This window comes from Harpia harpyja, chromosome 7 (genome assembly GCF_026419915.1).
Source record: "Harpia harpyja isolate bHarHar1 chromosome 7, bHarHar1 primary haplotype, whole genome shotgun sequence".
Classification (NCBI taxonomy): domain Eukaryota; kingdom Metazoa; phylum Chordata; class Aves; order Accipitriformes; family Accipitridae; genus Harpia; species Harpia harpyja.
In genome coordinates this window covers 30,088,614-30,232,792 of record NC_068946.1, presented here as the reverse complement: position 1 = coordinate 30,232,792, position 144,179 = coordinate 30,088,614, and the positions used below count along the sequence as shown (strand labels likewise).

Below are 144,179 nucleotides of genomic sequence, written 5' to 3'. Positions count from 1 at the left end.
ATAAAGCCTGACTGAATAAAATCCAAAAGCTTGGACTGGTCTAAAGGACTTCTCTGGTAAACAAGAGGAACAAGAGAGTGGGACCGAAGAAAACAAAACTGACGTGCTGGAGCTAGGCCTGACTGGTGGCAAATGAACAGATGGACGGCTCTACTCATCCTCCTCCTAGGGAGAGGGATGGTAATTCAACTGTGAGACAAAAGATGCGGACGGGAAGGTGCAGATTTCCCCATCCCGGCTGCATGCCTGCTGCCTTCTGAGATGGCCGTGATCCCACTGGGCCTTCATTGCTCATATCCCGTCAGGGTTAGGGATGGGATTGGGAGTCAGACAAAGCCTGGTGCTGGGTTGGAGTGCTGCTGGATGGAGGCCACCGAGGGAGAGGCTGCGCTGCCCAAAGACTCATGCCCAGATGAGTTTATCCTCTGGGCCATGGCTGGGGCTCCCAGGCTCAGCCTCAGCCCCAGACAAGGACTAGGGTTAGGGATGAAGCTGGTTCTGGAACTGTAGAACTACTGCACTTTTTATTTAATAAAATTATAAATCATGCAAAGGCTGGAAGCTCAGGATTGAGCAGCTACAGAAAGCACCCAAAAATGAAAAAGAGAAGCACCACAGCTCTACTCATTGCAGACAAAATTCTACTTTTGCAGAGCTGTCCTGTAATAGGGCCCCAAATATACTTCTGTTCAGCATCCATACTGGAGCTCCAGAAACCAAGACATATTTGGAAAAAGAAAATAAGAACTACATGAAAATGTAGAAGCCTGTTAACAGTATACTAGGAGTATATTCAAAAGAGCAAAATCAGTGTAAGCAGACTGGAAAGTATCTAAAGAAACCTGTTGCTGTTGAGAAAGCATATTGGGTCTCAGAGCAAAACTCTTATCAGGAAGGATTTTTAATATATGAAAAAAGAAGCTAGTTACAGGGTAAAGGAAACTATTAAAAGCAAGCAAGCAATAGAGGGATGAATACTAAGGGGACAAAGTTTGCTGCCGAAATGTAGTTATTCAAGGTGGTTAAGAGGAAAGCTGACTGTGATGAACTATCAAAATAACTTACAGTGACCAGGATTTAATACAGACAATATAATTCAATATATTTAAATGTAAAGTGATAAGCAGGAGGAAGAGAGTCTGGCTTTATATACATGACGGGATCTGAGCTGCTGCTTGCCATCCAAGAGTGGTGGCTGGGACTGATAGCTCACTGTCTCGTCCAGTGCCAGGATGAAGCAAGGACAGCCCAGTTTCAAAACAAACTAAAGACAATAAATAGTCCTCAGGGCACTGAGGAAGCATGTTAGAAAACTCATTTCTTCAAGGATGTTGTTGGGAATGCTGGAAGTCTACGTTGGATTAGGAAAGGTCAAAGAACAACAACAACAACAAAATATCCTGACACCTATCTCTGGTTATGGCAGCTTTGAACCAGAAATTGGGTTTTGTTTCAGCAAAAGTGTTCATGTGAGCTGTGACTACATAGCTGATTTTTCCTTGTAGTTAAGCCTGGGCAGCTTCCATCAACTGCTGCCATAAGCCTCCCAGTTCAACTCAGAGCAAAACTTACAGGTAGAGCAGTGACAGACTGGATCTAAGACCTGAGATTCATGTCACTTAGGCTTTTATTGCAAATCTGGGAACTACAGTTCTTTGTTTATCTCTCTGACTTCCTAAAAAAGTGCAACAGAGAGAGAAGGATTTTTAATCCTATTAATTTTCTCCTATCTATGGAAGGTAAGGGTGGGCCTTAGCCTGTATGTTAACATCAACAAGAGTGCCTTTGTAATCAAGTCATATGCTGGTAACACATTGACATCATAAACTTTTGGAATATAAATTTGGAAATTTTGTCTTAAATATTGTCCTTCAGAGTCTTCCAAGAATCCTGTAGGTGGATCAGTGTTGTTATGTTATGCTAATCTCAATGTGTACTTCAATCAGTCCTTTATTTTCATCTTCTACAAAGTCATAATTACATTCAATCCACTTATAAATCTGTGGCAAGTGTCTAGGATACCTCAGGCTATATTGAGACCAGTGCTCCAAGGTCCTGATCTGTATATCCTCCACTTCAGTATTTCTCAGCAGTTTCAGAAAAAAGACACGGTGAAGAACAAGAAATAGATTACAAGCTGGGCTGATATAAATGGCAGCTCAGGTGTTTCGGGACAGGAGCTGTTGCATGGGCGGGAATGACATTAACAAAGAAATCAAGTTAATACATGGTGTTCCTCAACACCAGAGACTCTCACCATCCACACAGAGAGCACTCTTGGCTCCCTACAAAATTAGGGACAGCAGTGGGTTACTTCTCCATCTTACGGTGAAATCCATCTCCTGTCTTTTGCCTGAATTGAGTTACACACTCCTTCTGCTCCTTCTTTCCATGCTGGAGAGCATCCTGCACTGTGACTCAAGTTACACACAGCCATGTGTCAAAACCACACAAAACCAAGGCACCCCATCCCTCATAAGTTGCCAGTTAATTCCTTGTGCTCATTTGAGCTGCTGGTGCTTCCAGGAATGACTTATGTCAAGTACTACCTATCCTTTCCTATTCTTCCCTTCTGAGTGCAACAGCTGACAATGATCAGCATGAAAAGCAAAGAAAAGAGTATTTCCTGGGAGAAGAGCTGCCAGTGGAGAAAAATGTCTGCCAAAACCTGAGGATTTCCAGAACATGCCTCAAGACTCTTTCTAGTAGCTGAAATCAGGGGGTTACAATATCAATTAAAAATCATCAAACAACAAGACGACTAGCCAGATCTGTGGAGTCTCAAACCAGCAAAGAAGCACTCCATTTAATGAACACACAATGCATAGTTTCATAGTGAATCTAAAAACTGATGAATATGACGATATCATTTGAAATTGAAGAGACATGTATTTCTGAAATTGTATGTGGTACGGGTGTAAATCAGAAACATCTGCTGCCAGGCAAGAAAAGTAAAGACAATGGCCTCAATAAAGAGCATCTTCCCAAATGCCAAGTCAGCATGATAGATGTGAAGTCATGATTCCTGACACCCAGCGCCAGGCAGGACTGGTTTGCCCTGCCTCTGAATAGGGAAATGAAAAAAAAGAGAACATCTTTCAGTGGGGGAAGTTGCCAGCAGCTGTAGGCTGATGCAAAGAGTGACTCAGAGGCAGCAGTTGCAGCAAGCAGGCTCTGGTTCCCAAAAAGCTGTTTCCAAGAGACTGAGAGCTGAAAAATATGTCACGGCTTCAATGGCCCTGTGGGAAATGCAAAGAGCAGAGCAGCACACCACTTAAACATTTCTCCTCTCTGTACGAGGGTGCAGACAACCCAACCTCACTGTGCCTGGTCTTGGGACCAGCTGGAGCTCACCATCCCCGGCATGGGTGCCACACGATGAGGTGAGTTCGCTCAGAGATCGGTAGGGACGAACAAGCCCTGCCAAGGGACTGACCGCACAAAGCTGAGCTGCTCTGTGGCCCTGGACAGTTTCTCATTGCACTCTGCAGTCTGGTGGTATGTTTGGTTCAGGTTTCTTTTCTTTTCTTTTCTTTTCTTTTCTTTTCTTTTCTTTTCTTTTCTTTTCTTTTCTTTTCTTTTCTTTTCTTTTCTTTTCTTTTCTTTTCTTTTCTTTTCTTTTCTTTTCTTTTCTTTTCTTTTCTCTCTTCTCTTCTCTTCTCTTTTCTTCTCTTCCCTTCTCTTCCCTTCTCTTCCCTTCTCTTCTTTTCTCTTCTTTTCTCTTCTTTTCTTTCTTCTCTTCTCTTCTCTTCTCTTCTCTTCTCTTCTCTTCTCTTCTCGTCTTTTTCCTTTCCTTTCCTTTCCTTTCCTTTCCTTTCCTTTCCTTTCCTTTCCTTTCCTTTCCTTTCCTTTCCTTTCCTTTCCTTTCCTTTCCTTTCCTTTCCTTTCCTTTCCTTTCCTTTCCTTTCCTTTCCTTTCCTTTCCTTTCCCTTTCCCTTTCCCTTTCCCTTTCCTTTTCCTTTTCCTTTTCCTTTTCTTCCTTCCTTCCTTCCTCCCTCCCTTCCCTTTGTTCCTTCCTTCATTCCTTTCTTTCTTTTTCAATTTAGCAAACCTGTGTTTTTAAATAACAAGGATACGTGGTTTTCGAGTTCTGCAGCCCACCTGTGTTCTCCCCATAGCTGTCATCAAATTATCCCATGCTTTATTTCCCTCTCATCATCTCTTACTTCCGAACTGCACTTTATCCTTCCAGGCAGGAGTACTTTGCAGTGCCAGTATCAGGCTTTTATCTGAAGAAAATAGTTATTACAGTACATGATAGGTGAGAAATATGCCAGGAGACTAATTTTATACTTTGCTTCTTGACAGAAAAGTGAATGCCACAATTTTAACCAAACTTGAAATCCTTTATGTGGGCAAAACTTCTGTCAACAACAGGAGGAGTTCTGCTCAAGGAGTATCCCCAAATAAGGCTCTTGGTTTTGGTGGTTTATCAATACCACAGTTCAGTCTGCATCCCTAAATGTTGACATACCACTTACTGACAATTTGCTTGCTCTCTACATCTTTTCTAAATGCCTTCAGCATTAAGATATGAATGATTTTTTTTGGAGGAGCTCCATCTTTGCTGGAATTATAGAGAAAAAAAAAAAGTGGCAAGAACAGAAAAAGAGAGGGGTTTGATTTTACATATATGTAAAGTGAATAGCCCAGATGTCTTTTGTGAATGATTCAAACATCACCAGCCTAACTTGTCCGTTGGCCCTACAGCAGCTGCACTGAAACTAACAGATACTGCACTGGTGCAGATGTGGGGAATCAGACCTTACACTAAAGAAAAAACCCAATCATTCAAAACATGTCAGGAATCACATTGTTAAATCACTATAAGAAGCCCCGCCAGCCCCACTCTGCCCCATACATCTGGACAGCTACTACCTCGTGCTGAGGACTAAGGACTGTACCTACCGGGGGCTGCAATTTCCAGCCCTCTAACAGCTGAGAAATGAACTGCAGGCCAACCTCACTCATTAAACCAGCAGACCAGGAATATAGAGGAAAAAAGGTCTAGTTTTGTGCAGCTGCATTACACTACATCAGCTCAGTTTGGGGTCAAACAGGTGCCAGAGCTCATGCATAGGCATGGGTGAGACTGCATAGCTGTGAGCAGGGGCAGAGATGCAGAGACAGGGAGGGTGGGAAGATGTCTGCACTTCTCAGTGGCAGCAAAATGAGAGGCCCTCTCTCTGCAAAGTGCTTAGCTACTTGCTTAAATCTAAGTCGGTCCTAAATCGGGGCCTGTAAGCTCTTTGGGATGGAGACTCCATCTTCAGACTTGAAGGTGCTCTGCACTTAATAAATTGTAGGAGACTTCTTTCCCTTCTACATTGCTTTCTAGTGATATTTAGTTGCATTCAATTACAATTAACCTTGGAAACCTGGCACAGATAGATCTTCCTGGCTAGTTATCAGGAATGTCATATTAAATATTACATTATCTCCACTCCCTTAACAGATAAGTCCATTATCTCCTGTCAGTGGCTGGTCAATTTTCCTCTCTATTGAATGCTTCCGTTTCATGATAGAACAAACATGCCAGACCGGGCATTTTTAGGGCTTTATTTATTACCTGTCTGCAGTGCTTGAACTCCCTCATAATTTAGACTACGTGAGTCATAAATGCACTCAAAATACATACGGAAATAAGACATTTTTTCTCTCAAAATACAAATCCTGTTATATTTCATTATTTCCATATTCATAATGTTTAGTGTTTATTCTTACTCAGACATAGAGTGATGCCAGCAGTGCTTACTACTGACTACAGAAATCACATGCATTTTTCTTTTTGGTCTTTAGTGGAATTATATGAAAACACAGCTACATTTTTTCTTTAGGCTGTGAATTGCATATTCTTTGACAGCATCAAACATTAACTTGTGTTATACCTATAGCCTAGAGAATGACTAGCAGCACTGTCTCCCATCTATTTTAACTTCATTTATGTCTCTCTTACTTAAAAGTGGATTTGAACGTGTACCTGCAGTACATGTACAGGCATGATTTCTCACTCTTGTTGACTTGTGGGTGGAAAGTATTTTCAGTGCCCATTCCCCTCATCACTTCTAGATATTGGGTAGCAGGTTCCAGTGGACAGAGATCAGTAGTACACGCTGCAGCTACCTTTGGTTCACATGTTCACTTTTTTTTCCCTATTTGCCTGGGAACCACAGTGCCAGGCACTCCAGCTGCCGTACACACTGCCAGGTACTGTAGTAACATACACAGAGATGCTCAGCACCGGCATATGAGGGAGAAGTTTTCCTCTGAACACGTTATTATGATTTAGTTAGGCTTTTCACAGAAAAATCACCTTCAGGTCCTGTGTGTTCAATTTGGGAAGGATAGTGCTGTAGGAGCTGAGGAGATGGGAATGGGAGTACACAGAAATTAGCAGCCAAACAGACATTGGTGTGGTTTCAGATTCTGGGAGGACTTGAAGACTAAGTCATGTGGATAAGAAACGTTGAATAATAACATACCATCCAGGCCCTTGCCTAGGATTTTGAGTACAGGCTTTCCCAAAGTTCACATTAACACATATTTTTTTCTCAGTTCTGCATAATCTATCTCCAGACGATTGATCTTATGTGAGGTCCTGCTCCAGCCTATTTTTTCAGGTCCATTCACACCAGCTAATTTGGGGAATGATCTGGTCGGTTTGTAGTTTTGAAATTAAACCTCTGAAAATCCTCCTGAGCATGTCTTCTACCCCAGAGCCAACTCATTGCTAATTAGCACGAATCACAGGGACATAACCTTTGGAAAATACTGCTGATGCACAGTGCATGTCAAAACAGTATTCAGCATTATGATGCGATTTGTAAAGAACATTGTTATAAATACTCTTTTGCACAAGAGAAGCATGGCTAAGCAGAAAACCTTATCTAATCCTGTTTTATGCCACATGCCGTATTAAATGTATCAACTGCTATCATACAGGATCCAGATGTAAACATGCTGTTGGCTTTAACCGAATACTAATTTTATATATAAATATAAAACCTATGGCTGAAATGTCTTTTCAGTTTTCTCTTCCCCATGCTGGATTAACACATCGACAGCTGTGAAAGAATGTTTTCAACCATGCCACAGAATCTTATTATTAAAAAACTGTCCAGGCATAATGTCCAACAGAAGAGAATTTTAAGCCTTGATTGCTCTCTGCCTCTGCTGCACCAATGTGAACAAACAATAGGCTTAACATTTCAGAACTTCCTTTCATCCCAAGACAGAATAAGGAGTTGAAATTTTGAAAGTCATGGAATGGAAAAAGCCATGCACTTTGGGAATACCAAAGGGAATTTATTCAGGCATTATGCTGAGATAGGATCAGAGCTCTTCGTTTTGATGTTACCATTTGCATGTCTGCCTACCACAACACCACTCTCAGCATCCAAATGAGTAGCCAGAACAAAGCGGCTTCACCTGAGCAAAAATACAGAGGGGATTTGCAATAATTTCCATGAAAGATAATATTGATTAACATCATGTGTTCTTGCTAAACATTTGATTACATCAAACCTATACTTCCTTGATGAGGAAACAAGAATTAAGTTTTCTTCAGAAAGATAAGACAGGTATCAGTTCATTGTGCAGGGATCGTTAGAGACAAAAGGTTTTGCAGATCTTGCAAACAATGCAAAATTAGACCCATAAACCCCACAGCCCTAATAATTTTTCCAGTAAATGCGTATGTCAGCTTGTAGGGCGTTTCCCTTCACGACTGTTTTGTTGTCATCCACACCTATGTGAAACTAGAGTCACTTCCCCCAAGCTGTTCTGCTCTAGATATTTTCATTTTTCTGTGCGTGAATTTCTGATTTCCTCTATGTTTTGCATTTATCTACTTCTTTAATCCCATTTATAGAGTCCTCCTTTCAGTCCTGCTTCAATTGCACTGGAGATTTTCACCTCCTGCTATTTCAATGAAAAAAAAAGTGCCCTTCTCTTATTCTGTTGCACTATTAATGTTGAATTTACAGCTACACTTTGGAGTAAGATGCTTTTCATGGTTCTTTTTAGCCAAAAGGGAGAACATAATTTCAAACAGTAAACAGTGGCAGACCCTGGTCTGCTGCTCATTTGAGGGAGCACTAAACATTGCTGAGGGAAAAAGACCCTCCCCATCTCTGCCAAATCGAACATGCAAAAGAGTTTTCTTCTCTTTACAGGCTTTTTGTGTCCAACCCAGTCTTCGCTAAGCAGATGAGGGCTCCCATTGCAGTGACCTGTCAGTCACCATCTCTGCTTTGCCGTTCCTTACTGAGTAGACACAGCCCCAGCAAACAGCTCCAGGCCATCTTCTGAGCTCTCCCTGTGCATAAAGCTCCCTCGGGAGATCCATGAGCACCCCTCATCCTTCAGCTGAGCATTTACCAACATGCTGCTGCCTACAAGGCACTAACGAGCACATGTAGAGTTAATAGCTCGCTCTTACCTACTTTGTGCTCTTTTGTTGGATCCTCTTTTCATGGTGCAGCTCCCATTTTCAATATAAGCTCTTTCAGCTTTTGGGGACAGCTTTTTGGGAGAGGTAATTTTTTTTAAACCATATGTATGAATAAAATCTGGGACAGCTGCATTCTGGGCCCTGGAGAAGACAAATGCTATAATTATAAGACAATCTCCTCCTTCATCTTTGCTATCTTTGGCTGTCTGAACAAATGTGACTCTGAAGCAGTGAAAATGCTGTCACATCTCCCTTCAGATTCAAGATTTCAGTATCTCCAGCTATGCCATTGATGATGATTCTCAAAGTATCCTATTCCCACTGGATTCCACATGAAATAAAGGTGCACAGCCCTTTGCAGGTAAGACCTCATGCCATTCAGTGACCTACTTCCTTAACTCCTCTCCTTCCACAGTGGCAGCATTGTGGTTGTCATGGCTGTTTGTACCGATGCAAAAATCCTGTCCCACTCTAAAGGAAAAAGGAGGCAGCACGCAAAGGCAAACTATTGACAGCAACATCTTTGACAATAAAGCTGTTCTTGGCTCTGTGCACAGGCATATATATCACCATTCCTCTCCATTCTAGTAAGCAGAGATATTTCTTACCCACTAAATATTTAGGGCTGAGGCACACCGGCCTTTGTGATGGTCATTAGTGTACCATCAAGAGAGTCTATGTACTGTCTTAACCAGTACGGATATATAGCCTTTGGAAAACAAACATCCTAAAGTTCATGAAGCAAGAGCAGTGTGGTTTGAAGAACAGACTCTCATCAGAAATTGCTGCCTCTGAATTTGCTGTTTGGACTAGGCTGAAAAAAAAGCACAGAAATGCCCCTCCTGAAGACCTGTCTGGAGATTGGCTTCGAGGTGACACAACCCAGATTTCTCTGTAGTCCTCCAAGCCCTTTTCCCTTGTCATTCTTAGTTTTACAAGTCGTGCCCCAAAAGGAAAAAACCTAAGTCCACTTCGTCATGTGTAGGGTCTCCTTCCTAGCCCCAGCTCACGCAGCTTCGGTATCACCAAGGCCTTTTTAAAGCCAGCAAGAGGGAAAAGCTTCCCCTTCCCCAGCAGTGCCCGGTAAGAGCTAGGCAGGAAGGCCGCCCCGGCACCCCTCTCGCCCGCGGCTGCTTTCCCCCGCCTTAGGTCATTAAAGGCAGGCACCAGCGGGGCGCTCAGAAGTAGCGGAAGAAGCGCGGCGGGCTCGGCCAGCGCACCCCCCCCGCTGCCCGCTAGGTGGGGCTGCCGCGGCGGCGGGGCCGCGCTGCGCCGGGCGGCGGCTGCTCCTCCGGGGGGGCGCGGGGCGCGGCGGGGCGGCGGCTCGGGGCGACCCGCGGCCGGCGGGGCCGGGGCTGGGGCCGGGCTGGCGGCGGCGGGACCGAGCCCTCTCTCCGGATACACGCACAGCGCTCGGCGTCGCTACGGGAAGATGCGTGCTGCCGGCGGCACGCGTGGCGGCGGTGGTGCTCACCTGTGCGCCGGCAGAAATCGCCCCCCTTTCTGGGTCGGCGGGGCCGTTCGGGCAGTTTTGTTTTCGTCAGAAAGCAGGGAATCGAAGACAATCCTGCTGTTTCATGTTTTGATATTGCTTGCCCGTATTTACGTACTTTCCTATGTGCTAAAAGTACATCCCTATAATCAGAGAGAGAATGTGACTTTCGATTTTGGCTTTCTTTTCAAATTGATTTGTCGATGGATGATATAAGTTTTAGTAGATGATAATTTGAAGAGACTCATAGGAACCCAGACCTGTTTGGGCTGGAAGGGGCCTCCAGAGCTGCTCCAGTCCCACCCCGGCCCGAGCTGGGTCAGCTGGAGCCGGCTGCTCCCCGCTCAGCCCAGCCAGTCTTCGAGTAGCTCCAGGGATGACACTCCACAACCTCTCTGGGCAACCTGTGCCAGTGTTTGACCACTCTCACAAGATGAAAGTTTTCTCTTATGCTGGAATGGAATTTCTTGTGTTGCAGTATTTCAAATAACATTCCTGAAACGTCTCGCTTTCAAACGTCAGAAGAGTGTCAGGTGGAAGAGGACACTTACCCTGAGAAGCACAGCTGTGATTCACTCATGAGTGATATATAACAGCTATACTACTGAGAGCTTTTAAAATTGGATGTGGTGCATTCATTCAACAGTTCTTTATGTACACGGGTCAAGTGGAGGACAGTTTCTTGACTGTATTTTCTAGCCTTTATACAGTTCCTGATGCTTCCCGGCAGCTCAAAATGAGGCGAGATGCTGTTTCTGCTGGTTATGAGGCCACTATCCTGTCATTCTGTCCCTGTGGCTACTGAATAACTTCAACATGCCTGGTACAGCGCTATAAATAAGAAGATAGTATTTCATAACATCAGTGTCAAATCTTGTAAGCTCACCACTTGCATGACATTCTGTTTCTTTTTTCCACTAAAGATTTCATAAAAATTTGAGAAAAAAACCCCAGACAAACATTATTTCCCACAACCAAACTGGCAGAAGTTACTTGGTCTACCACTAAATAAAAGTAAGGGAACAGCTCTTAGCTAGTTCAAAGGTCCTTAATTTTCCTTTTTGATCCATCTTACACCATTTTATCTCAGGGGCTTCTGTTCCTGATTTACACCAACCACCCAGCAGGAGGATCAGACCCACTAATTCCACAAGAGCGGCTGTGGCTCCGCTGTGTCCAGGCACAGCTGCCCCAACGCAGAGAGTCTAGTGCATCTGATTTCTTTGTTTTACTGGGCAGGATAATAAAGCTTTCCTGAACAGCAGTATTTAAAGCAAGTGAACTATGCAAAATCTCTCCCCTCAACTGCTATTACACAGCTTGCAACCTTTCGTTCAGGAGATTAAGTTTGCATCTCTTCGCATTATCTCTTTGTAATTGGAAAACTTTCGTTTTGACAATGTGGCAGCCTCCCTGCGAGCCTCGCTACAAGCCAGTGCTGAGTGCCATCTGGAGAACTGATGCCGAAGTCAAGCAACAACATCCTGTCATATTTTATCTGGAACTTTGCAACAGAACAACTAATAATATCTTAAGCTTCATTTGTCTGGCTCTCTCATCCTCTTGGCAGAGGTCATAACCAGTCATGGCTTTGCTGATTTGCTGCATCAAAACTAATTAGATTACAGTGCTCACTGACAGAGCCTCTCATAATGGCATAAAAGCCTCCGGCTTTAGCTTTACTTATTATGTCAAAGTAGAGTTTAAAACTCATAAAACTTGCACCTGTATCAGCTTCCCAGTTGTAAACTCTAACATCTATTCATGGTGCTTATCCACCTTGACAGAGCTATCAGCCCCTTAACTTCATTTTTCCCTTCATTCTTTAAAAGTGCTGCTGCTGAGAAGCAGGGCTCATGGCACGAAAACGCACGTCTGACGTTGCAGATGCAGATTTCCAAGTCCAGCTTGCCTTTTGCATTCTTTACAGCAACAAGAATGCCCCGGACTGACTCGGTGTGGTTTGTAAGTGAGTGTAGTGAAGCTGCCTCCCACCTGCCTCTGAAGAAAACTTGGTGTAGGTGACCTTTTTACCGTGCTTATTGGAAATCTATTCTTTTACCAGACAGTTTCACAGTTTGTCTTGCTGAATGAGTCAGTTTTAAAAATCTGAGTAAAATTAAGATAACCGTTGCACAAGGTTAAAATTAGGGCAATGATCAGGGTAAAAGCCAGGGCACATCTTAACAGCTTTTAATTCAAGTGAGAAACCAGCAGGAAAGAAGATTTCTGTCTGCACAGAGGGAGAAAAGAGAAGTAAGGTTTAACAGTATCCTGCTTAAATGTTGTGAAACACGTCAGCAGGGGGCTGTGGCAGCAAGAAGAATTGTGCTTTCTCACAGCAGGAAAGTGGCACTTCACTAGACTGGCTACATTGATTATCAAGATGAGGCCGTCTTAAAGAGCAAGCACAGCACTTAAATGTATTATAATGTGTGGAAGAATCATGATTAAAGAAGACGGCACTGTGTATTTGCTCCAAGACTTTCCACCTGCTACTGCTTGCGGGGGCTACAGTAGTGCTGAGAGCTCATGCAACTTTCTTTTTTGCTCTTGTCCAATGAAAATATCAGCTGAATCCTAGGGTTGGCTGTCAATTTTGCCCTGGACTTTGTAGAGAGCCTGGATTTTGTTAGACATTAATGTCAGATCATCTGTGTTTGAGAAAGATATTAGGAGTGTGTGAGAATGAGGGTTAAATAAGTTTTTATTTATTTATTTAATTCTTTCCATGCTCAAAGTTATTATCTTGGTGTTACTTAATATTCTTGCACTTCCTTTTTATTTATTTATTCTTTATGCTTTTTTGCATAAGGAAAACACCATGAAATTCTGGAAATTCTAGTGCTCTTATTTGAGATAAAGGCTTTGAATTACATTAAGTTAAGAATTCCAGTTTAGAGCATTGTAAATAACACTGCTCCTTTAGACCTGCCTGATTCCTCTTGATAGATAATGCTCTGCTCTACCAAATCTTCTTACTCTTTCTGTCTTATTTAATGTATATTTTGTGCAATATAAAAAAAGTATGGAAAATTTTTGAGCAAAGCACATCCATTCCAGTGTCATAAAATGGAACATGTGCTGTTCACCCCCAGGAGCATTTCCAGTTGAGAGCTGTATCTTTCTGAACATGGATGTACATCAATGGTTGTAACAAACTGTGTGAATGAGTCTTACATGATAATGGACAGATGTGAAGAAATCAGACCTGGAATATCATGTTTATATTGGGATACTTAATTAACTGAAGAGACTGGATATTTAACAGGGGAAAGTTACTACGTGATTAATGATCTGGATGGATTGCTTTTGGAAAGGAGAGTAACCTAGGTAAAGTATGTTGGTTGACAGTGCAGTGTTTAAGGATATTAGAGCTGTCTGAGCCAACAGATATTTGAGGAAGTTCAGATCCCCAACACACTGTGCATGTGTGCACATTTATTGCTTTACCACCTTCATTTCAGATTCCTTGTGATAACAAAGTTAATCATGTGCATAAATATGTGCAGGACTACAGCCTAATGACAGAGAGAAATTAGTTAGCATGTCATACACTACTCCAATTTAGAAGTAGAAATTAAAGGAAAGAAAATTAAGACTGCAAATCAAGAGAGCCCTTGTCACAGAAGATGTCAGGCTATGAACTGTTTCCCATGGCTGATGAGTGAAGTTTCATTGTTTGGGTCTTAAAACCAAAACAAAGCAACCAAATTATTAAAAAAAAACAGAACAGCAACCAACACACCCTAAATGGGTTGGGCATTCGCCGACTGTAACCTCTGCATCTGTTTGTGTGTGTCCAGACTGACATTTTGCACTGATCAGAACAAAAGCAATATCTTCTTACATGTGCTTGATAGGAGCTACAGGTACAGATCATTTAGTCTTTTAGGAATATACACACAGTGTTACGTAGCCACAGGGCAGTACAGCAGTTAGCACTTCTGATTTGGGAACTTAGCATGAGTTAGTAATCCTCACTGTCCCTAGCTTGAAGTATTTTTTTATTATTATTTGATTTAGAAAACTTAAAATTCTGAGACTGCTCTATTGGGACAGAAAAATGAGCTGAGAGCGAACACCATGGACAAATAAATATACCCTTATTTGCATACACGCAGTAATATCACTGAGGAGTCAGAAAAAAAAACCAAACCAACAAACTTGGCTGTTATATACTTCTTTTGTGGATTTTTTAAAATGGAATTTTAAACAGGAATGATGCAACACAAACCAAAACTGTGCATACGGCTCAAATTTTGAAAATATGCTTTCAGAAGATATGTGTATTTCATTTCTTATTTTTCCTACACAGCTCAGCTGAAATACGAGCTTTAAACCTGCTTACCTCAGGGAGAAGGGTGTTGCCTAAATTTTCTTACCACATTAGAGAGTTTTGTTGTGACAAAACATAATGGAGGCTGGGTGAGACTCCTTTCCATCACTCACGCCTGCTTCCAGTGTGGGAGTGCTGTGAGGACCATGTGTTACAGCTGCTTTGTCCTATGAGGTAGCTTAAAGGGGGACATAATCCAGCCATAAATTCACAACAAAGAATCCCCTGCTGTAGAGGAACGCTGCTGGATATAAATGTGCCACAGTCAATCTGTGCAGAGACATAAAAGCATGTTGGAAAAGAGGGAGCAGGGCTGAGGGGCAGTGGGATTATGCTATGCCTCGTCTCCACTGCTGTGTGCATCAAGTATCAGGGTGCTCCTGCGGCCAGTGCACATGGGACTGTGCCCCAACACATCCCACCCAGAGCTGCCCTCTCCAGTGAGGACAAAAATGACCGCGTGAAGGAATGGCCTTCTGAAAGCCTAAAGGTCTGGAAACTGAGAGGCTCCTACTCCACTTGCCTTTTCCCTTGAGTTCTCATGTTACACAGGAACAGCTCTTCCCATCATATATGCACTGTATGCCAATGATGTGTGCCAAAACTGGCCTTTTTCAGTAATGTCTTTGTAACTCCCACATTTTCAGTAGCATGAACAGGGAAATTGATTTAAGCCCTGTAAATTTGTAGTGAAGCCAAGTTCTGCAGATCATTGTCCTTCATGATGGAGGGTTAGTTATTGATTCAGTTCTAACGTACATCTTTAGACTAAAAAAAAGCCCCAAACATTAAGAAGCTGACAGTGGTTACAATTTGGATACCACAAAGCAGATCCAGAGAGTAGTAGCTGTTACTGATAGAATAGCACAGGATGATCAAAATGGAACTGAGAAGTGGAGCTGTGATTTAGACTTCAAGGGTTTGGGAATGGAGGTCATCAGGTTCCCTCCAAGACAGCTGTAGCCACCTTCTGTTTCTTGTTTTGCTAAGTCGCTTCTCCACAGTTGGAGATGAGTGCTGAAGAGACATCACCAGTACCCAGCCTCTCCGTCAAAAGTGGAACTGTCGCCAGTGTTGTGCAAACTTGATTTGGCCGCTGAGCATGCTAAATCATGTTTGTTCTACGTTGATAATTTTCAGTGTATTTATCTGCCTTCTAAAGTCTGTGTGGATTGCATTTTGTTGAGGGATATCTCTGAAAGTGGGCATGACAGGGAATTACTGGATAATACAGAGCTCAGTGCTGAAGCAAGAGAGGCCCTTGTGGTTCCCCCTGAGTTCATGGCATGCTCATACAAGCTAGATTAATATTGGAATTTCATGCTTCTTATAGGACTTAGTTCTGAGTGCAGTGAGTTTTCTAAGCCCACTCAGCTGATACCATTATGCACTGAAGAACATATTAACAACCTATTTAAATGCAACACATTTTGTTTGCAAATGTACTTGTTCCATAGTCTGTTGACCTGGTTTAGCATCTTGTCAGCAGTGTTCAGAGTTCAGTATTTTCCCACGCTCAGTGAGCACAAGCTTTTCCTTTAGCCAGCATGTTGCAGAGGTACACTCTGTTAAAAAAAGGACAATGCTCCCACAGCCTGAGTAAGGAGAGGCAATTCAGATTGCTAACAGTGCCAGAAATATAGAGATGTATCTGCTGCATATCCTCTCCTGTAGGATTTTAAAGAGATCTGAAATAAGCATCAACTAAGCCAGCCTACCTCTTGCTTGGAGAGAATGTACTGTTACCATGAAGTTTTATGTTCCAAACAGAAAGTGCTGTAGCTCGTAAGACTTCTCTGACTCAGGTCCTGTGGCTGAAATAGGAGAGCCAGGCGCTTGGTGAAGTGAGGCATTTTTTAGCTCCTGGCATTTCTAATAAAGACCCAATTGTTTCAAAACATCTTGCAGAGGTTTTGTCCCTGGAGGAGAATTTTTCTTTACCTCTGCTGTAGATTAGCTGCCAGCCACCTTCTAGACCTGTGCAGAGCCAGAGTTCAGTTGGTCTGTTCATAATATGGAAAGTCATTGGCAAGGTAGTGGCACCAAGGATTCTGTTGGGAGCTGGAGAACAGCACCCCTCTCTGCCCATATAAACAACTGTCACTCTTATCAGGTGCAAGCATTAGTTCCTATATTTTGCAGTGCAATATGCTACATTTGCAAAGGCCTTCCTCTGAGCAGCTGGAAGGCAAAGGAAAGGGTTTTTTCTCTTTGTTTCTGCCCCCTGATTAATTTAAAAAGTAACTTGCAATCTTTTTGAACCTTCGGTTCCCTTTAGCTGCTCTCCCTCTCTGGAATTAGTCGACAGGTCCTAGAAGTAAAGGCCATTGTGAAATGTGCTGGTGGACTTTCTGCCTGCATGAGAGGAGGCAGGAGAGAGAGGCAGATCTGAAGTTTCCACTGTTTCTCCTTTAATTTTCTCTTGCACTGAGGAAGAATATTCAGAAGATTAAACCGAATGAATCTGTCTTTGGGGTACGCTGAGGAATTATATCATAGGTAAATCCATGCTAGATGCACTTAAATGCCCTTTATGTTGAGAAATAAAGTTGCACCCTGCTGCTTAAAGCTTTATCTGCGATAGCCTTCATTCCCCTGTGTGTTCCTCTAACACAAGAGCACGCTGAAAAAAATATGGAAGGAAACCACACAGTTTGCCTTCAAAATGCAAGTGTAAATGTTGTCATAGCAACACGGGAAAGCAGAATGCTACTTTATAAAGGTGGTGGTGGGGAAACGAGGGGGGGAAGGAGAATTAGGAGTTTACAGAACACGCAAAAAATGACAGTTCTAGGATGAGTAAATGAACAGAAATTTGCCATGTGACTTCTTCAGCTAGTTGCAGGAAAGTTAGTTTGTGTCTGAAACACAAGCAATTCCAGGAACAAGGTAACATATCTAAACAAATCAGAATCTTTTCGTCTCCTGTGTCTTGTATCACAGAAAACCTGATAAACCAGGCATCAGACAGATCCTGAACTTACCCAGGTCTATTATTGGAAAAAGAGACTGATGACTCACAGTATCTTTCATTTTTATAAGCAGCTTGTGACATCCCACAGCATTGTCAAGATTTGAAAGATTCCACTGAAACTGCTAGATACTAGATATTATAAAGACAGAGAGCTAGGAAGGCAGATGTTAGCATACCTATCTCACACTAGACCCTTTGGTTTTGAAGCTTTTTCTTTTGCTTGTGTCTTGTCTGGTGATGTAAAAGATTGCTCATTCTGGTGTCCCAAAGATGGAGTTTTTAGTAGTTTCAGCAGGGAACTGAATAAAAATGGCTTCAGTAAGAAAAAGGAAAACCAGAAAGGGACAATCAAATAAATACACTTGTAACAACATTAAAAATATTCCTCAACAATTTTGTTCTCATCCAGTAAGAAAAAGCTGTGTTTATTTCCAAAACACAGTTCAAATTATCTTACTACTTTAGATGTTTTGTGTATATCTGTTTGTGTAGGTGGTGCATCAGGGCGCTGCGGACTTGAGAAGCTGCTGTCAACAAACCCAAGGAGACAAGAAAGAGCCCACGGCCCTTTGGTGATTGACAGATTCAGTCACTTAAATGCTGAGCCCAAAGCTGAAGCCTGAGCAGGGTCTGCTTCACAGAACTATGTGAAAACCATTGGAAACTGTTTTCATTTTAGCTTGTCATTTAAAAATATCATCCATCCTAGGACGATTCATTCCCAGGACTTTATATAACATGCAAAGTACTGTGAAGGGAATATTTTTAATGTATCTGCAATTTGCTTTAGTATCACAGAGTGAGAAGAATGTCTTAATTAGCTCGCTTTTCCCCATTTCTGTAGCCTGTACTATAGATACAGATAATACTATTCAAGAGGGAACAGAAGGTTGCATTTTCATTTGGAGTTGGCAAGTGGCACATCATTTCCAGATTTATGAAGGTGAAAAGCTCTATAAAAACAGAAAAATTTCTATATCTGCCATATTTACAAGAATATTGCTAAATGCCCTGAAAACACAGAGAAAGAAATGTCTACGTAAAGAAATCTTTCAGGCAGCTTTTGTGTTTGCCTGGATTTCTGTCTTTCTGATGGATTCCTACAGGTCATAGATCCTTTTAAAACAACGGTTGTAAAAGGATCTGAATGACCCACAAGTATCTCTCTAGACCCTCCTCTTCTTGTCCTCTGCAAAGGCTAGTCTCCCCCTAAGTAACAGATAATCGTAAAAGTAGGGAAACTGAGTTGCCAGCAGCCAGGGTACTGCAGGTGTTTTGGCTAGAACAACTTGCCATTTCCTCTCTGCAAGTATTGGCTTAAGGTGGTGATGGCTGGAGATCAAAAAAGTAATACTGAAGCAAAACTAACACAATGGAAGTCAAGTACAAAAAGTAATAGAACAGCAGTCTTCTCAGTCCCTTTCATAAACATGACGAAGGTTGTGAAACTACACATTGTGTAAGAAGTCAGGAGCTCTGTTCACCTAGCAGGAAAGAACCATTACAGGTTCCCTACAAAGTCAAGAATTTACTGTCTCCCCCTTTTTTTTCCTATATAAACAAATACATTTTTCACTAGCAGTAAAATAGATGGAGGGAATTAATTTTTACTTAGTTATTGTCTAGTGTGGCCAGATGCCAGTTTGTAAGCCTGTCCTGGATCATAACCTGCCATGAGTCTAGCCACAGCACCCTTCAGAGTGCCTTATATGCCACGTTCAGTGGTACTGGATGCGAACAAGCTATCGTTTCCTGGTGAGCATGCAGACCTAGTGAGCAGACAGGCGCTGCAGCTCTAAGCCAGTTTTTATAGCAGAGTACAGTCCTGTAAAGCCTTTCTCTCCTAAGTCACCCTATCACAACAACGTTGGTGGGTTCCCAGGTCGATCCTAACTGAATTCCTGTACACATAAATAAGCTGTAACCAGTGGTCCCTCTTGCACCAGGACATTCCTGTTCTGAACTCCTGATTTGTAGTTATTTCTAACAAGAAACCTTGCTCGCATTTTAAATTCTCGCCAGCCCCTTTGGGTAAGTGCAGATCTGAAGCATTTTGGGCTGGTCCCTGCTCAGTTAGAAATGATGCCTCATGGCCACAGGGGGAGGCTTTCTGACACTTTCACAGATAGAAAACACAAAAAAATAAAACAAGAAGTGAAAAACAAAACAACCCCCTGCTGCTCCCTCTGCTCTAGCCTCAGATTGTCCCACTTGGTTTCCATTTAAACATTGAGCAAGGCTGTGGGTAAGTTGTTTAATATGAACTATTTAGTTACCCTGCTTTTACAATATTAAACTTGGCAATTATAAATTTCAACCAGGGTTTGTATCATTTTATTCTTAATTCTGAATCTTGTGCAGGGAAGTAGATTATTTTAAAAGCTCTTTAAAACAAGGGAGGGGGTTCTTTTAAGACCACTGGAAATGGAATCACACCAATCTAAGGGGTTTTTTAAGACTGTCACCTTGGGTTCCCAACCTACAGTCATGTGCAGCGGGTTCTCTGTGGCAGGTGGTTAAGGGCTGCTATCAGAAAACATAGCTGTATGCGTGTGTGTTTACGACTTTGGAAACATGATCATGTCCAGGGAATGCGTCTTTTCAAGAAACTCAGTTTTAAAATGTTTCTAAAATTGCTAAGAAAACTAATCTTAGAACCAAAATTGTGAGGCTGAAGCAGAGAAAGAAAAGCAAGATTATTATATACAGCCCCCTATGGAGAGAGAATTTCCCAGGCAATGTAAAGCAAACACATTTTAATGCTGCTCCTTACTTGTGGCAAATGAGTGCTGTGGCCACTCGAGCAGACTGTGCTGTCTGTACTCCTGTACTCTTAGTTGCCACATGGTCCCACAGTCCATCTGGAGTACCAGCGCAGCACAAAGTGGCACAAAACCATTGGGAGCCTTGTATGAAGCAGAGGGACAAAGCACTGGAGGAACTACAGCAGTGTTTGCGGCTCGGCAGCTCCTGCAGCCCCCAGCCAGCCTCGCTGGGCAGAATGAGCAAGAAAAAATCCACTCCTGCCCCATTAGACATAAGTCTTGATTGCTTTCTCTTGCAGAGATACCAAATACCTTTGTAAACAGCGTGTTCGGATTGTTACATGCAAACGTACATGTGATACCTTTATGAAATATGCAAAATATGATGCACGGGGCTATGATCTGATCTGTGTGTGTATTTGAAAGCCTTTCCCATGCTTTGGTTCAAGTACTGAACATTTCTGACAGTTTGTTTGAGGTAAACAGAGCCAATCTGTCAGCATGATTCACTACCAGCACATCTGATAAGTATGACTTAACTTGCAGCAGGCTTGTATGTTTTTAAAGCACTTGCCTGCTTTGCAGTTAGCAAATTACTGTGGGGCAAAGCAAACACAAAAGTAGGTAACAAAAGGAATGATGGATTTGATCACATTACAGAGGAAGCAGGATGATGAAGAGATTGCTTTACCTAGCTCAGACACCTGGAAAGCAGAGCGTGTGTCTCAGCTGCATCAGAAGAAGTGTGATCCAGAAGCCCCATGCTGTGCACAGGCACTGTAACAAGAGGCTGTCATCACATACTGTCCCACAATCCCTTTTATATGGATTTCCCTGATTAAGTTTCTGTTTTGACAGCTTTTGAACAGTAACACCTTTCTCTTTTTGCCTCTGAATTTCCTCCCTCAAAAGGTGCAAATTATGGTTTTACTGTGGCCTGTTAGAGGTGCAAATAAGCACAACATAGCCAAACTGGGACAGTCTTGAAGTGGTAAAATATCGGGGCTGAATCCTGTTGAAAGATAATATGTATATATTGATGAGCTGGGGTTAAACGGTGGGAAATACATGTGTGAATTTTTTCAGGTAGTGTGAAATTCTGCGTTAGCATAGCCTGGGAACTTGGTAATGCCAAGGATGAGGAAGGCACAAGCAACCTAAGGATGGTTAAATTCTGGGAATGAAACAGCTTTTGGTGGCAATTGCTACAAGCAAATAATGTTCGTGTCCTTGCTTCACTCAGCTAGGGCCACGTAAATGCCTCGCAGTGTAAAAGGTGTAACTCTCGTTACTTGCTTCTGAACTTACTTTGACTTCTCATTCTTAGTATTATAGAAATTCTGTGCCTGATTTAAGCAGCACCACTTGTACCTGCTGTTATACGGAACAGAAAACCACTTCCTTGACCACAACTTATCGCTAGCTGTTTATCGCAAGCACACATAAAACTATCATTCCTGTATTGCAACTTCTTGGTGCTAAGGGCAGAAAAAGAGCAGTAGAACCACATTTTCTCATTTTCTTCTGTATGTTCTTTAAAGACCATCATGGAAATAGGCTAAAAGAAATTTATGAGTTTGTGTGGCTTTGTTTCTGTATCTTCACATTATCAAAACTAAACCAATACTGATTAGAATTCAGCAAAAACCCATATATTCTGATCTGCACTAATTTAGAGACAAACAGTCCAACACAACACATCCAGTTACATGCTATATGTGCCATTTTCATTTGCATGGAGAGAGAAAAATATCATCTTTCAGGGTAAAACTCTTGATGTTTAGCTGCAAGTGAACGGGAACATTTGTTTTGGACTGAAAAGAACACCTCTTCCATTTTGACAGCAAGAACAGCAAGAGTTTCTTTTGTTACAGAGTTAAAAAGGGCTGTTTCACCCGCACCTTGAAAAAGCAGAGCCTTTCTGTTACGTGCCTGCTGACAGAGCTGAAGGGAGCCTGGTTGAAAAAGAAAGTTAATCAACCGATTTTTTTGTTTTTCAAATCACTGGAGTATGCGCTTTACCTTGATTTTTATTGGAAAGTTTAACATCTTACTAGAACACCTGAAAGAATTGTAAAAACTGTATGAAAATGGACAAAATTGCAGGCACATGAACCCTTCTTTTGGTTCAGTTTAACCTCATGCTTGTGTACTTGAACAGAGGTCCGTTTTCACTTGCTATTTTTGCTTGGTCTAACAAAAGATACTGGCTCCGCCTGCAAACAAACCCTGCTTCTCCTGAATTGGCAGACTATCATGGCTGATTGTAACATCATTACTACTACAGGAGTTTTAATACAGGGCTATAAACTCCTTTCTGTGCACAGGGGTGTCCTTTTTTCCTACTCAGAGTGGGAAGCCTACAGGGCTGAGGCTGAGTTAATTGTAAGCAAGAGCCTGTTAAGCTTCCAGTGTAACCACACAGGAGAGTCTTCGAAGCAAAAGCTGCCACTTGAAGCTTAGCAAAATAAAGCTGTGAGTGGAGAAAAAAAAAATCCACATCATATATTTTAAGAGTTCCTTCCCATTTCTAGTGTATACATGATACACAAGATATATTAGGCTTTCTTTTAAAAGAAGGGTGTGTTTTTACCATTTACGGTCATAAATATAACCTAGCCACAATGTATTACTATTTACTTCCGTCATTTAATTCAGCCTTTTGCAACAGTTCTGGATACTCCCATATCCAATTATTTCAGTGAGATATAAGCTTCAGTGGTTAACTGGGATCCTTTAGATATTTTTAAGATTCACACTTCTTTTTCTCTTCAAAATGCTGAATGGAAAAACAAGTGCCAGGCTATGTTTAAAATCCAAGTTTTAAAATCCAAATAATGTAAAGTAAATGAAATTAAAAGTTAGAATTTTAACACTGTATATTTGATAGTATCAATTTAACATTTCTGTAGCAGAAGTGAAGTACGAAAGAATAACTCCCTTTGCAGAAACGTGCATTCATACATGTGCAATGCAGCCAAATGAACAGTTTGCAGTAGAAAGCCTCAAATATCCCAAAGCTTTTGAATTAACAAAGGATTACCTCTGTTTGATTGCTTTTCTTTTCCCTCCCTCGCTTAATAAACTTCAGCCCATCCCTTTGTAGAGATTAGATAAAAGTAGGGCTAAATAGTTGGTGGTTTTGCGTCCTTAGCAAAATTATGTGAGCAGAAATGTCCCAGCTGACACACTTTCATAGACAAGAGAGCAAATTCTGCTGGGTCCCCTGGCCTGGAAACTGTTATTTTATTTTTCTCTTTTGTTCATTTTAAGTCTGTCTTCACAAAGCTACTTCTGCAGCCTGGTGCCACCAGGTTACAGAGCATCACGTGACATAATATATTTTGACACATCCAGATGTAACGCGATGCACATGTCACAAGAAATAAAGCAAAGAAGAGGCATTTAATTTTTCTTCTCCTCGATGGGCTTGTAAATATCCACAAGTGGTTGAGTCTTTCCTCATATATGCCCCCATTCTCACTAAGGGAATAGCGTAGTTGAGGGTAGCCATGAGCAGCGGCAGGCTGTAGGACATCCTATATGACTGCTGTGTTTTTACAGTAATAACATTTGTACAGCCCAACAAGTCCTGTTGCCTATTTAACTGGGTGCCACACAGCTGTATGCATTGTGTTAGACCGAGGTTGCATCAGACGAGTTTTCCTCCTTTGTGTTCCTGACACATAAGACAGACAGGTCACGACCATGCTGAGTTTAAGCCTGCAGTGAGGCCAAGCCAGGTACTGCTACAGCCGGCACCCATCAGACAAGTTGCGGCTGCCCTTGCTGGATGCAGCAATGCCTTTGGACATGTCTGTGGCTCGGGGCAGGCAAAATTTAGTTGCTCTCTGGTCTATGCTGCCCCAAGCAATAAAGATGTAGACTCAACACTATGCATCGCTTCCTGACATGTAGCGAAAGCCACAGGAGTGTGTTAAGATGGAAAAAACTCTAAGCATTTTTTCCCTTCAGGTACCAAGCATTACTTAAAGCTGAGAGCCAGAGGTCAGAAGTGCCAGATAGGTGCACTGCAGTATTATTCTCTTTAGTACAAAAAGTGAGGCAAAATAAACCTTTGTCAGCATTCAAAACTGACTTTACAAGTGTTGGCACTACAAAAGAAATCATACTGTAAAGGGTGAATTTGCTATATTTGTTGCTTACTGAACACACTAACATTTTGTGGGGAGAGAGGAGCTTTTTCTTCAGCTTCGAAGGCAGACAGCACAACTAACAGCATGACCGGTAGCCAAATGATTTACTCCACTTTCCTTTCCCTGTCTGGGTACTGAGATACAGAGTTGAATTTATCAGCAAGTGAAGCTGACAATTTTTATTCTTAGTCAGACAGCTGCGCCAAAGCAGAACACAGTGGGAAAGCAGTGCCCGCCTCAGCTCTGTGCCTCCTCCAATCCTCTCCAGTAATCTCAGTAGTCCCCTTTCATGCAAGCCGACAATTGTCACACTTTCAATGTATAGGTGCAATAATAAAGACTGTTCCTTTTCTTCAGACCGAAGGTTTGCCTGCTAACGCTGCCTGAGCAATGCCATCCTGCAGCTTCCTGCTACCAGTGCAAGCAGGTAGGGCTGCGTGGACAGACACCAAGGCAGTTTCATTCATGAGATTGATACCATGCCTGAATCATATGGAAACTATATTTTTAGGTGGTGGTTTTGGTGTTTACTTTGTTTTAAAGGCAGAAAAAGGCAAATATATTAATTGCTACACAATGAATGACATTTGCTCAACTGTGCAAATGTCAGGGGGATTTTCTTTATTGCAATAAGTGATACTTCAGCACTGTATCACAGATCCATTTGTCATTAAATTTTACAGTTTATACTTCAGCAATAAGTCAGCCACATAAACTGGAGAGAAAGGGTAATATTTTCACTGTTGTGATTCCAGGTTGAGAGCTGAGGGTTGTAAATTACTTCATGTCAAATAGCTTAGGGATTTTGAAAGTTTTTTTGAAGACTTTTTTTCTCTCTTTTATTCCATATAAAGAATCTTATTTGTTTGAATGATTTTTTTTAAAGCTCTGTTTTCCTGGGGGCTGCCTGTGTAGTTGATTTTCAGGTACGTTTGCTTTCAAGCTGTATTTTTAATCAATAGATGTTACTATTACTTAGAGATGTTAAACCAGTGATTCAGAACAGAAGACAGCTAGTTACCCTAACCACTTCTTTCAAATAGGCTTTGATATTTTTCTTGGAAACATAAATCACTTGATCTGGTTGGTGTTTGTACGTCTGGGGAAAAAAAGAGTTCACTTGCATATATACATGTATTGGCATAAGCAAACACTGCACCCTGTGTGTTTGCCTGTTCCTGAACAAAGGGCATCATTGTCCTGAGGTTAATGGACTCTGACTCCTTCCCTCGGATGTTATCAGGTCCACTGCAGGTATTTGAGTTGTTGAGAAAAAATGTGATGCTCTTCTCTTTAGGGTTCAGGTAGCAGATCTGCTTGCTTACCGCTCCTGCTGGTTTGTGGTGCCAAGCTCATCTGTACATGTAAACTCATCTGTATGGGCACACTGAGGCTATGAAACAGCCACTTTTGGATTTCTCGGTGTTGGCGGGTTTGCATACACACACATGTATGTGCTCACAAAATAAGCCCTAACGTGGTTAGGATAACCTTTAACGAGAGGCATAGGGAATCTTTGTCAGGCATTTCCATATTCTTCTGCCTCTAGTCTGCTGTTGATTTGAGCTAGGTAAAGAGTTTTATTCTACATGATTAAATGTTTCAAAGATACTGCAGGGTAAGGAAGAAAAATTATATGCTTTGAAGATAATTTTCGTAACAAGTTAAAACCAGCCCAACTAATTCCACTGAAGAAAAAAAATTAGTAAAGCCTGATGAACGACCAGTAGGCACAGGAAAACTTACCCAACTAAATATAAAACTTTGGAAACAAGGTTTTGGAGACACCCAGGACAAAAACAATTCCTGTAGAAAGGATTTTATTTTTACACAGGAAGTAACATCAGCCTGTAAATCTCTGCTCTGCTCTCAGAGATGTTTCCCATATGGATCTAAAGACATTTTAATTTCCATATGTCCTGAGATAATTCCTTAGCCTCTGATCCTGTAGCAATCCAGGATATCAGATACAACACAGCTAAATGTTAGATGGGATGTTTATACATTTCTGTCTTGTGAAATGCTTCGAGGGAACTTTTATCTAACAATGCAAATGTATTCCTTTGCTCCTAAAGCATTTCCACCTAGTTTAGCACACCAACTTCTTTGTGGATTAAAGTCTTTTCTACATTACTCAAGGAAACATTTAAAAGCTTATAAATGAAATTTTATTAAATTTGTGCTTTTGAAGGTATATCAACCTTTGGGGTTTTGGCAGGAAATTTATTATCTTAAATAATCTCAGAACATTTTTGTAGAAAACTATATTTTGAATGATGAAACATGAACACCAACGCTACAATCCTCAGTCATAAGGAAGATGATCTTTAAAAGGTTTTAAAAGAAATCAATGCCTGTCAAATTTTAAATTAAACAACTAATTCACTTTACTTGATCTGTAGATCTAGTATGAATTGGTAAATTATTTTGAACAAACCTGCAACAATGCTCATGAAAAAAAAATGTAAACACAAAAAGATGTGCAGTTTCAGATCATAAAATGAAGAAGACATATTCTTTTTTCTAAAAGAGGTTCTGGGCTGATATCAGCTTTGCTAATTTGGTAACAGAGCTGAACTATTCCTAGGACTCTACTTTAGGAAAGGGTTTTACATTTTGATGGATGGTGTCACAGCTGTTGAGATAAAAAAATAAAAATCTTCCAGTCTCAGATTTGGCAGTTTGTCCAATGGGAAACAAAAAGATGGGATGAGGTCAAACAATCTTAGGATATGTGCCATCATCATAATCTGAGACCTCTTGGTAGTCGTATGAGAGAATGAGTTAGCAGAGGATGCTGGGGAAAAATCAACATTTAAATGAATGGAGATGAACAATTGCTGTGATGATAGTTTCCTATTAGGCAGCTATAGAAATCTAGTGGCCAGCACATGGTGTAAAAAGATGAATTTGAATTTCGGACATCCCATATCAAAGCAAACTCAAAGATAAGAATTAGTATTAGACAACTATACAGCATAGGTGTTTTTCAACACTGAAGTCTGGAGCAAGCTCTTACTTTCACCAGAGCTCTTTTCAAGAATGTAAGAATCATCCTTATGCGATAAGACATTCACAGCCATAAAGAAATCAGCACAAAACCTAATAATTAAATGGACATAATTCACACATTTAAACCAAACAGGGGTTGGTTAAATTCTCCACAAACCAAGGAGTGACCTTCTCACCAATCCGTGCTCTTTTAGAAGGAATCAGAGCATGTCCAAATGTTTCCTGGAACCTTTGCCTGCTTCATATGCTGCTTCGTAGTTTGAGAGGAGCCTGTCATCTCCATTGCCTTTTTATTTAGCTAGTCATTGAGAAAATAAGGGCAGTAACTCCAAAATCAAGAATTTCTTTTTTCAGTTATTGATCCATTTATTCATTTATTTTCTGCCCTTGAACTTGAGATGTCTTTTAATAATATGTGTTTTTTTAAAAGAGGGATGCTGTGGTTGTATTGGCCCCCGTACAGATTCCTCTCCAAGCACAGAGAAGCCTCAAGGGTGTAAATGGCAAAGACTTCTGTATATAGAAGCATCTGGTTTCTCCACAGATTCCCGAGGCAGTTCTGTTGGTGGCCCTGGAGCTGCCCTTGGGCCTGTTGTATGATTAAGCCACAGATGGTTGTCTGGGCTCCTTTAGCTTCCCAGTTACAATTTCTGTTAGTGTATCCCAGATTCTGAGAAATTTAAACACTTTGGAAAAGAAGATATGGTTCAATTTGTTTTCAAGATATCTATTTTGTTAAAATAAATAAATAAACTAAAGGCTGCAGTTATATTCTTTTTAACAGAATTTCAGGAGCTGACCCACTGAGGCCAAAGGAGGTACAGCCACATTTAGCACATGGAAGAGATGACATTTACAGGGAAAGTTAAGCCATGTTCACGTTCAAGTTCTGTGTGTTTCCCTGTGGGTCAGATAGGTGATATGCCCTGTTCAAAATGTGCTGTGCAGAAGAGTTAGGGTACTTGTGGCTCATGCATAGTAGCTAATGGTAGCTCTGCAATTCCAGGGTCTTAGTCTTCATCAAGACTGTGGTAAAGGCTGAAGAAAAGGAGCAGTTCAACTTTATAAAAGACAGCTGGACTTTTTCAAAACCTCAGGAAATGTTTGTTTGAGTTTTTTGTCATGCTTCAAGTTGCAGCACTGGAGTTGCTGTTCAAAAAGAAGCTCAACACATTCATTATACCATTGTGCACTCTGCTGATAAATATGCAGAGAAATGCTGTCTGTTTAATCTGTGTGGGCATTCAAACTTTGTGTAATACTTGGTAGAAATAACTGGGCTGAATAAAGATTAATTATTTGTACTGCAGGAAAATAAAACAATTCTCACAGCAGCTGTTGTAATCTTGGTAGTAAAAGCAGGGGAGTTTGTGCAGATGCTCCAGTCTTGGGAGCCATAGAGGCAGATGTATCAGAGGAAATACCAATACATGGTTTTGCATATTTTCTTCTCACTAATCACAGCTGCAGTAGCACCTAATTTTCTGTCCATCACCCTTTTCTTTCACCCCTGTTTCCTGTAGTGCGTCAACACCACCCAGCTTCTACCTTCTATTAGCTGGCAACACTGTACAGTAATGTAGCAGTACTGACATACATCCACATCTTTCCAAAAAGTAAATTTTGCTAATGAATCTTTCTTCCTGTGAATAGGACACCAGCAGTTCCACTATGTTCTGTACTGGGTTCATATCTCAGCTAAGGAAATAGGTTGGGGGTTCTTCTTGTGGTTTGCCAGAGCAAGCAGGACAGAAGCAGCTTGTTCTTGCTGAAACAGAAAGAAAAAAATCTCCTCTGAATTACACAGATTGCATCTGTTTCACAGGTCTGGGCAGAGGTATCAATATCAAGAACCTCCAAATGGTGGCGTGTTGGTCCTGAAATGTATGTATGAATGACTACATAGGAACATAGGAAGTTTAACACAGGAAGTTAATAGGTGTATCTTCCTGTAAGCAGACAGGGGGCAACTAAATAATCAGCAAAATGTAATTCCCTATTGGAGCAAGATTCAATTAATTCTTCTTTTCTTATCTACAGTAACTGATAACTCACGAAAATTATCTATCATCAGACATATTCTGCCCTCTTATGCTGATACAACTTCTAATGATTTCCCATTTGTAAGCACCTCAGAAAAAGGATATTTCAAGAGAAGATACCCAAAGATGGTGATCTAAGTTAACTCCAATCTCCAAAAGAGGGAGGAATTGTAAAACCAAGAAGCATATGGAAGAATTCACAACAAGAGGACAGTAGGAGAATAGGAAGTGGGGTAGGAAGAGCAGAAAGAGGAAGATTAGGAGGAGGGAGGACAGCTGATCCTTGCCAGTGGGTAGAAATGATTGCCACACTCTTATCTTGGTCCAAGTTCCCATTTCATTCCTGTGATGACTTCTCACACAATCTGTGTTTTATTCGTGCTTTTTGTAAACAGAAACAGTGTTTAACTCACTTATGGAAAAACGTTAAAGAAAAAATGCCTGATGCCCTCAAAATTCTTTTTTGCAGTGAATTTTCAAAACAGATTATAAAAGTTTTAACACCAATGCCTGACACCACAGTATATAGAAAAGTCAGAATAAGTAGTGTACTAAGTAACATGACTAATATCTACCACACGCTGCTCATTTTTTTTTTATTCTCTCCCTAATGGAAAAAATGAGTACTTGGGAGTTTTTGTTTTCTTTTGTCTTTTTAAATAAACAGGTCTGTCCTATTGCATCTGTATGAGAGGAGACAGGTCACAGAGCTGTACTTTTCACTTGAGAGGAGGGCAGGGATGTCTGCAGTGGCTGTTCTGTTTGGTGCAGATTTGTTCTCTAATCTGGGATTACTCCAGAGCAGCTCTGTCTTCTGCATAGGTGAACTTTTGCCCTATGGTAGGGATTTCTGCTGTCAACCTCAAACCTCTTCCTGAGTTTTACAGAGAGGAAGGGAAGGTGGAGAGAGGGGGATGGGTTCACTGGGAGATGAGTGGTTAGGTGACCAGGCTCCTCTGCTCTTTATCAATGTTTCCTAAAGACTCAGTTTCATGGCCAGATGTGTTGCTGTTTTCCATGCAGCTAGGGAATACACATATCCAAGATGAGGCCACCATACGTCAGGGTGGGACACATTCCCCTACCAGTCAGAGACAGCAGAAAGTTTTACTTGAATGACTTCTACAATGATGATTTAACCACTTACTCATACACATGTACCATTAAAAGAAGAGGAATGCACCATGTCTGCAAATTCTTCAAGTATTTCCCTCACAGATCAGCATCATCTCTCTTTCTGAGGTTCATTTTCAAACAGCCATTTTTTTTGTTCATTATCTGATGTTGTCCAAACACTGTGACTGACTGGGATTGTTGGTATATGAGTCTGTGATACCTTTTTGTCAAACTGTGTTTACAGGAATATTGCCAGTGCTTGCTGTTATGGCACCTCATGAGCTGTCTTAGGGGCTGCTTGAAGATGTTTATTGAGACTGGAGAGCACACTGATCATTGTAAAACTTTGTAAAAATACTAATGCCACCAGTTAGTGATGGGTGAGCAGTATACTGAAAAAAGCAACACCTAAGTCACCTGCAAACACCTAAAATCAGTTTGCTTATTGCCTAGATTTAGTTAAAGGATTATTGAGAGTGAAATGCAGCATAGAACATAGCCTTGGAAAACTATTAGCTGTGAAGTATTTTAGAAACTTGAATACTATTAGGTCAAAGGCAGTTACCTTTCTGAAAATGTAATTTTGGTTTTCCTTGTAATCTAAGGATCAGCTATGTCAATGGCTTTGAAAATCAAATTAATGAAAAACAATTTTTAGTTAATTTGGATTTTAACACCTTTGCATGTTGGTCCATGTTGACTCGAAGATTCTACTGAGATAGTCTGTAGTGTTGACGGTGCTGTCTTTCAAGCAAGATGAGTATTGGTTGCCCTTGGTTAGTTTGCAAAAATTGCATTTTTGCTGTGGTGTCCTGGATAATTCTTGCTTACTCGCTGCCTAATTTAGAAACACCATAGGGCTCTCAGCAAAGATTCAGCTGGCACCCTCTTCTAACCTAGTGCCTTTCATTGATGAATCTTCGTGTTGTGGGTTGTAGAAACACACATATGTCTTTGTGTTTGTCATTTAGCCAAATTGCTTCTCCTTACTTAGGAAAGGGTTCAAGTGATAACTAGGAATGGGAGAGTTCTGAGGGCTCTTCCACATCTTTGACATGCCTCCTCAGAAGGTTTTGGTGAGTGGGAAGATTTTCGCAGCAAAAGGAGGGAGGTTTCACCTGAAAACAAGTGAGACCTATGATATTCTTTGCAGAAGACCCTTACAGTCACTCGGTCAGGCTGCCACGATCAGATTAGCCCAGAGCAAGACTCTAGCAATCAATCATCTCTATTTGAAAGTTTTTACAGGAAAGTTAACAAATTCTAGGCTGGGTTAACCTTGCTCAAAATTTTCTGATAATTTCATGGGGAAAATAATTTCACTCTCCTTGATCCCACTCCTGGCTCATACCCTTTTCACTTGGGAGATCCCCAGATCTCCCACACAGGGAAGCAGTAATGCAGCAGAGGTGGATGGGTTGGAAAGCACTCTTTCCATCTATGTCTCCACTGGATAAACTTGCCCAATACCACTATTTCCTCATAAGAATGCATGAACCTCTTCTATTCACCATGCTGAAATTAGCTCTCAGACAAAATTACTCATAATAAGTAATTCTTAGAGATTTTTTCTTATGTATTATTTTGCTGCTCAGTGCTAAATCCACAGGAGAGAGCACAGCCCACACCTGAACTGCTCCATCATTACATGAAATGACTTCCAGAAAGCAGTGCTTCCAGGAAAAAGATTAACCAGCGTGCCAGTTTTTCAGCTGTTTGGATCCATGCACGTTGTCTGTGATGTGCTGGCTAGTCAATGATTGAAGAGTAGTACTACAAAAACTTTGGAAGATGGCCCATTAAAAAGGCATTTTAATTTATCAGAAAAGATTGTGCTTTTTCTTCTATTCTTTTCAAAAGCTTTCTTGAATAAGGATCCTGTAATTAGGTAAGTTAATGTAATGCAATGTAGTGGAATAAAAAGCCTTAAATGATGGTCTCAGGCTCATAGCCAAAGTCTAAAGTCATAGACTATATCTATTTTTATTTCAGAAATGACTAACAGCTCAGTTCATGTCTTTCCCAGCTGTAGTTGTGCAGCTGAATGGGGAAAAACAGATGTTCACAATATGAAAACTTCCTCTGATAGTTCATGAACTCACAAAAGTGTATGGTAGGAGAATAGCCTGCTTCTATCACAACTGGGAAACACCGCTGTCAAATACAGCTTGAGATCCAGGCCAGAAATTGTTTTATTGCAGAACAGTTCTAGGGGTACTTCCCAGGACACAGGCAAATCCTAAGATATAGGATCATATATTTTCATTGACATTGAAGCTGGTATGATTTTGGTTTACAAAAATGTATGTGTAAACACCAATTTCTCATACACACATCACTAAAAAGTATGTGACAGGTTTTTTTAAAAACTCAGTTGGATTATACAATTATTATAGTTGTTGTTATTACTATGGTTCAGGTGCAGAAAAGGAAGTTGGAATTAAAGTAACTTCCCTTTCAAATCTTTACATACACTGCCTTTTGGATGCTGCAGTCACTTGTGTGTAATACTCAGTGACCTGAGACTTCACAAAAGTGGGCTGTTAACAGTGGCACAGTGTCTAAGTAAGATCAGCTCAGATGCAGATATATGATTCGTAAGCATTGGATGATTACTCTTCCCACAGATGTTGCTTAGTCTTCTAATTTGAAAGTAAAAAAAAATGACAGAGATTATGTCTGTTCTAGTAAAGTATGTTTGCACAGAAACTTTTCCAACAGTAAAATTGGGGTAATTCTACCACAGCTATATTAGAGACTTGCTTGGGCAGGAGCTGTGGCACTCCTGTCCCAGCTGCCCATGTCCAACCACCTTTTCCCTGTTGCTTCCAGCACCATCAGCATTAGGTATCCCCAGCTCCATCATAACTGGGAGACCACAGGTACACAGTCTGAACAGAAGTGCAACTGCCTTGCTTTCGCTGGGGTGGAGATGTTCCCCAAGGCCCTGCACCCTCTTCAGGGTATGCCAGTCTCTAGGTCATGCAGCTGTTCCCCTGCCAGACTCTCCAGACAAGCCCCACGCTATTTTAGGTTTCATGCCACAGATATCAGACCCTAAGCCAGAGTATCCTACACTTGAGTTACCCCTTTCTACTTTCTGTGGGTACGGGCTTGCTTTCCTGTTTCCTTTAACACATTTACCTTGGTTCCAGTTTTGGGTCACTTCTTCCTTCATTTCCCCTGTTACTACAGCCCAATTGATTATTTTTCCCCTATATGATACTTACAATGCTTTACCTAAATGTTTCCCCACACTAAGAGGGACTGATTTTATTTCCAACTTCCAACTTTTTATCTTTCCCATCCTGAAGTCTTTACCGCAGGTTACAACCACACAATGCTAGTGATTGCATGTCCAACAAATCCTGGTCTGAAGAGGGACTGAAGAATATAGACACAGTTAAGCCTCCATTAGACCCAAAAGGTGTTTCAAATTCTTTCTGTACTTCTCCTGTGAGTTTAGTTTTTCAGGAAAGTTGAGTGAAACTTGTTGGCTTTTTTTTTATTGTAATACTTTTTCCAGGTTTGTTCTAAGTGACTTGGAATCTCTTCACTTTTGTAGAAATTACCTCAAGTTACTTCATCCTCAAAGCTTTGTATATGATGGAGGAGGTTCATGTGTTTGTGGCACTGAGCTAGGGCCTACCCAGTTCTCCAGTCTCCCCTCACCTGTCTATTGCTCTGTCATAGGAAAGGCAGGACAGAATTGCTCAAAGTATATCCACCTACTGGATGTTTTTCAATCAAGCATATGAAACTTCCTGCTCATTTGTGTCTCTTTAATTACTATTCATCACATCTGCCATCCTTACTGGTTTCAGCATTATCAACACTTTAATGTTCTTTCTCTAACAGGGAATGTTCTTGCTACAGTGAAACTGATATTTTTATATCTTTAGAATGTATAACATGGAAACATGTATAATATGGAAAAAGGATCCACATGTTAATAACATTCTTGCATAGTCAGTTCAAGAACCACCTTCTCAGAAGATTACTCTGATCTCACACAGCAATAAGTAATCTAGAAAGTCTGGATACATTTCCATCCCTCCAAATGAGTTGGGTTAAAAATGGCATTTCACAATGGCATCAACTGGTAAGACAATTTTACGTTAGTGTAAAACTAGAATGAACTTAAAAATAAATGGACAAAATAAGAAAAAAATTTCAACCCAAACTAACATCTGCTATTGTTTAATACTATTAAAGGAAACTGAGATAGCCAGGTTTTAAACTTATGTTTTGCACATGCAGAAAGCACTGCTTTTAGGTAAATTTTGATTAGGAACAGCATGAGTTCTGGTTCCATAATTGCACGGCTGACCAGACTTGTGGTCTATTGTACACTTAATATTGGTCTCCAAAATTTTTCTAACCAGGTAATTGCTAGTTTATTGTGTAGACAATGTAGCCTTAAAAGGACTGTAATTACCTCATTATCATCCACAGTGGGCTATAAAAGAGCTATTACAGAATGAATAGTCAGTGTTTCAACTCTAGTATCCATGGACATTTATGTACAGAGAACAAAAGGAAAAAACAGGAGTTTTAATGTTTATTTGCTCTATGGCAGCCTAAGAAAATTTAAGGGGGTGTCGGTTTAAAAGAACCACAGGAGATAGGGCATTGGTTTCCCTGTATGGATGTCTTTTAATCCCTGTAGTTTTTATGTGGGAATCGGAGAAACAGGGTCTTTTTTTCCACACACATGATATTAGTAATTGTCAGAATAAGAAATTTTGCAAATTAAAGCAACAAAAACCTAAACCAAACCAAACTCCAACAAAAGCCTAGTAAAACACACAAAGAAACCTTCAAAATTATGAGGCATGGATTTTATGCCCACTTTTAAAATCACTCCTTGCCTAATCTCAAAATGAATGCCCTTTCATCTCTTTCTTAAATTGAAAGTCCAAAGGTTGGAACTTTAATACAGAAGAGTATTCTGTATTTCAAGTATTCTTGAAGAGTATTCTGTATTTCTATATTTCAAGTATTACCTTTGGAAATTTTTGGTTAAAGAGTAATACTGATTGACGTGGTATACAGCTGTGTGGGTTTACCCTATTTGTACACTGCAAACATGGTTTCTAGTACAGAGTGAAACCCCTACACTGACTGATTTAGCTATTGTAGATTATATAGCAGGCAATACTACTTGATTTCTGTTAAATAAATACTGTCTTTAAAAGGTATATTATTTGATCAGCTTAGGAAGTTATTATATCTTTATTCAAATGTGAATTTTTATGAGGTTTACCTATTTAAAACATATTTTAATGTCAGTCTTGTACTATTTGTGGCTAGAACAAAAATTTTCAGAAGAATGTGTGAATGAATGATCACATCATGTTTCCTGCATATCCTGACCAAAGATACATTGAGATCTATGCACACATGTGTATTTACTGTCTTACATCTGAAGAAAATGAGAAAAAGAAGAACTATTTATTCCATGAAAGAGAAAAGAGAGCACTTGTTTTATTGGGAGAATTAAAAATATATTAAAAAAGAGGCAATTAAAAAAAAGATTTATGGATTATGAAAACATGATACAAGAAGCTACAAAACTAGCAAGCTGGAAAATGTTAAAAGTAGCAGAAACAAGAATAATCTTAGGAGCCCTCTCACAACATTACTCAGAGCAGGCAGGAAAACCTAGTAACAATGATTCAGGAAAGGCAGAGCTTGACAAATCATTTGTTCTGTATTAGGATACAGGTAGATAAAACCCTTCTATAGCTAAAGAAATTCTTAGACACAAACATTTTGAAACCAGCTAGTCTAAATTACCTATGGGAAAGAGATTTTTCCAAGCAGGTGCTTACCTGCCCACATCTCTTGAGGTGGCTGGTAGGCAGGAGCTGCATTGCTCATTCTGGCTCTGGAGGGCTCAGGAGTACAGCCTGAGAGCGTGGGGTACCTCTGATACCTGGTGGTCATTGAGGGAGGTCCCACTCCTGCTCTTCCTACCCTGCTGCTCTCCTCTGCCTCTGCTCTGGCCTCTCAGCTCTGCACATCCCCTGACATTCGCAACATCCTTCTACAAGCCACTTCCAACAGAAGAGCAGAAAGCTGTCCACTTTGTCTTTTTGCAAGTTTAGTTTTGTGCTGGATTAGTGAGCTGCAGCATCTCATGACAGTTCAGAAGAATATCATAGCTGGCACCATGTAAATAATGAATGTAAGCAGATGGGATTGTGCAGGAAAAGGTTTTGGGGGGGGGGAAACCGAGACTACCGTCTTTCAGCAATGGTGGCCAGCTGGAATCCAGTGACCCTCCCTCACCTCCTTCTCATGCAGCTTCATCCTTGTTGAGAAGCACTTCACGCATATGCTGGGCTACCCAAGAGACAGTGGTGCAGCAAATAGACTGCGGTACCTGAGTTGTGTGTGGCTCAAATGGCTTGCAGACACTGATCTCCAAAAATTGCTCGGTCAGCATCACTAGAGGAATAAACTGAACAATTAATCAAGATGAAGCTCCATAGAAAAGGATCCTAGGCACAGTGCTCATATGGATTTGCACTTGGTCATAGACTGTGCCCTTCAGGCTTTGCTTTCACTGAAAGGGAGTCAGACACTGTACCTAGGAAGAGAGGGGACTTGGGTGAGTGAAACAGTTTGCAGACCTCTATTGGTCTTCGCATTCTTTTTCTTTTTGCTCATTATATTTAACCAAGCCTGATTGTTTAAATCTGCTCAAACAGACATTTACTGATGCTGATCAAACGCAGTGTTAGCAAACATGCAAGTCAGTCATACTATCTCCTACTGAAGGATGCTTAGTTCTTCCTTTTCCTCCCACCTTCTCTGATCTGATAGCTACCCTTTGCAGATGGCTTTTTCTCATCATTTACTCAAGGAATCTTTTCAGTTACAGTGACCCACTTATTTCATAGCAGCTTTAAGTGTGAAATGTTGGAATCACATAGCCAGGAGCAAGAAGGAACATTACAATACTCATAAGCACAGGCTCAAAGCAAAAAAGCAGCCCTCTTCAGCCCTCTGGGAATTTTCCATATTGTCCCATTACTTCAAGGGCCTGACTTCTGTCCCTCAAAAACTTTAAAAGGTGGTTGGTAAAAGTAACTACCTAAATGTAACAAGCTTCAGTCAGAGGTTTGGCATACTTTTCCTATTCACAGCTATTTGTTTAGATTAGTCTAATAAAACTATCAAATACATGCTTTATTGACACAGTGTAGTATTAACTTTTCAATTGGGGCTTAAGCAGGAGGTTTTACACAGGATTTACAAGGATTTGCAACCATTCCTACCAGTACTGAATATTCACATCAATGAACTGGAAAGTACACATAAAGTCATGGTGAATAAAATTTACAGATGATGCAAAGATGAGCAGAGTGGTGGTGAATCTCAACAAAGACAGACTGGGCTAGTTGAAGCAAAGTGTATTCAGATACAGCTAAATGCAAAATACATCTAGGGACAATGAATGCAAACCACATGCCCAGCATAAAGGACTGTATCTTGGAAAGCAGTGACTTTCAAGAAGAACAAGGGTCAAAGTGGACAGCTAAACAAACCCTTATGCTTTGACTAAACAAATCCTTATGCTGTCACTAAATACATACCTGTAGGGCAAAAATGAAAGAGAAACAGTTTTAACTCTGAATCTCTCACTGACAAGGATGATACAGAAACAATTCATTCCATTCCATCATCCACATTTGAAAGTGCAAAAAAAGCCACAGAAGTGGATGCAAAAAACCCCCAACCAAACCAAACCAAAGCACCCCCCCCATGTTTTTGAATGAGAGAGGCAAAGAATTCAGTCTGTTTGCTGAAAAGAGGCAATTTGACTACCATGCACAAATAGCTGCTGCATAAAAAGAAGAAATATATAATGCAGACTCTTTAACCTAGTGGAAAAAGCCATAACAAGAACCAGTCCCTGGAAGCTGAAGCCAGACAAATTTAAATGAGGCATGCTAGATGAACCTTAGATGAACATTAGATGTTATTAGATGAACCACTAGAATGAGTTGCTTTTGGAGGTCATGTGCTTATAGTCAGGAATCGATGATCCTCAGTAGGTTAGGCTCTAATTAAATGCAAGTTACATATTAGTAATTCCCAAAACATCAGGTTAACAGGTGTGTAGCAGGTGTTAAGACAGCAGTATCTGATGGTCCTTTCTGCTTTACACTCCATGGATAAATGCACAAAGTTGAACACAGAAGCCTGCTTTTTTAAGTCTACTTTCTAATAATTTTTAACTGCTTCATTTTGAACTATTTTCCCCAGAGTATCTGAACTGACCTGTCCAAATACCTTTGAAAGTGATAGAGTAGTATGCAGAAACCCAAATATATAACAAATGTTTAAGTGCAGAAAAAAAATCCTGCATGTCTCAAGATCCAGACTTCATTACAAGATATTTACAGAGGGAACGATCAGGAAGTGTGACTTTGTAGTCATTAATTCTGCATTTTTCTGGCTTGCCATACATACAGAAACAATTCTAGAAGGTAAGGAACTCTCGCGGATTCATTCTAGACTCTTCCTCACATTGCAGCCCTTATCTGAATTTATATATTACTTCTGAAAGGAAAAAAATATGGATTTGTGAATTTTAACAAAATATTTATTGCATTCAACATTTCAGGTGCTGTAATATTTGTTCTTACAAAATGGCATGATTTATGTGTGCACTTCCTTGTGAGGAGTAGCAGAAGTGGGACAGGGGCAATGCTGCAGCCTCACTCCAGCACCAGAAAAAACTGGTTGTTTCCTTCCCTCCGGGTAGCACTGCCCATTTGGGCTCCCAGTGGCAACCTCACCTGTTCCCACTTTGTCTGAAATATCGACAAGCATTCACAGGCTCCCCTTTCATGTGAGTTTTGAATTCCTGATCAGAAGGAATTTCCTAATCTATCCTGTCTGCATTCCAATACAGGCTGACTTACACTCTCCTGTTCGAAATCAGTGTTCTGCCATGACCATCTCCTTCAATATTACTTTATTCTGCTTCATAAACACGAAAGAGAAAAATTAACTCCAAAAATAACTCTAAATGCAAAAGGAGAGATTGCCCTAAGATTATTCTATAGGATTGATCACAACATATTTACCTAAAATAGAAATTTAGGGCCACTCTGATTTACTATATCCAACCAACCATTTTCAGGACAGTGCCTTAACATAACTGGCAATAGAATTTGAACTGACTTATATTAATTCGTATTAGCAATTGATTCAAATATATTTTAAGATGCAGCTTACTGCCTTGCTATACTATACTGTCTATACTTTGTCTATACTGTCTTGATAAGTGGAGGCTTTCTGTTCCCTAGATGCACATTCATGCTAACATGGCTAGCAGCATACTTGTGTTACAAACATGTCTCAGAGGGATGTATCTGTTTGGGGTCATTGATTTCCTTAGGGCCAGGATCTCACTCAGTGTTAATGAGAGCTTCACATCTGGCATTACTGTTCAACATGGTTGCTGATGTGGAGGTTTCCCTGTCGCCTTGTTTCTCGACAGGCAGACTGGGGAAGGACTCTGGTGCCAGCAGCCACGAGTCTCACAGGGAGTTTTCAGGCAGTACTAAACATTGCTCGACTGAAGAACAAATATGTGGCCACAGAGTTGTGATACACGTGCAGTTTGTGAACCAAGAATGGAATTTCCTGGGTTGCTGTTCCTTGTCACTTCAAAATTAGAACAGCAAGGTAATAAATAAAACAGCTAGTTAATAAAGAAAATAGGTGATACTGTCATTCATAAGCCACACACTCACGCATATGAGAATTTATACGCAAGGCTCTCAGGGAACATGAATTTAAATCTATTACTCCCAAACTTACTTGCAAAACTACACTGCAGTTGACAGTAGGAAATAGAAGAGCTTTTGCTTCATTTTTATTTATTCCTTACATCTGAGTGCTGTTCTTCTCTGAGATATCTTTCATACTGTTATTAGCACTATTAGTGAAATTCTGTATTTATTAGGTATTTCCCTCTCATTTCAATGGATCAGAACTTTATTACATATTGTGCAAAGAAATATATGTGTAAAGGATTATTTTGCAAGAGAGTCTCAGTATATGCAGAACAGCACAACAAATTCATTTTTACTGAATGCCTAAATTTAGCAAACCCAAAACAATCAGAAACATTCATTTAGATATGCTGCCATGAAAATAGTGATGGAGAATAAGATAGTCCTGGCTCCCAATGAAGCAAACGACTTCTTTTAACAGAATCTGTCTCCATCCCTTTCCTTTGAGGAAAAGATTTCATACTGTTGTTTACCAGAAAGAATGACAGAGTTCTTGGGTTAGGTCTACTTACCATGTGTGCAACTCTAACGCATGGATGGGTTATCTCTCTGGTAATGGTTTCATGTATTGATATACAATTATATGCAGTGTGTTTACAAACATATAGACACTGAGTTATAAAAATAACAGGTGATCAGCCTCACATCCATGCCAAAACTTCCTGCTACAAAATCTCAACCTCAATCATTAGCTTTCTTTTGGGAGCTGCTCTATTTGTTGAGAGATGTCTGTGTTTGTTGGGGTCTTTGGTTGTTATTGTCTATAACTGTGTAAGTTTAGTATTACATGCAGAATAGAATAGTCAGGGTTCTGTGAGCAGTCTACCTCTACTGGTTTCACACATCATTCGCACGTAGTCCTCTTCCTGCAAATGACATTTATTTTATTTATCCTACACACCTTCTAAAACAGATATGTTCTCTTCATGAGCACTGGGGAAATTGTCACTAGGGGATTCCTAATCATGTAGGAGAATCAGATATTCTAATTATAAAAAAGGAAAGCATTTGAGGATGGTCATATTACCGATTTCCAGGAGGCCCTGCAAGTATTTCTGTTCAGGATGGGAAAAGATTAAAATACCATTTGCATGACTGATGTTAAACCCTCTATCTTGTAGTCTTGTAAATGAATTGCTGCCTCACAGGCACTTCATGTTATGAAAACATTTAACATTCAACTGGAATAATTGCACATTTAACTTCAAAGTTACAACCTGCCTCGGGTATTAATTTGTCAGGTCCACACTGGAACTGTAGAAATGTCAAAAGAATCGGCTCAGGATAGAGTTGTCATGCACCGCAAACTATTCCATCTTTTCTGAAGTTTCTACTGCAGATACTGAATCAAAATTTCTCATAGTTCAGGTAAACTCAAATACATGACAATCATTGAAGAATGGAGTGAGACTTCTGGGTAGTATTATAAAATGAGGAGCTATTATATCATACCCCTGCCAGCTTGCTCTATTGCTTTTAAATTGGTTTTGTATGCGCAAATAGCTATGGAGCTAGGGTATGTTCCTCATACAGATAGTTATTTAATCTCTTTTAAATTAAAAGAAGGCTGTGAATTTGGTTTATTTTTGAATCACTGCAGTAATGAATACTTGCAAAGAGATAACGGCCCTGGTAATACAAGCATGAGTAATGCCCAAGTGATTTGATTCACTGACTGTACAACATTCCTGCTGGTTACAGAACCATTTGGCATTAAGATTGTCATTGCTTTATAGGGTCTGCTGAGAAATGCAAAAAAACACCTTAAAATTTATGCCAGTTTCAGATGTTTGTGATTCCAAATCAGTGCAAAAGATTTCACTATTTTCCTTTTTTTTTTTTAATTTAATACCAATGATCAGAATTGGACAATGGTGTGGGGGCCAGGTTAAACAAAGCAAACTGAGATAAACCTAATGAAGTTACATGGCACCTGGGGACAATCTGCTTGTAATTGCTGAAGAATTCACCATTCATGAGGTTAAAGTAGCTATTTCTTTATTTGGCAGGAACTATTTCACAAAGACAAAGCCTTTACAAATAAAAGTCATCGACTCAAGTAATGCATTAGTTTATACATTAATGAGTCTTTTGATCAGGGCAGAAACTTGATTCTGCATAATATATTTTGCTACTGAAATAATTTGTCTGAATAAAATACATGCAGACAACTGATAGGAAAATCAATCGCAAAGTAGTGGTTTATTCTTGATATTTACTGAAAGTTTTCTTTTTGGAATTTGCTGACTTATCATTTCAAAGATGTCTTTACCTTAAAAATCATGATGACATGGGAGCTGCAGCTAACTTTAAATCATATGTAATCTCTTAAGGCTGTTATTCTGTTTATTATATTTCTTTATAAAACCATTGCTTCAAAATTATTTAATTTGTTCAATCTTTGCATTTTCCAATTTATGTTTAACTTTTAATAAAATTAATCCTTTTTTAACTTTCCCAAGTTTGAACCTAGATTCAAAGGGGAAAAAGACGTATTTGTAATTCAAATCTGGTATTTCTGATTATTTCTATACAGCTCCTCCATAACTACTTGATATTATGCTTGAGATAGCTCTGAAATATTTGTGGACTAAATATCTCTGAAAACATACATTAAACAGGAAACTGGTGCTATCACCATTATTGGATTAAAATGTTCTTGTTAAGTCCTTCCAATAAATCAGTCAATGAGGCGGTTATTTCATTTCTATGATCTAATGTCTTCTGCTACTTTTAATTAAAAATGTATCTAATCTTGTAAACATTATTACGAGCAAAACATTTTCTACTTATGAGTTTTTAAGTGTCAGCAAACACATCTGGAACTTTGCTTAATAGATAATAGAAGAAGTGTCCAATTTTGCCAAGAACAAAAATATAGACAGCAGGTTTCAGGAGAAGGATGAGGTCTTGTGTTTATTTGAAGCAGTCTGTAGAAGTGATAGATAACATAATGAAGGCTTCATTTAACCACCACTGGTAGACCATTAATTTAACAAGGTAAGTGTTTTCAGAGATGACCAGACACGCTGAAATTTCAAATGACCTGATTTCTATGTTTTCAGTACTTTCTATAAAAAAGTGCATAACAAAACCTGCAATATATGATAGTATGTAATGACTACATTTGCAAAGAATTGGGCAGCTATCACTCAGTCTACTGAATGACACAAAGTCAGACGACAACGCTGACTTCCCACAAGGTTGACTAACCACTGTAGCTTCTGTTCAGCGATGTGGATGTACTGAAATGTGTTAATCTGGGAGAGTGTTCCAGTGGGACATTAAAAATTCAAACAAAGGGAAAGAAATGTTTTTTGCCACAACTGGTGTGCATCAGAGCCTCGGGTCCTTGCCGTTTCCCAGAGCCATGGCAGCAGCTGGATAAATGCTGGGGTTGGTTCAAGGTGAGGGTCTGAAGCAAGATGTTATAGCTACATGAAGCAATTCACAGTGGTACGGATATACCTCAGCTAGCAGGAAAACTGGGCTGTAGAGGTGGATGAATGGTGAAGCCAACCATCAGTACTGTCATTAATTTCCATGGGGCTGCATTTCTTTTTCTATTCTGTAGTCTTTGAGGTATTAGAAAAGTTGTAGTTGCTGCTGACAGGAAAACTGGATCTTATTGGATGCTACCATTAACCTGCCTGCTGGTCCCACCAGGGTCAGTGGGGACCTTGCCAAGGATTCTTTTTCTTTGCTGTAGGGATGAAGACTGTGAGGTTGAGAGGGAAGGCAGAGGCTGCCTGTCATCAAGAAGCAGCAGCAGTTACATCAAAATGATCTTTCATCTGGCTGTGCTTTGCCTGGAAGGCCCACCTCACCATGAACAGAGGCATAGGTCAATCCCACTCAGCATCTGGCTTTTACAGGAAGTGCTTAAATTAGTATCTGAGTTGCCCTAGGATCTCTGTATAGCTAATAGATGAGAGGCATGTCCAGAGTGTGACTTAGCTAATCCATCAAACTAGCTAATCCAAATCCAAGCAAACCTCATGTTCAGCAAAGTTGCATTGATGTAGGTCATGAAGAAGCCAGGATTTAAAAAACAGATATATAAAATCAGGTTCCTAAATATCTTTTCAAGTTTTTCTCCTGTTCTTTTTACAAAGTCTTATTGAAGTCAGTGTTTCATATGTGATATCTTTTATCAGTTAAGGCTAACAGCTTTGACACCACTGAACATTTGCCATGAGACCTCAGTTAAGGTCTATTAATAATTTGAGAAACATTTTGAATGGACTATTCAACAGATGATTATTCCATTATTATATTCCCTGTCAGTCATTCTTTCACTTTCCTGCATAGAAAACCTTATGTTGTTAGGTAATGTTTGTTATGTAAAATTGTTGGATTTTTGGTCCACAAATTAGAGGGGGCTAGTAAGAATAATAACAAGGTACACCTAGCACAAATAATAGAATTTTCATTTAGATATTATTTAGACTGCATCATGACTGACTGCAGAATAGTGGCACTGTGTAAACGATGTTTATTACCTGTTATGAAATGTCAATTTTGGATCATAAAACTCAGTGTTTGAGAGCATCTTCTAAAATACCATTTGATAACCTGCAATTTTATTCCTAAATTAATAATGTATCAGCACTGTTTTCTAGTGAAAAAAAGAACTTTGTTCAAAGTCTTGATAGGCAGCAAGGTATCATTAATGTTGTCAAACTTAAAGCATGCAACTTTATCAAACAGAAAGTAAAACCACGTTGTTACTGCTCTGTACAGGAATGTCACAATGGGAACCTCTGTTTAGAGAAAGGCATTTCAAGGGCACCAAAAGCGCTTTATTCACCAGCATCAAAGTGAAGCTGCATTTAATTTAGAGGCTTGTTTGGTTTTCTAGAACAGCTGCTAATCTGTTTCTATGGGATTCTTTCCTGATACACTGTAGAGTGCTTTCTGCCTACACTAACATATTAGTTACATTTGCGTTCACTGTAAGGATTGCAGGGAAAGGATTAGGAAGTCTTGGGTATTGCAGGCAAACAATGAAATTAATTCTTGGGTTTGTATACATAGCTGAACATTGACATCCATTTTTTAATGTAAAATTTCAGCTTCTCTGCAGTACCTGAGGAGTACTCTTTTAACTCAGTGATGACAGTTCTGGTCCTCGTGCCTGTCTGTAACAGCAGCCACCAAGGTGTTCTGGCCAAATAATCCCTATCATGCCATGAAGGGAGCCAACAGCTCAGCTCCCACATGGCATTGGTTTGTGATTTAAATGATTTGTGCTTGTGGGTGCGTGCTTGAGCTGCGGACCTCACTGTTGGCATCTTCTTTGGCTTTCAGGTCTCCCTAGTTCAAACGTGCTGGCTTCAAAATCAGCATCGTTTGCCCTAGACACTCTAGTGTGTCCCTGTGAGTTGCATCAACAATGTGAATATTTTGAATATTTTACAGTTTATTTTTTTCTGGGGCACAGTCCTTCCTGTAATAAATCAGAATGCAGCCTTCTATCTAGTGTGATTAGTTTTCAGTGAAAATGCACAGAAATCATGGACACACTGTTGTCTGCTGAAATGAAGTTTCATTTCACCAGGGAGTTAAAGGCGGCTATGAACAATACACTCCAAAATTATCCTGTAGGCTGACAGGTATGTACATAACAAAACTCTTATACTACAGAATTATAAACTTTACTTAAAATCTATGGACAAAGTATCACATTGTTCATTGTGGATAGGGGTTACTGAGGGAACAGGGGACCTGGGCAACCAAAATTCTCATTAAGTTGCTCCTATCATTTTGCTATTGCAAAATTAAAGGATGATGCCAAATCTAATCTACTTCAACAACAACAACAACAACAAGATATCAGAAATACAGACAGCACTGGGTTCCTTATGAATTTAAATATAAGTACTACAATATTTATAAGTTTATAGTTGTATAATTATACTCACAACTACTGACTACTAATTATATATACAACTGTTTTTAGCTATTGGCTTAATGAAAATAAGAGAGAACTGCTTGTACTGATAAGTAGCCATTATATGAGGAGAAAGAGAACAACACAGTTTTTATTTTTGAGTCATGCTACACGTGGTCTCCTTGAAGTTAGCTTATAAGCATCTGACTATATGTATTCTTAATTGATAATTGTGCCTTCAGTGGTTTCATCTGATAATATATGGATTTTCTAGGAACTTTTACTTGAGTAAATTGCCATATGTAGCAGTCTTATCCTCTTAGATCCTTTTTCAAGCCATGGGAATCATTTCTTGCTGTGCTAAGGCAGCAGGACTTTCTTTCTTAATTCTTATCATGCCATTAAGTAAACCCGCTGAGCAAATAGCTGTTATTATAACAGTGTAGATTTTCCTGTGCTCCATTAGAGTGAAAATAAGGTTGATAATTGACCAATATCTTACAGCATTTATCCAGTGTCTTAATTTAATGCAATCCCTATTCAGGTGTTCTGTTTGTTGCCTATAAATACCAAAAAAGTGATGAAGTCCATATCAGTAAGGAATTCTGGTTAAATGGGAATGAACCACATGGGCTGTGACTTACTAGTCAGCACAGAACAACTGTCCTCCAAAGGAGAGTCTGATTCTTACTCCCAGTGTTTCAGTTTGTTGGATACATCTCTACTCTGTTTAATTTCTTTTATATATTCTTACATTGCTGATCACTCCATGAGTTTAAGACAGGGTTTTCAAAGGAGTCAGATAGATGCATGTACTCAAATCCAGCTGATTTTTGCACTATATAAGTGAGGTGTTTCATGCACTGGAATTTTCCTTGCTTCTTCTTAAGTCATCAAGAAATGCTGACTTCTTGGAGGAAGAGCTAGCTGGAATGAACCTGTCTTTTTTCACCTCAATATCTAGACACTCCAGAAGAAAGAGGAGGAAATCCAACTTATTCTGAATATAGTAGAATAGACACCATGGTCTTCCACTGCAGGGTCACTGCAATGCAGACTAAAATGCCTGGTCAGCATTCCTTACCTAAGAGTAAGCTCTGTAAGAGATCCTGCTACCACAGGAGCTGTTTCCCTATATAAATTCAGCTGCCAGGAAGGATTAACATTTTTAATGGCAGCATTTGCACCATCTTTTCAATATGAGGCCATGGATATCAATACCTTTCCTGAAGAGCTGTCAAGGCAAACTTCTGCAATGATCATCTTTCAAAGTCTCATCTTCGTTCAGATAGCATCCTGTAAAAAAGAGAAGGCTGCTCTCCTTTGACTCAGAGGTACATTTGTGATGGGCCCTTTAGAAATTCAAGGATAATCAGCATGGTGGAAAAGGCACGTACTTTAGAGGACAAGAGAAAGTTAAAATAAAAAGCAAGCACTTAGCATTATTTAAATCCTCATGAACATTATTAAAGGCTTTGTGTTTAGTTGCCTGAAGTATAATGTTTTGGTTTTATATCTAAAGGGATAGGAGAGGAACAAAAAAAGCAGAAGTGTAAGAATTCAACATTAAGAAATGGACAGCATTTCAAAATAAGGGTAAAAAAAAGGAACTAACTTCAGAACAAAACGCAGGCAAACCCCAGAAATGCAATGGGTATTACTTTCACATTGCATACACAGAGGATGTGGAAAATTTTTTTCACAGTCCAAGTTAATGGTCGCTTCCTAAAAGTATCCAACATTTCAGTTTTCACATCACAGCTTCACTCAATTTGAGAACAGATTGAGCTCACCTAGCTGCTCAGTTTAAGAAAGCAATAGAGGCTGGAAATATGGTTTATGTGTTCAACTCCTATGAGTTGTTTGGGCTTGTGTCATTCTTGCTGTAGCTATGTTTTGATCAGGTGACATTTTCCTGTTAAGTCCAGCATAAAAGACCCACAGATACTCTATGAGTTTAAAACCTCAAACTCTTGATGAAAAACTTCTATTAGTTTTCCATAAAGTAATTTTAAGGTAATGAGTTTATGTTCAGGGAATAAGTAAAAATAACTCAGAGAAAAAGAAGTATGTGTTATAGTAATCATGAGAGCAATTTAGCTTTTTCTTTTGTATATCTTGGCTCTGATCTTTGATCAATGATCAAGGTAGCTCCCCTAGATAAGGCTGAGTGTGTCAAGATGTAAAGTCCCTTTTCATTTCCTGATCATGTGCTATTCTTGCATACCTTTTCTTTTTTCTTTCTTTCTTTTTTTTTTTAAGTGCTTCAGTTTACTCACTATTTATAGTTCCCACATTCAGATATGGGAAGAAACTGAAGCCACATCCTTTTGCTACTCTACAAGGGCTTCAAGGTCTTTCTCAAAACAGAGGGTAGCTTGTATTTTTCCAGTTAACATTTTCCTTTTCCATGGGACTTCCTGTTATGAAAGAATGGCTTGTATAAGGAAACACCAAAGTAAATGTTCAGCTCATTAGGAGTGCAGTTTGTAGAACTAAGTTGATTTTGCTGTGGTTTACCATCCTTTGGGAGATTACTGACTAATCCATAAGAAATGAAAAATAACAATAGCTATATCTGCATAAGGTAAACTGTGAGTTGTATATGGAAATAAAGATAATTTTTACATTCCTCTGCACTTCCCAGCCTTACCATGTAATCCTAACACAATAAATAGCTAAGAATTATGTTGCATTTGCAACCTCTTTACTTCTGTCCTCTCAGCAGTGCACATAGCTGCACACACTGCTGTAATAATGGATTTGAGTTACCAGTTGATACTGTAAACACCATGAATATAGATTACATGTAACCTAGATTCTCAAGGAAAAATTGAACCCAGACATCTGGCCCAGACACTATGCTGGTGCCTCTGGGCTTTTAGAGTGTTTTTTTCTTTGGTAGTTTGGGGTTTTTTTTTGCTTCTCCCTCCGCCCACCAAAAAGTGCTGTGGAATCTTTTTGAACACCAAATGTTGGGAATTCTGTATTTTCCTTACAACGACTGAAGGCAGCCAAAAAGTTTGGTGGAGAACTATGCAAAGCAGAACCTCAGTGCTTACGTTTGGTGATGCAGTTTTATCTGCCCTTCAGCATTACAGGAAAAATGATGTGAATGACATTGGGGAATGAATGGGCTGAGAAGGCTGACAGCAGCAGCAGGGTCTCTGCCAAACTGCAGAGTCATGCAGCAGTGTATGCCTGAGCCCTTGCACTGCCCTGAGGTGCGAATCAAAAATCTGCAAGTGATTTCACCTGGTTCACCTTTACATTGGTTGTGGTCAGAAAATCAAGCTCCAAACTTCTGACACAATCCTGTACACAGTGTAAACCACAGGAAGACCATACCAATATGCTTGACAAGGTCAGAGGTTCTCATACTGTGAATTGTGATTCCCAAGGTGATGAGAAAAGGCTTTGTAGAGGGTCCCACCCTCTACAAGGTATAAATCACCTTTATACCAGAGTGATTTAGCAGCAGACCAGTTTTCCCAAGGTAGGAGAGTGAAAGCAGGCCCTAACTAGTGGTTGCAAGTGACTCCAGTACCCCCAGACAAGCCAATGCTGTAGGCTGAGAAGTCCCTGCAGACAACTACAAGGTTGCAGGGGATTAAGAGAAAACACTCAAAATCAGGCACGGGTTTTCTTCCCTCCTCCCAGAGAAGCTCGGCTGATCCAGAGATATCACGTTTGGGTCACAATGATGACCCAAAAGTGGGTGACCATCACTTTCTAAAATTTGAAAAATCCCAATGTAGTGCAATTTTGTCTGGCTGTCCCAGAAACCTTGTCCAGTGCTTTTCTATCTGTAATCTAGTTGACATTTCCATTTTGGAATATTTGCATTAGGCATGGAATCTGAGATCAATCAATGTTTTTTAACATGTCAGACTCAGATAGGCAGCAGAGATTTGTGAATTCTGTTAGATATCACAAGAGCCAAAACCAGAAAAAGCTTCTTGTAAATGTTCTGTTGAAAAACTAATATTTAAAACATTAGAAATCCACTTGGTTTAAGTATAAAAAGTTTACAGACCTTGTGGGAAATCAGTTTTGGGGGTATTAAATGTCTATTTCTATAGGGTTTTTTATCCCATTTCTCCCTCTTCCCAAGCAACCTATAAAACACACAAATGCCTAAAAAAATAGCTGTTAGAACCAGTAAAATAACTTGTTTCCTTGTACAAGATGTTTCATCCAAGGATTTTTTTTACTGTAACACATACTGTGCAGCATGCACTATCATGTCTTCTTCCCCTCAGTGGCAGGAAGATGTCTGATCTAATTCAGAAAGATCATCAGTTAACTGTTTTTAGGAGTGGCATTGTTTTCACATGGACAGCATTGAAACCATATGGTCTTTCCTTTTTCTTGTCTTGTGCTTTCATCTAACAGATATTTATGTTTGAAAGTACTGGAAGGCATTTAGCTTTAGTGTCTATCCCTACCTTCTGGCACTCTGCTTAATTTCCAAGTTTTACATCAATGAAAGCAGTTTTTCAGCACAGAAGTATTTTTCCCTTTCTCATATCTACCTTTCAAGTCAAGTATTCAGTGCTTTTGAGGAAACAGAGCAAGCTGAGGACATGGGGAATAAACAAGAGGAGTTAGAGACATGCGCACACCTTAGGGCTATGATCTTATTGGCATCATGGAGATGTGGTGGGATGGCACCTATGACTGGAGTGTTGGAATGGTGCACAAGTCCATGGGACTTGATGAGATAGATCCGCAGGTCCTGAGGGAACTGGTGGATGAGGTGGCTAAGCCACTATTCATAATATTTGAGAAGTCGTGGCAGCCTGGTGAAGTTCCCACTGACTGGAAAAGGGGAAACATAACTCCCATTTTTAAAAAGGGAAAAAAGGAAGACCCGGGGAACTACAGGCCAGTCAGTCTCACCTCTGTGCCTGGCAAGATCATGGAGCAGATCCTTCTGGAAACTGTGCTAGGGCACATGGAAAATAAGGAGATGATTAGTGACAGCCAACATAGCTTCACTAAGGGCAAATCCTGCCTGACAAAGTTGGTGGCCTTCTACGATGGGGTTACAGCGTTGGTGGATAAGGGAAGAGCAATGGATGTCACCTACCTGAACTTGTGCAAAGTGTTTGACACTGTCCCACATGAGATCCTTGTCTCTAAATTGGAGAGACATGGATTTGATGGATGGACCACTTGGTGGATTAAGGAATTGGCTGGATGGTCGCACTCAAAGAGTTGCGGTCAATGGCTCGATGTCCGAGTGGAGACCAGTGACAAGTGGTGTTCCTCCGGGGTCAGTATTGGGACTGGTGCTGTTTAACATCTTTGTTGACGACATGGACAGTGGGATTGAGCGCACCCTCAGCAAGTTTGCCGATGACACCAAGCTGTATGGTGTGGTCAACATGCTGGGGGGAAGGGATGCCATCCAGAGGGACCTTGACAGGCTTGAGAGGTGGGCCTGTGCAAACCTCATGAAGTTCAACAAGGTCAGGCACAAGGTCCTGCGCATGGGTTGAGGCAATCCCAAGCACAAATACAGGCTGGACAATGAGTGGACTGAGAGCAGCCCTGAGGAAGAAGGACTTGGGGGTATTAGTGGATGAAAAACTGAATATGAGCCAGCAATGTGCACTCGCAGCCCAGAAAGCCAGTCGCATTCTGGGCTGCGTCAAAAGAAGAGTGACCAGCAGGTCAAGGGAGGTGATTCTCCCCCTCTACTCTCATGAGACCCCACCTGGAGTACTGTGTTCAGCTCTGGGGCCCCCAGCATAAGAAGGACATGGATCTGCTGGAACGAGTCCAGAGGAGAGCGACGAAGATGATCAGTAGTCTGGAGCACCTCTCCTATGAAGACAGGCTGAGAGAGTTGGGGTTGTTCAGCCTGGAGAAGAGAAGGCTCTAGGGAGACCTTATAGCAGCCTTCCAGTACCTAAAGGGGGCCTACAGGAAAGCTGGGGAGGGACTTTTTCCAAGGGCATGTAGTGATAGGACAAGAGGTAATGGCTTTAAACTGAAAGGGGGTAGATTTAGATTAGTAATTAGGAAAAATTTCTTTACTGTGAGGGTGGTGAGGCACTGGAACAGGTTACCCAGAGAGGTTGTGGATGCCCCCTCCCTGGAAGTGTTCAAGGCCAGGTTGGATGGGGCTTTGAGCAACCTGGTCTAGTGGAAGGTGTCCCTGCCCATGTCAGCTAGGAACTAGATGATCTTTAAGGTCCCTTCCAACCCAAATCATTCTATGATTATGATTCTGTGACTTGCTGAAAAGGCAGTTTTGTCTAAAAGTTTTTAAGCTCTTTTATGTGAACCATTACATGGAAACAAACTTTCAAAAGCATGCATGATTTTAATAGGAATCATGCAGTAAAAAACAGCTAAAATTGTATGTTGGATGGTAAAAGATCTAAAAATTAAAAGTACCTGGAAACATTCTGAACTTGAAATAATTGAAAATATCTTTTATGAATAAGCATATGCTGGAGTCTATCTTATTCAACAGGGTACTTCAGTATGTGTATGCGCATAAGTACAGTTCATCTGAAGAAAGAGCTACACTGGTCTTGTTTACTTGCAAATCTGATGTGTAATCAGTGTTTTCTGAGGCTGGAACATGGCTGATGGCACACCCTGTCTTCTCTGAGCCAGCAGCTCCTTGTGTGGTATGTCCCAGGGGACATGATGATTTGCACTTCAGGTCACGTGTGGATGCAGTAGATCCCTGTGCCCTAAGCAGAAGTTAATCTCGGTTCCACCCGCCTATTTGCCAGCATGCAGGTTAAAAGAAGTTCAAGTCGTGGGCAGTGAATGAGCACATTTAGGGAACTATGAGTTGAACCATGATCCTCTTTGTGCAGATGAATGCTTAGCTGTACGTTCTTCCATCTGCCTCTGATAGTCATGGTCATGCATCATTAGGGAGCTATGAAGGGACAATCATGCAAGAATAAGTTAGTCCATGCCTTCTTATTTTGTTCATTATATTTCCCTTGTTGAAATGTACACAATAATCCTCATTTGTGACCTGCAGGATCAAGCTCCTTCTCTACCAGTTATTTCCTTGTCTTCAGAAACTTTTATTTCTCTAAATTTCTGCAGATGGGTCACAGACATTTTGTGAATGTCGGTGGCTAAATTTTGGTGTTAAAACCAGGGAATTCAGTATGCAATGATGCATCTCAGATCTGAAGAGGCTGTGGGCCACCCAGCAGCAAGGGTGAGAGTTTGCAGGGGAAGTGAAACACATCAGGCAAACAAACCAAGACGACCTAGCAAGGCTTTTATTCAGTGGCTTAGCTGACTGCTGCATAGTAAGGAGCGACTGGCTAACTGGAAAGTCACACAGAAGGAAGAGTATGTGTGGAGACAGTTATTTATGATTATTTCCAGTTTCAAAGGGGTTCAGGAAGTTACATTTGTGCACCTTCTGTCTGCACAGCTCTGACTTGTGACCTTTTAAAATGTTTACCCATCACCAGTTATGTACTTTGTCTTTATTTACCTTTTAAATTGTAGTTGCTTTTCCTGACACCAGGAAAAGCTAGTTTCTTTCCTATGAGAGACAGCAGCAGTAGCAACTTTCATCCAGAAGAAGCTAAATTCAGATGCAGTGTCCTTGTTACTGCTGCCACCATGACAAATCGCTGGTGTTTACAGTTGGACTCAATAATCTTAAGAGTCTTTTCCAACCTAAATGATTCTATGGCTCTATGATGAGCTCTGCCAGCTCTCAGGGGATTTTGAGCTGCTCCCTAGTGCTGGTGGCATGAAGCAGGACCACTGCCCTGGAGCTGCCACTTCTTTGGGAAGACACTCCTGCCTTAGCCTATCTGCTATTGAAACTGGTCATTTTCATGCAAATGCTAAATGAGAGTATTTAAATAAAGTTAAGAGTTTAAAAATTAATTAATATATTTGGAAGCATTACATGTTGATCCCCAGAGAGAGATGAATGTCAAAGAATCAATCTCTAGAGAAGCAATTTTTTTCAAAGACCTGGCTGTGAAGGAGCTAAATATGTTGATGGTAGAATAAAAAAATGAATGAAAATAGCATACTACTAACCTATAAGATATGCATAGATATATATAATGCTAAGAAACAAGAAAAGTGGCCAGCCAGTTGGAAGTAAATCTTAGCCACACCTCAGAAGTTAAACTGCAAAGACCAAGAGTGTCTTTAGATCTGCAAGCAGAAAGCTCAGCATAGGCATGAGGTCAGTGTCAGAAAACACCAGCCTATTAGCCACCTGTCTTTACAGAGATTAGATCCAAGATACAGCCTAATTTTTTAACTCAGAGGTTACCTGAATCACTGGGGTCTTGTTCCCTGTGCTTTTTCTTCAAAATCTCCCCTTAGAGCAACTGAGGATAAAATCTCTCACATTCTCAAATAAAGGTCTGGAAAGCGCTACTACATCCACTTGGATTGTCTTTATATATGGTACCTACTTGCTATTAGGGTTAGAAGCAGTGTTTTGTTTGCACAGGATCTTGCAGGCAGAGATCTTGGCTTACCTTTTGTTTTGTCACAAGAAATGAAACAGTAACTGTTCCTTCTTCTCACTCTGGTCTGGCTCCACCTCAGGGGCTGTGCACCCATCAGCTACATGGCTGTCAAGTTAAGCAACTCATAGAGCTCCCTGGAGGGGGGAACTCCCCCACCCAACTGCTCCTCCCCTCTGCAGCTCCCGCCCTTGCTTAGGGCCAGCTCTCTGTCAGGTGCCATGGGAACAAATCCAATGGAAAAGAGGAAAAAAAGGGGCTACATTGCAGGCGGAGCAGGAATGGGCTCTGGTTCACCAGGAGCACGCGCAATGTCTGGGTTTCGTGAAACTGCTTTTGATTACACGGTATGGGTATAGATTGCATAGATCTGCCCTACTATATATTTCTTTCCTATCTGACTCCTGTCAGGTGATTTGAAGTGTCTAAATCTTGATTCTACTGAGAAAATAACAGGGAGTCTATGAAGATGTTCAAGGGGTCCCTTTCTGGAGCTTGCTCAGAGGGCTGCTAGAGTTTCCCTGTAGAACCAAATGGCCTGAAACTGGCTGAGTGATGCCAGCTAAAGATGCTGCCTTGCAATCCAGAGCCAAAACATTTCCACAGTAAGGAGAAAAATAAATAAATTGCTAACAGTTTGGGAGGCTTTTTGAAACTCTTTCCATCTAAAGCTGTTTTTCAATCTGTCATCAATCTGCAGTAACCCAGTGAAGAAAACACAGCTATGGTATCAGTTTGGATGTCAGATCCAGTTGTAAAAAGCTGCTAAAAATATGCAAAGCCAAATTTGGAAGATCTCAATTTCATATTCCTGGAAAAGGATGCCTTGGCAGAGACATTAGCAGAAGTTTTAAGTTATACAAAGAGACTTGCCTAAAACATGTTTATACTCCTTATTTGACCAGTCTTTGGAGCTTGAATTATCATATCTTTTTGGCTGAGCAGCAAGGTTTTCTTTCACAGTAGGAGAGCTCTTAATCTGCCACTGGCATGGTTAAGTTCAGAAGCATTTGCACATCTTAGTTTTAACATATCCTGACCAAACCTCTCCTACAACTATAAAGAATTTCACAAAGTAAATACTGGGAAACTCTTATGAAAAAAACTTCAAAAGGTTTAAAAGCCCATCTTGGAGCCTGCTGTTTTGGACATTTTCCAATGGTTACCATAAAAGCTTTGATAGACTCTTTCTACAGTCATTTTGTGTTGCTGTTTCCTGCCTGCAGTTTCATCTTCTCAAATTCAATTGATTTCTCTTTTTTTATAATCGCATTTTTTTCTGCTTCCAGCATACCCAGATAGGGTCTTCCTTTTCTTCCCACAGGACATTCCTTTTTTTTTTTTTCTCATTTTTTCCTTTTTTTTTTTTTCTTGGAGTTCGTAGAAACAGGAGCTCAAAGGAAAAAGGCCTTTTTGTCACATGGAATAGATTGCTAGAAATACAATTAATCTTCTAGCCAGCTCCAGTGATTTCAGTGGCAGAAAAGGATAGGGATTTCTTTACCTTTCCTCTGATGCCACCTTTTTCTCAGAGACTCCTTGGGTTGGTGGGTAGTGCCTCTGAACTAGCTAATGACTCAGCCCAGTCACAAACACACATATCAACAGGGAAGAGCAGGAGAATGCCTCTACACTGTTACACAGGATCTTGTTGAACCCTTGGCTATTGTCCAAAACCCATTTCATGGTAAATACATTGATCTGTGCTGGAAGATACCTATCATCTTCTCAGCTAGGGATCTTATACTAGGCTTCTGTAGGCATGAGTGTAAATTCCTAGACTCTGCCTATGCTGTAAAGACACAGCATTAAAAAACTTTTGCTTGCATAAACTGCTGTGTTTACTTGCTAATAATGCATGCAGGAAATACACTAAGACTATGTTCCCTTACATGTAAAGCATTTCACAGTGTTTCCAGGTAAGTTAAAAGTTGAACATGATGTTCTAATATGATCCTACTTACACTAGAGATTGGTGTCTTCCAAAATACTGGCGCAATAGCAGCTTTAACAAAGTGACAGCTAAATTTTGGCTAAATGCTCAAAGGCAATTTACAGATCTTCTGTATATTCTGCCTAGTTTTTTTTCTGAAGGTATAAGTGATTCTAGGGCAATTGAAGAAAGTCTAGGAAGACTTTCAGACTACAATGGTAAATCATTTATAGTAGTTATCAGTTACTAAAAAACAATACAATGCTGGCAGGTTTTGATGATGTCTTTTAATTTATTTAATGTAAGCAGACAAACTAAAAATAGGAGAGCACTGTGGAATTCTGACATCAGGCATGTTTCAGATAAGATGCTGTCAGTAGTTATGCTCAGATATTACACCTCCAATATTACACTTCTAATATTACACTGACCTTGGAGTACAGGCCTCACCAATTCTATTTCACCATTAGATCTTGGAAAAAATATTCTTCATAGGTTCCATAGCTACAAAAGCTTTAATACCAGTCATTTAATTTACATGAAGATATTTGAGACTAGGGATTTCTTCATTGTTCTGAGGTTTGTCTCAACAAAGCTTCAGAATAAGAAGTAAAAAGGCTCATAAAATTGAGGAAACTCATTAAAACATTTGGCATTTGTACAAGAACCAAGTATGGTATTAAGAAAACATCTGAAAGATTATTTTCATTCTGGGTTCAGTTTAAAATGAGCCATATCATAGGTAACTTACATAAAGTCTGATTCAGTTGTAACAGATCATGCACAAGCCTTTCTCTGGTGTTCCCATTAACACACTCAGCTTCACACCCAGGTATGAGCCTTGGGGTATCATAAAAGTGTCACAGCTTCTGGTAGACTTTTAAGCTTAAACATTACCATCTGGAGAACCACAAGGATGACTAAAAGATGATTACACTAGGGTTTAGGTGTTTTATTCAGATGGATAATATGCATGTTTTCTTTCATTCAGTCATTATAGTATACCATCTATTTAAAAGGTCATAATGATGTCAGAACACTGTTTCTAAAAAGAATGATATAAAAACTGATTTCTGATTGCTCTTGGCTCTTTGAAACTGGACAACAGGTTCTCGAGTAAAAGCAGTTGTTAGACTTTTACGCGTGTTATACTGCAGATTCAAATCAGGTAACTGTATCTCCAGCTCAACTTATAATTAAAGGATTAAGTTAATATTTTACCATCACAGAAGAATAAGTTTCAAAAGAGTTTTGTACAGTTGAACGATTTTCTTGGTCAGATAGCTTTGAAAGTACAATGTCTTTTGCAGCCAGCTCTGAAGAGGAATACAGCCTTCTGCATGTAAGTGAGAAGGGCAAATGCTGATGCACAATGCACTCTGGGCTGCTGAACCTGTTCAAAGGCTGTATCCCTCTTACCTCCACCACGTAAGCTGCCCCTGAGGCTGTGTGTTTGCAACAGAAACAGTTCTCTGGCAGACTACAAACCATTTCATGTTTGAGAAATGTTCTCATGAAAAACAGCATTGGTCAGTGGATCTTGTTTACATATGACATCATGAAGATGAGGAGATGAACAAGGTTTGGGAAAAGCTATTTCTATGTGTATCTAAAATGGTAATGTAAAGAATCATAATATTGAAGAATTTTGGCAGGAATATAAATCTTCGTGCTTGCACTTCAGGGTACAAAAGAACTGCTGAACAGCAGCAATGGGGAAAATGTTTCTGGACAACTTAATGAGGACTGCAAGTTTTCCTGTACATTTTCCTAAAGCAAGTATTATTGTAATATTGAAACTAATATTATTTTCTTTAATTATTCATATTGCATTACTATGGTAAAATTTTGTAAGAACTAGCAACAATAATTATATGGAGCCAGTTGATAAGATAGTTTCACTGGAGTGCTTAACCCTTCAATCTTCAGAGTGGCATCATCAGTTCTGGCTCTTTGTAAATGGAAACCAGATGAAGTGAAGAAGCATAAGTCATATACATTGGATTTCTTCCCAGTTCCTAATTTTCCATTTCTATTGAGTCTGTGGGAACTGGTCTCAATCCAATTCCCATGGTATTTAAAGAATACAGATATATTTGTGACTACATATTAAGACGAACATGCACACATAGAAAAAGAAGGCGGCCCACAGGAGACCAAAACCGGATCTTCTGTGCCTTCCTGAGATCAGAATATAAATCTTGGAGGGTTCAACTTTGTTCTTCTGCAGCTGCTGTCCACATACCGAATCCATGGAAGTATGATGTTGGATACTACTGTAGCTTTATACAAACACTGAGAAACTCCCTACCTAGACCTGAAGACTAAGCAAAACTAATGAGATGAGGAGCTGTCTGTAAGAAAGCCAGAGTACAGAGAAATGGCCATAGTGCACGTTTTGCCCTTCAAAATATGTTCGTGTTACAGCCTAAGCCTGTAGTATATTTCTGTCATCCAGTGATGATTTTCTGGAAACAGAAGCAGGAAGAAGCTTTGTAATGACCACACTGCACCTTCAGTGCTGCTGTCCAGACTATGCTTACATCCCTCCTTGGCTTTATTTGGATGGAATCACAGTGCTTTCAGTATCAGAAAGCTCTAAATGTCTGATATGTGCTACGGTACAAATCTTCCTGCTGTCATAGAGAGAACCATGCTAGAATTGTACAAAAGTAATATAGAGCTCAACTCAAATACCACATAAGAAAGTATTCAATTATTATAAAAATGAAAGTGCCAGAATTATAAAACTTCTCCCTGTTGAGTTGAGAAGAAATCAGAAACTTGGATCTGATGTTTCTGAATGAACTTTGAGAATTTCCTATATATAAAACTGGCCAAAGGAAGAGCCATGAAACTGAGGACTCTACAGATGCTGAAGAAGTTCAGGGTTAAATCAGTATCCCAACCTTATAGCCTCTGCTGCATTTGTCACTGCATGTATAAAACAATGCTGGGGATATGGCCTAGACCGAAGAAATAGCGTCAAGCTTACCAACTTAAGCTGATTATATTACTGCTATAGCATTTCTTTTCTTTATTTTTTTTTTAAGTAAGCAACAGCAAATGGAATATGAGATGAGGACCAAAAAGACACAACTGCAATCTGGGACTGAAGATGAAAGGGTTAAAAGTAGTTTCTTCATTGTACCCAAAATGGGGAGGCAGATTCTCTGAGCTGTGCTCTTCTTTACTAGAGGTATTCATCAGGAGAATCAGAGAGCAAAGTGAACATATGATAACTAATGAGCTGCAAAATACAGCATGCCAAGTAGAAGAAAGGAGAAAAGAAGCTGTGTGAAGATCAGACTGCTTTTCTGGAACACTTCCTGCTGTCTCAGTATCTCTTATTTTTATACTGGTATATTAGCTCTGACTGCATGAGTCAAAGTGTCTGGCAGCTCTCATGCCAAGAGAATTACAAGTGGTTGGATGGAAAAGAAAGTGAGAGATACTGATTCAGTTCCTTTCCCGTTGGTACCTTCTGTTTTTAATAGTAAAAGCAGCAGCAACACTACTATGAATACTTCATTCATACAAGAAATTTCCGAGGTAACAGTGAAACGGAGAGGCACCTGAACATATAGTCCTTATTGTAGCAAAATCTCCAATTCAAATCAATGAGCCTTTACCCTGCTCTGAAGGGATGGCAGAAGGTGCCAGGCAAACTCCTTACAATGTAACCGTAGCCCTGAGCGTGAGCAATGAGCAGAGCATTTGGAAAGCAACTGGTTTTTACAAAGCACTACTACCCAGAGTGAGAGACCTTACATTTGTGTTGTCGGTAGTCTACATGATTTACAGACACTCTGTGCTATAATGGTATCTGTCAGTGGCAGTGGAGGAATACCTGGTTTTGCGAGCAATTTATTGTAATAGAAATAACCTGTTTCTTGTGACTACTCACCACCCTTCCATCTGCTGAACATTTGGAACAGACACTTTCCATCCAAATTGGATCAGATACTAACTACACTGGCACAAATGAAATGCTAAAGCCAGCTATTCCTGCTCGACAAAATTTGTCCCAGACAAAGCTTAAAACCTTCTTCCACTTACAACATTTGACATGCTCTGTTTGTTCTAGCAGAATAGGTCCTGTGTAATGAAATGGAGGACTTTGTAAAGGCTATTTTTTCTAACATTCAAAACCCACAGCTCTCTGATTTCTTGAAGGTAAGAAAATTGTGAAATTGCAAACACTTTCAGTGAGATAACAATATAAATATTAATGATAATAGCAAGGAAGTATTTACAGGATTGCAAAAGATGCATTTTAGCCTTTAACAAATGTTACTGTGCTCTGCAGGAATTTTCAACTGTCCCACTGTACTTTAGCCTCTGAGACTGTTGTTGCAGTCCAGGCTTTACAGTAACCCACTAATTTTAAATGCAGGTTTTGCAAAATGCAAATTGTGCCAAGATGCTTTGCTACACACTCTAGTTCATCTATTTTTCTTTTAAATGCCAGTTTACATAAGTAAACATCAGTTCATGAACTTCTGGGTATCTGACTAGGTTATTAATAGCTTCTTAAGCCACCTCTGACAATGCAAAGGCTGGCATATAAAACCAGTGTGCTCATTTTCTGAAAGAGCAGAGCTTTATTTATTTTTTTATTTCTGTACTCCATAATGTAGCCCTGAGATCTATCTGTAGGGTGCATCCTGTCACGCTCTGGTATTTCTTAGGGTGAGAATCTCAGCTTTTAAAACACTTGGAGACTTTTTGTTTCTTTTATAAATAAAGATACAGTAATAGCAGCTGTTGTGATTATGTTCTACAATAAATGAGATTAAAGCCTCCCTTTTTCCTAATAAGGATGCATATTTACCTCTTTTTTTTTTTCTTCTTCCCTGACAGCCTTTTATTTTCTGGCTGAATCTCTTCCTTTTCATTAGAACTTCAGAGAAATTGTGATCCTGTTATGTACAACTCATACACACTTTAGTATTTGTGCAAGTATTGCTCCAGATAGGCTCTCATCATTGATTAAATTGATGCTGGGACTTGAAAAAACAACCTTGTATTTTATTCCAGTATAGACCTGATATATTTTTGCTCTTTCATTTAGATTTTGGACATTAATACCTGATGCTGTTTGTGTCCCAGCTGGAATATAGCTCACCGAAAGTATCTATTGTCTAGTAATGACTAACATGTATAAATATTTATATACTTTCTCATGACTCAGTACCACAAGCTATCAAAATATGACACATTTTTTTGCTCTGCACAGTAGAATTGGAAATTCTTTGTACACTGGAAGGAAAAATGTACTTTTTTTTTCTATACAGCTTCTTAATGATAGAGCAGAATGATGAGGTTTGGGATCAGCTTGGGAGGTTTTTGTGTTTTTATAAATAATTGGCAATGCATGTTTTCTGTGGCAAGCAGTTTTCTTTTCACTCCACTTTTATCTCCTTCATTGCTGTCTTGGAGCAGATGTCATTACCAATGCCTAATTCCAGAAGACTTTCTTAATGCATCTTAAGGCACTGACCAAAGAGAATATGCTTTGCTACTAAATATTCAAAAGAGCACAGGATTGAACTCCCATATTTTCACTTTTTCAGTCCTGCAGGACTCACACTGATCTTGTGTGAAATTTAAAAATTTGCCAACTTTTGACCTTGTGCCTACTATGCTGCTGAACACAGAACTTTAGCTCGCTGGCGAAAGGAGTTTTACAAGGATGCTTAGAATTAATTGAGACATTTACCACTGACTCATTTCATTTAGCAGTATTTGATGATTCAACGGTATCATTCCAGAATTGTTCAAGCTCCTTTTTTTTTCTGAGATAATTAATATTTGTATTTTTAATTATTCATTAAAGTCTTAACTTTTTAAAAGGTGAATAAATTTTGTTTTATCTGCTTTAGTCTAATTGTATTTTAAAAGATTCCATAAACCCAACAATTATGTGCAAAGATTCTTGTTTCTTAGTCTCAAGGGACTGCAAGAAAGTGGAGATATAAAATTAACTTTTCAATAGGACACAGATAAGAGACAGAACTTTTGGTAGCTTATGTCACCCACCAAGCAGCAGTGAAATACCATTCCTTTGTAATAAGTGTTTCTCCAGCAACATCAGGTCTTCGTTAACAGTTCTGTGATAAGAAATGACCCTAAGAAGGGCTCTTTGGTTCAGTTCAAGATCCTTTCTAATAACCCACAGGTGTTTGAAGAGCAATGAGGGTGGGAGTTGCTGGGAGCTGTGCTGAAGGAGCTCAAATGCTGTTTCAGCCAATTCCTATGTTTTCTTTGGGGTAACTAGTCTGGTGCATCATTTTAGCCACAGTAGTTTGTTCCTGGTTTCTTCTCAGTTTTTGACTGTGTATTTTTCTGTTACTCACATGAAAGAAACTCTTCACTTGGAAAGAAGGAAGGGAGCTAGCTGCATAATATAAATACACTGCGAGAAAGGTAAGCATTGTAAAATCCAGTAGTTATTGATCTCCCTATCTGGGTCACTTCTGAGATTGAACAACCGATTGACAGGCTATTACACTTTCTTCTTAATTTATATAGAGTATAAAAAGAGTGGAATGAGGCCACTGCTATGATTCTTACATTAAGGGTTTAGCTGGAGCATATAATTCTTAAAAAAAAAAAGTGACAAGGAGCATACTGAGGCAAAGGTGAGAAGAATAAGGTTAAAGATATTATTAATATTTTCAGCTTAGTGGAGGTGTTAAAAAGTTTGACTTGGTTATGGCATCATAAAAATATGTTAGGAGGTACACAGTAATTTTTCCATGTAATTTTTATGTGAGAATAAGAGCACGGAGAATATGACTTATTTTAAAAGAAAAATATTAAAGACTTGTGGATACATATCACAGTGGAAAAGAAGTGGTTATTTCATATTTCTGTACAGAATTAAATGTAAGAAGAAAAAGGCATAAATTCTAAGGTAGACTCTTATTCCATTGCATAGTGTTATGTGCTTAACATGATAGTGAATTTCTTTGATCTGTTTCTAAACTGGCATAAAAAGTCATTGCTCTAAAGAGGCTAGAACTTCTCAGTCTTCAGCTGTCACTGTTATGACGTAACATGACCATATTGTTGCAAGGAAATAACTTAGTTGCATCAGTATTCTCATGTGTGTGGTCTATTTATTGTCAGTTCACCATTGTTTTAAAAGGATTTGGCAAACTGACTGTGTAGCAAAAAAAGCTGTTCCTTTTTTTTGATTAAGTTGTTGAACAGTTCATGCAGCAACTTTATAAGCATTTTAAAATCCAGCCTATACTGCAATTGATGCAAGTTCTGTTAGACTAAAATTTCACATTTATACTAGTTCATGCGCTTCACTTCATACAAGTTAGAAGGCTGCCAGACAGCATACTCCAGGTATGTTTCAGGTTTGCCTCAAAAAAGGTCATCAGAAGAATACACCCACAGCATGGTTCCATGTGGCCAAAGGACAAACTGGGACCAAAAGCAAATTTTTCACATTTACTCTAAATCATCATCACAAAAAAAACTTGTTTCAAAGAGGAGATGGGTGAATATTTTTGACTGAAAAGATTTCACCCCAAATTACCATTTTTAGTTGAACAAAGCATTTCCTGAATTAATTTTGATTGTTTTCAATGAAGAAAAGCGGAACTCCAAAACCATCCAATGTTGAAACATCTTGCTGCAAAATTTAAAAGCAAAGTATTTCCACTATCAAAACAGCTTTTCTTGTAGGAACTGAAATTCTATGTAAAAATAGATCTATTCTGTTAACTTTTAAACACCTAAAAATATGAAACAAAGTATTCCATTTAGACAAGTGAAGTATTTCACTGTATATAAAATAGAATTTTCAGGTTTTTATTCCAGCTTGTCTTAAAATTAATCTTTTTCCAATTCAGTCAATCAGGCACATATTCAATTATTCATAGGGCTTTGATTCTAACTGTTTGCAATTTTTTCACATGTTGTTTGGAAGCAAGGGATAGAAATCAAACCACAGAGGAACAGAAAACAATAGAAAGAACAGTTATTGAAAGGAAAAGGCAGTTTGGTGTGATGGAGGAAACAGACCAGAGAATTCTCCTGTCAGCTGATAAATCAGCAAATGTTACTGGAGAGCCAGAGAAAAATTGCCTGGTTTATTGAACAGCCCATTATCTAATTTACAGACAAAACATGGAGAGATGAGTCTTCAATAGAAGAGGAAAGATCAGAACTCAGATCAGTTACAAAATCCCCCTTTTTTCCCCCATGTGCTCTGTTTGCAACGTGTAACCCCTCTATGGGCAGATCTCTATCATACAACTTCAATATTAGGAGACTCTTTTGGCTATGATACAAGTTAGACTAGTCACCAACATAAATTTGCTTTCAAGCTGGTTGAATTTGGAAATGAAACAGCTATATGCAAGCAACAAAGATGTCCCCATGCACCAATTTTGAATGGCAAACAGTTTGGCTGATGCAGGGCCAGGAGGAAGGGCATGTGGGATCTTAAGGAAGGCTTTTATGAAGAGCAACAGCACCTTCAGCCCCTGGGCAAGCAGTAGTCAGGAAAGATACCATCAAGAGGTGAGGAGTAGCATCTCTTCTTTTTTCCTTCTCCCAGTCCTGCTGGGTTTGCACAAAGACATTTAGCCCAGGTGGTGAAAGAACAAAATACAGCAAACACATCAGCCTGCCAAGTTGTTGACATTATCCCCAGTTAAAGCAGGGTTCAGCATCTCCATAGGGCTTTCTGCCCGTTTGAGATTGCTCTGACTCCACTTACGTTCTGCTGTGATTCTTGCCACCCTGAAATGCTCTTCCCCAGGGGAAAATATAGACTGGGGTTACCCAATGTGAGATCACTCTTCAGAAAAAGAGGAGTGGATCAGGGCCAGGACCTAGCTGCTTATGTAGTATTGACTAAGGTAGTGTCAGTGCTTACATTTTCTTTAAATTATGACATAAGGAAAAGTCCTTTCATAGCTTATTCAGCTGGAAAAAAGAAGAAACAATAGCATGACATTTTCTAATCAGATATTTTTCCCACTTTTCCAAAAGACAGTGTCCATCTGTTTTAGCATCTGCTCAGTGTAGTTCAAAATCCTCCTAAAACCAACAAATAAGATAAATGGCTTCACTGCCTTCCAAATGTCAAGATCTAAGAATTTTCTGGGAAAAAAAAGTTGCGTGTGTTGTCATTATTGCTGCAAAAAGTGTCTGACCCCTGATCTCTCTGCCTGTTTAAATACAGTATCCAATCTCCATTTATTTCAGCAGGTTTGAGAAAGGTACTTGTCTCAAAATTTTGATGTTTCCAAACACAAATGATTTTTAAAGAGTACCAAAATTTGCCCTTTAGACTAAAGGCACTGACCTTTTGTTGCACTTTCTCTGGAGCCCTTACAGCAATAATGAGGGAGCAGACTATGTCCTCAAAATGAAGTATCACTTATAACATGAAACATTTGATGGAAAACATATTTCTGAAGTAATAAAACAACCTGCACAGGTTTTGTTTCCACATATCTCACCATGCAACAGGAGAACACGGGAAGGAGTTGTTCGTGAAAGACTTCTGCTGGCCATCTTTCCCTTTCTTTGAGCTCTCACTGGCAATACCCCATTCTATTGTGTTCTAGCTTCCCCAAACATGCAAAGCAGATGCTTTTCTCCTGCCTAAAAATCTGAAAACATTAACTTTTCCTGTCATTTCTACTAAGACTCCCTGGAGGCTACTCTCTGGGTAACATTTTTGCCCTCAGGTTTGCTCCTTCTGCAGTTCCAGTGATCTAGGACACTTCACAAAAGTAATTTGATATCAATATTCATAAAATAATTGAAGTTGGAAGGGACCTTTGGAGGTCATTCAACAGCTCCGCCTCATTAATCAACTCACATACTATGTTCATAAAAGAATTTTATCTCAGTGATTATAACCTGATAGCATATCAGATATATGTCTTCCTGGCATGTGAACAGTTCTGCTGAGTGCTACGTTTATAAATTCACTTGTGTTTCCATGCACGTTTTGGACTGTTTTGTCAGATTGAATTTATCTGAAAGTTTTAGTTCATTGAATAAATATTCTCTCTTGATACGACAAAAAATAATGCCACAATATTTCAGTTCAGTCAAAAGAAGTGGAAAGGAATACACTGAGAAACAAAATTAGCCTAGTTTGGGATGTCTTTTTTCACAGTTTTGCTGAGTGCTTAACTCTGTACTAACTTTTAGAAAGTTTTAAAATTATTGCCTCTTATATTCCATAGTCTCCTTCCTATGTGTGCTGACCATCCCTCTGCCTTGCACATGATTGATTCCAAATGTGATCTTCCAGCTTGTGTTTCTGTCATTCCATGCTGTCAGTCTGATACTACCTGCTTGAGTGAGGAAGAGTGGTCTAGGCACAGCTTTCCTGAAAGCATCAGTCAGTGTCTGACAGATATTACTAGCATGAGGTAATCTACCCATAAACTGTCAAAAGAACTGGAAGACCTTTTCCCTGTGGGAGCCAGATGAGATTCCACATGAACCAGACAATAAGATGTCTACAAAAGACTACTTACATTCAAAACATGTAGCAAATGTATTTCTAATCGGAATAATCCCCACATCCGTTTTACCCAAGGGTTTCAGACATGAGGAATGAGACACTATTTGTCGTGGTTTAACCCCAGCCAGCAACTAAACACCACGCAGCCGCTCACTCACTCCCCCCCACCCAGTGGGATGGGGGAGAAAATCGGGAAAAGAAGCAAAACCCGTGGGTTGAGATAAGAACGGTTTAATAGAACAGAAAAGAAGAAACTAATAATGATAATGATAACACTAATAAAATGACAACAGCAATAATGAAAGGATTGGAATGTACAAATGATACGCAGTGCAATTGCTCACCACCCGCCGACCGACACCCAGCCAGTCCCCCGAGCGGCGAATCCCTGCCCCCCACTTCCCCGTTTCTGTACTGGATGGGACGTCACATGGTATGGAATACCCCGTTGGCCAGTTTGGGTCAGGTGCCCTGGCTGTGTCCTGTGCCAACTTCTTGTGCCCCTCCAGCTTTCTCACTGGCTGGGCATGAGAAGCTGAAAAATCCTTGACATTAGTCTAAACACTACTGAGCAACAACTGAAAACATCAGTGTTATCAACATTCTTCGCTCTGAACTCAAAACATAGCACTGTACCAGCTACTAGGAAGACAGTTAACTCTATCCCAGCTGAAACCAGGACACTATTCCATTGGCCTTGTTAACACTGAGGTAACTGCCCATTTTATTGAATACCAGTGGCCCATATTTAGCATATAGCAGCAGCAAAGGCTTCAATTTTGCTTCTGTTTTTGCCACTGAGCAGAATGTGAGGTCTGCAAGTAAGGAAAAGTTGTTTATGCACATGTACTGACATCTGCATTAGTAAGCAATGAAGTCTGATTTATCCCACCTATTTCTGTTCCTTCCTTCCTTTATCCCACAGTTAGAGTTGTTGCTGGTTCTGATTAGCATTTGTACATTTCCGTGAAAATTGGTAGTTTTTTAAAAAAGGGGGCTGGAAATAGCAAGAGATGACAACAACCAGTGACTGATACACGAATTGTGTTCACAATGCTGCTATCCTACTGACAAATGTCAGGGCGGGTAGTAAAGCAGACTGAGAAGCATCATGATGCCTTAAGAGAGAGATGAAATACAGTAAAATGAAATATAGATGACATACATATCAAAACAAATATGTCTAAATGGCTGACCTTATTTATATAAGGAATGACATTTATATGGCACAAGCAATGGAATTTAAATTATTATATTTAAATGGCAGTAATTAAAGAGTATGAGGCTACAGCAGTCTTCTGCAGAAATAGATGGATATATGATAGCATGAGTTAGTGATGGAAAAACCTCCATTCAGTACGTAATTCTCATCAGATTTTCTTTATCTGAAAGAAGTGTTATAGCTTTGTCCTCAGAGTAACTAAAATTGAATGAATTAAAATGTCATCTGGAATTAAGTCAATCCTTTTATTATTATTCATTCTATCGATGGAGTCCTTACATGACAATGGGAAAAAAAAACCAGTTTATTTGATAATATCAACATGATCAGTGATTTCAACCTGAAATGATTATTGTTTTCAGTAAATTGGTTAAAACATGAGTTGTGTTAAGGCTTCCTACTTATTTTTAGCTATATGGGCAGATTCATTGAATCAGTAGGATTATACTTGTTTTTGAAAGTGTACAAGAGCTGGTCTATACGTAGATTTTGGTGAGAAATACAACTAACACAGCTAGAAATTTTAGTGCAGATTTAGTTATAATTATATGAAATACTTATTTACTGTGATATAATAAGTATTATTCTTTCTCTTTTTGTCTGATAAATTCTGTGGAAGATGGGATCCTAATCCAGGTTGCTTTGGAATTAACTTTGTAACTGAGTAACGCATTTGGGAGACAGGCCCAAGAAAAAGGAAATGTATTTTAGAGTACTTAAGTGATAATATCAAAGCAGGAAACTGGATAGCAGCTGAAGTTGTGAATGTAAAATGTTTCTTATGCAGGTGACAAAAAGGATGAATCCATGTATCAGCTATACATATATCATATGTACAGATTTTTACAAAAGATCCCCTTTCTGAATATTAGTGAATATAGAGATACATCCTTTCTTTTTAACACACAATTGTGACAATAGAAATATGAAAAAACTCTCTTTGATAGGTCAAATTCTAGTCACAGGAGCAGTTATATTTATTTCCTTATACACCTTCATTAGTTTTTACGTAGGAGCACTCTAAAAGCCATTCCTGTGAGTTTCTGAACCCGGCAAAGGGTTTGCATTTAGAGGGGACTTGTAGCAGTGCATGTCCTGGGGGCTGGCTGCCCCCACATGACACTGGCTGTTATTGAAGCAGGACATAGAGCTCTGTAAGTGCAATGAGGACAGCGTATTGCTCAGGTGATTGAACTGATGAAGCGGCTCAAAGCTTTCCTTGTTAGGAAAAGCTCCAAGACTGCTTTTAAATTAAACCCCTGGTCTCCAACATGTTTAACTAATCTTGTAGCAGGCAGGAAGGAGAAAAGCAGGGAATATGTTTGAATTTTTCTTTTACACTCCTACTAATAATAAGAATAAATCAAGGAAACTACAACAAGGTGCCAGGTTTGTTTATCCTGTAGCACTGTGTACTGTTCTTTAAAGCATCTGGGAACTGCTGCTTCTGTTTCCCAAGTATGCAATTCTAAATATTCTGTATGAGTTGTTTAAGGAGACCTTATATACAGGAAAAGTATCTGTTAGTGTATTTAAGCCTAAGCATAGATGAAGTATAATGAACAATCTGTTAAATGTTAATGTAATTTATCCTTTCTTAATTTACAAACATGACATATTGCATGTATTTAGTGTTAATCTGGTTTAGACACTCATTTGTTTTGACCTATGTCCATAATATATTATGTACCTTGAGATATTTATCTTGTCACTTTGAAACAAGATTACAATTAATATGACACACATGAGTTTAAATTAGTACTCCAACTAGAGATGTGTGAGTAATGAATTAGCCACAGTCTTGAACTGTTGGCAGACAATTTAAATTGCCTGCGTCTTTCTGATGTACTGTCTGGAATCACTAAATATGTACACGGTCTTAAGTCAACATGTTTTTTTTTAGATCAGTGACTGAGCAATACTCTTTAAAGACCTTTTTCTAAGGGAAAATAACAAAAAAAAAGTTAGTTTGGGACTGTATAGTCAGATGTCTGACTGCAAACAATTCTTCCACAGATTTGTTTTGTCACACCACATTTGGTTTGCTATTGTAAGGTCAAGCCTAAAAAGTTAAGTGGCCGCCTATAAGAAGCAGGACTGTAATTGTGATATCATTAGAAATACTGAATTGTGGATAATACTTTATATTTGTACTTGTCACTTGTCTGGTTTTTGACAAGAAGAGGCAGTTTTGATGGGCTTCCTGTGGTCCTTGTGTTTTTTATTCTGTTATCCAATTTTCTGCTGCACTGCTTTCCTTCTGTCATGCTGACTGCTAGCCAGCCTTGCCTCCTTTACTGGAAGGGCACACAAAGCTTTTCGCTATAGTGGACAGAAATAAAAGGAGAGGCAATAACAGGGCTGAATTTTGATAAGTACCTTATGTCTCCTGTCCAGGGTAAGTCATACATGATCTATATATCACCTGAAGGTCTTTCGAATATCATAGAAAAAGTAACATTTATGGAATATGTGCATATAACTAAATATATACTTTGTAAAATCAAATAAATCTTGAAAAGAGAGAAAACAATCTATGATTTTAAGGGCTATTTGTGGATGACAGGGAAACACTTAAGTTTAGTGACCCTGTATTCTCTGAAAAAGTCAGAAGCAAAAAAACCCAACCAGCCCATAAACCACAATATAAATCCTAGTATATAAGTAAACGAATACAACCCAATAAAAGTCTACCCTTTGTTCAGGTTGTAACATCCAATAGTTTTGGATATGAAATTCCACTAACTTTCCATTTTTTTGGTACTGGAGTTAGCATGAACAAGATTGAATGTATACAAGGTTTATACTCTGTACATGTTTACATGCTGATTTAATCTGCTTTAGATATATCTTATGCAAATCTGACTTAGTCTCTGCTAATAGTCACATTTGCTCCTATTCATTGGAAACAAGCATAACCATTGTATTGGGCTTGACTTATTGTGTGAACCCCTGGCTTTTTTGTTATACTTAATGCCAAAATTATTTGTCTGAGTGTTTTAAAACCCCACCCCCCATGAACTTAAGGACACAAGCATAATGATGTAGGCAAAACATCAAGGCTATGTCTGAACTGGCAAAGCTATGAGCGCTTTGAGTTCCTACACCCAGGTTCATGCTTCATTTGGACTCTGTTGTGGTGTTAGGAGAAGTTTCTAACAGCCAGCCCACCTCTCACCATGCCCTGGCTGCTTTGGCAGGGACCTGGAAAGCAGAAGAGAGGGGAGCGACAGCACACAGCCATCAGGTTCCAGTCTGGACAATCAGGACCCTAGGGCAGCTGGTGTCCTTGGGGTTGTATGTCATCTAGACATGGCTCAGGAGAGCTATATCTCATTCCAGATGTGCCTAGTAGCCTGCTCTAGGTCTTTGAACAGCTCCCAGCTACTTTGTTTCCCTGCCTCCTTTCTGCATAGCTGAGGTAGAAATGCTTTTGCTAACAGCTGTTATTTTGTCATATGCCATAGACTGCCAATAACATTGCTCTGGGCACTGCTAAGAAAGAAGACATTAAATGAAAAAAAACCCTGTTCTGTAAGCTATCAGAGACATAGCTGCATTACTGAAAGAAAGTACATCTAATGTGGTCCCATCATCATTGGTAAGTATTAAGAGAACACCTTTCTCCTTCTTCATTAAAATATATTTTCAGCGCAGGGATTTTTTGGCTTATGTAGAACATTTTTTTGTGTATGTCTTATCTATTATTCTTCTTGTGAGACTCAATACCTACATCTACTATAAAGGAAGAAATAATTGCCTTGAATATCTGGGAAAATTTGATAATGCCATTTTTGGGGAATGAGGCAGTGTCCCAAAGAAACATCTGAATCCTTGTTAGTCACTTTTAAAACTATTTTGAATAATGTAATAAGTCATGAGATTATAGACAAAACCCCTACTTTAGTCATGGATTGGGCTATGATTTAGTAGATCTCTTTTTATAACTTTATTTTTAAGAGGGTTTTTTATATGCCATATGGGGTGGAGGATGTAGTTGGAACAGATTGGTGTTCATTAATCAGTAATTTATACTTCATACAGAGCAGAATTAGAGTTAAAAGTAATGAATTCTCTAATGTTCTTGGTCAGGTACAACAAACACTTACAAGCATAATGACTGCTGTCCTTACAGGACTTTTGCCACAGCCATCTCCTTCATTCCCACAGTACATGAGAATATGCAGTTTTATGTTTGGAAATGAGTGGTTGCAAGAGTCAACGCTCACACTGGTTTACTAAGAGGCAAAGGTGATACAGCCGTGAACTGAAAACAGCTGGTCATGCCCTGAGCAAATCTGGGATGAGACCACAGGAGTTATGTGGTATCATAAGAAACCTGACCACATAAAAGAAACTTAAAGGTATTACCAAGCTTTGAAAAGTCAAGAAAAAGGAAATCAGATCAGTCTAATGCTCAAAGGTTTGATAGGTCAGAGCGCAAGAAACACTTCTGTAAAGAAATACATAGGATTTTTATTATATACTGTAACTAGCTCTAAAATGCACTACCCAATACATGAGCAGGATATCTATACATATTTTTGTCTTGTTTTATTTTATACTACCAATGATCTTAAGAAATCTTGCTTTTCATTAGACCACTTCAGTCTTAATGAATGGATGACATCTGGTAGCTACCATGCCTAGGATTGCAGTCAGCAGAGCGTGCACTGAGTCTTCTGTAAAGTATGAAAGATGCCCAGGAAGCGCCTTCAGGCAAAAAAAAGTCTCTGAATTCTTAATTACTTATGTGACTTTCTCCTGTACTGGTTTTATCCTTACATATAATACAGCACCAGTTTATTGACCTGTTTGTAGTGGTACATATCTTCCACTTTTATTCTGTTCTCTCTTATATACTTATGTGTGTTTTTTCTCATGAGAAGCTAGGATATCTTTTTTTCTTTTTAGGTTTTTGGGTTTTTGTTTCTGTTTTGGGTTTGTTTTGTTTTGTTTTCTGGGTTATTTTAGGTTGTGGGTTTTGGGGGTTTTTTTTTTGTTTGGTTTTTTTTTTTTTTTACTCCAGGCATATATTTGTGTGAGTGCTTGTGCTAATGTTTGTTCTTGGGTTCGGGTAGAGCATCACAAATCCTAATTATTGAAAAAGCTGAAGAAGCTGAACTCAGGCCCAAATAGGTGCTCTTGTCCTTAGTGCACTGCAGAACAGGTATGCATCCATGCACCTCAAAGAACTCTTTTAAATTTTTAGATTCACGCACAGGCTAGATGGATATAAATGAAAATGCAGGCAACACAGAGACCTGTTCTGTTCAAAAGCTTACCTACATTAAGATTGTGCTTTTCTGTTTTAATGTTTCATGTTTTCAGGTAGCTTTTATAGGTTTCTGTGGTTTAGTGCTGGTAAGTCAAACGTGACTGTGATGCGTATCTGAACTTCTGGATTCTCATTCATACTGAAACTCCAGATGTCTTGTGGTTTTTGTGTCACAGTAGAATGATGCAAGGCACTTAATGTTGTCACAGCTCACCTGTGATGTAAGGCAAAATGTTATGTATCTGGATTTGAACAACCCATTTCAGAAAGAATTGGGGCTTTTTTTGACCCAGTGACTCTGATTTGGTAATTTCAGTAGCTTTGTAACTGTGTGGTCTCTGGACTCAACCATAGAAATAAGGTTTCAAGTTCACTTCAGAGTAAATGATTGCAAGAAACAATTCCTCTTCTAAGCAACAATTAGAGCATTAGCTGAACAAAAAGCTTCATCTGGCAATTAGTATTCCTGTGGTGAACAGGGAGAGAATTAGTCAGAGATACAAGAGGCTCAGGCTGCAAGAGCTGAAGCAAAAGGCTTGGTGTGCAAGCTTTCTGATGCTCCAATGCCTTTTCTTCTCCCAGTTTGAGAATCTCTTGCATTTATTTTTCACAATAGGTTAATGCTCTCGTGTCGAAAGAATACATTATGGCTCAAACATTCATCTCTGCTTCAAAAGATAGGCAACAGCTACTGGAAACAGCAGGACTCTCTGCTGTGTTTTTAGTCCTGAGGCTGATCAATAAACTCTGGTGACACAAGGGAGGAAGGGGTAACGCACTCACACACTGCTCAGCCCCAGGAATGCAGAAAGGATGAATAGAAAGCTAAATGTTTCTTTAAGGAATGAGACCCAAGCACAGATGGCACTCTGTATTCATGGAAGGCTCCCACATGGTGCAAAGAATTAGAGCCTGCAGGGCCTCATAAAAATAATGGAATCACCTATACACAAAATCTTCAGCCTGATTCACTCTCAGCTACATCGCTGTAAGATAGTAGGGGTAAAGGTATTAAAGTCATTGGATTAATGCAGTGTAACGCTGTCCTTAGAGCTGAACCTCACACCTACTGTGTGAAGTGCTTATCCAAAGGGCTTGTAGTGACTGCATCATGAATAAACCAGGCAAGAAACCTGGAACTCCATCTTTAACCACCATGAACCAGATCATGGATACTATTTGGGGCCATGATACTCCTGTTGAGGTGGAAACAACCCAGAAATCCAGCTTAATGGAGCATCCAGGGATTTCACAGGGATGGGAGTTAGGTCTTGTATTAGCCATTTCTAAAGCACCATCTTTATAATTCTTTTCTTTAGCTCAGAAGTAGTGTGAAGTCAGGAGAAAGAAAAAAAGCCTGGTCTTTCTGTCTAGTAATCACCAGATGCCTAAAACTGCCATAAGGGAAAAATAAACTAATGTCATTCATGCTCAGCCTTTTAAGTTGCAAGTCAGAAGAATAAATCTCCAGATATTCCAGAATTTCAGACGTCCTAGAACAGATTAAAACATTGCTGCTGAAGGAACTTGGCTAATTCCAGGAATCTGCACCTTAAAAGGAAACAAGCAGAATTTATCTGCTGGACATTTGTAGTGGATATAAATAATGCATGCCACTTAGAGACAAATATTTATATTGGTTTCAGCCAATTAAATCTTTCCACAGTTTCTGTATCACTAAATTCACTTAGGCTACTTAGACCAGTGCTAAAAGAAATGTAAGAAGAAAATGAAATGATCTCTTGATTTTGATTCAATACAAAGGCTTGCAGTTTAGTTGTGTCTGATGTCCTCTAGTAGATCACTCAGCGAATAATGTCATTTCTTCAGAATTTAGGTGCTGTGGGTGTGTTATTTCTGAATTCTCCCTAGTAATGGGAAAAAACAGTTACATCAGTATCATGTTTGCTGGTTCCTTTAAAATGAACTTGTATTTGAATTTCTCATCCTGCAGAACTTCTGTTAAAAGGACAGAATGGTAAAGTTAAAGCGATCTGGAGAGACAAAACCTCTTCAACTAGCTGCTGCACACCCAGATCTGCCAGACTGCACTGGAGGCGGCAGACTGGGGAGAAGGGAGATGTGACTGTGTCTGTAGCCCACACAGGCCCTAGGAGTTGTATATGTTCCTTCCTGAGGAATCTTCCTTTCCTGAGTTTTTACTGAGGAAATGGCAGATGGAAGGGGACTCTATTCATCCCACATCCTTCATGTCTTCCCAATCTCAATCTTCTCAACCACAAGTGAATTGTTGTGTTGTGGTTTTCTGCTAAAGGGGGCCCTCCACTCTGGGATGTCCTTTGAGCGGTGGTCCACCAAGCTCTGGACCCAGGGAGGGCTTTCAGGAGTTATGACTTGGTGTAAATCCACCAAGACTGGACCTCGAATTTCTGGTAGAAAGGGTTGCTGGTGAGGTACTAGCTGTGAGAAACATTTGGGTTTGAAACAGAACTGACTTTGGAGGGAAAAAGTGTCGTCAGATGAGAGGGCCCACCATATATCTTGTCCGGGTATGTTTTGAATATTTGGAGTTGGAATAAAATTAGTGACTGAGGAAGAAGAGAGGATTGTTATGCGAATAGCAATGGGATTGTTGCAATTTATGAATAACAGCATGTGTTTTAATTACCATGTCAAATGGAGGCAGCATTATCTCTGTACAGCTCCAGAGCATCGTATCTGCAAGCTTTCTTCCTGTCTGGCCATATATCAGCCCTTAGAAAGACCCCTCACAGCCCAGTGGGGCAGCCTGCACAGTCCCTCTGTGCCGCTACTAATGGCAGCTGTTGCTGCTAGGAAGGACACTTAAGTAGAATATATTCCTTACCAGACAGATTTTCCACAGGTGCTAGTTTCCTAGGTGGATGCTAGGTTGTTCATTTGATGAAAACACAACCAAGAGCAACATAAAGTGTAAGATGTCAGGTTGGTCTTGAGCATATAGCTTAAATATCTGGTCTAAGATACTGGAGTGAGGGTAGATTAAGCATTGCTGAATTTGGAGATCATAGAAACGATGATCTTACAAGTATACATGCTTATTAGGCATTATAGAGCCAGCACATAAACTAAGTTGGAGTAATTAAATAAGAGGAAGGCGAAGGGGTGAAAGAAAACACCATCTGCTAACTCTCAATCAGTCACTTATAAGCAAACTGGAATATAATGAAGGCCATTGCATTCTGATCATGAATAGATCCTTCTGCTTGGCTTGTGTTATTTTTCCTCAAAAATAGTGCATATGTTTTGTAACAGTTTGGTAAACACATGAAAAAGAGGGGAAAAAGAAAGCTAAAAATCTCTGCTGAATTGTATGAAATGCAGCAATTTGGATGCTTCATAATATTTTTTTATATATTTATTTATTTTGCAGGAGCTCGTAATAACACTTACAATAGCAATAGTTTGATTTGCAAGCTAAAAGAGCCTGATTATGCAGCCAGCAGTTTCATATCGTTATAAGATCATTGTATTTGACAGAGTGAATCCAGATCAGCACTAATTCATGACCTTACGTTCTGTTATTTATAGCCATTAACTGATACACTGATTCTATTAGCTGACTGCTAAATGTAGAGTATTCATGGAATCTCCTCTAGGGTTGAAATAGCAATTGTTTTTAAGTCTGTGCATTTTCCAACATGAATGATGACTTTCTAGGCTATTAATATAGAAGAGCGACATACAATGGCATACCCACCTGTTGTATCAACTACCAGCAGCCAATAACATATGTTAACACAAGGCCAATGTTCTTTTAATTAATATTCATAAAATGAAAGAAATCAATTAATACTTTGCTTATATGCAAATAATTCGATTATTGCAAAAAGTAAAATTCATTGCAGCATTGTCATGTGCTTTCAAATCCTACTCGTGAAACACTTAAGCAGATGAATGACTTTATATGAGAAGGAACATGCCACAATACATGGGACAATGTATGTAAGATACTCTTGTACTTAAGTCTTTTTTGAAAGAGATTATATTGAGACATGCAATTACTGACACAGTCTTTTAAGGACACTTCAACCACACCTGTGGTAAGGATTCAGTCCTAGTGATGCTAGTTCAGCTTAATTATGAAATCAAGTAAGAATTTTGGGAATCTCTGCAGAGTTTGTGAGGTTGATTACTTTAAAAATTATTTAAAATTCAGTGTCCCTGAAAATTTCATTTGAAGGGATTTTTTTAAAAAAACAGCTCATCATTAAATCATTTAGAATGAAAATACTGTGTGCCATTTTCACTTTTGGATGTTGATTTTGCTCTCCACTTAAGCTAGTACTGTGCCTCTTCTGATGCCAGAATACGGTATAATGAATAGCAGTGTGGGATCAGTGTCAAATTCTTATTGTTTCTTTGGCTTTGAATCAGCAATCATGTCATCATGCTTACAAAGTCTATGGAAGCACCCCTTTGCAGGGGAGGCAAACTGCTTCACCTGTGGAAGGTGCAACTACACCTGCTACTGCAATGGAGCCATACGGTATGCAGGTGACAAACTGCAGCTAAAACACTTCTGGGGGAAATGGGCAGTCTACCCGCCAAATACATATATTTTCCTGCCCAGAACTTCTTGAGGAAAGGCAGTGTGCTCCTTAAAAGCAGCACTGAGCAAAATAAACCTAAGAGGACATCCATTTTGTTTTAAAATCATGTTCCTGATGCCATTATGCCATTAATTTCCTTTTCTTTGGTTACAGCAATGAAGCAACACATGTTTCAGCTGAAAAAAAGGAAACATAGTACATTTACACTAGGCATTAATTAGGACTTTGACGTACTTGAAACACTTGATTTTAAAAAGAATTTATATGATAACTGCTATGTTTTGCTGCTTGCAAGCACTCTTCTTTTGGCCTAGTTTCAGTTAATGACCTTTAACTGTGAAAAGCAAACTTAGGAGACACAGACACAATTGTGCTTGAGATTTGCTATTAATGTTCTCTACAGAGTGAGCGTGTTTGCATCTTTGCCAGCTCTTAGCATGCTTTTAAAGTTATGTTCCCAGAGATTACAAAGTCATTTCAGTGCATTTCAAATTGGTTTTAAGGCTGCTTGGCCTGGAGGATTAAAGCACAATGCTTGGGTTGATGGTATTTCAGCCCAGCAAACTAGGATAGCTCAAGCTCACACATGAATCGGAAGCATACATGCCTCTCTGGGTACTCATGTAAGATTTGGGTACTCTGAAACAGAGAAAAGAAGTCCATCCAGATTGCTTAAAGGAATGGTTTTCTCTAGCAGCTAATTCTTGTTGCTGAGGCAAAGTGAATTGCTTCCTCTACATTCACGGTAACCCAGCTATCACGGGATAAAATTTTTCTACAGGTGGGGCTCCCTGAGGACCCTTCCCATAGCACCGTGTTTATTTGCCTTGCAACTTCCACAAAAAAATGAAAACCACTACGGGACTGTTTAAGTGTGAGTCTTGGGGTACTGCTTTCTAATCTCCACAGTACAATAGGGGTATGTGAGCACTACGTGATGATAAATGTGCAGGGGCTGAGTTTCTCTTGTTGTAACATAAAAGCTGCTTTTTCCCTTATATTTAACTTGTCTGACATAGTCATCAGGGAAGTGGGTGCTGTGGGAGCAACTTCCAGTTGAGTTAAGATACTCTTGAGTATCTTAATACAGAAAATGCATCTTCGCTGTGATTTTATTGTCTCAGTGGAGTTATTCTGGTTTAGCCGAATGCTACAGTGAACTATTTCTTGCAAAATAACCCCCCTGCTTGCCTATTTGACATCCAGAAACTTGAAGAGGTTAGTTGCTGTCTAATGTCATAGTCAATTACTTTTTAAAAGACAATTTTACCAGTTGGCACCCGGCTAACTGACCGTAGCTGCCCTCTCCTTGGAGGCAGTCTCCCTAGGTCAGCTCTGAAGCTCAGGGCAGGGGAGCATATGCGCCATATCTGTTAGAAATAAATAGATGAGATCTCCACATAAGAAATAATCTGATTTACCCTCTGGTTTGCTTATGCTGATTTATATAAAGGCAATGATAGGAGGTTTGTATCTGCCCCTTATTTCATCACTAAACTCCTATCATGATCCCATTCCTATTAAAAATTGAAAAGGGGGAAAAAAAGTGTATTTTAGCATCATGAAACACACCATTCCTTGCGTGTCATTTCAAAGCAGAGTAACCATGGTCCCTGTCACACATTCATTCGGGGGAGAAAAGGAGAGGACTATTTCAGCACAGTCAGCCAGGCTACTAAGGTGAGAGTAAAAAGCTGCCTTTCCCTTAATATTTAAAAGTCCAAGAATGCTATAGAAGCTGAAAAGGAATGAATTGGCTGGGTGTGGTTTAACTGAACAGGAAGAGGAGGCAGGAACATGATGTTGACCAGTAAATGTGAGACTCCCAGATAAAAAAAAAACCCAAACTGTTTTTTCCGAGGAATGTAGGTACCACCGTTCCTGGTTTCAACAGAAATGCACAAGGGACTTCACAGCCATGTATGTATTCTTTCATTGACAGTACTGGCCTAAATACACATTACACACTGAGCTTATTTTGCATTTATTGAACGTTTCTGTGTTTTACAGTGAAGAAATTATGTGCTTGAAGCCCTCGGGGGGATCCTGAGAAAAATGTATTAAAAATCTGCCACCAAATTAAAGGAAGGCCTGGGATGATGTTTTGATGTTTTGCTTCTATGAGCTCCTACCCTCCCCTAATTTGGTCCCTTTGCATTAGACCCTGTTTGGTCTCCTTTGCATTAGCATCTAGGCCCCTTTGTATGAAATCAATCTTGTTCTAAAAACAAAACAAAACAAATGATTATGAAATATTGTTTGAAGAGCAAGTATTGCTACTTGTGGAAAAATGCAGAAAAACATAGCACTTCTTTTCTCTCCTAACTTCTAAGAGAATGGTATGGACTATTAGGGCTATGTGATATTTAGATGGGGTGAGAAACATTAACATTAGTTGATATTTCTCCAGTATATAATTGATATAGTGGCTAGCAATACGCACTCGTATAAGTGTCCTGGCAGGAAATCATCCCCTATCCTCCTCTGTATTCTAATATGGAGGCTAGGATTAGCTATCCTGAAGTAGACCAAATACTCTGAACATAGACTACTCTGACTGAAGATGAACCAAGTGGGTTCTGGGATTTCAAAAAGGGGGGTATTTACTGCCTCTTAAGAGCATATATTTTGTGCATTGTACCTGACTGACAGACAGCAGGAATGTAATATCTTTCTTAATAAAAAAATAACATTTTCTCATATAAAAAAAGTAGAGTAGGCTGCTGACACAGAAGGACTCCCGTGCTATCACAAAGAGCTAGTATATTTTGCTTTGACTATATTCCTTTCCACCTTGCCAATTAAGAGTTTAAATAAACCTAGAAAGTGAATCTCTGCTATGAAGCAGACACACACAAAAGATTAAGAAAAATAATGAACATAACAAGTATTTTTAACAAAGGATTGCATGCAGAGACGTAAAAAGGAAGCAAATTGTGGTACGTTGTGGTGAAGATAGTGTGGTAATGACACGATGCATCAGTGGGAAGGTGAAAGTTGTATCAACTTAAGTTTTCATGACCTGTCTTTGATTTATGTCAGAAATATCATGTGTGCCTGTGTGCTTCCCAGGGGACACCCTTTGTACACAGCATTTCCTCCATTGTCCTTGGCATAAGGGACTTCTCATGAGCAAAGATGTAAGCTTGTTCAGCATAGCCAAAGATTATATAAAACAGTTATATCCCAGAGGAACAGTGTAGTTCCATACATTGTCTGTGAAAAATGCGAGCACCTCCTTCACAAACAAAAGATCACGAACCATCTGTGCAAGCAGGAACCATGAGACTGCCAGTTCTGGTTTGGGGTTTTTTTCTTTGTTTGTGTTTTTCCTATCTATAGGAACATATGACCCAGACCTGTAACTCCTGGAAGGCTCCCTTGAGATGCATCTCAGAAATGTTTTGGACAAACATAGTTTTAGGTAAGTATGAATGCCTTTGTTGACTTGGAGGCTGGGTTAATCTCAGTGGAAGCTGATGGAGTGTACAATAAATAGTACTAAATAAAATTTGGAGGTGTGAACTGTCATAAAAACCAGTGGAAATCACATAGATCCTGCAAAGCTATTCAAGATACTTGTCATGCACAATTTCAAACCATTCCCAACTTCCCAAACATGGTGATTTTGAGTCCTGTGCCAATGCTAGTACAGACCCTACACAGTCCAAGACCAAATCCTGAGCTCTCTTTCTAACATTTAAAATGTTTACACAGGAACATTTGGAAAGATAAAATCCAAGTAGTCTTTTAAACATGAATAAGTAAATCACATCAATCCCTTTCTACTCAGTTTAAAATCATTTATTCTGAATGAGGGTATTCACACATTGGAATTTAAGGTAACATAATGAACTGACTTCAGATTCCACCTTTAGCTGCTTCAGATGAATCTTTTTGTGTGAAAACAAGCCCTGAATTATAACTGATACATGCAAGGCTGCCCTTTGAGTCATTTGGCTGTTTGCCTGAAAGCCTGGGGGCAGATGAAAACGTGTTGAAATAAATGAGTTAAAAAGAATACCTGCCTATTATTAGAAATAGGTAAGATTTACTCCTCATGGTATTACAGGTACAATTTTACCACCACTGTGTTGATGGTTTTCAAAGTCATTCTAATGCTCTGTGTCACTTCTTATTTTTTAAACAGAATTTTCTTTTTAAAATTATTTGGGCTATCTGTCTAAAAGTAATGCACTTAAATATCAGAAGTTAATGTTTCCAGAAAACATGCACTGCTATTTAATTATTCTTTTGTATCTCTAGCACATGATCATTTACAAGCCAATTTCGTCTCCCATAAGCTTACAGAGAAATGGGACAATTCACTGAAAATAGCAACACTATTCAGTGTTGCATAAGAGACCATGGTTGAACAGGGTGACCTGCTGTGATCTCTAAACTCAGGGGAATGGCAACTCTTAAAAGGATATGTAACCAAAGCCTGAGCTATGTTTAATTAACAGTTCATGAAGTCTGGGAACCTTTTGAAATACATTATGATTTAATTAACAATTTGTATGGTAGGGATGTACATTTTAATGAAAACAACTGAGAGTAAAGCATTCCGTTTACAAAACAAGTGAGATATAGCTGAATAGAGTTTACATTGCTTTGCTCATAGCTTGCACATGTTATTAGCAGTAGCCACATTGGGTTCAGATTCAGTATCTGCAACATTTTAAGAGACACCGAAGTACATTGAAGTATGTTATGCCTTAAGAAACCAGGAAACTGGTTTTAAGAATTCCTCTTCATATAATTCAGTTTTAATATCCCCTAATACACTGTAGAGTTCCTTTTTTATAAGACTCCCACATAGTCACACAGGAGAAAGGTTCAGTCATGCATAGCAAAAAAATCAGTCTGCACTGTTTGGTGGCATACCAAATTACACTTTTCCTTAGTAGAACTGTATCTTAAGCAGTATTTCTGAGGGAGCTTTGTGGTATCATTAAAACAATAGTGAAATTATAGAATTATTTCAAATTACAGTGTGTTTTCTTCCATCTGGTAAATCATTAAATCAAGTGTGAAATATTTGTACAAGAAAAAGATGTGATCTCACTGTTGATGTCAAGAGAGAATTCCCTGTTGATGTTCTCCACATCTCTGCCTTATACTAACATAAGATGAAAAGGTACACCTTGTGTAACAACTAGTATTTGCTATCATCGTTTTTGTAGGAAATTGAGATTAAATGGCAAGAGTCATTATTAAAATCACATTTGAAAAAAAAAATGATTTAAAAATAAATATATATTCCTATGATCAGAGACAAATTTTAGATGATAAGAAGAAATATCTGTAAAGTTATTTCAATCAGCTATTAAATGCTCTGGTTCTTTGTTAGTTTATTGTTCAAATTTGAACTGTCATTGTATGTGATGATAATGCATAAAAATGGACTGATTCTTTTTTTCTAAGTGGACCGAGAGATTGTCATCTGTAACACGTTACTTGTGTGACCTAAGCTCCAAGAGCAGATTTGCTATTCTTACCCAAGCCAAGAACTACAGGGCCTGAGCTGAGCTCTTTTAAATAGTTTCCCTTAGGTTTAGTGAACTTTTGATCAGATCCTTTGATCTGAACATTATAATAGTCACCACCTGCCTTCTCAAAAGAAGAAATGGATTATATGAAGTGAGTTTGCATGTGCACCATTTTTCAGTGGATCTCTGCAGTTTATGAAAGCTCAAGAGTTCAAACTGCAAATTCTAAGGTCCTTCCCAGGGTTCAGACGGTTAAGATTTATTTGTAATAGAGTAACTTCAAGGCATACCAACTAAAACATCTTTTTTCTGTTTATTTTTGGTTTGTCTTTCACTTTCTCAAGTATAAGATTATATCATGGAAATTAGAAGCATTTTCCCTGCATTATCCACTTGACAGTACTTGGTCTTTACTTCATTTCAGCCCTTTCCCTTGTTTATAGCTAAATGTTTCCTCTGATTTCTTTAACTGTTTTTTTCCACAGCAAAAAAGCAACAAAGATATTTAAAAACAGAGCAAGATCTGATTGCCACAAAACCCCAGAAGGTTTATAAATTGTTAACGGTATTGCAAACACCTAAAAAAACCCCCTCCTGAAGCCCCTAGTCTAGCTTCTTATAAGTGCAAATAGAAAGTGTTGACTTTGGTGGAAGTTTATTGAGCATACTGACTGCTGCAAAGTTTACCTCATTGGTAAACGCATAGGCAGACATGTTTAAAAGGGGTTTTCCAGGGTGAAAATAAAGAAATAATTTCCATGAAGATATAGAGAAAAATACTTCAACAAATATGCTACTAAAAACGTCATGTCTGACTGGGGATTTCAAAATGTCAAACTTCACGTATGAATTACAAAATCATATAATGTAATTTGCATCATTTTATGAGCAGTGAGAAGGATGCAACACATTTACTGGTCAGAATATTTAATTCTCCCAGACCACCTGCAGAAGCAGTTTCCGGATACTTCACTTTAAGGCACTCTGTGCACCATTTTGTGCTCTCTTGTTCTTTGGCCTGGGAAGAGACTGTCCTGATCACTGGAAATTTTCCCGAATAAAAGATGTCTCGTTTACATTTAATGGTGCCATGTCACCAAAATCAGATTTAATCTCTGTTTTGTCATAAGTTTTAAGTTCACACTTCTTGAAAAATGTTGTAATGTTAATGGCAGACATATATTTTGGCTATTGTTCTTAAAATGTCCTTGCTGTGCATGAAATTTCAGTAAAACTGTCTTTACAGTAGACTTTTGGTGAAAAAAAATCACTTCTACATAAAAATAAACAATACATAATTTCAATTGTAAGCACTGCCAAAGCACAGAGAAGAGAAGCAGATTTTGGCCTGGGCAAAAGTCACAGAGTAACTGTTTCTGTTAAACAAATCTGTAAGCAGTCATTGAAGTCAGTTGGTAGCTGTATGAACAGTTTAAATTTGTCCATAACAGAAATTCATAGTGTACCCTTGACAAGAATAAAATAATATGTTTAACATCAATACATAACCACGTTTGCACTCATATGAATGAGACTTTCCTTGTTTCCATCAGCAGAAGCAGAAACAGACTAGATACTTTAAATTTCTTCGATCAAAATATATCAACAAGAAATGTTAAAATTAGTCTAGGAGGTGAATCCAGTAAAAAAAAAAATGTAATTGAGAAAATTTTAAATTAAGCCCCTGCTTAAAATAGATCCCTGGGAGAAAAAAGTCAACTAAACATCCTTTTTTCCGTATGACCCCCAGCGGGACTTCTGTCAATATCCTTGTTGGACATAACTTACTATATGGGAATTTGCTCAGGAGATACCTGTGATGACTATAAAAAAACTTGCGAATGTTTCTGAAAACATCCTACTTCAAGTCAATAATAAAATTATTATTTTGTGAACTTTTGTGTTATCAGCTGAATGCTGTGAGCTCCTTTCTGAATATAGCTCAGAGTGACAGAGCTGAACAAAGGAATGTTCTTTGATCAAAGTACCATTTTCTCTTTTCTCTATTTCATATTTTAATCTTCTGCCTGTATGAGAAAACCTCTTTGTGGCATATAGCTAACTTCAGTCTTAACATAGAGAAGATAACAGTCATTGATCAGTTACATGGATATAGAAGAGAAGCAAATATGAAAGGTAAAAAAACATGTCAAAAAGAAAGCAGTGAGAAGAAAACATGGCAATGTTTTTGTTTCATGAAATCTGTCTGCTTTCTTCGGGAATTGCTTTTACTTTGGGTACCAGGGAAGGCTGGAAGGGGCAAAGTCTTTTGGAGCAGTGTGGCCTTTTAACATAACTGCTGGAATAAATTCATGAAAATTATAACTATAATTAATAGTTCAATTTGAAGGGCTACAGAGACTTCTGAGTTTTTTCCAATTATTATCACAACATTTACTGGTTGTTTACATTTTTCTTTCAAGTGTATATTTATGCATATTAAAGCTGTAATCTCATGGCCTATCCTTCTTTGTACCTTCATTTGTCCTGTTTTGCAGTACTTACCTACAGTACATGGGATAAAGCCAATCAGGCACTGGGGAAAAAAGAAATTTGATGAGTTCATTCCGTAGTATTCAATCAGAAGATGGGAAATTGCATTTTGTGTCTTTTTATTCATTTAATCCCTGTAAAATTCAGTTCCATACTCAGTGGAGTATTCTGTTCGTGTTTTCTGTAGGACCCTGTGGGAGGATCTATCCATCATCCAAACCCACATACAACACATAACCTGAATAAATACAAGTTGAATTCACCAGAAGCTTTGCCAGCAATACAATAAAATATAATGACACTTCTTCACATACAGTTGCCATGTCCTATGTGTTTTGCCCTTATAATTTACCTTCTGGGGAAAGTAATATGTGATAAACTTGTTGCAGGTGGTAATAAATTAGTAAATGCAGAACTGATTCAGAGCTGCCATGTCCACCCATCTCTAGCACAGATGTTCTGCAAAAGATTTAGAGACTGTTTTGCAGACACTCAGCCTCTGAGGTGAATTAGTTGCATGCTTACATGGAAAAATTGAAACAGTCCTTTTCTGCATGTACTCCCTTGATTTTTTGTTTTTTCCTTCCTCCACACTCCTTCCATACAGAGCCTTTCCATGCACAGCATGTCCATGTGCATAGACTGAAAATAGTTTTTAATCTGCAACACAATATTGCTTCTGATGCATTATTATTTTCCTTTAAAGCATCTTGTAGTATCTTTACTGGGACTTCTAATAATTTCAGTAACTGTACTCACTAAGTCATCAGAAAGTACTTATTAATTTTTCTAAGAACTGTTACTAGATTAGAGAGGCACAACTTTTTGTGGTCTGAAGGGCTGGTTTGGTCTATCAGGGTATACTTATCATAATTAGGATTTGGGGCACAGGTGAGGATCACCTGTCTATCATCACACTTAACTCCCAATGCTTAACTCCTTTGCTTAAGGAGGACCTCTGTTATATGATTTTTGAGAATGGTAGCTATTTTAGTGATGATGCCACATAGCCTTGTCAATCTTATTGGTGTTTACTGCAGAATTCTTTTCCTTGGCACTGGCCTTTAATCTCAAAAATCTCATTTGGAATCCAAACAGACTGAGAAAGTTCCGTCTGGGCTCTCCTATGACAGCTGAAAAAGGTTATATGTAATGTACTCAGATAGGTTCAGCAAAGCTGTCCCTCTCTAAATTCAAATAATTAATCCTTTCCAGATTGGCAGTAATTCAATATTGAGTACATAGAAGCTCAAGCTTTGATATTCATGTGGCTCCTCAGCACTTCAGGATAATATATTACTAGCTTAAGGAGCACTGAAGACAAATATTTCGGTCCTTGCAGTGTCATTTCCCTCAGTTGTCATATTTTTAAACTAAAAATATAATGGTGACAGATAATGGTTATAATCTGATGACACACTTGCCTTACAAAGCTAATAGCATTTCTATTAATGGCAGACAGCAATCTTGCTGATCAAATGAACAAAGGCTACATTTAAAACCGAATACACAACCAGGGCAACCTGGCAGTGACAACAGCCACATGAGAATTTGGGGACCCCGTGAGTAGCTTTTTTGTATTTGTTCTCAGAGGGGACTGTACTGTAGAGCAGTAACAGACTAAAGGAAGCTCATAAGGAGGCTAATCCTATTTTACTGTCTGATATAGTTATAAATTAAGGCCTAGATCTGTGGAGCTATAGAGGTGCTTTAAGTGCCTTCTACCTCCATTTCAGCACTTAGACCTTCACTGAGACAGATGGGAGTGTTCAAGCAGCTTCGTGGCTGTGTACTAACTTCCCGAAATGCAGCATCAAGTGTAATGCTACCAATGTATTCATTACACATGATTTTAGAACATCTCAATGATTGTTGTTGTTCTAGATATGTATCTTTAATGACAGAAGCATGAAAAACAAATAACCAACACAAAACAAACTGAAAGTAATTACATTACTTCCTGATCTGATGACATAAAACCCCCACAGCTCACAATAGATTTACAAAGGGGCCAACAAAACCTGTAAATGCAAATTTTGCTCATGTAAGCCATCGCAGTGCAAGCCAACATAGCAGCCCCACACCCCGCTGCTTGATTTATAATTGTTAATACTCCACAGTCTGAGAACCACAGATCTAGAACATCCCAAAAGATTTACCGTGGCACTTGGCAGTCACAAACAAAAAAAAGCACACTTGCTTTGGGGAGACAGAAACCTTTTCTAGATCTGGGTCTACATGTTCTCTGCTGCCCAGAGGACCAGTACAGCTCTATATGGATGCAATCTGTTACACCCGTAGGTGCAGAACAGTCTCTCTATTGGTTTATTTTGTCTTTTGCATCTCAAGTGCTATTCCCTTACACAATAGAGCTAGATAACTTGTGCTGAACTGGGAGGAAGACAACTTTGGTTCACAGTTGAGCCAATTCACCAACTGCCACAGAAAGGATTTTGTTTGTACCTCAGTTTTTAGTAGCATGACATGCTGTGACAGTCCATGAGGACTGGTATTTATTGAGCTGTGTCCTGATAAATGTCGACTCTGCTTGATAGGCATCATAAGTAATGAATGTACCTGACACATTACACTTCATTGTGTGCACTCCTGGCTGTTTCAATGGTGAAGAGAGCCTGACTCCTCATTTCACATCAGCTATAGGAACGTGCAGGATTCACTCTTTCATTTGAATGAACACATAGACTATCTAAACTGGCTTTTAAAATGGTGAGTGACAGAGAATATATCACAGTCCTTGGATAACTGCCATTGCCGATAACAACACAGGTTTTATTTTAGTCCAAGCTGTTCTAGATTTAGAATCTGTTACCTCCTACTTGATATTTGCCTATAGCACACTGACAGCATGTACAAATATGAACTGGTACTTGCAAGTAAGAAATTCCTATGTCTCCTGTTGCTTAATACTTTCCTACTCTGCTGTATCTGACAAATGTTGTTGTATACCCATTCACTTTAAGTAATCATATCCTCAATCAGATTTAAGGCGCTAACAGCTTTTTCTATGCTGGAATGGTCTGTGAAGTCAAAGGGAGCCCAATACTAAGCAAACCTCTGATTTCACAATCATTATGGTGGTGACTACCCATGGTGCATCCTCACAATCAGAAAGTTGAGGGGAGCTCCCCTTCCAGTATAGGGATATTTCTGAGGTACAGCTGACAGAGATAAGCATATAAAAAGTAGCTGGCTCTGGCTTGCAGCTTCTGCTCAGTTGTGAAGGCAGTGGGAACTGAGACCCTTCGCCCTGCAGAGAAAAGATTACTTTTTTGTGTGCTGTAGGAGTGGGAACCAAACTGCTCTCATGCCCTGAGCACCAAAATGTCTTGCCCTGTGTGATATAGTATACTGATGCTAAAGTTGCACATAATTTAATGCGGCAGACAGCTACAGATTCACAGCTGAACAGACCTGCAAAGAATCATATTATTGTGCACAGAGGAAACTGTATGATATGAATATGATCTGACACAACTGACAAAACCTGACAGTATGTATCAAGCTAATCATGCAGAGAGCAAATATTGGTAGCTTTCAGAAAATAGGTTTTTTTCGTTTAGTTATTTTCCAGAATACTGCATAAAAGCCTATTTTTTGACCTTTTGCCCAGTTCACTGGAAGTGATGGAAAAATCTTCTTTGATTTCATGGGTTGCTGGATCAGGCCCAGAGATTGCAGTAGTGTAGCAATTTAGTCTGAAAGGCACTGTCAAAGCCAGACAGAGGCAGAGGGTTATGGTAGCTGGAGATATTCAGAACGGAGCTGAGATTCATAGGGAGAATTATTAATGTGAAGCTTGCAAAGGCCCTTCTCCCACTGTGCATACCTCTGTTTAGCAAGATCAATCGCTCACTTCCACATCAACCAAATTTGTCCAAGATTAGGAAGATAGTAATAATAAACAATTAGCATTTACATCACACCTTTCATCTTCAAAGCATCTTACAAACATTCACTAATTAATCCTCACAACAGTCTTGTGAGTTAGGGATTTTCATACCAGTCTTACAGCATTCATTAAGGACTCAAATCTACAAAGTAAAAAGAAAAAAAAAAAAAAGCGGCAAACTACCCCCTCTCTGACTATATGAGTGTTTACTGTAGAGCAGCACATGAGAAAATGTGGTGTGTCTTGGGAACACTTCTGTCCCAGTAATTCTTGCATTCTCTAAAAAGTAAATATGTATGTATCATAACCTCATGAATGAAACATAAGGTAAAATAAACCCTATTATTTTAAGTCTTTCTCATCATAAAAAATACTAAATACATGAATTTTGAAACAATTACACAATGATTTAATCTTTTACCAGTTACTGTGAGCATCAGTTATGCTTTCCCATTACAGATTCCTGAAATATCAAGAGAATCTTTGAAAGTATCTATTAACTATCTATTTGTCAGATGAGTGCTGGGAGCATAAATGCAGTGGTCCTAAGAGACTCTAAAGCAGCTGTGTTTCTCAAAGCAGCTAAAAGAACACATGAAATATTGCTTGTAATGTCTTTTATATCCAGTTTTACATTCATTCTGTGCAAAAAGAAGCTGCTAACGGGAAAAGGAGGAAATGTTAATGAATTCTATCCCTACCTCATAATGCAGGTTACTTAGAAACACATGGTATCTTCAAATCTTTCTGGTTAGCATGCAACGTGGAGAAGGAGTTACAGTAAAGGATAAAGAATTGCAGAAAACTACAACTGCTCATGACTCCCTGCTCCCTATCGTGTGTGTAAATTGGAATAGATCCACTAAAGGAGGTGGGTCTCAGCTGATTCATGCCAGGCAAAAATGCAGTGTGCCTTTGTGGTTTATAGACCCTCTTTGTCTCAGTCTTCCCAACAGGCAGCTCTGTACTCTTCCAAATGAAAAAGAACAGGCTAAGAAACTATTCAATGGGGATCCAGTTTTGCTCTGTGGTTGTTTCTCAGATTTTCACTTTACCCATGGGCAGAAGAGGAAAGTTAAACAAGTAGCTTCTTATTTGTTTCAGAAGAGAAAGGATTTTCCTCAGGATTCACACAAAGCAAATTACCATTACCTTAAGGTGAAAATAGTTTCATTTAGCAGGTTAAAAACTTCCTTTCTTGCACTGAATGCTAAAAAGAAATAATGTCATTCTTGGGGAACACAGTTAAATAGTGTATTTACTTGGTATTCTGTTTCTACAGAGGCTGTTCATGCGCTATTCAAGCTAATAGTTTTCGTATTACAAATTACTATAAAGTAAGGCTACAAAAATGAAGTTATTCACTGAATAGCTGCATCATTTCAGATTGTGTTGGAGACATATTGTCAGGGGCAATGTTGGTAGAAGAGCTAGTTTCTGAATTGAATGTTAACTATCTCTAGAAATACCTAATCCCTTTTGTCATCTGTCCTTTCCCAGAAATCATAAAGCTTCATAAATCTGCTGAGTTCTGCAAGTGACCCCTTCACCCTGCTTAGGTTCAAACTTCCAAATCTCTGCTTTCCTGCCCTCTGGCCTCACCCTTGGATCTGACTGTTCCTTGCTTGTTGTCCACCTTCTGTGCTCTTCCTTCTTAAACTTAGGCCATGATTTACAAAAGAAGTTTTTGCAAGCCATACTTTTATATGGATTTGTTATTGGATTCAGTTTCATTCACATCACTATATGCCTGCTGTCAATTCTTACCTGCTTCCTTCCAATTCAAAAAGTTTGCCCTTTTTCTGGTTCATTTGTGCTGTTGGGGTGTTTTGGGGGGGGTGCAACAACAACCAGGTGTCACAAATAAGAGTTAACCATGGTACAATTTCACAGGGTTCTTTGTTTTGCTCAGGAGACATTCTGGATTATATTGTGTTGCACATTGCCAAAGGCTGATTAGAAATCACTGGAGTGCAATCTGAATGGCCAATTAAACCCGTTTCCTATGCCAATCTGATCAGGATGAGAAATAGAGAACATAAGGAACATAGCTCCCCTAAACCAGAGCTCTCTTAGCAGCTCAGCTTCTTTTCAACATCACCACACTCCGTCTATGATAAAATATGACATCTGACCACCTGACAACATGTACATTTAGTACAGATTGCAGTACATTCATATATGTACAATATGTACATTTAGTATGTATTGTAGTACATGTAATACATGCGTATGTAGTGTTGTAATTTTTCAATGCCATACAAAGAGACTTACACACTCCACTATTCTGATTTAAAAAGACTTTTTAAGGGGATAGCTGGACAGCAGAAAATTGCTAACCCAAATATGTATAAAGTGTCAGGAAATTAAGTTCAGTGGACTTTCTGGAAGATCTGTCATGGTGTATCCTACTGTACACTGCATCTATGTGAAAACAAGGGGCATACATCACTGATGGAAAGAGACCAGAGATGGAGTTGTCCAAAGCAGTTTGAAAAACTTAAGTGAATTTCACAGAAAACTCTAGAAAATCAACCCAGCCACAGATGCTAACTGTTAGCATTATATATTAACAGAATGCATAGATTTTTCAAGCCTTTGTCTCAAACATTTACTATCCTATATGAAAAACATAGCAACAAAGCAAAACTGTGCACATTTTATCCCTAGGGAAAACTTAGCATTAAGCTCTGTTTACTTTTAAAAGATGCAAACTTTGGAACCACGTAAGCGTGCGGGATGTATGCCTTTAATTGCTGACCAGTTTTATGTTTGTGCTGTGCCAATCAAAACCACATAGTTATGAGATGTCTCCTTGGTTGTTTCCCCTAGAAACAAGGAATTGTCACTTCAGGTTATGGGATGTGACTGAGGGTGACAATCCACTGAATCCACTGTTTTCACTTTCCTTGGGGCTTGGGTGGGCAAGAGGGATGGTCAAGAGCTATAACTGGGTAAAAGAGGCTGCGCACTGTAAAAGGAGGAGCCTCCAGCTAACAAACATAACTGTGTTGTGAGTGTAAACTTGTGGTTAAGACCAAGGAGCTGAGCAAAAAACCGTATAATGATAAGTTCTCTGGCAAAGCTCTTGTTTTGTGTGCATGTTCCTACATGTGCGCTCTGCATTAGCACAAAGACCTGCCTGTGTATCTCACTTCTGTATTCAGTGCTGTCACTTGGCAGGTCAGTACCTTCCCATATCAGCTGAATACTCTTTTGCACCAAATCTCTTGTCTTTTTTCTTTCTCCGTAAGCAGAACTCCCTTCCAGCCTTCTGTGTAGCTGATGGAGCTCACCAAAAAGTAACTCCCCAGTCTTTTTCTCTTCTTGCTTAGGGCATCATGTGCTGGGCAACATTCCTGTTCTTGGGGTTGCAGAGTATCTGGCAGCAGAGCTGAGGAGGGCAAAAATAGAACATCTACTTTTGGGGCTACCTCCAATCTCCATGGTAACTCTGCCAAACTGGCTTCTCCTTCACTCATGAAGTATTATTCTGAGAGGCCTGACTGATTAAGCAGATAAATTACTTTGTATTTTCTTTCCCAAGGCATTTAAATCTCATTTCAAATGAGACTATTGCAAGACTAGATTTTTGGAGTGAAAGGTGTCAGGAGGTAGTAGTCTTCAATGTCTTAGTTTCCTTCTCTTACTATTAGTGGCAAGGACAGCTCACATACCCCATAACAGGTATGGTCTTGCCTTTCTGGACTTGCATGGTCACAGGCAAATCTGTATTTACTCTTTTAGGGATGCAAGATTTAGCAGTCTGTCGTGGTTTAACTTCAGCCAGCTGAAACCAGGACACAGGCCTGGAAATGTTGTTCCATCTGCCTTGGTGCAAGGGTCCAAGTAGAGTTCTCTGGAACATACTGTCCTGCAGCTCCGGGTGTGCTTGGAGAGCAGAGCCAGGCCAGGATTTGTGCAGCAGTAATTTTAGACTTAGTTTTAAAGACTCGTGATGTATCCCCATCCTTTTGCAACTCAAGGTCATAAAGTTCATTTCCAAAAGTTCTCCCGGAGAGCATATCACTATAATTGTACCTACAATCATAATTCTCAAAGCTGCTGAGCTCCAGGGTTTAAATTCTGAGTCCTTCCCACATCAGAACTATATGAAAACATGATTTTTTTTTTTAATTCAGAACAAAAAAATTATTTGAGTTTCACTGGAGAAGAGCTGCATGGATCCTCAAACACTAGGGAGAAATTAACACCTTTTTGGTGAACTTAGCTTGAGTATGAGGTTTCAAAATCTGGAAAGTGCATGTGATTTGGTGACAAATTATAATAATTTTACAAGTTCAGTCATTTTTTCCCCAACCCATGGATTTTCTTTCAGAAAAATCATAGCTCTATTTTGTCAAAGATGTCAATTATTTTTCATTTTGTAAACTTTTTCAAGTAAAGCAATTTGGATGGTTTGTATTCAGCAGCAGAATTCATTTTGAACAATACATAGGTAATGGAGCAAAAGATGTATAACGTAAAAACATGTGCTGAACATATGTACCCCTCTGATGCATGCCAAACTTAATTAAAAATCAGACCCTAATTTGCTGTGGTATCTAGACAGCGTACTGGTTTGTCCAGATGTTTATAAATGAGAAAAATATATTCTCTATTATAAGTCTGTATTTTGCAGACTCTGGGAAACTATTGTCCAAGTGTTATGCAGTCTCAGTTCCTTAAATACTGATATTCACATTGTTGAGGGTATAGTTTATAAATCCCAAATACAACTGAGGCCCTCTGAGGATTGCTCATTTTATGTTAAAGAGATTCAAGGTGAAACGATGAATAGAAGTCTTAATAAAGCCTTCTGAGAATACAGGTTCTTAGGCTATTCAACAGGAAGGCTATTCAAAGGTCAGCCTTTCTTCTGAAGTACAACACAAGCAATAATTTCAGATTGTCCAATATTACTACTGTATACAGCATGATAAATCGAGAAAAAACACTTTCTTCTAATATTTAAATTTTTATGCAGCTTATTGATATAGAGTGTCTGTAGCCTGTAATTATTTCAGCATACTAGTTTACTGACAGTATCCTTTATTTCTGCACTGTAACAGAGGCAATAACTAGAGGACTTTGTAATCCAGCATATTGATGGATATACTCATTAATTTTGAAATTTTATTAATAGTTTTTCATGCCATAAAAGAATTGTATTCCAGTAAAAAAAAAACAAAAACAAAAAACAAAACCCTAAGCATTTTGAAACACCTGTTTGCACCATTTGCAGGGATCTACTCCAGAAATTAACTGCAAAAATTAGTCTGGGAATTATTTAGGTCAATCAAGTCACATTTTGTTTTCAGAGAACTTTTTAAAGAATAGGAGAAAAAAGTGTTTTATATTTCTTAAATTAGTTTCCTCCACATAATTATTTATTTTTAAGATTATTAGATTTTGATAAAATATTAACAAAGGTGTAGTTTATAACTATTAGTGTTGACTGACCATAGTGGAAGATGGAAAATTCTTGGTCACTATGTAAATCACTGACAAAATTTGATGCAGTGTTTTGCATCTTTTGGGCACCTCCACTGTCAAACAGAAGAGTAAGTATCCCTAAATGATCTTTAATGGGCATGCACACAAAGTTTCCTACTTGCTAACGCAATGAACTTAATATTTAACAGATTAAATTATTTCATTTATTATGCAACACATTTTTAATGCCCTCTTTGCTACAAAAATAGTTACTATTTAAGGATGTTTAAACTAGCCAATTCTTTCCCCCTCTTTTGTTTAATATTTGCCTCTTCATATTGCAAATAATATACAAACATGCAGATTGAGTTCAGTAATGGTACTGAAGTTGAAAAAAATATCTGAGGCCTAACTGATGGCTCAAAATTAGAGTGATGGATCTCATTAGCAGCAGGGAGTTCCTAATTTAAGACCAAGGTCTTGGAACGATTAGAGACAGCTGATGCTGAGACCTCTGCTCCTCACATGGTTCAATACTGGTTCCATAGTTCCCTTGGACTTCCCACAGCTCCGGATCCAGCCCTCTGACTTGTCTTTTGCTTAGGTTGTGAGCTCTTTAAAAATGGCACTATTTTCATGCTCTTTTTGTTTAGTACTTAGCAGAAAGACATACTCTTTTTTGGCTATCTTCTGAGCAATAAAATAAAATACGTAATTGGTCCTATATTTTGGGGTAAAGAAGGGAAGTTCTTGCTGGAAGGGAGTTTCTCTGTGTCCCCTTTTGACTGTGAGAAACATCACAGAAATATTCTGCATCAAGTCACAGATTCTTTATCGTTGCAGAAATACCATGAAAACCTGCCAGATTTTAGCTTGCTAAGAATATTGTAAGCAAGAAGTAGTGTTGACTCACACAACGCTGACAAGAATAAAAATGCTGAAAGTTCTCAGGGTATTAATAAGCCTGAGAATTTCTCAATACCTCTGAATAGATTTTTCTATATATATTGTTATGGAACCTCACATGTAAAAGGACTGATTCACTAATTGTTTTCCTTCACACAGTTTCTATTAACAAACACACTTTTAATATTTTTCCTGTTATTTTAGCCATTATTTAACTCTTTACAATGGTAGAATTCTATGGTCTATTGTGCCATTTCCTGGTAGACCATAAATCCCACCACCACAAGCATTTCTTATCTTGTCTTCAGGACTGACAGACAATTGCTTCTGCTGATATGCCACATACATAGAAGAGCTCAGTGGAGACTCAGCTCAAAAGAGCAATGACAGAAGATACTGAAGCTCCTGTAATAAAGCCTTTCCTAACAGTTTTCTGTGCAGTAAAGAGCAAATGAGGAAAACAAAAAAAAAAAAAAAAAAAGGAGGAAAAATTCTCCCAAGGCCACCTGATCCTCTCACCTGACATTTAATAACTTGTGCCAAAGGAACATCACTGCTTATATTTCATCTGCTGTCAATCAGTTATTTTTCCTTCAAGTATATGTGAGGCAAGGAAAGGCAAGCCTTGCTTTGCACATTTGTAACAGTTGGAGGGGTGTCTTTTTGATGAGCAATGCTCATACTGTAACAACTGCATTGGCATCAACGGGACTATCCACTAGCAATGGATAGCACCTTGGAAATTCCCTTTGGGTTTAATGAGAGCAGGATCTTGCTTTCTGTGGGTCTCAATGTTTCCATGCGATGCTAAGAGATGATTGTTAGCAAATTAAGAATTGCTTCTTGAGACATTAGAAAATATTAAATATAAATGGAAAAAATAAATAGTTACACACCAGAAAAAATAAGATTATAAAGATAGGTTTGAAACAGCTCTGGTCTGGTTCATTATTAATATTACTTCTACATTTTCATGCTATAGTTCTTATTAGGTATTTTTCACTGCTCAAAGTTTTAGGTGTAAGCATCATAAGCTTAATGAGAAGCAGTATTTTTCCTTACATTGTGATAATCCTGACAATGTCTCTGAAGACTTATTAAGAGCAGCACAGACAAGGAGTATGTCCTGTCCTCTAAAGCAGGGAAGTAGTTTCCACATGTGAGGAGTTCAGGCATTCCGGCAAGGCAACACAGTCAACCAGCGCTGATGCTTGGTGTTCTGTGGGTTAATATTCAACTTCTGATTCCAGTGTAATTAATGACTATTTGAAGAGGTCTCAATGGCAAGTCAGATCTGAAGTGTATGAATCTAATTCTCTGTAAAATTTGTTTCTCTTTCTCTCTTAGACAAATACATTTTCCTTCACATAAAGGATTACCGTATTCTTTCACATAATAAGTATCAAGACTTAGTTTACAAGCTAATGCCATTAGCTTGGCATTGTTCCTGTTACTATCCTTCAGGTTTAGAACAGAAAAGTAACTCCTTGCCAACAAACACTCAGAAAAAGTATTAAATAATCACTGCTTCCCACTCTGGTGCACTAAAAAGCTAGTGAACAGACTTGGGCAACACTGAAGTATCCAAGTGTACAGTATCTAGATGAAGTTATAGGGTTTGAATCAGTTGATCAGGCAAAGAACGTATGCTAAAGTGAAGACATATATTATGGTGTAAATATTGAGTGAATGTACTTGTACATGGACAACAGAATCTAAAGATCTTAAATACTCAAATAGCAACAGAAAGTGTTACATTTTGAGAAAGGAACACAGTTAGTAGCTAGCTTGCTTCCACCTAGAACCATTGCTATTAGTGGCAAACCAAGTTACTTATGAAACAACTTTTTTTTTCCCTCTTGATTCCCCAGGAGGGAAGATAATAATCCACTATTTAAGTATTGGTATTTAAGTATTGGTATCCCTGGTATTGACTTAGATTTAATATTTGTACTCGAAAGAATAATTTGTGTGAGAGAACAAGACTCATCTCTTCCGAAGGTTCAGTATTCTTTCAAATGGTGTAATTGCTATCAAACCATGATACCACCTGTCTCTCTCACCAAATTAACCAGTAAATAATAAATTTATAGTCATCAGAATTGTAACTTGTGAAAAATAGATCATATTTTTCTATCTCAGTGCAATGTTATCTTTTCAGTACAGTAAAATTTTTGATTTGTGTTCAGCTAATTACACACATTCTAATCTTTACTCTTGTATATTTGTTATTGTAAATACAGAGCACAGATATATAATCTACACGAACAACTGAAAGGCAATACACCTAAGCAGAAACAATTGAGAAGCTTCAAACTGCGGTTAATATTTTCAGCTGGCTACTAGAAAAGCTGCCAGCACATACTTTCCTCTGAGTGTAAAACACCAGGAAGTGAAGCTCTGTTACACCATTTGAGGGTGCAGCACAGCAGAGCCTGAGGATGAGAATACACAGCCAAGAGGGTGTATTTTGGACAAAGTCACAATCATGCCTTCTACCATTACTGTAGTGAGAGAACAGCTTGGGGAAAATCTTTGGCTGAAGCAGCAGAAGGACAGATAATTCCCCTTGGGAAAGTAAGAATGAACAGAGCAGAATATAATCCCAGAAATATCGGAGAGGCAAAATTTAGCTAGCACTCATTTAACCCTTTAATAATCCATCATTTGGGACTGAGATTTCAGATCATGATGCATCAGGGTTCTGAAATCTTCTTTCCTTGCAAGATCTAAGTAGGTTAAATTGTCTCATCTTCTGTGTTATTTAAAAGTGTTAGAATCTTCAACACTACTTCACAGCTGCCTCATGAGAAAGTCAAACACCAAAAAAAAAAAAAAAAAATCTTAAAGTTTTATGCAGGTCCTTACCTAGCAGTTTCTGTAAAGGAATGTTAATGAAGCTGTGAGCTATACTTAGCATTGTAAGCCAATGTCCTCATGTCTTTTAGGGCTGCAAAGAACCACCTGTCTGACTGTGGCAGTAAGCCAGGAAACAACTGTATGATTTACACCCACTAGTTTCCTATAAACTGTGGGAGTGTAACCTTAACCACTATCTTCTTGCACAAATATCCTGAGAACTACTTTTTTTTTTCTTTCCCCCCAGAAGAGCGCACTGAATGAAATATTTAATATACTTCCTGCCTCCACATTCTCAGAGCCTGACAGGGGTAGTATCTCTTTAGGAAAGCAACTACTATTTTTCATGCAACTTGAGAAATGCTAACTGAGTCAAGAATTTCTGTGCTGTGGAAAAAGCCCAACTGTGTAGAGTCAGCTCTATAAAGGTAGTTAGACACCTAAATCTCAGTAGTATTAGAGCAATTAGGCATCTGAAGAGTTTTCAAAATTTGGCTTTTGTGCTACAGTCAGTCTTACTGCAGAACCCAGTACTGGAGCTGAAATAGTGAACTGCTACCCTGGCTTTTTAAGCATCCATCTCTACTAAAGGATTTATTTGTGACATGTTACTTGCATTAGGCAATAATCCATTATGTACACAGTTATAGACCTGAATGGAAGAATTATGAAGCGTTATAGTTTTTAGTAAGTTAAAAAACCCTGTAAACAGCTTCTTTAGGGGAAGAAATATAGCAACACTAAAATATCAAAAAAGATAAATCATTCAGTGAACCATTTTCACTACTAGAATATCACTCCAGACAAATACTTAATAGACACTTCTCAAAATCCCAAACCTTTACCAAATGACAGGTCAGAGCAATGCACAGACCAGCTTGGATTTTAAGGATAGAGTTTCCTTTCAGACTTTGGGCTGCGGCTGGGTGTGCACACAGCATCCCTCACAGCTAATGCCAGAGACTCCTCTCGTTATTCCCTGCACAGCTTCTAGGGGGAAATCTTCCCCCATGGATACAGAAGGGATGAATATTTTGTCTCCTGATTCGCAAGATAAAAGCTCACTCATGAGTCTCGAGAATAATTTCCTCTCAAAAGACTCCAGCTGGCAGATTAACCCATTTATGTGGTGTTCTATGTAGCTCTCTGAAGACCTACAACCAATTCTTTTGCATACTACTTCTCTGTGCAGTTCACTCTTTCAAAGAGAGCACAAGCTGCATAGAATGAAATGTATATATCACAGGAGCACGGCAAAGCCTTCTTCCCAGCCACCTGCAACTCTAATGTCTCCTGCTCTTCTGTGGTTAGAAGACTTAGTAAATGCAAATAGTTATCTTAAAATTAGGAAGAGTGAAGGAACTGCCTGTGAACAATATCATTCTGCCCTTTAATTGCATCTAGTAAAAGGAGCTACTTTTTAACATCATGAGATGCTGGAAATATGTTAAAATTTGCTTCCCAAATCCACCAGATAATTTTGCAAAATTACATTCTCATACTCCTCATTCATGTAACTAAATGAGGACAATTTCACACTCAAAAATTCTTTGTAACCCTTCTTATTTGTGGCCTGAAACCTATTGCAAAAAATAAAGTGCTTCAGAAGCAGTTTTTATCAGATACAAAGTTACAGAGACCCTATTCATTGCAAGCAGATTCGGCATGCAGGATGGTTTAAACCATCCCCAGTTGTCCTCAACATTTCTCAACAGTTTCAACTATGGCATTTTATCTGCTTTTATCTCCTCTGATTTTCCACTCAGAATATTTCCTTAGCTCATTTTACTCCCAGTACCATGTGTTTTCAGTAATCGTTCAGAGTCAGATTGTGTTTCATTCAGCGCCTGTGCCCTAACCGAACAGCACTGCTAAGCACAAGCTCCCATCTTAACATAACTGGTTCCAGCTGGCTCAAGCTGGGGACCCTTGGAGGTACACACTGCCTACAGGACCTGGCTGGCTGCGAGCGCACTGCAGCCCTTCATGATACGCTGCAGCTGTTGGTTCGCAGAGTGTGGCTCGGAGAAGCACACTGATCCCCATCCTCAGGAGGGAAAAATATCCCCAGCACTTTCTGTAGGCAGCACAGCACTGCTGCACTGCTTTTACCTGGCAGTTGATAACCCAGAAACTCACAGTTTTGCTAGTATCAGATAAGCAAGCTGCTATGGAAAGAAAGAGAAAGCTGCATCTCTTTCTGTTAGGTTACTAAAATGAATCTGACTAGCTAATTAGATAAACTAGGGTGTGATATTCCAATTCAGTAAGGCTTGAAAAGGCTATAATTATTTAAGCTGGTTTACCTTCTATTCTCTCCCATCCCTCATTCCTGTGCAGGTCAGTGTTTAAATAAAATCTGACAGCCATATGTGATAACCTAAATTTTTTCTGTTCTCATTGCTGTGTGTAGCAATAGAAAGTTGTTTCATCCAAGCCCAAGATAGTTTTGTATTTTTTATTTCCTGAGAGTGCATTATTTTTCTTCCTTTAGCCCTTTTACTACCAGGTATAAGGATCTCACAGGAGAAGATCATATGTGAAGAAGGTCATGGTTATTTCTTTGCTGACAGTGGGATTTGGGGGCGAGGGGGGAGGAGGGGTGGACACAGGGGGAATGATAACTGCTGGGTATATCTTATCACAAATGGGCTTCACTAGTAAGAAACAAAACCATTATACTAAAAGTAACAAGAGGATGGAAGACGGGGATGTCTGTCACATCCCGCAACCTAATTTCTTCTTTAATGTGTTTTTGGCCAGCTGTCAGGCACAAAGGCAACTCTGGTATGCCTTATCTCACTCTCTCTCATTCATTTCTGTCCATGAACTGCACCTTCGGGGGGTGGAGAGGTTGTTTGTTTCTTTGTTTTTAATCAGTGACAAAGGTTTTTGTCACATAGCTGTTCCCTGTGTTTTCTCCAACAAGCAGTTGCCCCTAGAGTCTGATCATGGTCCAGGATAGCCACCTCAGCTACGCGATTCAAGAAGTGTGTGTTAGGCTGTCAGTTTTTCTCACTAGTGGTTTCCCACCTATGATTTAGCAGGTGTCATTTTATTCCTAAGAAAGGACCAGAATCTATTCACTGCAATAGAAATTATCATCATAGGAAATGGTACAGCCAGGTTATAATGGTGCTTTATTGCTGAGAAAATTTAAGTAAATTCATGCTGATGATACATACCCATGGGCAAGGGAAAGACACGCACATAACACAAGACTTCAGAGATTTTATAAAAATTCTTCTGCTCTTTTTTGAATTATTAAAATCATGCAAGAAAAGAAAAAAAAGAGAGAGGGGAAGAGAGAAAGAGAGAGTAATATGTTTAAAAAGGATGTTCCTAGTATTTGTCAGACCTCATGCTCCCTTTTCTCATTTATATTTTGTGTTCATAGCACTAGGTTTTCATTAAGTTACATGGAATTGTTGTAAAGGTCAGGTCGTATGTTATCACTGTAAACAGCTGTGCTTGAACAGCAGTTGGTGTTAATAACGTTTATAACTAATGGATATGTTATTATAGTAAGATATGTGCTTAAAATGTAACTGCAGTATTTTTTCTTTAAAAGCACATCTCCAGTGCTAGGGATCTAATTCTGTACCTTTAGTTCTAAGTAAATCTTTGCTATTCGAAAGATCAAGCACGTAATACTCGCAAACTGCCTTTCAAAATATTAGTGTCAGGAGCCAAGTAAATGGTTTTCTGCAATTCACAGACTCTCATACAAATCTAAGTTTTTCCAAAGCTCCTTTTCTGATGTTCACAATCAGTCCAGCAGCTTTTTTGCTTATCTGCTTTTGTTAAAATTATGTACAATAAACTTTATCTTTCTAAGTTGCTCTGGCTGCAGTAGGGAGAGTACCACCTGTAACAAGCTACCTAATCAGCAATGAACAACTAATACAACAGTTTTAACTTGCAGGGTTCTTGTAACATTTTATGTCTTGCAAGTGTGACAGCCCTGTTTCCACAAGGCTGCATGTTTAAGAAACCTTTTCTTTAGTCTATAAATCACAGGTAGCTGTCTCAGCTTCTGTTACAAAGCTGCATTTAATGATATACAGATGATATCTTTGAGGCAACGTATGCTTGATAAACTTGCCAGGAGTAACTGAACATGGTGATCACCTTATAAAGCACCATGGAGAATATACCCATCTGCAGATAATAAGTAATGAGAATATACCACTAAAATATACAGTATTTAAAGGAACATGTTGATTTGAAAACAAGTTGTTTGATCAGTTTAAGGAGTCCCAGAACAGTCCTTGATTTCTGCACTGAGCTGCAACAGTTTTGTACAGTGCATGGCTGTGCTGTATAAAATGCTTTCTTTCTACAATCAATACAATAGAAAGTACAACCTGCAAGTACAGTGAAGCAAATTTACTTGTCAATGTCTCAGTGAAACTTGAATTCATATTTCAGTTCGAGTACTCTGTTTTACACTGAAATAATCAGCGAGTCCCACATCAAAACATTAGGCCTTCTCCAAGCTAAAGGAAAGCTAGGGAAATTATTCACAATGTTTGCATGAATTCTAAATTGCTTTTCTATTCAAAAGTGTTCACACCCCTTTTGGTGATTAATCCATGAACATTTGTGCTAATGGACATCTGCCCACACAAATGTTTGGCTTTTCACTAAGTGACAACTTATTTTATTTGCAAATAAGGTATTGGTGCCCCAGTAGGGCACTCACCATCATCCAGTCAAAGAGTAGGAACAGTGCTATGTGACTTAGGTTACTAATCTTATATAATGAGTTGTGAATAGGCAAAGATATAGTGGAATTAACAGTTGAGGAATACCACATGAGTAGAAATGTGTTCTGGCCGGGTGTTTGGCACTCCAAATAACTGAAAAAAATTAGGCTGTTGTGAAAATGAGAAAAGGGCTACATCAGATAAAATGTTTCTGTAAGTAGTATAACCTGTTATAGCTGTACTACTATAGCCTGGTTTCAGCCAGGTCTGAAACTTGATGGCTTGAAGTTTTAGAAGAGAATGTAAGAAAAAAAGACTCTTGAAGCATATATATAAAGCAAGGTACTGAAGAATTTATGTAACTGGGTACACACCTAGTATTAACTTGCAGGCACACTGAAACTCCAAACCAAACTACCCAAGCTATTAGTCAGTATTACTGGGTTCAGAAAAGCAGCCAAAAGCCAACATATATTCTGCAGCTTTTGGTCTCAGAAGTGAGCTGGAAGTGTTAGGAAAGCAGGCTCCTGGTGAGCTTTTTTGTTGGCAAGCTTGGCAGTATGTCAGAGCTGTTTTCTTAGCTATTGATTTTTCAGGTGGCACTATTGGATATTTAACTAGCAGCTTCAGGAAAGTGCTCTTTTCATAGAACTGACAACTAGGACATAGGACAGCTGTATTAAGAGTATTCCTCTTTTCCCCTGCCAGAAACATATAGCAAACATGAATCTTGCAAGTTCTTGCTTCAATGAAGAGAAAGAAATGGAGTCAGGGATTTCTCATTAAAGCAGTAGAAATGGCTACTTAATTTGTCACCTTTCCCTCAGTAGGATCTCTTTTGAGATGCAGCATTTAAGACCTCTCTGGCAGGCCTTGGTTACCTTAAGGAGTAGCATAAAAGAACACTATTGCAATGATAAGAAACTGTGGTCTGTTCTGTTGATACACATCAACACCTCAGCTGTGTTGTGGCCTAAATGAAACACTGAAGACCAGTAATGTGGACAGAACAAACATTGATTTGCTTTGAGGCCGTGCAACTGCTTAAAATGGAAGTAAGCTCTACATACTCAAATATGGTTTTCCTGCTAGTTTGTTTGCATGGCAGTGTGGGCCGGGAACATCTCTATATGCAAATATCTAGCAAAAAATCTGTCTGTCCCTAAGGAGCTGGATATCTCTGTTTGTATACAAGACAATTCAAACTAACAGACTTGTAGGAAAACAGCAAAACAGCATTGACCAGTGTGCCAGCCCAGGGGCACAGGAAACTAGCTGGCTGCCTGCTCTCAAATTTTTGATAGTCTTTGCAAAAAAGGAAGATTTTAAGGAAAAACTTGAAAAGTGGTGTTGGTTGACAGATATCTCCAAAAATTTTCACCCTGGAGTGGTGAATAATTATTTGAATGCAACAGCTTAAGACTTACTTGCTCAGTAAGATATAAGAAGAAAGCAAGTTGTGGTTGCATACATATCTGTGGGAAAATGCCAAGTTGAAATCCTTTTTGGATTCAATTTGAGACTTGAGTTTGGATTGTTGTGACAAATACATGCTCTCTCTAATCCATGGAAAATGACCCTGTCTAGCAGAAGTTTTAGTTTCAATGACTTAACATCTTTGGAGGAAAAAGTATCTTTTTCATCAATGCTTCATCACAGAATCTTCAGCTGTAATTCTGAGCTTATTTGTCATTCTGTAAGTACATCCAACAAATAATAGCTTTAAAACTTGACATTTTCAGTGACCAGCTGTCAAGGAATAATTCTTTTTCCTGAGACACATCAGATTTCTACACATTTACATGCTCAAATGGTTGCCTTATAGATACTCTAGTACCATTTAATTGCATTCTTGATTGATTTCAGATGTCAGGAAAGGTCAGGCCTAATCAGTACTTGGATGCACAAACTCCCAAGAAACCTAACACAGAGCAGGTTGTGGTGATCCAGCATACGGGACTTGCACCCCATGGCTGCTCTCAGCAAGGGCTGGTAAGTAGAACTTTCCATTCCAAGGTCTTGACAGCTTGTAGTCTCTACTGCTCCTGCAGAGCTCTTTATTATCATCAGGATATTAGCTGTCATACCTTAATCAACCTTCCATTGAGAAATTACAGCAGGCTTAATTCTGCTTATGTTGAAATAGTCAAACTGATTTTAGTGGAAGCAGAATGAAACTATAAACCATTTTACACTTAACAGCTCCTGCATGATTTCATTTTGATAGATAATCTTTGCTTTTTGTCCTCAGTTACTGGGTAGTGTTATGTCCCTTTAAATGGCTCCCCTTTTCTACCCTAGAGGTATTGCAATTGTGTGATAGATGAAGTTGTCTCTTTGCCATATACAGCATATGATGTGCTTATGTCATTGCATGAGTTGTTCTAGGCTATTATATCACCATCACAACTTCTATTGTGGACACAATATCCTCCCAGTCTGCAGCAGCATGGTTAGCTCAGTTTCAGTTGTGATAGAAAAGAAACACAAACAAAAGCTCGGAGAAAGCAAAGCCATAATTACTATTCATCCTGCCTGAATATGCCAGCAGCATTTGCAATATTCTGCTCAGTATATTTAGCAATGAAGTTGGTGGACTGTTTTGTTCATTCGCACTTCACCTCTGTGAAGCCGCCTTCAGTACGTGCCTCTTTCATATACTTACATTAACATCCACTAATGGTTAATGTTAAAGAGTGTAACAAACAGGCAAAATGGATGCTGATCTAACCCAGCATGTCTGCTCTTGTGTTATAGCCCTATCCACAACAAGAGTTGGACAAGTAGTTTTCTCACTTCATCCTTTTTTGCCAACCCTCATTTTGATGGGTGTTCTTTGTAAGCTGTTTCTTTTCTTTCCTGCCTGCTGCACAAACTCAGTATTGTGTAACGTGCAATGAGGAACAAAGGTAGTGCAGACTGCTCCTGCGTGCCCCCTGCCACTACAATTCTCTTGTTCATTAAAAGCTCCTATTGACTTTAAATCAGTTCCCCAGGGCTTTGTGATGACAGAAATTTGCCCAGAGACAATTTGGCTGAATTTTGTTTTCAGACTTCAAAGAATGTTGTGCTTGTACATGTAGTTCAGACAGAATTATTGATAAAGTTGGAGTGGGATTAACAAAAAGTGCTGCTGGGGCCACGGCTGTAAACTCTGAACCTGTGATATGTCATGGAACATCAGGTTTTATATCTGACCTTTACAGCTCCTCAAATCTTTATGAATTCGAGACCAAGTTATATATGTATTGTTTGGTTTCAACTTTCTGCCTGTTTTAGAGTTTCACATTTTACACAGAGATTTTTGTGTGCATCTTTTACTACAGGAACTTCAGCCTGAGGGTGCTCATAAAAGTCAAAAAAGATAAGTCTAAGACCCTTAATATGTAAGAACAAGCATTATCTTTGTATTGTATTATCTTTTTTTTATTATATGTAATAGTGTGTATATTATCTATGCAAACCATTGCCATGTTCTGAAAAGCTGATCTTTTTGGAAGCCAAGTTTCCATGCCTGAATTTTAGTTTGTAAATAGCATTGGACAGATTAGATGGCATTTTACCTAGTAGAAGATATTCAGCATTTGAATCAACAGTCAAATCTGAACAACTGGAGTGGGAATGGGGGGAGGGTGGGATTAAATTACTTCTTTAAAAATTTAATTTTAAAATGAAAACTTTAGATGTTTCAAAAATGGTGAAATGGTACTTGAGCACTCTGAAGCTCTTTTGAAAAGTTCTTAAATGGGATATGTATTCACACCAATGCCTTCCCAGGAAAAAATTGTTTCCAGAAATCACAATAGAAAAAAAAGGTCCTACAAAGACTTGTGCTGAGATCTATTCCTGAGTCATTAGACAGGTGACTCCAAGAGTTCCACCTAGAAAAGTGTGACTTAAGGTTCCTGCTGTGGAGAGGATGGAAGAAGGAGCCTCCCTAGAATAAATAGCACAAAGCGTTTGCTACAGCTGGGGGAAGAAAAAAGGCAGGGGGAAATCTTAAGGTTTACTGTCACAGAAGATTTTCACTGAGAAGTCTTGCTAGTTGGATAGGTTCAAGAGAAAGATTTAATGTAGTAGCCGGACAGACTTTTGCATACACTTAGCTTTAAGTCCACAAGGCTTCTCCTGTGATGACATTTACATGGCTTACTTGAATATTTCCAAAACTGAAAATTTTGGTTTCAGGGCCAATTTTTTCCCCCAAACAAGTTTTAAAAGTAAAAACCTCCAAACAATCCCCCCTGCCAAAAATCCTAAAAATTCCCCTCCAACCCAACCCATATGCTAATATTAAAACAACACTTTTAACTTAATGAGATATACTATAGTTTGCACTTAAATTTAGATAGTATAGAACATTCAAACGAGGCTGACAGCTCATGGGATAACTCAGTGTTTTTAACTCCAAAGGTTACTTGATTCGTCTGGTTGGGCTGGGTAGAGACAACTGTTGGAAAGCCTGATGGGGTGTTAACGTCCTCCTTTCTAACTACCTTATCATCCCTTTCGGTCTGCCCCTATTTTTCACACCACTGGTGCAAATGGACAATTCACCTGCAGCCTCTGTGCTCTCACAAGCAGGGGGGAGATGCTGGGGACAACCCTCACGTGGGCTGCGCAAAGAGCGAGCCCCCAGACCCCACCTCCTGCATGGTGAAGAGAGTAGACAGAGGGGAGCATAATCCAGCCTTCAGTATTTGTCGCTACTTTAAGAGAAGCAGGCTAAAGAATTTCCATGCCCCTGATTTATAATCAGGTTAAATGACAACAGCTCTGTGTTCTTTCCTCTGGATGCTTCACCCTTTCATCTTAATACACATGTGCCATGTGGCCTAGGATGTGCATTTCTAGTCCCCTGAACAACAGTACCACAAAGAGCATCTTAAGCCCGTTTTCATCAGTGTAATGTCATTATCAGAAATCTTGTGTGACCTGTTGTGCGGCATCAAACTTTTCTGTCAATATGCACAACTGCTAGCAAGCTGCTAAAAGGCTTTTGTGTCTGTTAAGGGATGTTGAAGTCCTTTTTCTTCAGGACTTTTTTCTTGAAACTATTTTTACTGCAAGAGAGTTACTGTGGAGAGAGAGCTCCTATGCATTTACCTCTGAACGATATGGTTAAAAATGCCAGGCTGTTTCGCATAGGATGGCTTTCTACAGTAACTTCCCTAAGTAGATACATTATGTATAATTATAAGTAGATAGATTATGTATAATTAGAAGTATGTACATTATAGGTATATAAATACATATATATAGACATATGTATGTCTGTCTACTTATATGTAAACGTATATACATATATTTTATTTCATTTTTTAATTTGTTTTATATTTTATATGTAAGGTATGATTAAAAGTGGAATCAGTCACTAGCTTGTGCTGTATCGGAGAGCTTCCCTGCTGAGCCCAGCACAGTGGTCATGAGTGACTGTTATGTATCAGGACTCTGAGCACTCACATTATGATATTCAGACCAAATCCTCAAGGACTAAATCCACACAGGCACCTTTGAGGGTTCTTCTGGTGCTGCTGGCATGCTGTACATCTCCCACTGCCCACTCTCAGAGTACCCAGTGAGCTGCCCAGAGCGTGCAAGGGCTCGCAGTGGCCATGCACTTGGGATGCTCCCAGTGCCATTGGAAGCAGCATGCATACAGGCTCACCAGCACTAAGCATGAGTCCCAGCCATGGGGGACTCCTCAGGGCCCCCAAAGGATTAAATCCCTCCAAACGGGCACTGCTAGCCTCTGCTGGCAGAGCACCAAGGGGCAGGAGGAAAGGTGATTGGCATGCAAACCTCCCCTACATTTTATACCAGTGCAAGTCTGTTTCTATCTCAGTTTCACATCAGGGAACACCTCCAGTTTGGGGAGGAGATTGCAGCCTTTCAGGCCCTGAGACAGGGCTGGAGAGTGTGCAGCAAGGTGGGGACAACTCCTTTCTGGTTTGGGATCTCCTCACTAACAGGAGCCGTCTTAGTGATAAGCTGCAAACAATGCCAAAGGTGAAGCATGTTGTACAGTGCAGCAGCAGTCCACAGAGCACAGGCTGCCTGGCCTTGTTTCACATCCAGCGAAGCCAGTAGTTTTGAGTCAGAACTGTCTTCTGTTTGCAAGGGAGACATGGTGGAGAAAAAGCAGACCAAGGTCTTCAGCAATAATTTGCTTCTTCCTGTTCATTTGTTTGAAGACTGGAAAACACACACATAGTCTGTAGGGGTGAACTCTGCCTGTGGGAGCCCGGCAGACAGACAGCAGGATGGGGAGAACCCAGTACCCACGTGTGGCCCTTCTTGGATGAAGTACAGTTAAATCCTTCATTAGTTCACCCTAAGACACATATGGTTTGGCACACATCTGAGACAGGTCTCAGTTTTCCCACAATAGGAGTGATACCACTGTCAGTCACTAACAGTCAATCCTATCAATATCTGTGAAAGTTGAGTCACAGGAAGATGAAACCCCCTTCTATGTTGCAGTGAGCGGTGTTTCACTGAGATGTTGCTGGGTTTATTTTCCCTGTGCAACTCCTGTGTTTGCAGACTGAAGCAGACAGATGACCCAGCAAACAGTTTACAAATACCAGTCACTTTGCAGCACATCAGCAGATTTTCCATATGTCTGCCACAGCTGCCATGCAAACCCAAGAGCTCCCCAGTTGGAATCTGCCTCTTCTGTCCCAGGGCACTGTGTCACTTTGATCCCTCTGTGACCATAACTGAGCTTAAGTGGGCCAAAAAGTCACCAAGTCACACAACTGAAACGTTATACCACAACCATACAAGTAGGAAGGTCTCAAACACCTTATTTCCTACAAAAATAAATTATGAAGCAACCACTATGGCCTGGAGAATAAAGCAAGCTTTCTCTCAGAAAAAATTGGTGACAGGATTGTAAAATATCTCTAGGCAGCCCGTTGGTGCCCGTAACATATTTCCTCAGAAAACAAGGTAACGTGTTCCCTCTCATAATGAATTAAATTCCAGATAAATTCTTACAAGAATAAATTCTCTTCAAGGTGAGCAAACAAAATCCAGCCTTAAAGGAGTATAGACTTTGACATTTTGTGGCAGTTTATGTACCTGGTAATGAAAATATAACAGAACACACTCTGAGTGGTGCAGTGGAGGGGAAGAAAAAAACCAACATGTTGTCATGTTTCAACTGCATAAGACAGCAATCCCACTGCACTGATTTCTGTGCAACTTGCTTCTAGGAAACACTGCTCCACTTCAATTTACTTTCTATTTCATATCTAATTATAAAAAGACTAAACACTCCTAAGAAGTTGCTCTAAGAAGGCAACAATGAGATACAGTTATAAAATAATAAAGACCATGAGAGCCAAAGCGACTTTTGATAAAAGTCCTGATACAAGAGTTGGTTTGTTTTGTCTTAGTACTTGGCTGAAAACAAAATGTACTGTGAGTACACATTAAGCAAAGTCTGTTTCAAAATGTTACATGCAGTGAAAACCAATGCTTTTTGTACATACACAAATCTTAAAGCCCTTTTTCTATGTGCTGGTAGTATGTGAATTATCATACACCTATTGAGTGGTTAAGACAAAAGGTTTTCACTTTTTGCCATTCAAAGTGTGTGGCAAATAATTATCGCCTCATCATCACATTCTCAATAATTGGTTTTGTTCATACCACGCAAAGCTCACACCAGTGCTGTGTCAAAATGGAGTAAACACAAATTCTCCTCTTTGGGTTCTTAATACAGATATTAGGAGATGAGTTAATTTTCACAGTATTGCCAGGACTAATGCAAAGATGTAAATCTACTCTTTCACACTGTCAATTTGATAAACCGTTGCTGGTTTGGACGGGAAAGTAAGAGGTTTTGGAGCACCCACAAAGGAATCAAGACATTTCTGAGAGTGCAGGATAGTGCTAACAAGGACTGGACATCTTTAAATGTGCAGGTCATCAGATCCTGCAGCAGTCACATACACTTCCTGTGGAAACAGTGACCCAGTACAGGTGGGAATTTGCTGACCTGGGTGATCTAAAACAGTTACATCTACACTGTAGATGAGTGCTCTTCTGACTTATGCCAGCTTTGTGCACACCATATTCAGCAGCAAATAAATTCAGGCTAACAAACATCCTTAAATACCATTAAAGGAATTTACCCATAAGCTCCCCAGCAACTACATCAAACATGCTGAGCAATCATGATGCCAGCTGCAGCAAGGATCACAATGAGAGAGAGCGTGATATCCACTCAAACACTGCATGCTGCAAGCGTGAGGAGCAGTTCCTTAGCTCATGTTCTGCTGCAGCTACTGGGCTGGGCTGGTGGGGTGGAATAAATTCCGTGGCCCCACCAGGTTAGAGGTTGCCTATTCCTTCCCTGAAATCCTGGTGAAGAAGATCATGTCAGAGCTGCTAGGCAGATGAAATGGCAGAAAAAGGGTTTAGAGAGTCAAGGGACTGTGGACAACTTCTGCAGATCTAATGTGTTTGTGCCTCTGGGCACACATGAAACGCAAGTGTAAAATGTGGCCAGCATTTCATGTTAATGCAGAAGACTTGCTGGAAGTAGCTATGTGAAGCTGAGCTAGCTGGCTGTTCGGTGCATAGACAGCGGTTTCACATGCTTTTTCCTAGCCACAGAAAGGTGTGATGTCTTCCTGGGAAAGAAATAGCCAGTATGATATGCCCATGGTGGCTTAGGACCACCCACAATTTTATTTCTGTCCCTAATGCTGTGCTGTCACTGTCTCAGTATTTGGTGCCTGCCTTGTGCCATAAACCTATCTGATTCTACCTTGTGGCAGTAACCCAAAGGATGAGCAAAGCAAGCCCTCCCAGCTTCCCCTCCCTGCATTGCAGAGCAGGCATGTCAGTGACTGTCTCCCACTCTGTGACTGCACACTGGAGAGTGCAGTGCCATCTTTGAAGTGCCAGGCATACTACTGCTGCTCACCCACGTGAAGAGGGAAACCTGATATGATGCATAAAGAAGTCCTCAGAAAATGAGAAGACAGCTTTGCAGCTCACCATGTGTTCCTTTTGCCAAGTTTGATGTGTTCTGGTCATGTGGAATGACATAGGGGGGGTGGTAAGAGGTCTCAGGGATACTTACGGAGGACTGGGGACGATCTGGCCTGAGCCAGGTGGCTGCTGGTCACTTTTATCCTTTCTTAAGGGATTTTCCACTCCCAAGTTTCACTACTAGCACACAGCTGCTGTGGGCTGAGCTACAGCAGACATAAACTGAAGTGAAACAAAAATTTGAAACTGACCTAACAGGGTAGTATAGGTTTAGCCATATCTCTAATGTGGCTTATAACCTGAGTAGAAAATAATTTCATATCAGCCAATCATGCTTAATCAAATGAAAAAACAGAGCCTGAAGAGGTACCTAAGGAATCATAGTTACTTGGTCAGTACAGAGAGCTGAGAAAGAATCCCAAGAGTCCCGAGGATCTTGGTAAGACTAAAACTTTTTTGCCAGCATTGCAGATAGTATAGTTAGACTATTAAGAATGGATATTCATCAGGAAACAGCAATATTTGTTTTCTTTCCTCCTTTATGTCTTCTGTCTGAGAATAAGCTGTCACGATTGTAGCTATTATTTATAGGAATTTAAATCAAATGCCAAGTACACAAATATTTCTTTCTTTACCACTGACTCACTCCAAGTATTGTGGTAAATTACCCTCTGCTTTTCATTTAGTATAATTAGTAAAGTTGACTTGTGTCCTATGATAGAATTTATCTTCAGCCTCAAGTTGAGGGTTTTTATTTGTCTGATTGTTTTTAATTGCATTTCTGAATAGGTGCAGTGTGTTTCAAGTGCCTTGAATTGAGATAATTGATGTTGACATTGCAAAGACAAATTGGGTAGCTGTGCTTAAGGAAACAGGGGACATGTGGATGTTATTGAAAAAGGGAAGTGGGAATACCTTGGAAGAAATAGGATCTTTGAACAGTAACATCAAGAAATGGCTTCTGAGCTGAAGACTGTGCCTATTATTTCAGTGCTGGCCATAACTAATTGACTGTTTTTCTCTGGTTTTGGAAATTTTTAAAGAAATCATGTAAGCTGAATCTTTGCTGAGGATGTAGTTGATCTACTAAGACACTTTTGTGAGGAAGCACTGTACTATGTCTGGAGTCTGGCACTCTGAGAGGTCACATACTCTCCTAAAAATGAATCAATAGGTTTACTGGCCAGCAGCTGCCAAACAGCTCTTCTCAGTGGTGCTAATTTGTTGTGGCAGGATTAGTTTACATTACCATTGCATTATAAAGAGCAAGACTGAAATCTGTATTGCCCCCTCTTCAGGGCAGTTGTGGTAAAGTGAAGTTACTCACCCACTGAAACTCAGGGAAGACACACAAGGTTCAGTGTGCTTTTGAAGAATTTTCTCAACTTTAATAAAGCAGCTTTGGGTTTTGAGTCTGAGCATGACTAAAACTGGTTTTGATTAACATTTTTCTTATGCACTTTTAATTCCCTGAACCCATCCTAAGTTGTGCTTAGTGCTGTAAAGATGATCTTAAATTAAAGTAGGTATATCCTTTATGGTTAGACTGTTATGTAGCCATATAGGCTAGGAGAATTTAACAAGAATCTTAACTGTAACCAGCTCTTACAAGTTGCTAAATTAATAATTTTTCACTTAAATTATTAGATTATTTTAGCCTCTTTTCGTCATATTGTTTCCTCAAACTTATTCATTACTTAAACACATTAGACACATGCTTTCAAACATTACATTGTGAATACCAAAACCATATTCTGTATAGATTCTTCAGTGATCACCTTAGCAGCCACTTGTAGAAAAACATTAAATGATGTGAATAACATCTCTCAGTTTGCTTTCTTCTCCCATGTTCTCACTAGAGGGAAGTGTATATTTTGTAGAGCCTCTTGTTTTGAAAAGGTTTATGTTTGATGACTTTGTTTTAACTTGAGCATTACAGAAGCATTATGAGTTGGTTTGTTTTGTTACTATGTATTTCTTCTGATAGAGACAATAAAAAAATCAGTGTGCACTTGAAGCAGTAAATAAGAGGTTTATACATGGGGAAAATCATTTCATCTCCAGGTGAATTCCATAGACATTTTTATTTCAAGCTTTACTTCTTCCACAATAAGCAAATTTGCCAGACATCACTTTTATCTCAGAATCTTGGTGGAAACTGTTTGAGTTTTAATATGTCAAACCGTAAAGACAGAGACTGAATCTAAATTAGATTGAAAGTTTATGGGAAATTTCTGAGATGCTTAAGGATTAAAGACTGCTGTCCAGTTGCTGTGTTCCACAAAAGTAGTGAATGAAGGTACTCAATTCAGTTTGAGAAATAGTGCAGTTTGAGAAATAGTAATGCTTTTGATCTCAGTAGATGAGTACTTGAGCATATGCTGTGAAATTTCAACCTTAAGTAGACTTTCTGTTGACATTTATGCAAGTCTTATGGAAAGTCTTATGATGTCATGGAGAGGAACATGGGTAATTCATGTGATGCTTGGGGACACTTTTGAACCTTTACTCTTTATTCACCCAGTTGTAATCCTGAGCCTGCTAAGGCTGCATTGCTAAGTACCCACTACCTCCATCAAAGCCAAAGAGCCTGCAAAAAGAGTCAGCGTGTCTTCCCTGCATCTCATACATTAGTCACCCCTCATCAGGTCCTAGAGTGCTCAGGATGTCCAGCTGGCTACCAACATGCAGTTTTTGCTCCATGGCTTATGGATTTATTTGAGCCAAAAGGGATAGGTAGGAGAGGAATGAGTGAGAAAAAGGTAAAATACGCAAATCAGGTTCTGATACATTGTCTTAAATATGTAATGCAGATTGGCTTGGTTTTCTAATCCTGCAACTCCAGCCCCCAAATTATCCCTTTTTAAGAAAAGCTTTACAGGAACCAGGCTATGCAATTTCAGTGGAGTCATTCTGCCAGCAAGTCGGACAAGAGATGCAAAAGCTCCTGAGGGCTGTGAGAAAGTCCCAGTCTGCCAACAGCTTGCAGCACAGCAAAGATGACTTCCAGCTCATTTTACTCTGTAGTTGTGGATGACCCCTGAAATATCTTCTTCTTCACCTGTTTGCTGTAGTTTTTCTGAGTATGTGTACGCTGCCAGAGCTCCAAGCAACTGGAAGCAAATCATGAGCCCATGCCAAAACAGTCTGCCTCTCAACAAAAGCTTTCAGTTGAGGTGTGGCATGACCTTAACCACAGCAGATCTATGGTTGGCTAACAGTGAAAGCAAAGCTTACCTTCATGTAATATTATACGAAGAGGGCAAACAGGCAACAGGGCTTTGTATTCTGGGTGAAAGATGTTAAAGAAAACTTTTACAGCTATAACTTTTAAACCAGCTTCACACATATGTGAGCAAAAAGGAGAACAGACTTCTTTTTTTTGACCTTTCCAGTAATGCCTCAAGCATCTTTACAGCAGACTATCCCCACTCAAGTGCCTCCATCAGTCAAAAACACACAAATGACAGCTCTATAGGAAAGGAAATGGTAGGGCTTATGCCTTTCTACCTCAGCTGCAACAAATATACAGGGCTTTGGCTGTCACATGTGTTCATACAGATAAAAAACATTGCTAAATGTGCACACAACCCCAAAACACTTCTCGCCACAGACAACAAACACCTCCTTCACCACTAAAAGAAAAAGGAGCTTTAACACATTATCACTTCACTTTCCAGGCTAGCTTTTCCTCCTCTAATGTCTCACCCTTATTTTGTGCTCAGCTTCAGGTTTTCAATGGAGAGTTTAGCATAAAGTCCTAATGCTGTAGGACCCACCATAAACACTGCCTAGGTACTGCCCAACCCAGTCATGGAGTCATTGTAATTGATGAGGAGATTCCTATTTCTGGCTGTAAATGCATGAGCAGGCCTGGTCTGTAATCCAGCTGCCATACAATCAAAGGTCTATGAAATGCCACTCTCTTTGAAGACTCTTGTGAAGAACCAAGTGCCGGGGACAAGTTTCACTCTCTCAGCTTTCAGAGCAGCACTAAAGGTTACACTGCAACAGTTCTGCTTTGCTGAGTTAGTTATTCAAGTCTGTACAAAGGTAGCTTGTATCAACTGACAGTGAGACAATCTGGAGGTTTTAAAGGCCATTTATGTGAAAAATATGCTAATAATTCAGAGATTTTAGTCATTTCAGCCAGTTTCATTTTTGTGATGTGACCTCATAATCCATTTAAATGAGGATTAGCACAGTCATCCAGAAACTTCACCTTAATGACACTAGCTCAAAATTAACAGAAAAACATCTATTTACCATGAAGATATAGGATTTTTTTTTTCTGTAGAAGGTGTGGGATTTTGTTTAAGAAATACATACATAATTTCTTGATTAAAACATTGGATTTTCAAATATAAATTTTGAGTTTTAAGATAAATGACAGGGCTTGGTTGAAATGTCCACATGAAGAAGAAACGATGAAAACCGCTGCTGATCTGAAAATCAATGTTTTGCCAAAATTTTAATTCCAGTAGTTACAGCTGAATTTTTCTTTACTGAAACAAATTAACTGCAGCTAGGGATGCTGCTAACATGTTTCTTACAGTAGTAGAGAAAGAGTTTAACTTTCCTCCTAAGCTAGGAAACTCCCATCTCAACATCCACCAAGAATTACTTTTAGACAAGGGTTCTTCCTCTCTTTGAGAAGCCATGCACCACTGCTGTGTACCAACATACCAAAATACCCACTCACAATAGCTGGCAGGCACAGTGGCTGACTCTTACATTTTTCTACTGTAGACTGGCTTTCATTAATCAACTGAAAAATGCAAGGGAGCAGTTAGTCAGAAAAGAAGCCCTGCCTCGCAGCTGTGACAGTCTGCCACGATGCATGTATCTTGTCCAAGCCCCCAGTCACAATTTCTTTCCTTCCATCTGGTATAAATATTTAGTACTTTTGATGTCACTGTTTCAGATTACTTGGGCTGTTTAAACATTCCAGTGTTCCTTGCCTCTGATGTATTTTGAAGGAAATGGCATATCTCGACCCTTCATCTACCTGTGGTTTTTTAATGACAAAACAACTATTTAGTGATGGTTTTCTATGGTGACTGGAATAACGGCAGCCTTGAACACCAGTTTAAGTATTTAATAACAGTTATAATATCCTTGTCATTCTCAGCACCAACAGGGTTTACTGGATGCTCCACTTTTCTATTGATGAAAATGAGAATAGCTTTGGAGTTCACTTCCTCTGACAAAATCTAATCACCTTCACCAAAAGAATGGTGGCATTGCTCTGAGAACTTGTCACTGTAAGGTTTTCTGATTTATAGCAGGTTTTCAGGTTTTCCAGTCCTTGTGAGTCTGGTGATTACCTTCAGGCTCTTAAGAAAAAGCTACTGGAGTGTTAGTGGACATGAGAGTGTCAAAGGAACTATTTGTCTATAGAAAGAAGAAATATTTTGCTTGAGCTCTAATGTTGTTAGCATCTGCTTGTTTTTCCAACATTGTTGCTGAGGTAACCTCTGACAATAATTGATATTAGTAATACTTCTAAGTAGTGTCCACTGTTGCAACATCATTTTAGTGTCTTTCTGTTCAAGGTTTACTACTGCTTAATGCATTTGCTGCCAAACAGATTCAGGAAGGAAGAGGGATTAATAGAAAATTTCTCAAGATGGTTTTATTTCCATCTGAAAAACTTCCATACAAAAACATGCAAGTGAGCCCTGACCATGTGGCAAATCTGTTGAGAAGCTCAGTTGAGCTTCTTACAGAGGAATTTTACGGTCAGAGAATGCCATCTGTGAAAACCAAATTCTGTTCCTGAAGCCATGCTTTACTTTTTATTACATTAAGCATTGTGCTTCTTTCATTGCCCCACCTAGTTAGGTTAATTCTGTCCCTGCTCTTCTTCCCCAGCACTGCCTGTAAGCTACCACCTGTGGAGGGTGTTAGGAAGAGCCTGCTTACTCACTCATGCTGTGACTAACTACTCTGCAAAGATAAAAAAAAAAAAAAGTCTTTTTACTGGTAGTCAATCATTGGGGCCAGATGAGAGGGAAAAACCTCCTTCTGAAATCTTTAGGAATTATGCCAGTGCTAGAAAGAGTCTAGTCATCTTCCTCTAAAGGGATGAAGTTGTAATACCCTGCTTTGAGGAAGGAGGATTTAAATAAAAGGAAGACTGACAAAAATAAACAGGGCATGAAGATGGGATAAAAGAAAATAGAGAACACTCAGAGTTATTACCCTTTAATGTAGCATTCACATGAAAAAATTTCTTCCTTTTCTTCCAAAGCATAATGTGCTTTTGCAGACTGCTTTAGAAGCAGTAAAGATACAGTCTTACAGAAGCAATTACAGCAAGCAAAGGAAACAAGAGGAACAAGAGAAACCAGAGGCCTTTGAGAAATGAAACTGCCCAGTATGAAGTCCGGCAGGAACTGGATCTCATGGAGGATAGAAAGAAGAGAGTGGAGGTATATATTTGACTCTTTTACTGAATGCCTACTGTTTTATCCAGCAGCCATTTTAAAATACAGGCAGCAACAGCGGACAACAAAAATTCCACAAGCGGCAGGAAGGCATGAATGCTCCTTGCTATAAATCTCAGTGAAAGGGAAAGCTGAATATGTGTGGTGCTGTGGTAAGGAGGCAGCCCATGCACCTCTCCCACACTAAATGTTTTACAGTAAGAATGACACTGAACAGTAGAAACCAAATACTGCACTCTACAGTATATCTGAAAGGAAGAGCAAACATAAGAGGAGGGGAAGGTCTTTTATAATATCATTATTCTAAGGGATCAGAACAAAGTTCTGCCTTTTGATTTTGATTTTCAGTCAATATCAGACTTAAAATGCGGACTCTTGTTGTAGTGTTCAGTCTTCATCCCGGCTTTTTGATTCAGATTTTGTTGAGACAGAATTTGGCCCACCTATGCAAAGGTGAAAATGAGGTTCCCCATGTTTGCAAATCGGTTTGAAAATTCTTCCCACTGCCAGAATGAAGCTATTCTCCATGGTGCATGGAAGTCATTCTGCAGTCCTGACCCAGGCAAAACTTCTGTTGATTTGAATTGTGTCTTCCTGGCTGTGGGTTATAGTTGTTAAGAATATTTTTAATGTGTATACTTTTCCTTAGCAGGATGTAAAGCACAGCTGGATAAAAAAAATAAACAGTTTTGAAAGTATCATTTGTTTTCACGCTTGAAAAGGCAGCTTCAGCTAGAGTATTATTGTGCCTGTATATGCAAGCATAATCAACATTTCTTCTGGTGACTTAGTATTATATTGCTTCTTTAAATGTCTTTTAAAACAGTTGATGAAATCATCTTAATTAGATGATTTGCTTTAGCATCTGCTGCTGTTGTCATTTCATTTTCAGTGTTTTCATTTGGTGAAAAGATTTTTCTTTTCCATCTTGCAAAACAACGTAGTATCTGTGTGCACATATGTAACTGTAGAGTGTATACATGTATTTTTAGCACACTCTGTTCCTTCAGCTGTGCTTGGGTAACCTGGTAAGCTTCATTTCCTTGTGTCTGCATGATCATGATGCACAGCATGGGGGGACTTTTGTACTGTGATAAAAGAGCTGTGAAATCTCGCATTTGCTTGTAGAAATAGAAAAAAAAATCTATCTTAACACCAGCTAAGAGTTCTTTGTAGGCTACAAAAATTCTTTAAAATAAACACTAAGTGGAGAATGGGATGACAGTCTACTGTAAGTATAAGGACAATTAATGTAAGCTTTGAGTAGATCAATATCTAGAAATTTAAAACTGCTTCCTGTTATTCTCCTGGCTTATTTTCAACCATCTTTAGACACAGTCAGCTGCTGAGATGTTTCCTTTGTGTGAGACTTTAGGTTTTCATGAAGAGCTTCTCACAGTCCAGCAGCATTCATTGGAAACAAGTCTAGGAGCTGCACGCCAGAGGAACAGATAGGCTGGAAGGCAAGAGGCTGAGACTATTCTGTAAGCTCAGGAAGAGCTAACCACTTTCTTCTGAGGGTAAACAGCAAATGTATGAACAAATCTATCATATATACTCTAATGAGGATCTGGATGTCACTTTCTTTATACTAAGAAGTGTTTGTTTCACTCCTCACCCCAATATTCTGAGTCAATAAATAAATTTAAAACATAACATCTTACTGTATCCTGACTTGCAAAGATTGTACAGAAGCAAGGGAAAAAGACCCACATACTAGCATATGAATTATTGCACTTCATTTGTTAGAAAACTCTAGATGGCACTTCTTTAAGAAAGGGAATTTGGTGTTTACTTTTTTAGAGTCTGCAGAGTATAAATTGAGTAGACCATAAGAGTGGGAACTCTACTCTTCCACTGGTTTCCTTTCAAATGTTAAACTAGATGATATATGGAGTCACTGCTAGGCATGAATGGTAATCCTTTTAAGGGCAAAAGTTCGACCCTGATTTCAATGGCACCAGTCTGACTAGTGATAAAATACTCACTGGCTTCAGTAGTTCTAGAGCTGCACTGGAAGACTGGCTGTGCTCAGACAGAAATGGTATGAGAACAAATCAACTAAATCCCAAACAAAATCTTTTTAACACATTTAGACTGAGGGCGAGCTGTTACATAAATGGAAACTGCTGCTTCTCAGATGCCACTGCTGTTTTCAAGTGAATGTGGCAGTTTGCTTCAGCTGCAATGTCCTGTGCAAGCCTTGTGCCCAGTACTATCTCCTGTGGGGCTCTGCCATGGTGATGGGCAGAGAGACAGCTGCTCCCACAGTCTGACCAGATGTAGGTGCAGGAGACACTCCAGGAGAAGATGGCAGCACTTTGGGCATCTTCAGAGGCACAAGTGCCAACTGAGAACTTACTGGGGAGAATAGTAAGAACTTGTGGACTCTAGTCACGTGGACTTGAGTTATAAATGGGGTGGTAGAGTGACAGGAGCCCAATTCCTATCTTTGATTAAAGATACTTCAGTTCTTTGCAGCTTACACTGATTTGGAGAGAACCGGTCAATACACTTGATGGCAGAGCTGCCATTCAGAGCGACCCTGGGGAGACTAACGGGCCAACAGCAATCTTGTGAAGTGCAAGGACAATGCAAAGTCCTGCACTAGAGAAGGACCAGCCCCTTCCAATGATATGGGCTGGGGACTGCCTGGCTAGGGTGGACCTCTGTGGAAAAGACCCTGTGAACTGCAACTTTTATTTGTAATACGTGCTTTAAGTAGTGAAGGATAAAATTCAGCCCTTAGGAAAAATGCCTGGTCAGGAACATAGTGCAATCATTTCATCTAATACCAACCACCACACACTGTATAAATAAAAGAGAGCTATATGGTCCTACTTCTACTATTTCAATAAAAGGAGAACTACATTTTTCCTTTGGGGATTGCAGAGCTTTACTCTGATTTCAGGGAGAACTCAGACTTTCTGAAAGGAAGATGTTATATTACAGGCTTGCCATTCACACTGTTTGTACTAGCAAATCTAGAAAACACCTCAACTATGAACATCATCCCTTCCCCCTTCAATTTAAATTCAAGGCAGTTTAGTACTAGTTTTCATCTTATCTGCATATAGTAGCTACTTGTAACAATGTTTAGTAACTACGTGCTAAACAAAACAAGTTTACAAACCAAAAACTTTGGGTTTGTTATCTTCTCCACAGGCATGCATATTACAGTGATAGATGGGGGTTTGGGTGGAGTTCATTTTGGTTTGTTACTGCCTATGGATCACACAGCTCATAGATGAGTATGGCACTGAGTATATGACACTAATTTCCACAGAAGACTAGAACTCCAGGTGGCTGATGTAGACGTTGCCATCTTATCATTAAACAAGCTTGCTCTATCACTGACTGACTTAAGAGCAGTGTGGGGATCAGCACAGACTGTGAAAGTCTTTTCAAGACTTTGAACACTTTCGTGTTACTAATACTAAGCATGCATTTAGGAAATTTGTCCCTGCTGAGCTCTGTGCTGCTCTGAATGCTGCTAACTGCTGAACTGGCTCTGTAAGCAGCAGTGCCTGGAGACACTGGACAAACAGATTGAAAGAATCCATCTTTTTTCACTATTTGCTCCTACTTTTAAAAACATGCTCAGTTTGTCCAGGACTAGAGATCACCATTGTGATTGCCATTGCTACCTGGCCTGTGAAAATGTTAGCTTAAAAGTCCAGATTGGGAGTCAGTAAAGAAGGAAAATGAGAAAACAGGATGTGTCATGTTTTGCTGTACATAACCCCCACCTCAATGGAAAAAAAGCAGAGGTAGGTGTCTACCCAGTGGAAGGAAGTGCACTGCAAGAGATGGAAGAGGAGGACAGTAGAGAGGGTCTGTGCAGCACACAGAGCTCCACAGTACATTTCTTTTTTGTATTACACATACATACATCCTACCCTTCTGCAAAGTCATGGGGTTGTGGGCTTTGGTTTGCAAAGCTGAACAGCAAACTGAATAGGTACAGAAACGTGGTTCTTTTTTGTGAAGGACTAGTTCAAATTCTTGCAACATTAAAAATATTACATTATTACTGCAAGGTTTCGCAGATGAGAAGCAAAGTTGAGGCTTAAAGCAAATTATGTTTTCTTCCATCTTGGTTTGCTGAACTGACCATAAATGTGACTCCAAGCCTAATCTAAGGATTTGAGGATTTCAGGTGGTGATTGATAGATCTCCAAGCTTGAAATGGTGGTGAATCTTTAATAGAAGAAAAGGTAATCATCACTTAAGTGGAGAAGACATCTTGTGAGAAAAGGAAAAAGATCCATGGAGTGTAAGCAGGCTGTGAGATAGTAACAACAAATTACTTTAACCAGAATGTCTAAGGCCATTTTACATTTTAGATTAATGTTCTTAATGGGGCAGTTACCTGTACGCTTCTCTATCAATACACAGTGTTTTGGGTAGTACTTCTGCACAAGGTAAAATTACTTCTGTAATGAACAATTCCATTCCTTTATAAATGTGTGACAGAGTTCTGTAACACTTGTCACTCAGTTTGTGTACGGCTTGTGTACAGGTATAGTATAATTTATTTTCACAGTCCTTTGCAAGTGAGTGTCATGTCACTGACAGTGGTTTCTTCACACTCTTTCATATAAATACTTTCTTGGTCCCTGGAGCTGTCACTGAATTGTGCTGCATTACATGCATCTTAAACTACCAGGGAGCCACAGGCACAATAAATTAATTAGTCCCTAACGTTAGACACAAAGAAAAGGTTATCTGGTATGGTATATTCCTTTATGTCAAACTCACAATGCTATGCTAGTAAAACAAACTGATCACAACATAAAATTAATCTTAATGCATTTTGTATGTTGGCATTTTTATTGATTATTTCAGACATTGTTCTATTTGGGCTTCTTTTCTAGCCCAAAGACATCTAAAGTGAACTTTTAAGATAGTAAAATATCTAGCACACAAAGCCACTAACAGTCTTTAAAGCAATAAAATGATTTTATTATGCACTATAGTGATTTCCTTAGACAACATTTTGACACCTAAGTGTTAGGACCAGTAGTTTGTCTTGGTGGGTTTAAGCTGGCATGATAATCCTTAGCTTTGTTCTTTTGCTGTTTTCAGTCTTCACCACAATCTCTCTCTAAACAATCTGAATTTCTCCCTGTTCTGCCTATGTGTGCTGAAGAAGATTTAAGCTGTGATTTAAACATTAGAAGTCAAAATAGAAAAGCTTGTTTCTAACATGAAGGTGAAGGAAAGGTCAACAGAGAAGCCGGATGGCTGAGGTGGTCTGACAGTTCGAGTAGGCATAAGAAAACTGTCACGGTCATAATTTAAAGAACAGAATGAGTAGGAGGTGAGATTCAGATACAACCTCGGACAGTAAAGTCAGTGGCTGTCTGGGATGCGATGCCTTCTCATCGGACAGCAATGGACTGAGACGTCTCTCTGAGAAGTTTGAAGAAAGCTGTGAGCACTTACTGAAACAGACAATCTGCCTCTGCTTTTCTGAAACATCACCCCCATGCTCAGTAGAAAAGTAATGAGTGTAAAATGCACTGCTGCAAGTGTCACAAAGTAAGAAGACCTTAAGCTGAGGATAACACAATCTACAGATGTAGATAGACTTTGAACTAGAGCCAAAACATGTCATCTGTAAGACTTATGAAGATGAAATCTGCTGGTCATGATGCAAAAGAGAACACAAGGAAAGTATCTGTATTTTTTGTGCCAGAATCTTTAGTGGTTAAGGATAACAAGAAAGTGGTTTTGGGGAATGTGATGGAGAAACACTTGCCAATGCAAATAGAATGAAAACCCTTGTTTTCCTGAATATTTCAATGTTTATTGCTGGTGCTCTTGGTTTTGACAGCTTGCTACAGGCAGGTAGCAGTCCTGGTTTCATCTGTGTGATCTAAAACCTGTACTTGACAATAACCACAGACTTGTCAGCACCATGTACCTTCTACCCCTGGCTCCATGCATCATATTTCGTTTTGCAGACAAACTATAGCTCTTCCTTTCTAATAGGAAAGACAAGAGAAGTTCAGTAGCTGGGTGGAGATCTTGACTTGCCCAAGGCAGAAGAAAGGTCAGGTAATGTTTCTGCTACTTCAGAAATGACACAGTCACCTGCCTATTGCCTAACCACACTTCCTGTAAGAGGGCTGATAAAAGCCTGCTGTAAAGGCTTTCATGTCTAAAACAGGTTACTAATCTTGCAAGTTATCAGAAGCCCAACCCATGAAACTCAAATGGTGACAAACATGCCAATCACATGTCTAATCATGTAAGGGATAAACTGGTATGGGGGAATCATGTGTAGGATTATCCCTACATGTGTTTGGTACTACAAAGGAAAAATAGATTTATGGTGGTAGGTTACTATGGGAAACGTGCCTTCTCATAGGGGAATGTGATACTGACTTGCTATACCTGATGGATAGTGGGAAAGAAGTATCACCTGCATGCATTACAAACACCATGTTACTGGTGCTGCTGCTCTTGAGGCACCATGCAGGATCACATGCTCAGCTCATGAAGCTTGGAAGGGCCTGTGGATGGGTTCTTACCAACTACTAAGATTATTTTTAATTAATTCTTCAAACCACCTAATACCTTAAATACTATAGGATTGCTAAGTAGATGCTCTACATCAATACAGGTTTGAACTACGAATTGCAAAATGAAAGGAGAAAAAAACCTAATGCAATATATGATAATGCATCAACAAATGTAATCTAGTATTGGAGGACCCTTATTTTATTGGTAATTGCAAATTAAATGGCCATCTCATTATTGCTGTGTATTTTTAGCTTAATGCTTTACCTCTGTGGTGTGAATGTTATATTTGGCATTTTAAATAAAAATATAAAACATTCAAGAGCTTCCTCAGGAGACAATTTTTTGCCTGAAAGTGCTTTTCCTGTGTCAGTAACACAGTTCTAGTACACAAAGCACAGATTCAGCCAGTCAAAACTAGCTGGCACAAACGTTGCAATTTCTATTAATTTCTTTCTCATTTTTACATCTGAATGTGATTGATATATCTCCAACCACTGACAACACAACCTTGTGTCAAGAGATGAGTCAACTGAGAAAAACACACATGCAAAAAAAATTCAAATAAATTCTTTTTTTCTAACAACCCCCCCCCTACGTTTACAAACCTAGTGCAAGAAATTTCTGTGTAACTGAATGGAGGTTGTGCTAAAAAAGAGCTCCACCTCCACACATCAGTGCAATGCCACTAGGACTCCCCTGACATTTTACATGGAATTTAGTAGTCTGCTTCATCTGCACAGGTAAAGTCTTTCCAAAACGAGAAGTTTACCAAATGGGAGAAAGATGGTACTAAGGTGCCTTTAATTATATATGGGTAATACAGATGCATAAAAGTCTATGTAACTGAGAAGATGGTGGTACTGTGGCTGCTAACAGGTAAAAAGAAAAGCTCAGTGCTGTGAAAATTTTTCCTGCTGATGCCCACTTTCCACAATAATAGGTGTAGGATAAGAAATTAGGTGTATAATAGGATGATGTCTCAGACCTGGTTGAGAAAGGTACCTTAAAAAATCTGATCAATTTTGTAATAACTCAGAACCATTGTCCCCAGGAGAATATGAGACAATGTATGTGAAAAGTTCACATAGATCATTTAGAGATGTAGAAAAGGGTGATAGGACAAACATTTTTTTAAATAAATGGTTTACCAAGAATAGGGGAAACAAAACTATTCTTTCACTTGCTGGAGGAAAACATGAAGGAAAGAGCTGGGATAAGACAAGCAAGGGAGAAAATTGGAAAGATCAGAAAAACTTTCAAGAACCAATGATAAGGTAAAAGTAAGTAAAGCTTCTACAGGGAGCAAGCAGAGTAAATAATTAACAGAGAGAGAACGAAGTCAAGACAGAAGGCATGTTTTTCCAAAGATTTTGCCAGGACTTCTGAAAAAAGTAGGGAAAATTACAAAATGAGAGAGAATACAGAACCTGCTAAAGTAACAGTGGCTGAAGGGCTATCCTCTTACCATATCCTAACTGTCCTTAGGATAGAGAAGGAGCTTTCAGGCTGCAAATCATGAGTTTGTCAGAAATACTTCAGCACATCTGTATCATGTCTCTTTTGCAGCAAATGTAAACACTGAAACCTTTAAATAAAAACCATGAAAAACACTCTGTTTTCCATGTATTTGGAAGTAATTTTGAGTTCCCCTCACAGAAATTTTTAAACACAGATTGCCTATACTCAACTTTTTTGAAAATACAACATTCAGGCGATCTAACTAACTAAGCAACATTAACTCCTAGAATTCACTTCTTTCTTTGTTTTGAAAAATAGCCAGTGGACCATATACCCATGACAACACTGACTACTATGCTAACTCTAAACTGAAAACCAAAATAACCTGTAGTTCCATGTTATTGATAATTTTCTGACCAAGTGGTTAATGAGGTTCCTGTCATTAACACTTCTGTATGCCCACCGTGCCAGCTGTGCTTATTCACCTGTTTGTGAACTCTCTTCTCTAAAGCAAAACTGTAAAATTATCAAGTTATAGCAAGTCACTTCCTTAATCAGCATTTGAAAAGCAACCTTTTTGTAAACTTAGTCCAGAAAGTAGCCACATTCACTCTGTTCTGGAAATGGGAACTAGCCCTGCTGAAGGATATGCAATGCAAGAATGCAGCCTGGGATTCCTAAAAGGGCTGAGACTCTGCCTTTCAGTTCTTGTGGTTTGTGTATGCAACAGGGGCTCTAGGTTCAGGTCTCAGATCCCCCACGGACTTTGTAGATTTCCTGCAAAGCATTTATTTGCTTAGTTGGATTTCTTACTAAGCGAGTGTTTGGTAACTATGGGATTCTAGGTACTGCATGATGTAAATCATCCACAATTTTAAAAGATCATAGCGACGTTTAGGAATTTCTGTGGTGGTGATCCGCAGACCCACCAGCATCACAATACATGTTTCAAAAACAAGCTAAGCTTGTGACAGTAAAGACAACTATCATTTGCTACAACAGAAGATAGTTGTTGTGTTCTCTAGTTTAAGAGAAAATACTGTCTGGGGGAGGGGAGTCTAACTTCCAGGATCTTTGTCTCCAGACACTACACTTAACCAAATCTCCAGCCATTCTCCCCTCAGAAAAAAAATCCTATTACATTTGCTTGCAACTACAATAAATGACTTGGCTTAAGTACTTTTCTCCTTCTTTCTTGATAGAGTCTCAGCATGAAGGATGACAAATCATCTCAAATAATACTTAATCTTTAGAAATTATTTACAACAAGTCAATACCCCCAAGAATAAAAGAAAGCATTTAATGTGGCAGACCATGATGTAGGGGAAGCAATAAAAGGGAAACGCAGCTTGAACTGTAATATTGCTGGGTAACTTACATCTCCCTGCTGAAGGCAGCAGAGTTGCAGTTACCGAACGCCTAATCTGTTCTACTGTTTTTTAATCAGATGTTGGCATTATCTGCCACTAATTGCTTTTTCATTTCCACTTGTAATTATTCCATTGCATGTTTGTGGTGAGAAGCTGAAAATGAAGCAGATCACCAAGAAAGAATTAATTGTTAATGAATAATCATCAGTAGGAAGCCAATTTCATTATCTTCAAAGAGGTAGCCAGAGATTAACTACTAACTGGGGTTCTTCTACTTTCAGTGTATGACTGTAAAGTAATCACAAATAATCACACCCTCCAACTTCATCAGTTATTTTCTACTATGTGAATTGATACCCATTTTTGGTTTTGTTGTTTAATGTTAATGGTAGTATTCAAGCTGGGGAGTGTTAATTGGAAGGTGTTGTATTCAGTGGGCTTCAGCCCTAATTATTAGAGCATCTTTTTCATTAGCATATGATTCTAGGAGGGATACATGGTGGTAGTTACTAAATTCACCATGTTATAAATGCATTATCTTTATCAATAAATTTTACAGTCATTTAAAATAGAATGATACATGCAAAGCTACTTTCTCAGCAATGCACACCAGTAGGTCTGTTTTTAAAACATGCCATCATTAACTGTTTATTGAGAAACTCTCCTTAAATCAACATGTCGAAAACAAAGGCTGCATGGGATTTAAGCAATGGGTATAATAGTGCCAAGGTCTGAAAGAAATCAAATAGAGTAAAAAATCTGTTATATACTAAGCAGAAGTTTAAAAAAAATCCCACCTGCCTCATCATTATTGCATAGACTGATGGTCCAGTGAGAATTGTTGACTCTCAGCTTTTCATTCTGCCTTGCTACTGATTTTTTGTTCAGTCCTCTGAGATACCAAAAGCAACTGTAAAGAATAGCTCTCCTAATGTTTTTAGATGAATTCTGTATTACAATTTTATAATTTTTATTGAACTGATACAAAAGAAATAATGTCAACTGTAGAATAGATTCAATCTCTGTGTACTACTGCACTCTAGTCTTCTCCATGTGTGGGTATCTGGTAACAGTGGAAATACTGCCTGTATTTTTTCCAGCTTTGTACCTCTGCATGTGAAGCTCCCTGAACTTTCACCAATGGAACAGTTGTCACCTGTTAGTTCTCTTCTGTTTGAACTGATTTAAGACAAGCCAGCTTTTAGACACAATTTTATTTTTCTCTGGAGCAGGGGACATAAGGCAACCCACCACCTGCATCTGGAGGAGGAAATACATTAAAAGTAGTTTTGTTCATGACCCTCCTCAACAGCCTGATTAATCCTTTAACTGGAAACCTAAAGAAATATCACTAAGGCAGATGAACTCTTCATGAATTCCAGGTTTTCTGCAAAGAGAAAGAATGAAACTTTACAGCAATCTTTTGCACTCCTAACAGACTCCACCTCAGAGATAACACCAGACATAGTCAGTTATAAAAGGTTTCTGAAAACCATTACAATTAACAATAAAGTTTGACCTTTGCTGAGGAGTAAAATTTGGCCTAAATGAAGTTTACCATCCAACATGACCAGCAGTTTAGGAAACTGGAAAGTTCCGTTCAGCTACATGCAACTTCTTAAAAAAACATGTAACATCAAACCCCATAAAACATTGCAGAGCAGTTACCGTGACCTATTGTCAATCATATAACTAACCTGTGCCACCTCTGTAAAGTAGCAATATGCTCCTTTCTCTTTGAAGATTGTATTCAATGTGTTGTGACAGAGCTTAGATGACTGAAGTAATTTCCAGGCAAAACAGTCAAAAGCAGCCAAGGTAATTTTCTATTTAAGGCAAGATATTTTTCTCATCTATCACGACAAAGCGTGATGTGCTGATGTCACTGCTGCCACAAAATATTCTTCAAATTGTGCACGTTTGCATTCAGAGTAGGGTGGCTTCTGTTATATTTCTTTTTTTGGCACAGAATCTGATGATCTATTAAATAAATATTAATCCCTTGCTGCCTTCAAAGCTGTCTCTGCCATATTAGGATTTTAAATATCTTCATTAATTGCTTAACTACCTTTTCCTAAATTCCCCATGGGGTCCTTTGATACTAGTCGCTCTAATGTGTTACAATGTGATTCATGGCTTCACTCTGCTGTAACACAGAATGTATTTTTAGCAATTTTGTTTTACAGATGTCTCTGACAAAATGAAAATTCAACATTTTCAGACTCCAGAGGTAAGCAGACCTAGAAAGAGCCATTATAGTAGTACATTTTTAAAAGGATAGAAATCAGTTCTGTCTCAGTTCATGTTTGTGGAAAATGTTTGTGATCAGAACCATTCCGTGGGTAAATACATACCTTCAGTTTCTAAGCCACACAGAACACATTAGTATGAAACTGGCAAGAGAAGCAATAGGAAAGGCTGATTATTGAAATATCCATGATAAAATTATTGTATGAGGTGATTATTCACATGAAAATGTTATTGCTTAAAGCTACAATAGGATAAAAAAGGATCATAAAGAAATGCTAGAGATCAAACCAATTGCTTATACCTGGTGCAGAGGATCATTTAAAGCTGAGATTTTAAATATAGCCCAAGATTTTAGTTGCCCTGCTACAAAAACTAGTTGACAACTGCCTTGTGTTGGTTTTCCAATTGCTGCATATCATAAGTTGAAAAGATTGATCACAAGACAGTAATACACAACTTATATGTATGTTCAGAACGTGATGATGTTCTGTATATGGAAAAGCTCTCAAACTTAATCTAGCCACATACCCAGGAGAACAGAGGTGAAATGTGGAAAAGTCAAATGGCAACCAGGAAAAAATAGCTGTACTTTGTGATAGTCCTGGAAAGATCACTCCTGAAATGTAACAGGAGAAACTTACTTTCAGTAAAATAATTTTGGCAGCTGCAAACACAGTCACAATAACCAAAAATGTTATGCTTATGTATTTATGCATTCATACTTTTGATGCAAAGACCTGATACATTGTCTATTCATGTATCCTCCAAAACTGAATTTGCCCACCTCCTCCAATCCCTGGTAGAGACCAAGTCGTACACATTTTCCCATAGGATACTTCATGTTGAAATGGCCACAGTATTTTATAACCAGAGGTTGCATTACTTATTTTGTCATTGTCTCTTCTGTTTAATCATCTTGCTTAGGGGAAACAAAAGATCTGATGAAGCATCTCCTGGCTCCCCTAATTAGAGATTTGGGTTCAGTGATGAGAATACTGATCTAATTAGCTATGCATATTCTTTTGTAATTGGCTGGGACAAACTGATCTTCAAGAATATTTTAGACTTTTTTTTGCTGTGTCTTATTCTGTGGTATTTTTGTCATGCTACAGACTCTGAAGAGAGTGTAAGAAATAGCATTTGATTTTTCCCTAAGAAGCAAAAGTTGGCTAAGTGTTCATCTGTTGTTGGGCCTTCTCATGTGAACTTCCCAGCTTTGATTTCTGACCTTTCTTGCATTAAAGGAGGCATTTTTATTTGTATTGCTAATAGCTAGCTGTCACACTTAGCCTGATGTATCATAGACACAGATAATACCGCAGGCTTGGGTTTCCCTTGTGTTTAGCCTAAATTGAAGCTTATATAAGAACACTTTGACTATAGCTCACTTTGAAATGAAGGTGATGCCTTTATACCGAGAAAAGCGTTTTGAGAAAGTGACATATTGATGGCACAGTGGGAGATAGTAGGAATGCCATCTTTTTGTTACAAAGATTCATAGCGAAAGGGTCTTCAAGACTGGCTTTTTTATTGTTTCCAGTGAGGAAATGCTGATCACAAGATAAAGAATTCAGAGGTAGGTCCATAGTCCAATGCTAGCTAGAATTTTTGTTACAAGAAAACACAGCCTTTCTTTTGGGTCTGGCTCTCCACCAAATTGTGTTAATTCTTTGTCATAACCAGACTGGACTATTGCAGTGAGCCTCTACATAGCAGTATAGATAACTATTCATCTCAAAATTTCAGGGAGCAGAGCATGAAGTTTCCTGCCTAGCTGGCTTATTTTTTGTAAGTGACATTTTACAGCTACTCAGAAAAATGCATTAGTATCCATTTTACTTCTGGAAATATAATAACTTATTAGTATAGATCACTAAGCACTGTAGAGCTTTAGTATAGATCACTAAGCACTGTAGAGCTTATGTCTTATTTCCAAGAAGTGAAATTCTGTGGGGTACTTGAATGGCAAGCCTCCAATTTATACATCTTCTAGAAGACCCTGTAAATTTGTAACTTGACTCAATTTTTAGCCAAATTATAGCTGATTCCTTCATGTATGTATTAGAAGGAAGGAAACTTTTCAAATTTGGTGCATGATGTAGAACAGGGATCTGTAGTCTGCCTATAGAATTCAATGATAGAAAACTCCTATTAGATCTATCAGCTTGAAAAAAATGTGGAGCTGGAACACAGAGCATCTTTATCTTTGCTGTTACCACCAAACAAAGGAAAAGTGCTTCCTTAAAACAATAAACGAAGGAGAAAAAGGCTTCCATAGGAATAATGCAGGTTTCCAACAGCAGAGAAAGATGTTTCTTCCATTGTTCACTATAACGAGGAATTTATGACACTTTCAGTATTTTATCTGATTGTCTATTTAGCTATAATATAAACATATGAACTATTAAATCCAGTTAGAGACCTCTTGGATCTATCATATAAATCATCATGGGTCATAGTCTAAAAGCCCTGTTACCTTCAGCTTTAAGGAGAGTATTAGGCATTGAAAGTTAAGCAAAACAGTTCATTTATGTGGAACATTATGAAAACCAACCAGTATGCCATTTGTGATCAAGTATCAAGACTCTATAATCTCTGCTTTCCTTAGCTGGATTCTTCAGACCACAATCAAAATGTCACCAGAACAAACACAGAGAATTTTTAGGTTCATTCAGGCACACCCCAGCTCATAGATTGACACGATGGACTGTGACAGCTCTTTCAGAGACATTCCAGTCCATCATGTCCTGTGTGGCTGTTGTTCACGTACACAACTCTGTGCACTAAAACTCCTTATGAAATATTTATCCCCAGAAAGGTAATGTGCATTATCAGTAACAACTTCCCCCCCCCAAATAAGTTAGTCATTTGTCATTTCCCCCCAAACCACTAAGTGTGCATCACAGATTAACGTCTTCAAATGTTCAGCTAAAAAAAAAAGACAGCAGGAGAAACTATTTATAATTTATAACTGCCTGAATAAACTAGGTGAAAATTTCATGCCTTTCGAACACTTTAAAAGGGCCAAACAACCAGCTGCAAAGTGGAATTTATAATTGGAAGCAGCGACACACTATACCCTACAGCAGCATCAAGAGTACTTTTATAATACTGCCACCTGAATACAGCATAATTTCATAGAATCATAGAATCATAGAATCATTTCGGTTGGAAAAGACCTTCAAGATCATCGAGTCCAACCATTAACCATGCCCCCTAAACCATGCCCTGGAGTACCCTGTCCACTCGCTTTTTGAATACCTCCAGGGATGGTGAATCCACCACTTCCCTGGGCAGCCCATTCCAATGTTTGACAACCCTCTCAGTAAAAAACTTTTTCCTAATATCTAACCTAAATCTCCCTTGCCTCAACTTGAGGCCATTTCCTCTCGTCCTATCTCCAGACACCTGACAGAAGAGACCAACACCCACCTCACTACAACCCCCTTTCAGGTAGTTGTAGAGAGCGATAAGGTCTCCCCTCAGTCTCCTCTTTTCTAGACTGAACAACCCCAGATCCCTCAGCCGCTCCTCATAAGACTTGTGCTCAAGGCCCCTCACCAACTTGGTTGCCCTTCTCTGGACATGCTCTAGCAGCTCTATGTCTTTCCTGTAGTGAGGGGCCCAAAACTGAACACAGTACTCGAGGTGTGGCCTCACCAGTGCCAAATACAGGGGAACAACCACCTCCCTGTTCCTGCTGGCCCCACTGTTCCTGATACAGGCTAGGATGCGATTGGCCTTCTTGGCCACCTGGGCACACTGCTGGCTCATATTCAGCCGGCTGTCAACCAGCACGCCCAGGTCCTTCTCTGCCGGGCAGCTTTCCAGCCACTCTTCCCCAAGCCTGTAGCGCTGCATGGGGTTGCCGTGACCGAAGTGCAGGACCTGGCACTTGGCCTTGTTAAACTTCATACAATTGGCCTCAGTCCATCGATCCAGCCTGTCCAGATCTCTTTGTAGAGCCTCCCTACCCTCAAGCAGATCGACCCTGCCTCCCAACTTGGTGTCGTCTGCAAACTTGCTGAGGGTGCCCTCAATCCCCTCATCCAAATCATCAATAAAGATATTAAACAGAACAGGGCCCAACACCGAGCCCTGGGGAACACCACTTGTGACCCGCCACCAACTGGATTTCACCCCATTCACCACTACCCTCTGGGCTCGGCCATGCAGCCAGTTTTTCACCCAGTGAATAGTGCACTTATCCAGGCCACGAGACGCCAGCTTCTCAAGGAGTATGCCATGAGAGACAGTGTCAAAGGCCTTGCTGAAGTCTAGGAAAATAACATCGACAGCCTTTCCCTCATCCACTAGGCGGGTCACCTGGTCATAGAAGGAGATCAGGTTGGTCAAGCAGGACCTGCCTTTCATAAACCCATGCTGACTGGGCCTGATCCCCCTCTTATCCTGGACTTGCCATGTGAGTGCTTTCAAAACAAACCGTTCCATAATCTTTCCTGGTACCGAGGTCAGGCTGACAGGCCTGTAGTTCCCTGGATCCTCCCTCCGACCCTTCTTATAAATGGGAGTCACATTGGCAAGCCTCCAGTCCTCTGGGACCTCCCCTGTTGACCAGGAACGCTGATAGATGATAGAGAGTGGCTTGGCAAGGACCTCTGCCAGTTCCCTCAGTACTCTTGGATGGATCCTATCAGGTCCCATAGATTTGTGAGTGTCCAGATGGCGTAGCAGGTCCCTAACTAATTCCTGCTGGATTAAGGGGGGTATGTTATGCTCTTCATCCTTACCTTCCAGCTCATGGGGTGGAGTACCCTGAGGATGACTGGACTCACTATTAAAGACTGAGGCAAAGAAGGCATTAAGTACCTCGGCCTTTTCCTCATCACTGGTTGCTACGTTCCCTTCTGTATCCATTAAAGGATACATTTGAAAAGGATTTCATTTGGCAACAAAGTCCTTGTATCAGCCACTCCTGAAAAACACTCAATTCAATAATGTAAAATACACAGTCATATTTTTGCATTTATTTATAGGCTTTCTTTTTTATTCCAAAACAAAATTTCAACATAGCATACATAATTCCATGTAGTTTTAGGGGTTTTTCATTAAACTATAAGTGAATTGCCCTTCTGGCTGAAAATCTGTTTTCTTTTGCATTCCCATCTCTCCTATGTGCTACATTCCCTCTTAAATTCCACATGGATTCTATAGATTTTATTTAAGCAGGGCCAAGTTGCATGAACAGATCTGCCCTAGAGAAGTTTGCCTCTTTTAGCATGCAACCCACCACTAATGCTCCTTTTTCATTTAGGTTTTCAATTTGGATGAATTCCAAATTACCATTTATTCCAATAGAAATGCAACTAATTACACAAAGCATCTTAATAAAGAATGGAAACAAGATTAAAAGCCTTCCTCCTTCTGGTGTTTCAATGTGTGGAATTTATAAAATGCAGAAAGGTGCTTTAATTTCAGTTGTTGTTAGGCCTCTTAAACAATCTTTTATCCGGTGTTTTAGTACTAGCCAAATAGAATGGTATTCAAGTTGAAGGCAAAATACAGTCACTTTATATGCATTTATTACACAGGGTTTGTCTTACTCACTATGTTTTGTCATGTTTTGCAAAAAGTAACAGACAAGCTCTTCACATATGATGTGTTCAGAGCACCTATTCTGTCCTGGATAATTCCCTGCCCTAAGAAAGATGTTTCTGTCTTCAAGAGCTTTGCATACTATGGAGAGATAAACGGGTATGTAACTGGAAGAAAGAACAACAATAGATATTTTATAGGTCAGCTTGATTCACTGCAATCAAAACACAAATTTGTACAGTCTCTAAGCACACTGTCCAGTTGGATAAGATAGGTTTCAAACAAGCTCTTAATGGTTACACAGGTATAACGGTCCTAAGCAGAAAGAAGAATGAGGCTGGAAATGGTCAAATTAGACAAGAATTATGGGAGATGGAGAAGTGTAGGGGAAGAAGACATATTTAAGGAAGGTAATTATTATGTGAGTGATAATAACAGTAGCACTGATACCACTAGAGATGTGAAGATGGTGACTGAAGTCCCAGAAGGATATAACACACTCTGCAAGTGGGCAAGTCTGATGACAAGTTTTTAGACTTGAAATTACCCAACAGAAAGAATGCATGTACTAGGAAGGCCAAAGAATAGACTTTTCCCATGTAACCATTGCCCACAGTCAAGCCAATAAAATTACAGATCTGTGCTGGCAAGAACAGATTGCGAGAGTACAAAGGAAAGGGATATTTCCTTCTGCCACTTCCTCTGCACCACAGAGAAGGTGTGGCAGGATCCAGTTAAAACAGCCACTATACAGCACAACAGATCACTTATGCAATGCTGAACAGTCAAGACTCAATCCCCTCATGAGGAATCTCTCTTATATCCATGGCGTGATCTGTTGAACAGAAAAAAATCTGTTACAGAACTAAATGAGAGAGCTGGAACTCAATCGAAACTTGTGGGAATACTGAGGAACGTTAAAGCTGGAGATTAAACTGGAGTAAGGATGCACTTTAAATCAGGCAATACCCTGCTCTGAATCTTCATGTTTGTAAGAATTTTCCACTAATGTGGACGCTACGTGTAAATGGGTGTTACAGAAATTTACAGAATAGCACAGGAAAATTATCTGGCCACCCAGCAGGGCCGCTGCCACTGCTAGTCCTCTTCCTCCTGGATTCAGTGTCTGTATGTCCCCTCCCAAAAGCACAGCACACTGTTTGTTTCTTCCCTTGTCAATTATTCAGCTCATGGTTATATGCCGCTTAGTCAAAAATATTATCTTCTGGTGCTATAGCAAGTTAGCATGTAGGAATGATTAAGAGGTCAAAAATGGGATGTTGCCAGGGTTGCTTGCTTCATCCCATGTTTAGTTTTCAAAGGGATCACCATGGGAAACTAAGGACTATACAGAAGAGATTTCCAGATCTCACTGACAGAGCTAGTGAGATTGAACAGGGCCTTATACATACATACATACATACATACATACACACACACCAGTAAGATTCATTATGCTCACTGGTATACATTCACTTTATTAGCAACAAGCATCTGAAATATGTAAGAGCTCAGGAGTACATAAAAGAAAAACAAAGCCTTCCTAAATATTTTAGTCAATCTATTGCTTTTAAACCTTTGAAAGTTTCATTTACATTGCCAAAACATAGGGAGAAGATGGTGCAAAATAGAATTAAATTATTCTAGGTGAATTTGTCCTTTGCTCTCAACACAAATGAAAGGATAGCACAATCCAGTGAAAAGGGTCTCTTTAACTATAGAAGGTAATAACTAGTTATTTACATCTTATCCTTTGCAAGCATCACTTGCTCAAATTTAGGGCATTGCCAGCTAGTAAACAATTATTTACAAAACCAGTTCACTGTACTTTCTGGTCCTAAACTCCTGCCTGGTCTTTGCAGTGCTGTTAAAGATAGGACGACCAGGAAATCCCACGATCTAACAGCATAAAGGTCAATAGCTGGGAGTGAAACACAGTAGAAATATGCCAAAGGCTACAGCCAAATGGTCAACTCATTATAAAGCCTCAGCTGTAACCTTTTGGTTCCCTTTCCCCAGCAGCTTACAGAAAGTATGGCCTTTGTTTCCACAACAGCTTCCTTGAAACCTCAGTGTCCCCACTCTCCCCCCCTATGGTATTATCACAGTAGACAGGATATAGCTACTAATAACATTACATAATTTACAAAAGTGGGGCAATTTTTGTTGTAGTGTAGACTATGCCCATCTGTACTAATTCATTATCTCAATATTCAGTGCTAACACAGTTCTCAGTAGCCTCACTTATGGGCAATAAGGAAACACCGTAAATGCTGTGCACATCTGCAGCTGAGTACTTATTTAAGAATACCAGTGCTATATGCACCCATATTTTTTATAGTGTATAAAGGCTGTCTTCATAAAACTATTTTGGGGTTTTTTGTAAGATCTAGGAAAATTGATTAACACTGCATCCTTCTGCTCTTCTTGGGCAGCTCTATATACCTTTACATATTCTAAAGATCTAGCCAGAATGTACGACTGAAATTTCTGTCAGCCCAGTTCTGCAAACCTTTTTCAAGTAAACTCTCACTGAGAATGTGCAGAACTAAGCACCTCCAGAGCAGGGTGCATATTCAGATCATCAGTCTCTTACTGCAGATTTTCATGTCAGTGACTGTTGCAAAAGTACCTGTTCCCTGTTCTTTCCAGGTTAATCAAGCTCCCAAGACATTCAGAACTGACAATAAAGTTTCAGTAGAGCCAAGTAAGCTGGAAACAATAAATGCTAAGAAATAAGGGCAAAAGATTAACATCACTATTCTCAGATTTTGAGATACAGCAGTTTCTTTTAATTACCCAGTTATTTTCAATATTGTATCAATTGGCTACTCCTATTGTGCTTTCATCTGGAGAGACTTTAGGAAACAGAAACTGTCCCAAGTGCTTCTGGACTTATCCAGTGTTTCAATCATAAAAAGGAAAATTGAACAAGAGCTGATTAGTGCTAATACATTATTTTCCTACCGCAATTGCTGAGCTGTTAATTATTTTACATGAATTAATGAAAGTTTACATGATCTAATTGCATGTTACTTCCTTCCGTCTAAAAAATAATTTTAAGAAATATTTTCTCTATGTGGGAAGAAGAATCACATTTATCAACAATTACAGAAATCTGAAATTCACATCCATTTTTACTCTGTTCTTGAGCAAATGTCAAAACCTCACCACTTGATCCAATGTTGCGGGAGTATTTTAATGATAAATATGCATTTTACGTTGAACTTGGAATAGATTCTATTTCTTTTTCAAGGCACTCAATTTTTACTTAGTTAAAACAAAAATTAAAGTGTCACATATCAAGAATACCTCTACTGAGTTCTAGTTAGTTATATAGATGTAGATTGAGATAACTGCATGAGTTCTTCAAAGTAACTAAGATAAAAAGAAGTATAAGTGTTTTGTGAGGGTAATGTTTTATGGATGATCAATACAAGTAGGAGAGTATACATGTAAGACTGGGTTTTCACTCATTGTGTGTGGCAAAATTATATGATCAACGGTCACCACCCAGTTAATGAAATTTCGAAAAACAAAGAAGGAAGAAGATCCTTGGTTACTGTTTAATAATAGAAATAGTATCTCAAATTTGCATAGTACATCAAAGGCTTCCCAGCTGTTTTACGAACCAAGACATCTGTGAATGTGTTAAACTGTCCAAAGACAGTTCACTTACGCTGTGTTAATACAACAATACCCTTACACTTGCTCTGCTTATTGCCCAAGTAATGAGTGGAAATCCCACCTGAGGAGTTATCTCAAAACACAGAGAAAACTGCACTAAATCCTGATTTGAGAATGAAGTAAATTACTTGATTGACTTGACAATTTTAAGAAAAATACCAATTAATACTGTCAAAAAGATTCCAAAAGCCAGCGTTGGCCCTTTCTATACTGAATGAGGGAGATGGCACATCCCTGCCTGTGGACTGGCTGACTAAAAGAGTGTCCAAAAGCTGTGTTAAAGCTGTCAGGAAGTAAGAAGCTGAGAAAACCACAAAGACCAAGAAGCTATCAACTAGCATGTGTAAACTGCCTGTGTAAAGCAGCATGGATTAATTCCAGTGAGCTGCTAGTTCCTGGCAGTGGGATCACAAAGGAGAAGCTTATCAAAATCATTTAAAATCCGTGAATGTAACTAGACTGCAGCTGAAGCAGTGGTACAGGCCTAGGGGAGACAGCATGCCTCTGTGTGCTTTGAAGGAAGATAAGAACACCAGCAGCATCCCAAGCATTTTGAGGACATCACTGCATGGCACAGCTCCCTGAGAAGGATGCCTAGAGGAAATATGAATAGTGAAGCTGGCAATTAAAGGTGTAAATATTATAAAAAGAAGAGGAAAAGGCAGCAGCAAGGCGGCATGGTCACTCCTCAGGAGCGATCATTTTATGATCTAACACCATGTCCCTAGTTGTTTCTGTTCACTCTGTCACCTATGCATGTGTAATGTAAAATAACAGACATTTGGGTTGTTAAAATTTCTTCCCCTGCTAACTTTGTACTAAGGGGTAACTCCTGTTCTTCACTTGCTCACACAAAAGAAGAGCCAACATGCTCTCTCTTCCCATACCAATGGGGAACACCTTGAAGACTGGGATCACTGCTCAACCTGATGAACAGCCTCATGGAAGAGGCTGAGAAGCAAGATCCTTCCTCCCAACCCCTCTGAAATGAAAATGTTAATGCAGAGGTCCTTCATAGATGCCAGACTTAATTTGCTTCTCTCTAGCCACTGGGCTTCTGGGTAAAAGAAAAAAAACAAACACAAAAGTCACTGTTGAAATCAGCTAATGACCATCCAGCAGGAGCTGAGGATGAACAGCTGCAGCAGGTACTTTCTCCAGATGTTGCCAGGAAGAATGACTTTTGCACAATTAGCAAGTAGCTGCGCTCAATGCTTTCCCAAACCCTTCGATACCACCACTTTATTCTGCCTCACCTTCCTGTTCACGTCCCCTTCCTCTTGTCTCCCCTTGCTGTATACCTTTGTTCCCAACAAAACCCCATCTCTTTGAACTTTATAAAGGTACAAACAGAAGTGTTGTGGTATTAATGTGACATCTCAAAATGTCACTATTTTGTCTGTTTTATCCCCTCCTGCCCAAATCATCTCTCTGCCTTGCCTGTTCAACTGTAAGTTCTCCCAGATGGGAAGTCGCTATATCTTGTCTGTCGCAAAGTAGTGTCATTCTCAGCTGAAATCCCTTGGCACCACTATAAATACCAATGTTAATAAAATCATTATCTTGGACTTCACTGAGTGTAAATGTGAATAAGAACATAACATCAATCAACTCTTTTAATAAAAAAGTTTCTCATACTCTCTCCTTTTTCCCCTCCTGTTCATTACTAAAAAATATTCTATCAAAAGTAGCCAACTAAGTTGTCTCCAAGTACTAAAGAGTTTGGAGATGCAACTTTCTGCAGGGCTTTCTTTCATCTTTTTCTATATACCTTCATCCTAAGTTTTTGTCTGCCTTTAATGCATATATAACTTACTTTCTCAGATGGAAGCTGCTGTCACATGCATTTCAAAGCACTTGACTGAGTCCTGGAGAATTCACACACAGCTATGATCCACAATACTTCCTCACCAGTGACAGGCAGCAGAATAATAAATATAAGAGATGCCAGAGGAGAGTCACTGGCACTAGGGAAGGACCCAGGCTCTGTCTAAGGATTTCCAGCCTTCTGAGCTTGCAAGCAATGCACCTAAAAGGTGCCACTGTGACTTTATCAGTTGCATGACTGATTCATTGTCTCACATCTCCCACCAGGGGAACAAGACCCCGCCAGAGTGTTGCCAAGCAACCCTGTCTTGGGCTAAACACAAAAATAGGTGCCACAAAAGCTTCATGATTGACTGAAGTCCCTTTTCTTCACACTGGCAATCTTGCTTTCAGTTACCATGCAGGTCTCCATTGCCGAAAAACTTTGCTGCTGCTAAGCTCTGAGTGGGATATGTGGGAACAGATCGCTGGCTGCAGTGAGCTGCAACTGCTGCAGCATTATAAACAAAAGGTCTTTACCTAGCCATTCTCCTTTAGCAAGAATGTTAAACCCGGAGTATGGTTTTGATGCTGCTGCCATTTGCTAAGCATATGACCAGCAAAAGATCATCACTAGACTTTTGGCTCACATGCTGCATATAATACGATTGTAATAAGATCCATCATCTAAGAGTCACGGACTCAATCTACGCCACACAGCAGCAATGCTAAATAGGTGTTTGCATTCATCTGTTTATTTCCAGCTGTCTTGATAAATACCAGTTCTTTTTCAATGCCAGTCCTTAAGCACCATTTTGAAAACACCATAAATGAAAATTAAAGTCTAGATTTTGGAAGGCAGAAGTTAATAAAAGAATCAGCTTTTATATCCCTATTTATTACTTAGATCTTAGGTAATTTGATTTATTTTAGTGATACTGCTCTTGGTAGTACTTTGTTTTTTAATATTACTGAGTGGTTGTCCATTTTTAACCGAAGGATTCACAAGGGTGTTTTGTTTAAAAATGCACAAAGGTATCTTATTAAATAATGTCACAAACATGAAGTTCATTATTATGCAAATGCCATCTTCAGAACAGATTTGTTAATTGCAACTCATTTGCATAATTAATGAACTCTCAAATGAATAATGCCTTTGCAGATTTGTGCAGCATTGTTTTAAAATAAATTATAAAATACATGTCAAATGAAGAGTGCTTCTTAGATTCCCATAGCATTGTTTGAAAATTAATTACCAAACGTTTGTCAAATTAAAATGAGTTTATAGTTTTTACAATGTTGTTTTAAAATTAATCACAAAATAAAATGTCACCATACTAAAGTAAATAACTTGTTCTTTTTTTTCAAAAAAGAAATGCAGAAAAATGTAAATGTGTAAACTTCAGTGACATTGTTTGTTTTACTCATGCTGAGTTTTAGTCATTTTGTCATAGCATTATGATTTAACAAACTTGGTAGCTGTATGTTAATGTTTTAGTAAATTAATTTAATTATATTGGGTTGGATCTCTAATAGTACTAATGATTAATGATAGAGCATGTAAAAATATTGTGTGGTCAAGGTCATGATATATTAGTAAAAAAAAGCCTGGACTTCCAATGACTGCAGATTCATGTTTGCTTTTATAAAGGGTTATGTATCTTTAAAACTCATTGTATTTCTGGATTTTTTGAAACAGTGTCTTGAACCATGACTCTTCTTTCTTGTCATATAACATACATTTCCATTTTTCACATAGAAAAAAAACATAAAAGTTCAGGAAAGTAAAAATTTGCCTGCATTCATAACCATGCAGCCTAAATGAAGTCAGATCAGTCTCAGGAATTCAGCACTACAGCTTGATATCCCTTAACTGTCTGCTATTTTAAAACCCAGATTATGGATGATCTTCCACTGTGAGACACAAAACTTTAGGCAGATTCTTTGCTTTCTGTAAATTAGTGTTCACGGGCTCTACAGGAAGAAAAAACCGTTAAGTCTTGAGTACCTGATCATCTCTGTAAATGATGGAGGATTCACATACACTGTTAGACGCAGCAAAAGAAGGGTATGGAGGCACTTTACCAATTCTTTGAAGATTAGCCTTGCTAGGTAAAGAGAGAGCTTCCAACCATTTCACAACCCTCTGAGTTATGTTAAGATTCATCCCACACAATTAATAAGGTCAGTATCATTTTTTAAATATCCTG

The 144,179-nt window shown here is 39.1% G+C and overlaps 3 long non-coding RNA genes across 3 annotated transcripts; all 3 read left to right on the top strand.

The window, feature by feature from the left end:
- Window positions 1-11,833: 11,833 nt before the first annotated feature.
- Window positions 11,834-19,574, top strand: LOC128144287 (uncharacterized). The gene is made up of 2 exons (XR_008236025.1): window positions 11,834-11,961; window positions 17,750-19,574. It is a non-coding gene; the product is annotated as an uncharacterized LOC128144287 (long non-coding RNA).
- A 52,172-nt stretch (window positions 19,575-71,746) lies between these two features.
- LOC128143876 (uncharacterized) lies at window positions 71,747-105,810 on the top strand. The gene is made up of 3 exons (XR_008235914.1): window positions 71,747-71,818; window positions 81,391-81,472; window positions 105,720-105,810. It is a non-coding gene; the product is annotated as an uncharacterized LOC128143876 (long non-coding RNA).
- Window positions 105,811-113,172: 7,362 nt separating this feature from the next.
- LOC128143715 (uncharacterized) lies at window positions 113,173-136,862 on the top strand. Its single transcript, XR_008235859.1, has 3 exons — window positions 113,173-113,301; window positions 130,857-130,900; window positions 136,781-136,862. It is a non-coding gene; the product is annotated as an uncharacterized LOC128143715 (long non-coding RNA).
- Window positions 136,863-144,179: the final 7,317 nt, after the last annotated feature.